Source organism: Capricornis sumatraensis, chromosome 15 (genome assembly GCF_032405125.1).
Source record: "Capricornis sumatraensis isolate serow.1 chromosome 15, serow.2, whole genome shotgun sequence".
Classification (NCBI taxonomy): domain Eukaryota; kingdom Metazoa; phylum Chordata; class Mammalia; order Artiodactyla; family Bovidae; genus Capricornis; species Capricornis sumatraensis.
This window is the reverse complement of record NC_091083.1, coordinates 81,145,496-81,288,297: the sequence shown is the minus strand read 5'-3', so window position 1 is coordinate 81,288,297 and position 142,802 is coordinate 81,145,496. Positions and strand designations below refer to the sequence as shown.

The 142,802-nt window shown below is 48.6% G+C and overlaps 3 protein-coding genes, 2 non-coding genes and 2 pseudogenes across 5 annotated transcripts; 2 read left to right on the top strand and 5 right to left on the bottom strand.

The window, feature by feature from the left end:
- The first annotated feature begins 2,420 nt into the window (after positions 1–2,420).
- TRNAS-GCU (transfer RNA serine (anticodon GCU)) lies at positions 2,421–2,502 on the top strand. The gene has a single exon. It is a non-coding gene; the product is annotated as a tRNA-Ser (tRNA).
- Positions 2,503–12,607: 10,105 nt separating this feature from the next.
- On the bottom strand, positions 12,608–25,535 carry RNF114 (ring finger protein 114). Its single transcript, XM_068987204.1, has 6 exons — positions 25,390–25,535; positions 21,611–21,761; positions 19,772–19,878; positions 19,341–19,455; positions 15,730–15,837; positions 12,608–14,358 (listed from the first exon to the last, which is right to left on the bottom strand). The coding sequence occupies exons 1-6, from the start codon at positions 25,533–25,535 to the stop codon at positions 14,293–14,295; spliced, it is 693 nt and encodes a 230-aa protein (XP_068843305.1). The 3' UTR covers positions 12,608–14,292.
- LOC138091983 (small nucleolar RNA SNORA70) lies at positions 17,265–17,396 on the bottom strand. The gene has a single exon (XR_011146003.1). It is a non-coding gene; the product is annotated as a small nucleolar RNA SNORA70 (small nucleolar RNA).
- Positions 25,536–42,659: 17,124 nt separating the features above from the next.
- SPATA2 (spermatogenesis associated 2) lies at positions 42,660–45,071 on the top strand. The gene is made up of 2 exons (XM_068987820.1): positions 42,660–42,980; positions 43,845–45,071. Exons 1-2 carry the CDS (start codon positions 42,660–42,662, stop codon positions 45,069–45,071), a joined length of 1,548 nt encoding a protein of 515 aa, XP_068843921.1.
- Positions 45,072–50,003: 4,932 nt separating this feature from the next.
- On the bottom strand, positions 50,004–50,917 carry LOC138091208 (interferon lambda-1 pseudogene; annotated as a pseudogene).
- Positions 50,918–56,259: 5,342 nt separating this feature from the next.
- SLC9A8 (solute carrier family 9 member A8) lies at positions 56,260–130,604 on the bottom strand. Its single transcript, XM_068987762.1, has 16 exons — positions 130,536–130,604; positions 128,467–128,645; positions 122,655–122,735; positions 106,193–106,251; positions 100,563–100,646; positions 94,980–95,081; positions 93,854–93,888; positions 88,842–88,985; positions 81,473–81,611; positions 79,907–80,012; positions 73,035–73,151; positions 70,257–70,339; positions 67,278–67,389; positions 64,053–64,273; positions 61,853–61,999; positions 56,260–60,911 (listed from the first exon to the last, which is right to left on the bottom strand). The coding sequence occupies exons 1-16, from the start codon at positions 130,547–130,549 to the stop codon at positions 60,804–60,806; spliced, it is 1,731 nt and encodes a 576-aa protein (XP_068843863.1). The 5' UTR covers positions 130,550–130,604; the 3' UTR covers positions 56,260–60,803.
- Positions 101,731–102,366, bottom strand: LOC138091560 (large ribosomal subunit protein uL16-like; annotated as a pseudogene).
- Positions 130,605–142,802: the final 12,198 nt, after the last annotated feature.

Sequence of the window (142,802 nt, the reverse complement as noted above, 5' to 3'; positions counted from 1 at the left end):
GTGATTTTCCACCTACATCCAGAGGGAGGGGTAACGCCGTGTCCCTCTGCTTCAAACCTCCTGTGTCCCTATCTCACGCAGAGCAGAAGCCGAATTCTTCACCACCGCCCTCCACCTGCTGACCTGACCTCTGCTGCACTTATCTTGAGCCGCTCTGCCCCTCCCCCTGCACAAAGATCCACCGCCTTCTTTCTGTTCCTCCACATCCCAGCCCTTGGCACCTGCCGTTCATCTTCCCTGACCCCCTGAAATCTCTCTTCCGCAGGATCTTTACCAGAGAGTCTTTCTGTCTGTGTTTCAGCAGGAACTTCGCAACTGTTCAGCCTCATTAGTAAGGAGAGAAATGCAAATTAAAACCACAATGAGATACTATTTCACGCCCATCAGAAAGATAAAAAGTTAAAATTTGGTCATAGCAAGTGTTGAGGATGTGAGGGCAGGAGGACTTTGGTTCCATGCCGGGGAGAGTGTCCTGGGTATGAGCCACTTTGGAAAAGTTTAGCATCAGCGAAGAACAGGTGATTCTCCTAGCATTCTACTCCCAGGCCTGCTGCGTCCCAGCGGTTCTTAGCCCTGGCGGCAGATACCCTCAGGGAACATGAAAGCCTGGGCCCCATCCTTGCAGCCCTTCTGATTCAATTACTCTGGGTGGGACCCTTTGGTAGTAGCATTTTTGAAAACTCCTCAGGTGATTCTAGTGAGCAGCCAAGGTTGAGAACTGCTGCCCAGCTCTAAACCCAGAAGAAATGAGAATATTTCTTGCACCCTCATTCATGATAGGAAAAAAACAAACAAACAAACTGGAAACAACCCAAATGTTTATCAACAGTAGAAAGGATTAATAAACTGTAATTAATAAATTACAATCCTATAATAGGATACTATACAGTGAGAAAAACAAACTAAAACTCCATGCAACAACTGGGATAAATCTAAAAACATGGTGTTAAGCAAAAAGAACCAACTCAAATACAGTTAGTTGGATTCACACAGGTCAAAAGCAGGTAAATGAAACCCTTTATTGTCTAGGAATGTATATGGAGGTGGTAAAACTATAAAGAAAAGCAAGGAAATATTTACTGCAAAATTCTGGAGGGTGGTTAGTTGGGGGCGGAGGTGCTTCTAGAGAGGTTTTGATAATGTTTCGGGATTTTTTTTTTTTTGAGGGGCTTAAAACATTTTTTTAATTGGAGTTGCTTTACCATGTAACAGCAAAGTAATCAGCCAGAAACACAGATATCCCTCTTTCTTGGATTTCCTTCCCACTGAGGTCACCACAGAGCATTGAATAGAGTTCCTTGGTTCTCATTATTGGTTATCTATTTTATACATATGGATGTCAAAATCAATCTCCAAATCCATCCCAGATAATGTCCTATTTTAAGCACAGAAAGATGTTATTATTAGTCTTGAAACTGTACAATGGGCAATTTAGACACTCTTGCTAAGAATGATATATTTAACACATATTTTAAGTCACCTGAAGGGAAGCATCTCTGAAGATCCTAGCCAAAGTAGGATCCTGCCTTACAACATATCTTTTTTATTCCATTGCCTGCATGTTCAGTCATGTCGGATTCTCTGCGACCCCGTGGAGTAGTCCGCCAGGCTCCTCTGTCCATGGGATTTCCCAGGTAGAGTGGGTTGCCGTTTCCTCCTCCAGGGGATCTTCCCCACCCAGGGATGGAGCCTGTGTCTCCTGCACTGGCAGGCGGATTCTTGACCACAGAGTCACCGGCGAAGCCCTTTTATTCCATTTACCCCATTCAATTTTCTTCAAAGCACTTAGTAGGGTCTCAAACAAGTGTTTGGTGAGTGATTACTGGCTGGACCTTCTCCTAGTCACCCTGTGCAAGTCACTGAGCCTCTCTGAGCCTCAGTTTCCTCATCTGTGCAAGGTCAGCGTCCTGTCTCCCTGCGATGCCGGATGGGTAGTGGCCGGAGGCGGCTGGTCCTCGAATGCCGTTGCCTGGGCCTCCTGCTCTCTCTTTCGCTGCGGACGGACACCCGCGCCCTGGAGGAGGTGTAAGGTGCCGGTGGCGGGGCCTTTCTCCGTCTGGCAGTCCCTTCCCTTCCGACTGAACTGTCCGGGCGCTTTATCCTGCCGGTTCGCCCACACACCCCTCCCTCCCAGAGACGGCGACGTGGGAGGGAGCTTTGGGCGAGGCGAGGCCCAGGGGCTCCAGGTCAGCTCCCGGGGATGCGGTCCCGGACGACACTTAAGATGCTGCGGCGTCAGGTCCTCCCGGAAATGGACCGGCTCTGCCCCCCCGCCCCTCCCCGCGCCCTGCGCCCGGGGCCGCGGCCCTGCGGCGCCCTCTGCTGGCTGCCATGTGGGGCTGGACGCGCGTGCCGTGGATGGGGATGAAAACTGTTCCAGCTGCCTTGAAGAGCAGTTTGGGAACACCTCTCAGAGCCAGGACGAGGTGGCCGAGTGGTTAAGGCGATGGACTGCTAATCCATTGTGCTCTGCACGCGTGGGTTCGAATCCCATCCTCGTCGGCTTGTGGCTTCCATGCCCTGCCTTTAGCTGGGGCTTCCCAAGTGGTGCTTGTGGTTTTTAAGAGGGGGAAAAAAAAAACAACAAACCTCTTCTGCCAATGCAGGAGACACGGATTCCATCAGGAAGATCCTCTGGCAACCCACACTAGTATTCTTGCCTGAAGAATCCATTTCCCTCAGCAAAGGCAATTATTTTTACCAGCGTCTTGTATGACCTTCCAGAGATAGTCTGTATAGAGACAAGGAGATATATATATTTGTGGATGTTAATATGTACACCTCTTTTTATATAACACCAAGGGGAGCCTATACTTTAGCCTACTTGCTTTTACCTCTCAAATAACTAACTATACTGCGTGTCTTGAAAGTTGTTCCATATCTTTACCCGTAGCTCCGGTAACCCCTTGTAGGGCTGCAGACTCTTTCATTGTATGGATTATACCATAATCACACAATTTATCTTACAAGGGGACTTGTGATAGGCATTTAGATTAGAATATAATTTTTTGCTACTACAAACAAGGGGGCAATTTCAGTGAATGTCTTGTACACACATCTTTGACCTGAAGTGCAAAGATATCTCATAAAAAATATCGAGGGAATTCCTTGGCAGTGGTTAGGACTCTTTGCTCTCATTGCCCTGAGGGTCTGGGTTCAATTCCTGGTCAGGAAACAGATCCTGCAAGTCATTTGACACGGCAAAAAAAGTTGTTGATACATTTGTCCAAATGTCCTCTAACAAGGTTAAACTAAATTATACTTCCACCAGCAGGGATTTGGGGGCCCTTTTCAAAACCTGGTAGAGGCAGGGTGTTGTCAGCTTTTTTTTTCAATCTTTCCCCATCTGATAAGGGAAAGTGAGATCTCCTAGTTACAATTTGCATTTACGTGATTGGGGTGGAGCAGTTTTAACAGCCTGTGTCCTTTTCCTTTTCTCAGTGTCCTGAACTGCATCTCTGTCGTTTGGTCACTGATTTGATGAACTTCTTAATCAATAAAAACTCTTTGTATATTAGGCTAGCTGACCCTGTTGATTAGATCATTAACCACTGAGTGGATCAATCAGAGAGTTCATCTCTGCCGAGAAGATATTACCCACGAAAAGTTCAATGAAGGAATCAAGGCTCAACCTCCACCCTTACCCTTGATTTCAAGAAACAAAACCTCTTGAGTGTCTCCCACCTGCCTGGACACAGTGATTCCGCCCTGGGCCTGACTCAGAAGTCCCTCTGAGAATCAAAAGTCACCATCTCAGAATGCGAAAGGGTTTCAAGGGAAGTTTCTGGGTCCAAGTCTGTTGGGCGTGGCCCAGAGCTGGGGACTCCAAGATGGATGAGCATTTTTTGTTCCCATTTGCTGAGCATGTGCTGTGTGCCAAGTTCTGTGCTTCACCCACATAGGTGTCCCATTAGCATCCCCAAGTGGTATTTGACACTCTTGGGGAACAGTTAATACATTACAATGCAGACAGATTAGCCATCTGTCAGAAAGGAGAAAACTCTAGATGTAATGGAGTGGAATCATATCAAGACATGAAGTGATAAAAAGCCAGGTGCAGAACAGCATGTACAATGTGATGGCATTTGCATAAAAGAGGGAGAAATATGTGAGTATTTCTTAGAAACACAGAAACAGCCTTTGGCAGGAGGACTGGAAACTGGTCTCCGGGATTATCTCTGAGGAGGGGATCTGAGTGGCAACCAGGCAGGAGCGGGAGAAGATGATCTGTTACATGCCCTTTCCTGTGTCTTAAAAAATGTTTAAATCACTTGCAAGTATTAACCTCATTAATTTTTAATAGGGTAGCAAAAGTTGTCCATCACAGATGATCTGTTAAATACATCAGTCCAATCAATGGAATACTTTGCAGCTGGCAAAATCTCAAATCCTGTCTAAGAGTGTATAGAGCCTCCCAGGCTCCCATCTCTCCCATAGAAAAAGCCAAAATGCTCATGATACCATGAGGCTCTGTGGAACTGGGCCCCTCATGGCCCCTCGTGGTCCCTCTGAGCTCACTTCCAGGTGAGCCACAGCGGACCCCGCCAGCCTCAGCCACTTGGCACGCGATGCTCCCTTTCTGTGGAGTATCTCCCCCGGAGACGGCCACCCGGCTCACCTCACCTCAGGGCCGTCTCCTCTGGCACCGTGCCACCCCCTCTACCCTCCGCCAGTCTCACACTCCTTATCCACCCACCCACCGCAGTACTCCGCACACCTCTGACACCGTGTGTATTTTATTTGTTTTGCTGATTGTCCTTCAGATCAGAGGTTGGCAAACAAGAGCCCCCAGGCCAGATTCAACCTGTGGTTTATTTCTCTATGGCCCTTGTGCTACAAATAGCTTTAAAAAAAAAAAGAAAAGAAAAGAAACCACTGGACACCCAGGGAGGTCCACGAACAGCTTTTATAGACAAACATTTTATCAATTTGAAGAAAGGAAGCTCTGCCCAGGCAGGAAGTATCTGTTTGGTTCACTGCTGTGACCTAAGCCTGGTTTACAGTAGGTGCTCAATAAATATTAGCCGAATGAATGAATGAACCGATATAACCTTTTAAGTGAAAACAAAACATTCAGGTGATCAGAATATCTCATAGGCTGCCTGTTGTGCAGAAGTTAATAAATAATACCTACATGTAGGCCCAGACTGTACAGTTAGACCCAAGAATCCGGTTACTTCTGAGGAGGAAAGCAGACAGGGGTAGGAAGGAGACTTCTTTTTCTCCAAACTGTTTTGGTTTTTTAAAAATTATATTATCATTCTTATTGTTATTTATTTTTTGGCCATGCTATGAGACATGTGGACTTTTAGTTTCCTGATCAGGGATTGAACCTGCGACCCCCTGTGTTAGAAGCATGGAGTCTTAACCACTGGACCAATCCCTCCAAACCATTTCTGAGCGGTATGAATGTTTTATTTCAGACAAGATCAGGCAGATTCAGGGTGGTATGGCTGTAGACTCAATGTCTATTTCAGATGCATGTCACCATTTCAAATAAAATACTTTTTCATGAAAAAAATCCAACCACAAAACCCAGGCAAAATTTAACTGTCTGCCGCTGAGACCTGGTTTCTTCATCTAGTGAATGAGGATAGTAAGTAGGGTGACCAGCCAGCCCTGCTTGCCCAGGACTGCGGAAGTTCTGGGATGTTCCTGGGCAACCAGAAAGAGGTGATTTCCGTGGTTAGAAGGCAGTCGTCCAAAGCCTTGAGGGTGGCAGGCGGATGTGTGGGGACTGGGTGGGGCCCTGAAGGTAGACGTCTCTACACCTGCTGGGCCAGCATCGTACCTGGAGGTCCACTGATGCTCCAGACCCGAAATGGGTCCCTGGGATCTCGCAAAAGTGCAGTGCGCTTCTTGCCCGGCTAATCTCCGTGCATTTGCCACGGGGGTGGCCACGCATTATCTCACAGAGTATCTGGAGCACTAATTTGCTTTGGCAGCCTCGCCCCTCAGACTGCTGATAGCGCCATTATCTCCACTTCTGGGCAGAAGGCTGAACCTGTTTCCAGGAAAAGCCCCAGGGCCTCCTCTCTCCCCACCTGCGCCCACCTGAAGAACTTTGTGCATCTCTGGACAAAGATGTGTGGGAGATACTGCCAAGGAGGGGAAAGTGAGAACAACCACGTCCTTAGGTCAAAGGCTGTCACAAGATGCTACCTCGCCTGGGGCTCATCTCCCCCTCTCTCCCCACTGCTCACCTGCTCCAGCCTCTTCCTGCTCCCTCTTCACGAAGGTTCTGTCCCACAGCAGGCCTTGGCCTTTGCTGTTCTCTCTGCCCGGAATGCCCTTTGTCGGCTCTTCCTAGAGCCGTTCCCAGCTCATCCGTCACCTCGGAAATGCTCCTGTCATCGCCCTTTGCCACTGCTGCCACACTGGCCCATCTGGACGCCCCAGCAAGCCCTGAGTGCTAGGCGAGGTTGTTGTTGTTCAGGTCACTAAGTCATGTCTGATTCTTTGCGACCCCATAGACTGTAGCCCACCAGGCTCCTCTGTCCTCCACTATCTCCTGGAGTTTGCTCGAATTCCTGTCCACTGAGTCTGTGAGGCTATCTAACCATCTCATCCTCTTCTGTAAAACAGTCAAGATTATCAACCCCATTTTACAGATAAAGAAACCGAGGCTCAGAGAGGTGACATGCCAACATGCTCAAGTTACAGTGAGCAAGCAATGAAATGTCCCTGGCTTAGTGGGTTAGGATTTTATAATAAACCAGCCAGACACAAACAAGCTCCTGTGCCCATGGAGCCCACAGGTGAGGGAGGAATCTGCCAGTTTGAGGGACCCGGCTGAGTCAGAGGAGTGAGACCCCAAGGGACCCCACGCTGAGGTCACAGGGATGGGCAGGTGAGAGAGGGAAGTGAGGAGACATTCCCAGCAGCAGAGACTGCTGACCACCGTGACTAAGAAGCCCGGGGGCAGCTGAGTACTCCAGGATGCGAGAGCCCCAGGCCCCTTGGGCCCACTCCCCGAGGTGGCTCCAGCCACCGTGGGCCAGAGCAGGCACGCTCCGGCCTCAGCAGCTTTGCATGTGATATTTCCATTCTGTAAATAACTTCCCCACAGGTGGCCCTGGCAGTTCTTCAGATTGCCAGTCTTTTTTTAAAATTAGAAATGTCCAAATGAGAGTTTAGAAAACTATGGTCTGGGGACTTCCCCAGTGGTCCAGTAGCTGAGATGCTCTGCTCTCAATGCCCAGGTTCCACCCCTGGTCAGGGAACCAGATCCCTCACACTGCAACTAAGTTTTGTGCTGCCGTGAAGATTGACAATCCTGCGTGTTGTGAGTAAGACCCAGTGCAAATAAATACTAAAAAAAAAAAAAAAAAAAAAAAAACTTGTGTTTTTAATGTTTGTATTTAATATGTTAACACTTTAAAGACATGTACACACATCTCTGCAGAGCACAAAGCTAGGGTCCTGCCTAGCCCTACCACCTGTGATTGTATAATCCTGAATAGATCCCTTCTTTAGAACTACAACCACCACGTAGACCGGAGAGCTAAAACCTGAACAAGCCATCTCAGAAGCCCTCCCTGAAGGCACGTGTACACAGACACACACACCCTCTGTTTCGACTTCACCTTGCTGTTCTCATTGATTCTAGAGATAGGGTTGCCAAACAAAATGCAGATATCCACTGAAACCAGAATTTAGGGGGTCTAGGATGGTTATGCAAACACTGCTATAATCAAAATGGATAAATTACAAGGACCTACTGTATACCAGACGGAACTCTGCTCAACGTTAAATGGCAGGCTGGATGGGAGGAGGGTCTGGGGGAGAATGGATACATGTACATGTATGGCCAAGTCCCTTCAATGTTCATCTGCAACTACCACAACACTGGTAATCAGCTTTACCCCAATCAAAATAAAAAGTTTTAAGTGTGAAAAAAAAGAATCTCACATAACCACAATAAACTTTTAGTATCAGACCGCACGGGACAGACTTCTTTATCTGAAATACAAAATTAACTGGCCCTCTAGTATTTTAGGGCTTCCCCGATAGCTCAGTGGTAATATGCACCCGCAACGGAGGAGATGCAGAAGAGCTGGGTTTGATCCCTGGGTTGGGAAGATCCCCTGGAGAAGGGAATGACTACCCACTCGAGTATTCTTGCCTGGGAAATCTCATGGACAGAGGAGCCTGGTGGGCTAGAGTCCATTGGGCCGCCAAGAGTCAGACACAGCTGAGCATGAGCATACACAAGCACAAAGGGCTCGCATTTTTATTTGCTAAATCTGGCAGCCCTGCTTAGAGGCTGGCGCTGCAACACTCAGAGTACAGCCCCGAACCAGTCCCCCACTGGTGACTTACTTCTCATCTTCTGCTTACCGGGAACGATAGTCCCAGGAAAATCCTTGCACAAAGGGCACTGACCTCGTCTACAATTGTATCTCTAGGGTGTGTTCCTCAAAGTCGCTTAGTCACTCTCTGCCTGGATTCCTGTGGCCAGAATGTCAGGGCGTCTACGCCTTAGACCAGCTCCATCTCCCCCGACAGCAGCCACCTTCTCTCTCTCAGGCTATCCCTCGACCTTGCGCTTTCTCCTTGTCTCTCTCCATCTCTCTTTCACTCTCTCTCTGGGTGTCTCTGACTCTATTTTTCTGTCTCACCTCGTGTACGTTTCTGTCTGTCTCCCTGGACTCTGTCTGTCTCAGTCTCTCCTAGTCTTTCTCTATATTTCTGCCTCTCTCAACTTCTCATTTGACACAGCACTTCTCTATATAAAATACTTAGATGTTTTGAATTTTTTATAAGGGAATTAAAACCATTATTTTAAAATTAATGTTTTAATTGAAGGATTACTTGACAATATTGTGATGATTTTTGCCATACATCAACATGAATTGGTCACCAGTACACACGTGTCCTCTCATCCTGAAACCACCCCCAACTTCCGTCCTCACCCTATCCCTCAGGGTTGTCCCAGAGCACTGGCTTTGGTGTCCTGCTTCATGCAAAGCTTTGAATTAAAAAGAAATTAACTTGGCTGCATCGGGTCTTAGTCGCGGCTCGAGGAATCTTCACTGCACACAAGATCTTTTCGTTGTGGCCCCTGAACTCTCTCGTTTCGGTGTGAAGGTTTAGCTGCTCCACGGTATGTGGGATCTGAGTTCCCTGACGAGGCATCCAACCCGTGTCCCCCTGCATCAACAGGTGGATTCTTAGCCACTGACCGGCTGGGGAAGTCCTGTATATAAAGCACTTAGATAGGTGGGCAAAGATATATTTGGAAGGATGTTCGCTGTAGCACGGCCCATAACATAGTTGTGAAAATTAATAAAGGGTTATTGTTGTTCAGTTGCTAAATCTGAATGATTAGTCTCTTTGCAGCTTCATGGACTGCAGCACACCAGGCTTCTCTGTCCTGCGCTATCTCCTAGGGTTTGCTCAAGTTTATGTCCATTGAGTCAGTGATGCCGTCTAACCATCTCCTCCTCTGCTGCCCTCTTCTCCTTTTGCCTTCAATCTTTCCCAGCATTGAGGTTTTCTCCAATGAGTTGGCTCTTCACATGAGTTGGCCAAACCTCACTAAAATGGAGTTGGGAGGCCAGAAAGGGGAGCTCTCATGCATAGACCACTAGAAGTCAACTCAGACCCCGACAGGAGATGTCCCTCGCATCTGTGGTAGGAAGGGACACTATTTTACTACTGCCAACAGTAATAAGAAAGATTTCCTCCTTACTCGTCAACAGCTTGGCCACTGAGAGACTGTCACCATGCAGCCAATGAGAAGGCACTGTCCTTCAAACTCCCAGTTCCCTCCAAGGGTCTTTGTGTTTACAACAGCCTCTCCCAACTTCCCCTTCTCCTCTGTAAGAGTTTCCTCTCCTTTATTTTACTGGACTCGCATTGAGTTCGCCACCTGTGCTTGTCTTGAGTTGAAATTCTTTGCTGTTCCTGAATAAACTCATTTTATTAGTTAAAATCAACAACAACCAATTGTGTTATTGTTTTAGGATAACAGAGTCAAACTGGAAACCTAAATACTCATTGATAAATAAAAGTAAGGTCCATCCTCACCAGGACGGTCAGGCAAGTGTTAAAAATACCACCACAATGACAGGAAAGATGTTGAGAGATAAATCATGGAGTGAAAAAGGCAGGTTATAATACAGACAAGAAGTAAAGCATTCACTTAAGTTTCAACCAAAACTATGACCCAAGGACATGTATTTCATTACTAAATGATCACTGATTGTCTGTGGGGTGGGATGAGGAGTGGTTTCCACTTTTTTGTTTTTCTGCTTTACCTGTCTTCTGCTATTTTCTAAACAATAAGCATTAGAGTTGTTTGTTTAAGGGGACCCTGGTGACTCAACGGTTAAGAATCTGCCTGCAACACAGGAGATGCTGGAGATGCAGGTTCAATCCCTGGGTCAGGAAGATCCCCTGGAGGAGGGCATGGCAACCCTCTCCAGTATTCCTGCCTGGAGAATCCCATGGAGAGAGGAGCCTGGCGGGCTACCGTCCCTCAGGTCACAAACTGTCAGACACAATTGAAGCAACTGAGCGTGCATTACAGTTAACATCGTACATATTTGCTCTTTATCATTTAATGTATTTATACACAGGGGCACATTATTTTTTCCTGAGCCATCTGAGAGTAACTTGGAGACATCATGTCCTTGACATATCATTTTGGGGTGGCTGCTCCTCGTGGCATGCAGGATCCTAGTTCCCTGACCAGGGACTGAACCTGTGTCCCATGCAGTGGAAGCAAGGAGTCTTGACCCCTGGACCACCAGGGAAGTCCCATCACGTCCTTTAAACTCTTCCACGTCTATCTCCTAAGAGCAAGGACATTCTCTTATGCGACTGTGGTGTCACTCAAAATTAGGAAATCTCACACTGATAAAATACTGTTCCTTGTTCCACAATCCTTATTCAATTGTTAGCAACTGGTCCATTAACACCCTTTAGAGGAACCCCCGTAACATCAAGGACCCAAGCCGGGATCACGCAGCTCTGCAGCTGGTTGCAGCCTCTCTCGTCTTCTTCCAGCTTGACATTTTGGAAGAGGTGGAGCTGTTTCGTAGCCTGCCTCCCAGTTTGGATGAGTTGCCTGACGTTTCCTTACAACGGTCTGTGTGTGCGCGCTCAGTCGTGTCTGACTCTGCGACTCCAAGGATCGTAATCTGCCTGGCTCCTCTGTCCATGGGATTCTCCAGGCAAGAACACTGGAGTGGGTTGCCATTTCCTTCTCCAGGGGATCTTCCTGATCCAGGGATCAAACCCGGGTCTCCTGCATTGGCAGGAGGATTCTTTACTAGTGCCACTTGGAAAGCTGTTTCTTACAATTAAGACTCTAGTCAAATGTTTTTCTGTCGGGACTCTCAGAAGTGCTACATTCTCCACTGTGTCCCATTAAGTCACCCGTGACTCGTCCCATTATCAGTGATATTAATTCTGATCCCTTGGTAAAGGAGGAGTCTGCTAGGTTTCTCCACTGGGAAGTTACTAATTTTCAGTATTTACTTTTACTTATTTTACTGAGCTGTCTTAGTTGTGGCACATAAGATCTTTAGTTGTGGTATTCAAACTCTTAGTTGTGGCGTGTGGGATCTGGTTCCCTGAACAGGGGTCGAACCTGCGCCTCCTGCCTTGGGGCACCAGGGAAGTCCCAAAGTTAGTGACTTTTCCTTTGTAAATAATTTGAGGGGTGATCATTTGAGACCAAACCGTCTAGATGATTTTTATAAGCAGAAAAGGTATCATTAAAGTCTTGCAACCTTTAAGAACTGAGCTTGCCCACCCAATTCTAACCAACAACGGAGTGGCTGCCCTACCCCAGCAGCCAACAGATGTGTTCTAAGACTAGCCCGTCTTATAAGACAGAATTTCCTACACTAGCCTAAGGACGGCTTCCCTGGTGGCTCAGGCGGTGAATAATCTGCCTGCAATCTCTTTGCAACCCCGTGGACCGTAACTCACCAGGCTCCTCATCCACAGGATTCTCCAGGCAAGAATACTGGAGTGGGTTGCCATGCCCTCCTCCAGGGGATCTTCCCGATCCAGGGATGGAACGCGGGTCCCCTGCACCGCAGGTGCCTTCTTTAACTGAGCCGCCAGCGAAGCTGCACAGGCAGAAGGATCCTCCTATGAGCCTCTTTAGCTCAGAAGGGGAAGCACTTTCCAGATGTCCCACAGCCAGAGGCCAAGTGCAGAACCGCGACAGGCCCATGACCTCATACCTCCGCGTGTGGAACCCGCTACTGCGATGTTTCAGGGCTGTTGCTAAGGCACCTGAGGTCTTGTTTCATGGAACAGGGTCACTTCTTGCCTCACTGGAGCTCCCAAACGTGTGTGTCTGTGGTGGAGGACGGTGGGGACAGGGGTGGCAGGGAGGTGGGTCTGTTCTCCAGAGAAGACAGGCTCGGTAAGGCCAGCTGTTGAAGGGTCAGAGCTGATATCAGAGCCAGATGGGACTCCCTCGTGACAGACAAGAACTTCCCCTTAAAAAGCACAACAGTCTTCTGGAGGCTCCCCAAGCCCAGGCTTCAGCAAACTGAGGTTAATAAAAACAGGCATTACAGGGTACCAGTTGGATAAATCATGAGATTTATTTATATTTCACTTTAAAAGCCAGAACATAACAAACGTCACTTTCTGGAAAGTCATCTTATTAGAAATACATGAAGTGCACTTAATACAATGAAATTCGTTTCTTGGTACCATTGTGAGACCACCATCAGGTTCCCTCAAATGAAGGTTTTGTCAAATTTCCCTCTAAACCTAGGCTGAGATGATCTCAATTCAGGGGGATCAAAGCAAACTTTCTCCAGAAATTACAGTGAAGAAGCTGTTAACAACACCCGGACCCTCCCAAGCGACAGCACATTAGAGAAAGTTACTTTGCCCCACAGGACCCGGTCCCTGCCGGTTCCTGAGCACATGCGATCTCAGCGGCAGGGAGGGCGAGGCCCCAGGCAGCGGTGTCCAGGCCCGGAGCCCTGGGTCACCTGCAACTTCAGCCACTAACCAACAAAAATATCCCTATTCAGACAGAAGGTCTAATATGGAAAAATGAACCTAAATAGGGAGTCTTCTGGTCTACCAGAGGTTCTGCTCCTCCAGATGAGACAGCCCATGGCCTTATTTGTTAACATTGGTGAAACAGGGTGAACGTGAAGCTTCTTGAGCTGTTAGCAGAGCAAGTTTCCGGCGGACAGCTTCCACGACCAACTGCTCCCAGAGGTGTGCTGTACCTCCTGACCTGCGGGTCTCGTCAGAGACAGCAGGCGGGGAGGCTGACTGCCCCTAACCCCTCGGCCTCGAAGGCAGGTCTTCACACACTGATTTATGTGTTGAAACCAGTTTTACAAGGAAAAAATTTGTGATAGGAAAGCAACCCTCAGGTTAATCTAAGTTGCCAAATAAGAGATGAAAGAACTAGTACCCACTGGGGCCCCAGAACTTCTTACTCATCTGAGGACCCCTCTTTGTGCTTCGAGGACAAGAATGTAAGCAGGTTCCCAAAGAGAGAGGCAAACAGGAATAAATCATTGGAAAATAACTCGCTGGTTTGAAAAAAATCAGAACCCAAAGCTGTGGCCCTCCCACCTCACTTAAGTTGACCCTTCTCCTTGCTTAGGAATAAATGGAGTTTAAGTTTCCTAAGTCAGAAACACTTCTTTTCACTAAAAATATGTGGTTACACCTTACCCTAAGGCACCATGCAGGCATTTAAAGTTGAACCAGTTAATCCTAAGGGTGTGCAGGAATGGGAGGGAAACAACCTCATCAGAACTTCCAGGATCAGACCATGGTAAGCTCAGGACACCTACTCCCACGGGACTCATGAACCGTTTCCCATGAGGCAACTCCAGCTTCCGGCGGCTGCTGCCAACAGCCAACAAACAGGAACTCACACAGCACGGGAGCAGCTCCATCACCCACGAGACGCCTGACCGCCAGAGCCCACACCGCCCGGGGGCAAGGAGAGGAGACGCTGGTCTCACCTGTGCTATTCATGACCCAGAAAAGGTCCTGGCTGGCTCGGAGGACCTGAAAGATCAACACGGGACAGGACAGGAGGCGCGAGCGTGATGCATGGACGGGGGGCAGCTGGGCTCCCTTCCAGAGACGGGACAGAGGCTCCTCGGGGTGGCTGAGGAGCAGGATGAGAGCAGACGGGAGACAGGCAGGTGAGCGGAGCCCCCAGGGAGGGTGGGCCCGCTCCCTGCGCGAGTGACCCTGCCCAAACACCAGGCCCGCTGCACACTCGGGGGGCGAGTCCCATCCTCCACATGGAGCTGAGGCCGGGTGCAGCCGGGCACCTGCTCACTGGTCGATGATGGAGCGCTGCAGCACTTGGTTCATCATGTCCTCTTCATCCACGTCGTAATCCTGCGGACAACACAGACGCTCAGCAACCATGTGCAGCTGAGGGACTCACTGTGGGGCGGAGAAGGAGGGCGTCTGAGCAGAGCTCTGGAGGAGGGCCAGGGCCCAGCTGCACAGTCTGCAAAGCCAGCTGCCTGACCCTGGGCAGCTGCTTGATTTCCAGGCTGCAGCTGCCTCACCCTGACCGTGAACATGCCCACGGCACCCTCAGACGGGCGGGCACCTGCGTGAAGCCTGGCACAGACCAGGCACTCAGAGCTGGAGTGCCCGGGGTGAAAACAGCCTCTCTGGTTCACTGAGGCAAAGCTATCTACTTTGGCCTGTCTTGGCAACTGTATTCATCTTTAACAAAAAGATGCTCATCTTGCAGTCTGAATTTCAGATACTCTCATTAGGACAAGAGTAAATTACTCTTTAGGACAACTCAGGTAAGAGTCATGCTTTCCATCTTAGGTCCTGAAACACACCATTGAGATGGAATGCTATTCTCAAATCCTAACCTGACACCTACATATGTAAATAAAAGGTTTACCTGAGACAACTAGCTGGATCTGCCACCATAATGCCAAGACAACAGTGTGCCCTTTAAACCACTCAGCTCCAGGGGAAGGGTGCAAACTTGATGACCACGTTTGGCTTTTTTTTTTTAAATTTTTAAATTGAAAAAAAATTTGGCTGCACCAGGTCTTCATTATGGCACACGGAGTATTCAGTTGTGGCATGAGAAATCTAGTTCCTCATCAGGGATCAAACCCAGGCATCCTGCATTGGGAGCATGGAGTCTTAGCCACTGGACTCCCAGGGAAGTCCCAGAGTGTTTGATTTGACCTGAAGTACTTTAAGAAATAAACATGGGACAGTTCAGTTCAGTCGCTCAGTCGTGTCCGACTCTTTGTTACCCCATGAACTTCACATGAAATTCTGCATTTCCAGCTCCTTGGTATCGGGGCAGGAAGGAACCTGGCAACACAGTGCCCGGCTCCGCCCCCATCAGCTGGAGCCGCTGGCAGCATGATGAGTCATATACACTGTCCAGCTTGCGATTCCCCAGGACAATCACTTCCATGACTTGCCGGACCCATGGGCTTCTGGGCTTAAGGATCCCAAACCAGGTTCTGTAACAGCTAGAAGCCATATATGAAAGAAAGTGGATAAAAATCTTGGAAAACATAAAAGGAAGCTCACTGTCTCAGTCTCGATGGCTGGCCAGTTCCCTTCCTTAAACGCCACAGAGCTGTCATTTCAGGGAGCACATCAAGTCAGTGACAAACCCCCCGGGGGCCTGCAGTTCTTGGGTGAGGGGAGGGAGGGAGCCGTGTGGCCTGCCGGGTGCGAGGGGGCGGCCAGGAATCAGCGCCCGGGCTGCAGACTCACCACAAAGGTGTCGTAGGAGAACTGGTGCCGGCGCTGGAGGTGCTCGATGAAGTTGGCGCTGCGGTAGTTGGGGTCTCCCCAGGGCATCGAGGCGCATATGGGACACACCTTCCGACACAGAAGCATGGTGTCAGGGATGGCTTAGGTACTTGGTGCCTGAGCAGACCCCAGCCCTCTGGGGACTGTGTCTGGCCACCTTTCCTCCAGGACAGCTTTCCTGACTCCCGGCGCAGCACCTGGTCACACCCTCAAGGGCACATCCACATCCCGGAAGACATCAATCTCCTAACGGACAGGCAGGGCAGGGTGTGGGTGGAGGGTAAAGGCTTAAGGCATGACACCACCCATTTCTAATCCCCTACTGAGGAGAGAACAGGGTGTCAGTGTGTCAGACCAGGAGGGGCCCAGGAGGGACCCAGACGGAGCCTTCCAACCCAGTAGGCAAAATGATAATAAAAGCACAAAGAAAACCAAGGAAATGACAGGTGAGCAACGTCCCAAGGAAGAAACACAGTCTTACATGCTATTTTTATAAAGTAAATGTTCAGATGAAGGGGTTCAGGGGGAAAAACCTTCACACAAGAGGCTGATTCCGGCTTTGAAGAGTCGGAGGTATTGGAAAAACAAAGAGTACATGGCAAACAGCCAGTCAGTGTGGCTAGACTGGAAAATTCCTGGAGAGAGGCCGAGAGGAGTGGGAACAGGGAGACCAAGGCCTAAGTGGGCTGGATTGGCGATGGCATGTCACCATTTACTTTACAAGGAAGATACGGTGACAGAGGGGGTTGACATGAGAAGAATGTGACATGATGGGCAGCTCCTCGAGTGGAAGAGCTGGTGCTATGGAGCAGAGCACGGTCAGGACCAGAGTCTGAGGAGGAGACTTCCGAAGGGCAGGGCTCAAACACTGACGGTTACGGAGTTCTGCAGGAGGGCAGAATGGGGAGGGGCAGGGGCTTTAAAGAAACAAAGTAATCAGAGGGATTTCAGGAAGACAAAGGAAGGGGGAAAAGGAGAAAACTAAGCTGTAGTATCAGATACCACAGAGGAGTTTAGCAATACCTATCCAGATTATGAATATAGTTAACCTTTGACCAAATTAATCCATATCTAAGACTTTACTAAGAATAATTTTTTTCTTTTGGTCAGAAGTAGAATTTACTGATGGCCTTGACTGAGGAAGGGACAATGCCTTGTCCAGGGGCCTTGATTAGGGATGAAGCTGACCCTAGAGCCATTTGGGATGGGCCTACTTTTCAGCCCCCAGGTTTTCAAATTCATCTGCATTAAACTTAGCAAATCCCTACTTCTTGAAGATATGTATCTTCTGGTGGCCAGGGGAACTTGAGCTTAGCCTTCAAGAGGGCTTCACTCACACGTTCCTTGTTCAGCAGCTTGGTGCAGATGGACATTATGACTTGGCCAATGTGGGCCCAGGCCACTGTGCCTTGAGGCTTTCCAAAGGCACCCTACATCCCAGTCTGGAGCCTAGACTGGGAACAGCATGAGGCCAGACAGGAATGTCCGTGGAAAAAGCCTGTCTCCAAGGTCCCTTAGGGCAACCCATCCAGGCAACAGGTTGCACACACTATCAGGGAGGATGCTGTCTGTGGTCACTGCATGCCAGGCCCCAGAGAAAGGAGCACAGTCGGCTTAACTGGCGTCAGTTCAAGACTTTGCTTCATAGACATAAAAAAATACAGGTGAAGGTATCTCAAAATCCATGGCAGGCTTTTCAAATGCACCATGAAAAACTTCACAACTATAGGAAATAATAATTTAATAAACTATTCGTTATCCCCAATGCCTAGATTTAAGTGTGGCACACTTTCTTCAGCAATAGATGAAGCATTTAAAAATAAGATAAAACAATTCACCCTTAACTCTTTCAGAACAGTCCTAAAAATGTGTTTCCTTTACAATATTACTTATTATCTCACCAATCAATCAACCATGTTTTAGTAGCAATTAATATCCAGTCCTTAGATTTTTAGATACTGTCAGAAGTAACACTGACACTTGTCAATAAGGGACCAGTTAAAATCATGGTACAGACCAGTAATGGAAAACTGGCAGCTCATTGAAAAAAGAATCCGATCCACAGGTACTGACATGAAACCAATGTCAGCGACACTGGTTACAGTGTGCAGAATGCGCTGTCACGGCCATCAAAAGGGGGACAAGAAAAGGAGGACATGCATGAATCATATTTCCGATCAAAAGCTAGCAATGTCCCTGGGTGACACATTTTGTACTTTCCACACACAGAGTGAGCACTACTCAGAGGCCAATGGGCAGCCCACAGAGGTGCCTCTGATGCCCTGAAGGCAGAAGTGGTTTAAGTGCCAGGATACTGCCGGGTTCCAGTACTGATTTTGCATGAACCAGCTTCATCTACTTAGCGTGGGTACCATTTGTAGGCTTCCAGAAATGAGTGCAGGGAAGATGGTGGCAGGAAATGAATTAAAGTATCTCTGTCATTTGATTTAACATCCATTTTAGTTTTCATAATTAGCAACATAGGTAAGTTTACCTGGCTAACTTTAAAATTCAAATGGGTAGTGGGGGCAGGTGGTGGTGGCTGTCTGTCTCTGTGTCTAAGCTCACTTGCTCTTTCAATCAGTAATTAGTTATTAAGAACTGTAACTAAAACATCTTGAAGCAGCAGCTGAAAACTTGGCTTTGGGGTGTAAGATAAACGGGAAAATAGAAATGAAACTAGAGAGAAAGTTGTATTAAGACCCCGTCTGTCAATCATATTAAGAGGGTAGGGTAACACTGCTGAGATGGACCAAATTCGAACTTTTTTTTAAAGAAAACCACGTCAGCCTTGATATTTAAATTAAATGTCAAAGACTGATAAGCACTTTCCTAATACTTCCATCTAAATTCTTTCTCCACAACTATGAAGAAGCTATTCAAACGGAAAACAGTAACTTCATGTAGAAACTTGGCAGACACCAGGAGATCCAAATTAACATTACCAACAGTGGGAGCAACAGAGGTCACTTGACTCCCCTGATGTGTACGCAGAGGACAGAGCACCCACGTGTGTAATCATGAAGAAACAGACAAACCCAAATTGAAGGACAAGCTACAAAACAAGTGGCCCACCCTCTTTAAAAAATGTCAAGGTCATGAAAGAAAGAAAAACTGAGGACTAAAGGGACTTAACATTCAAATATAACACAGATCCAGGATCTGCAGGCTGGGGAAAACTGACTTGAAGGACATTTCAACTGTTAAAATTTAAATGTGAATTGCAGATCGGGTATTGGCGTGTATCAATGTGACAATTCCTGAGTGTGAAAATTAAAACACACAAAAAATGTGGTTTTCTAAGAAGGTACACTTCTTCCTAGGAGATACGTGTTGCAGTATTTAGGGGCAAAGGATCACGGTATCTGTAATCTACTCTCAAATGGCTAGCACAAAATATGTATACAGAGTATGGTTAAGCGAATACGGTAAAATCTTAATCTGTGAGTCCAGGTGAAGGGTACATTAGAGTTCATTAACTAATCCTGTAACTTTTTGTAAAGTCTGACTTTTCCCCCATAAGAATTTAAACAACAAAACCCACAAAACAAAAAAACTCAAGTTTCTCTTACCACAGATTTGGTGTCCGTGCTATGGGATAACTTGCAGTGTTCCACAAGTCCTTCTTGATCAAAATTCTTCTCAGGACAGTAAGGACAAGGGAAAGTGTACCGGTTTGGGACACTTCTGGAAGATGAAGGCAGGAAAAAAGAAGAAACTTCTCTGTGGGCACCTTTCCACATAATTTCAACCACTGGCCCCTCCCCAAAGTAGCAAAGTTCACTCAATGCGTTAGGACAGGGATTCTGGTGATCACTTCTGAGTCAGGTCAAATGTTTTGAAAGTAACAGTCTAGCCCGCATTTGAAGTGAACATGCGAGTCCTCCATAACCACCCGAAAACAAAAACTTACACCAGCTTTAGCCAGCCTAACAACTACACCTCTGTTTTCCAAAACTCATGAAGACAGACATCGACCGGAGAGAGTGACAGAACCATTTACCTTGGCTGACGAGACGCGTCCTTGGTGGTGGCCTTCACACCTTCCATGATGTAATTCTGGTATTTGGAACAGGTAGCCACATGTGCCCGGATCTTGGACAGGAAGAACTTAGGTGGGAAGGATCAGAGCCCACAAGTTAGCTGGGATCTTGTACCGAATCCAACACAGTGCCAAAGCAAAGGCAAGATGTAAACTAGACCTATACTGCCCTGGGGAGGCAAAGAACCTCACGAGACTCCTGGCTCCACTGAAGGGACTGAAACTCTGACTTTTTGCAGGGTTTCTCTTAGTATCAAGGCGGATGTTTTACTTGAGCAAACCAGGATATCTGCTTCCACTTTAAAATCACTCTTTGAGAGATTTGTTTCATTCATGGTATGCTCTCTGCTCACAGAGACACTCCAAACCCAGTGAAGTGTCTAAAGTTTTCTACCCCAGCACTTAAAATTAGTCTCCTTTCAGCATGCCAAGAACCATATTCTAAGTGCAGCAGAGACAAGTGATGATTTACATAAAAGGGATAAAGGCCAGTAATCCTAGTTAAATAATAATATTCTGTCAACAGATTGTGATAAATGAAATTACCAAAAAAAAGAAAAATCAGATTCTGAATTCTACCTAATTAATAAAATCTAGTCTTTGCAAGACAGAAGGACAAAATTTTACTTCAATATCTTGAGTTTCTAAATCAAAAGAAACTGGAAAGAAAAATATGTTTCAGTACTTGCACTCTGGCTTATCATGATGCTTCTGTCTTATCGCTAGCTGAAGAACTTGACTTCAAGCTGCCAGTCAAAGAGCTCCAGGTTAAAGGGGATGGGAACTAGCTCTACTCAGAACTATGGCCACTGTGTACCCGTAGCGCCAAATCCTCTGAAAGGAGGAAGGGTAAAGGGACACCCAGTCCATGCCTGCTCTCACTAAGGTTTAAACTGAAGAGACTGACATGCAAGAGTGTCCGGTGAGTCATGGAGTGAAAGAAGTTTTCAAAAGTGCAAAGAAGTTGTAGAAATACATATTATAGTAGGATCCTATTTTGTAAAAATCCTACATCAGTTTATATAAAACCCACACCTGTGTCAGAGAGCAGGAAAATGTTTTGCAGCCTTCTAAACTGAACTATTTTTAAAAAGGTAATCTCTGGAGTGGGGAACAAGCCTACATTAATTTATATTTTTGTGCTGTCAGGAATTAATGAAATCACAATTATTTAAAACCCAGTAATTCTGTATATATCACTTTTGAAAATAATAGTATTTCTCCTGTGCAGTTATAATTATTTTAAAATAAATATTCTTGACTCTAATATGGTCATACAAAAAAAGAACATGGATGCATTTCAAATACTGGACACTGCTATTATCAAATGTCCTCATACTGACCTTTGTACTATAATTCCTCCTTGCCAAATGCTGAATAAGTTTTACATCTGTAGTAAAATACATCACAAAATTTCCCCTCAAACTCACTGCAGCAGGTAACTTTGAGGCATTGACTTCATTTCATACTTTAAAAAATGGAGAAATATCACTCTGTCATATTCTAATTAAATTTGTGTATGCTGCTTTGGGAAAAATGGGTCTTACAGAAAAAAAATGGGATAACTGATTTCTATGGTTTTCAAAGCTAAGCTATGTAATATGCTAAACCAATTCTTTAAAAGAAAAAAACCAAACCACACAACCAATCAGGTTACCAAAATGCAATAGCACGGCCACGGCCAGCCAGCATGCACACGTGCTGCTCGCCACTCAGCCACGCGCTAAGTTCCGAAACAAGGCGGCAAGCCTGTGCTGCCCGTCTTACAGAGGCCGACTGCTCCGCCCCACTCCCACATACATTTTTACGGCAGCCGTGGCAGGAAGTCTCTGTGCTCTCAATCTGCCGCTCGAGCTCCACGGCTCGGACGCCAGGCGCCAGAGCGCTGCGACACACGCCACAGACAGGCTTCTTCGGCTTCAGACATTCCTGCAGGCATGCAGAGCAAAAGCTAGAACAAGACATACAGAGAACCTGCGTCATGCATTGTGAAGACAAGACAACAAAAATGGATAAACTTTTCAAAATGACATCAATGGAAAATGAATTAAAAACTACTCGATCTCTGCTCTCTATTCAGTCCTTCTGGCCAAGAAGAATGGTGGCGGTAAGGTAGGGGGAGGCGGGCAGTGTTCCTTGCAAAGGACACACAGGTCCAACGACAGAAATGAACACAAACTACCACGACACATGGCAGAAGGTGCCATGGCACAGTCTTCAGTCCTTAGCCCTGGCCACCGAGGGATTCTGCTGGGCTTTCCCGAACTTCAGCTTCTCTTCTGTGAAGTGGAGACCGCAGTGCCTGCCTCGAGAATCTAGGGAGGATGGGTTACGTACAGTGGACTCTGAGGACAGTGTCTAGCACGTATGAAATGCACCATAAACAGGAGCAGCCATCAACAGAGGTGAATGCAAAGCGCTGTGGAAACACAGTCAAGAGCAGCCAGCTGTAACCTGAGAAAGACAGCAGTGGTTAGACTGCAGACAGCATACACGAAAGAGCTTAGAAGAGTTCAGTGGCAGAGGAGGGGAAGAATATTCCAGGCCCCTAGATTTCTATTTCTTTACATGCATTGTGCATGTTTACCACTCTGCCTCATAAGCCCCAGGTACTTAAAGCAAGGTATCAACCACACCAAAATCGAGTTTTAGAAAAATAATTCTGGGATTAGCATGGACAATAGAGTTGTCAGTTTTAAATTTTTTTTTTTTCAGATGAGAAAAGAAACCAAATAGATGGCCAAAGGCAAGAGATCATGAGGGCCTGACTGAGGCAATAAAGAATTCAGGAAATGATTTGGGGATGGATTCAGGAGGACTTGGCAATTTACTAAATTTGGAAAAGAAAAGAAGTTAAAGATGACCAACTTTCTGTATATCTGAAGCCTAGACTGGTGGTGATGCTGAGATAAGGTACAGAAAAAGAAGGAATAATGAGGCATGAAAGTACCCCAGCTGCATTTGCAACCTCAGAGATCTAAGGCAAGATAGCAAGATCTGCCAGGAAGAGCTCTGGATATGTAATCCAAGGTAATCTGCACGTTTGTTTTGTTTTTTACTGTCTCTAACATTTTTCTCCTTTTTGTCCTTTAGCTAGACGTCAATGCTGCTTTTTATAGCTGTGACTCAGAGATCAATGTTCACAAGCCACTCTGTGCCTGTCACGCCTAACAAACAAGCCTGCTTTTAAATGGCCCCTGTATCTTGGACGGGCTTCCCTGGTGGCTCAGTGGTAAAGAATCTGCCTGCCAATCCAGGAGACACAGGTTCGATCCCTGGGTTGGGAAGATCACCTAGAGAAGGAAATGGCAACTCACTCCAGTATTCTTGCCTGGGAAACCCCATGGATGAGGCGCCTGGCAGGCTACAGTCTATACGGTCGCAGAGTCGCAAAGGACTTAGAGAGTGAACAGTGTTGGTCTGGCTTTCAGTTTCCATTTCCTACTGATGGGCCTTTTTCAGTCTTCTAGATGCCCCACCCTTCCTGTCATAATTCTCCGCAGACAAGTCGTCCTGGGCACCCAGCCACCTGCCAGCCTCCAGCTGTTCCACTAATGTGGAGAGGGATGTAAAAGTCAGGGCTTGAAACAAGTTTTGTAAGAACCCAATGCCCCGTGCGGCTAGAGCTGCAGTGATGCTGTTTTCAAGCACAAGAGCTAGCAAAAAGCAACCAGGCAGAGCAAAACACACTTGGTGGGAGTTAAGGGAGATGTGGGGGCCCTCACAGAGTTCCTGCCATCTGTTTTGAATCAGCATCGAACTGATGAACACGTGGAGCTAGTGTGGCGAGTATAGACAAGAGCCAAGGTTTGCATATCAGTACTGTCCCTTGACCTCTGACCTTGGAAAGGTCCACCTGGCTCAAGGAAACCTCAAATTTTGCTGCTCTTTAGTTGGTAACCTGGGCTGGGTCAAGCCTATTTATAAGCGTTAAATGTAAATTAAATCCAGTGAAGTAATCCAAAATTAGGTAACCCTAATGAGGGCTGATTCACAGAGAAGAGAATTCAACTGGAAAGCTACCTAGGGGCAACTCAACTCTCACAAAGTGTGCCTTCACCAGTTTCTTAGTTTGTGCGGCCTTTACCCGATCACTCCCCCATCCCCCACTCACACGGGCTTTATCTCTGTGATACTTTCCCAGTGGACAATGAGTTTGACTGACAAGAGTCTGAACACCGCTAGTACTTATTTATCATCAATTCAGTGGACTGTGAACTTTGAGGGCAGAATCACCTTGTTTCTTAGGATGTTCGCCAACCTGGCACATAGTGTGTATACAAGTATTTTTAGCTAGTTGAATATAAGATTGGAAGATGGTTGCTCAAACACTACACTGGGCACTTGGGACAGAAAGAGGTGCAAAACACTGCCCTCATGAGCCCTAAGTTTTGCTCTTTGAAAAGCAGGAGAAGGAGTGCCCCGGAGAGAAGCAGGGAGGTAACTGAAATGGGGAGACTGACAAGGGAGGTTACTAGAACTGGGCGTTGAAGTCTGGAAAGGATTTGGAGCGGTGACAGGAGAGGGGCTGAAGGGCCAAGACTTCCAGGCTAACCCAACTGCAAGCAGGAACACCCTGAAGCTGGAAATAGCGTCCGGGTGGCTGAGGAGCCCTTGCCAGGCAAACAGACACCCGGTCCATCGGGGAAGGGCAGGTAATGGTGAGCCAGCCCTGAGGGAGCCTCGGTGCCCTCACCTGCAAAATGGCTGCCACGTCTCTGCTCCCACAGGACTGCTTCAGGAGCAAGAACGCCCAGCAGGCGCCTTCTGTGCCTCCTGACCAGCGGAGGGGTCCTAACACCAACCCCAAGCGATGCCCGCGGTGATAAGCGCTGCGGGAGGCCACAGAGCAAAATCCAACCCCCAGCGGCAAAAGGCGACAATTCTTTCCACTCAGCCGTTTGGCGGGTCTGATGGAGCAAGGCTTCCATTCAAATCTGGCCAGCCTCAAAGCCCACCCCAGAGCCTATTACTGCACATTCTCACACAAGCTCCTTCCGTCCTCACAAGCATTCTACTAGCAGCATGGAGGCTCTGAATTTCAAACACAGCGCAACACGCCCCGCACGCCTGCGGGAATGCGGACCACCGCTACCTGCCAGCCCCCGACCTCCTCCCCGTGAAGGGCAGACGGGTCAGGTCTCCTTCAGGACTCCCCCTTTGCCCTTTTGGTCCAGTCGAGCGTGTCTCCAACCTCCGAGCTCACTGAACTGGCGGGCAGAGCCGGACACAGGACACGGCATACCTGAGGGGCCACGGGCAGCCTGTTCGCGGGGACCCGGCGGGGCTCGGGCTCCACCAAGCCCCCAGCAGGGCGCCACTCCGCCATCACGCGTCGGAGGGGGCCCGGGACACAGCGGACGCTCAACCGAAAAGCCGGACGCTGGGGAGGAAGCGGGGCGGAAGAGAAGAGCGCCCCGCCGACGTCCACGGGCCCCCGGGAGCCCCGCGGAGACGGGCCTCGAGGCCAGGCCTCCCGCTCCCGCCGGAGACGCTTCCTGCTGGGGCCTCACTCCTCAGCTCCATTTTCCTCCCCTCTGCCCTCCACCACCCCTATCGGGCCCCAGCCCGCCACTTACACGTGTCCGCAGGGCACCTGCACCGGCTTCTCGTACACCTCCAGGCACACGGGACACGTGAAGCGGCCCAGGGGGTCGGCCTCCGCCGCGGGTCCTGCCAGCTGCGCACCACCATCACGGGCCTGGGGCTGCGCCTGCGCCGCCATCTTGCCGCCGCGGAGCGCCGCGCCTCAGCGGCCGCTGAACAGGCGAAGGGGCGGAGCGAGAGCGGTGAGGGCCGCTCGGGGCGGGGCTTATGGAACGTATGCCGGGATGGGGGCGGGGCCAGCGGGTTGGCCACGCCTCCCGGCCCCTCGGATGCTAGGGAAAAGGGCAGACCCGATCCAGAGACTGGTATGAGGGGAGGAGGGTTTGTGCTTCAGACACTTTTGCCCCAAATTTAAATGGTTGTTACCATTGCTTAATATTTACGTATGCAGTATTCTTTAATCTTTCTCTTCAGTCGAGTTTCAGCAAACAAATTTTACAGGGAGATTTGATATCACTCCCAAGCTACAAATAGAAAATCAACACCACTGATTTCCACAAGGCACGGGGAACAAATACGATAGAAACTGTATAGTCTTATGAATTCGTGCCGGATACAGTTGACGTAGAAAAGGGAGATTAAGCGTGATTAGAGAGGTGTTGAAGACAGGCTATCACCACATTGAGACTTCCTAGTGAAAGCAGAAGTGATAAAATTACTTAGTATTGTCTTCATGTGCCTCCTGGCCACGGGGTCCAACTCTAGCTCTGTAGAAGATGGGGAGCCTGGGGTTTGGAGAGAGAGACTAAACCTCGATCTTGAAAGAAGCAGGACTAGAACCCAGGCGTTCTGAATCTCATCTTCCTTTACTTCCCACTGTACCCAGCTGGCTCTCATATACAGCCTGTTATAACGGAAGCTACTTTTTTTTTTAAGGCCGGCTTTGCTAACAGGTCTATGCGGTTTTCTTAACCAGGAAAGTCAATGAACAATTAAACTCTATCCTGTAAGGCCACAGAGGCCTCACAGTAAGGAGTCTGCACAAGACAAATAAATCAGTTTGCTAAACCAGGTTAACTGAATGCAAATTTGCGCCTCATTTGGGCCATTCCCAGTCCTCTGGATTGATTCTGCTTGACCTGCTGGAAGCAGGAGGACTATTTTTAACTAGCCATGTGGGCCATCTTTTCACTAACCAGTAACTTGGTGTGTAGGCAGCAGCCCAAGAGAGCCAATGCTTCCATTTTACCATTTCTTTTTCTTGTTCCGATGACAAGCACTGTGCTTCTGATATCTCTCCGGCCCAAAAGTGCCGTCTCCCCGTCAGGAATGGGGGTGCTTCTGTGGCAGCAGAGATGTGTTGTAGGTGTTTATAAGCTTTTGTCTTGGCCTTGTAACTGCCGCCAGACTGTGCTGTGAGCAGGGAGGGTGGTGAGGGAAGGGGAGTCCCAGACTCGGGCTTCAGATCCACTGAGCACCTCCAGTTTGAGCTCTTGAAATCAACTTTCCATAAATTCATACATACCTTACCTGCCTCTTGAGAAACCTGTACAATTAGAGCTGGGTATGGAACAACGGACTGGTTCAAAATTGGGAAAGGAGTACATCAAGGCTGTATAGTGTTACTCTGCTTATTTAACATATGCAGAGTACATCATGTGAAATGCTGGGCTGGATGAAGCACAAGCTGGAATCAATATTGCCGGGAGAAATATCAATAACCTCAGATGTGCAAATGATACCACCCTAATGGCAGAAAGCAAAGAGGAACTAAAGAATCTCCTGATGAAGGTGAAAGAGGAGAGTGAAAAAGCTGGCTTAAAACTCCACATTCAGAAAATGAAGATCATGGCATCTGGTCCCATCACTTCATGGCAAAAAGGGGAAAAATGGAAACGGTGACAGACGCTATTTTCTGGGCCCCAAGATCACTGAGGACAGTGACTGCAGCCATGAACTTAAAAGATGCTTTACTCCTTGGAAGAAAAGCTATTACAAACCTAGACAGAGTATTAAAAAGCAGAGACATTATTTTGCTGACAAAGGTCTGTATAGTAAAAGCTATGGTTTTTCCAGTAGTCATGTACGGATGTGAGAGTTGGACCATAACGAAGGCTGAGCACCAGAGAACTGATGCTTTTGAACTGTGGTGCTGGAGAAGACTCTTGAGAGTCCCTTGGACAGCAAGGAGATCCAACCAGTCAATCCTAAAGGAAATCGACCCTGAGTATTCAGTGGAAGGACTGATGCTGAAGGTGAAGCTCCAATACTTTGGCCACCTGATGTGAAGAGCTGACTCATTGGAAAAGCCTCTGATTCTGGGAAAGGTTGAAGGCAGGAGAAGGGGGTGACCGAGGATGAGACGGTTGGATGGCATCACCGACTCAATGGACATGAATTTGAGCAAGCTCCGGGAGGTAGTGAAGGACAGGGAAGCCTGGTGTGTCTGCAGTCCATGGGGTCGAAGAGAGCTGGACACGACTGAGTGACTGAACTACAACAGTGAAAGAGAAGAGGACAGGGTTGAAATAATAGTATATTAATAGTGAGCTTTGGGGCGCTTATTGTTCTAAGCACTGTCCATGAATCCTCACAGCAAGCTATGACAGTTTCTACTATTTGCATTTTGTGTGTGTGCTTAGTCTCGTCCAACTCTGAGACCCCATGGACTGTAGCCCACCAGGCTCCTCTGTGCATGGGATTTCCCAGGCAAGAACACTGGAGTGGGTTGCCATTTCCTCCTTCAGGGAATCTTCCTGACCCAGGCATAGAACCAGCGTCTCCTGTGTCTCCTGCCTCAGCAGGGGAATTCTTTACCACTGAGCTATCTGGGAAGCCAATTTGCATTTTACAATCATGCAAATAGACGCACAGAGGTATTAAATCACCTTTTAACACAGATGGAACACAGGAGTCAGGATTTTCCCCAGCAATCCAGTGGCTAAACTTCTAATGCGGCGGGACCAAGGGGAACTAAAGGCCCATATGCCACAGGGTGGGGCTAAAATTTTTTAAAAGTAAAAAACAACCACAAAGGAGTGCCAGTTGCTCTCAAACTCTAGTGTACATCGCAGTCACCTGGGGGGGATTCTGAAAATAAGAGTTGCTGGGGGCAGCCACCCAGAGTTTCGAATTCAGCTGGTCAGTAAATCTAGAGCGTGGCCCAAGGATCTGCCTTTCTAACATTTTCTCCAGGTGGTGCGGGTGCTGCTGGTAGGGGCTGCACTTTGCGAACCATTAACCTACATTTATCGGAGAAGGCAACGGCAGCCCACTCCAGTACTCTTGTCTGGAAAATCCCATGGATGGAGGAGCCTGGTGGGCTGCAGTCCATGGGGTCGCTAAGAGTTGGACATGACTGAGTGACTTCCCTTTCACTTTTCACTTTCATGCATTGGAGAAGGAAATGGCAACCCACTCCAGTGTTCTTGCCTGGAGAATCCCAGGGACGGGGGAGCCTGGTGGGCTGCCGTCTATGGGGTCGCACAGAGTCGGACACGACTGAAGCGACTTAGCAGCAGCAGCAGCAGCAGCCTACATTATACCCCACACCCCGCCCCAGTCAATGTTTCTGTTGTTGCTCACTTGTGTCCGACTCTTTGGGACCCCATGGACTCATGGGACCCCATAGTCCACGAGGCTCCTCTGTCCATGGGATTTTCCAAGCAAGAGTACTAGAGTGGGTTGTCATTTTCCTCCTTCAGGGGATCTTCCTGACCCAGAGTTCAAACCCGTGTCTCTTATGTCTTCTATGCTGGCAGGCGGCTTCTTTACCACCGAGGCAGCTGAGAGTCTAGCACAGGTGGTTCCTAGCCCTCAAATCAAGTAACTCTCAGAGTCTTATCTCTCAACCTCAGGTCACATGTAAAATGTATTTATTACTATGCTTATCTAAAGTAGGTAGAACTTACACCATTATGCATTTCTACATTTATTAATCTATGGGTAGGTAATTTCATCTCAATGTCAGCAGTTCTTCAAGACTGCCAAATTGCTAACAGAAAGCTGTAGGAATTCCCACGTGCACCACTAGGGGGCAAACGAGTATTTCACAGGCTCGCCACACCTGGCCCAACTAGGTGGAACAAGGCTTCCCTTGTTCTTAAATCTTCCCAGTTGCTTAAATGTTGACTACTCCTATCCCTTATAGCTTACTCATGGCAAATAGATGGGGAAAAAATGGAAACAGTGACAGACTTTATTTTCTTAGGCTCCAAAATCACTGTGGATGGTGACCGCAGCCATGAAATTAAAGATGCTTGCTCCTTGGAAGAAAAGCTATGACAAACCTAGACAGAGTATTAAAAAGCAGAGACATCACTTTGCTACAAAGGTCTGTCTAGTCAAAACTATAGTGTTTCCAGTAGTCATGTATGGATGTGAGAGCTGGACCATAGAGAAGGCTGAGCACCAGAGAATTGATGCTTTTGAACTGTAGTGCTGGAGAAGACTCTTGAGAGTCCCTTGGACAGCAAGGAGATCAAACCAGTCAATCCTAAAGGAAATCGACCCTGAATATTCAGTGGAAGGACTGATGCTGAAGCTGAAGCTCCAATACTTTGGCCATCTGATGCGAAGAACTGACCCACTGAAAAAGACCCTGATGCTGGGAAACATTGAAGGCAGGAGATGACAGAGGATGAGATGGTTGGATGGCATCACCGACTCAACGGACATGCATTTGAGCAAACTCCAGGAGACAGTGAGGGACAGGGAACTCTGACATACTGCAGTCCATGGGGTCGCAGAGAGTCAGACATGACTGAGCAACTGAACAGCAACAACTTAGGATGGAAATAAAAACCAAAAAGGAAAAAAATACTGGAAAAAAAAAAACAACACAGTCTTGGATTGCAAGGACTTTTAACATGAGTGACACTGGCATGTAAATGTCTATTTAACCAATAACTTCTGTGTGTCAGGTATCCTGAGAGGTGGTGGAATTTGGGCAGTGAATGATTCAGCTATAAAAAGGAAAGACACAGGAGGATGACCGCATGAAAAGGCTGCTTCCAGAATATTGTTGTTCATCAGTCACTCCACCAGCTCACCACTTTTGCACAGCAGTTTGCAGTTTGTATTATATCAAGCCATGTAATGAAGTACAAACAACATTAACCCAGCAAGATCTGATAATGACTATAACTGAAAAGTAGATATTATGGTTGCCCCTGGGAATATCTATTCTACTTTCTGTCTCTTTGAATTTGCCTATAATAGGCATTTCTGGTAAGTGGAATCAAACAATGTTTGTCCTTCTGTGACTTGCTTCTTTCACTTAGCACAGTGTTTTCAAGGTTAATTCATGGTGTAGCATTCATCAGAACTTCATTCCTTTTTAATGGCTGAATAATATCCCATTGTGTGGAAATACCACGTTTTGTATATCCACTCATAAGTTGATAGACACTTGGGGCCTCCCTGGTGGCTCAGACTGCAATGTGGGAAACCGGGTTCGATCCCTGGGTCGGGAATATCTGGAGGACATGGCTACCCACTCCAGTATTCTTGCCTGGAGAATTCCATCGACAGAGGAGCCTGGCAGGCTACAGTCCACGGGGTTGCAAAGAGTCAGACACATTTATCGACTAAACACTTTCACTTGGGTTGTTTCCACTTTATTGTTGTTGTTGATTTCTTTTTGGCTGCATCACGTGGCATGCGGGATCTTAGTTCCCTGACCAGGGATCAAACCTGTGTTCCTGCAGTGGAAGCAGAGTCCTAACCACTCAAACTCCAGGGAATTCCTTTTTTTTTTTTTTAACAGTGGTGTCATTTCTCATAGGCTCCCTTTGTTGACAGAACTAGGAAGTATATATATACATATATATACATATATATATTTTTTTAAGTGGGGGCTACTCTCTAATGGTGATCCACAAGCTTCTGCTTGCTGGGGTTTCTCTTGTTGTGGAGCACAGGCCCTAGTAGTGTGGAGCACAGGCCCTAGTGTGGAGCACAGGCTTCAGTAGTTGTGGCGAATGGGCTCAGATGCCCCGTGCCATGTGGAATCCTCCCATACCAGGGATCGGACCCGTGTTCCCCGCATTGGCAGGCAGATTCTGTTCTTAACCACTGGCCCGCCAGGGAAATCCCTGGGAAGTATGTTTACATATGGTGTTTATAATTGAGAAATTTCACGTAGAAAGCTGGATCTCTAGCTTCTCCTAAGAAACCTGAATGCCTGATCACGATAAGCTGGAAAACTGGCGATAATCAGCTGGCAGATGGTAGGGGTTCCACAACATTTGTTTTCTCAGTTAAGTATTTATTGCATGCCTACTGCGGGCCAGGTACTAGGTTGTATGACAGTTCTTCTAATTTCTGGCACTATGTAGTATGAGACAATAGTACTCTAGTAGCTAGTTACACCCACTGTATATACTTGTAGGCAGTGGAATTTCAGCAGTCTTCACTTTTAACTGCTTTCTTCCCTCCAGCTGGAAGGAAAGCTGGATACCCTTACATGTCCAAAGCCCATGCCACCTCCTCCTTGGGGCTGTCCCCAGTGTGCCATCTCTGACATCACTTCTCCATTCTCTAAGCTCTTTGTCCTTCTCACAACATTCATCACCTTCTCTCCTGAATCACTGGTTTTCAGTTCAGAAATGCCACTCCAGTGCTCTTGCCTGGAAGATCCCATGGACAGAGGAGCGTGCTAGGCTACAGTCCACGGGGTCGCAAAGAGTCGGACACGACTGAGGGACTTCATCATCTTTCTTTCTTTACTCCTAACTTATTAATCTTCTCTTTCTGGTAAGGAGACGGTACACTCTTTGAGGGCAAGCACTGTATCTGTCTTTCTTGGGTCTATGTCCTTAAATCTAACATCAGTCCTGACACATTGTAGGCATTCGATGAAAATTTCAGTTAAAAACAGTTGCTGTTGAACTCTCTGATGGGTACAGCGTAGTGTAGCATGGCATGGAGTAGTAATATAATTGTAAGCAAAACAGACATAGTAGTTTTGTCCTCAGAGTTAACTGACTTCTACGGGAGAAAGATATTCATAAAATCATATAATTTGTATTTGTAGACTGATTTGAAAAACATGATCTCTATTTGCATTATTGTCCCCAGTTGGCTTCATGCATACACACCCTTAGAAAATATATAGTGTTGGTTGATGTTGTGTTTTCCATTTCAGAGTATTGCTCTCTTTTTTCCTTCCAAAATATATCTTGCAGAGTTATGTAGGGTTACATCACCCTTTTAAAGTGATAGATAGTAGTCATTAGTGTGGCTACACCATTCCCCAATGAAGGGCACTTAGAAAGTTTCTGGGTTTTGTTTTTGTGTTACAAACAATAATGCAACAGGTCATTTTGTGCACTTCTGCTTTTTCTCTGGTAGATTCCAGGAAATCAAAGTCGTGGGTCACAGGCTTGCTTTTCTTTTTCATTTTTTGTTCTACGCATGCCTATGTCATTAGAATTCATACAGCACTTTTGTGATTTAAAAAATACGCTAAAAAATAGAAAGAAGTAGGTAGATGGTTCATGTTGCTGGCTTTTAGAAAGCAGAGGTGCCTGATCACTGTCACATGACTGTTACATAATCCGCTAACCATTATGTAATAAAATCTGCAAAGGATGCTCCTGCGATTACACGTCACCAAGCAGAGAAATCTCAGGCCTCCAGCCCTGCTTTCAAGATGAGAAATATGTCTCCCTTCAGAGATTTTGGTATTTTTCTGATACAAAATGTCACCGAGAATCAGTGACCAGGGTTTCCTACCACTAAAGCCTTCTTGAAACTTTTGTTTTCTTTTTGGCTGTCACAAAACCACAGAGCTGGAAGGGACTTATTAACAGCCTCATGCACTCTTGTAATGGTTTCCAAAGTACAGTTTTGAGTTGTTGCAAAGGCGGAGTTTGGGTGGGACCGTTTTTCTCAGCTGGGCTTCCTATAAACACCATCACCTTAGGAGTGATTAAGACAGGAGCTTAAGCATGAGCTGGTGACAGCAGAGGTGCACAGCGATCTAAAGCGATGCGCAGACAGCAACAGATAAATACAGTGACTGCTACTCTGAATAGCAGGTTGTTGGTTCTCCAAATGCTCTCCAGGCACCAGGTCACTGACTCCTGAGACAAGACCCACTGACTCTAGCTGGGGACACCAAGGCCTAGAGAGGGAATCCTGCATTCACACAACACCTGTTGGACAGCTCCTGATCAGACATGTGCAGAGCTCATGGGAAACACAGGTATTATGAAACACAGGGGACTTCTCTGGTAATCCAGTGGCTAAGACTCTACACTTCCAGTGTAGAGGGCAAGGGTTCTATCCCTGGTTGGGGAACTAAGATTCCCACGTGGAGCGTGTCAAGGTCAAAAAAATTTTTTTTAACTTTTTAAATTATGAAAGATGTTCTTGTGGGGTGGGAAAACAAGGGGAAGGTGGGTCTTTGCCTGAAGAAAGCAGAGAAAGCTTCAGAAAGGATATGACGACTCAGTTGGGGCTGGAAGTCAAGAAAACAAGGAAGGGAGGAAAGGAAGAACATTCATACCCGGTGAACAGCATATACAGGCACAGAGGCCAAAGTGGTAGAAGAATATGGTAGGTACAGAGAGCCAAGACCATGCTGGAGATAGAGAGCTTGGCATGTTGTGGGCCCTGAGTCTTCAATAAATATCTGGGGTGAGTTAGAGAGAATGAGGGGTTCAGTGGTGAATGTGTTCAACAAAGTCTTGCGTATGTGCTGGACACTTGCAAGTACTAAGGGTTCAGCGAGTGATGAACCACAAAAGCAAAGTTCACAGTTAACATGGTGTGTGTGTGTGTGCTAAGTAGCTTCAGTTGTCTGACTCCTTGCAACTCTATGGGTTGTAGCCCACCAGGCTCCTCCGTCCATGGCATTCTCCAGGCAAGAAGACTGCTGCTGCTGCTGCTCAGTAGCTTCAGTCGTGTCCGACTCTGTGCGACCCCATAGACGGCAGCCCACCAGGCTCCCCCGTCCCTGGGATTCTCCAGGCAAGAACACTGGAGTGGGTTGCCATTTCCTTCTCCAGTGCATGAAAGTGAAAAGTGAAAATGAAGTCGCTCAGTTGTGTCCGACTCTTAGTGACCCCATGGACTGCAGCCTACCAGGCTCCTCCGTCCATGGGATTTTCCAGACAAGAGTACTGGAGTGGGGTGCCATTGCCTTCTCTGCAAGAATACTGAGTGGATGCCATTTCCTCTTCCAAGGGATCTTCTTGACACAGGGATCAAATCAGAGTCTCCTAAGTGTCACTGCACTGGTTGGTGGGTTCTTTACCACTAGCCACCTCTGGGAAAACCATCAACGTGATGGGTGGAAGACAAATCCATGAAGTGAAGTGTGACAAGCCACCAGAATTGATGCCAGTGTAGTCTACACTGCAGGTGTTTGGTGAAGTGACAAGCCAAGGAGACAGTGTTTGGCTTGGTCTTCTTCAATGCTGGTTTCCATTCAGGGAAGTTGAGGGCTGAGGAAAGTCATTTCCTTTGACTTACCCAGATTTTATTTTATATTTTATTATTTATTCATTTATTTTCTGGCCGTGCCATGCAGCTTGCAGGATCTCAAGTTCCTTACCAGGCATTGGACGCAGTCGCTCAGCAGTGAAAGCATGGAGACCTAAACACTAGACCACCAAGGAATTACCAGCTTAACCAGATTTTTAAAACAGTGTATTTAGAGATTATTACACTAATGCAACTACTGTGGGGTTGGAGAAGACTCTTGAGAGTCCCTTGGACTGGCAAGGAGATCCAACCAGTCCTAAAGGAGATCAGACCTGAATATTCACTGGAAGGACTGATGCTGAAGCTGAAGCTCCAAACTTTGGCCACCTTATGCGAAGAACCGACTCACTGGAAAAGACCCTGATGCTGGGAAAGATTGAAGGCGGAGAAGAAAGGATTGAAGGAGAGGACAGAGGATGAGATGGTTAGATGACATCACCGACTCAATGGACATGAATTTGAGCAAACTCTAGGAGATAGTGAAGGACAGAGAACTCTGATGTACTGCAGTCCATGGGGTCGCAAAGAGTGGGACACGACTGAGCAACTGAACTGAATGTAACTACTTTAATAATTTTAGTAAGTGGCTTCCATACTCACTTGAATCCCAGGAGGCAGTATATTATTATTATTGCATTTATAGGTGAAAAGGCCGAGGCTCAGAAAAGTAACTATTCCAAGGTTATGTTGCTCGTAAGTGGTAAAGGCAAAACTGGAACCCCCTCTTAGACACAGCCTGTAACACCGCAAGTCCCCTCAAGGCTGGATTCAGTCTCACGTGACACTGGGCATCTCATTTGCTTTTTTTTAAGCCTTGGTATTTCCACCTGCATAATGGGGGTGAGGGATCCAACTGTCAGCTTCTACTCTGGCGCGGTCGGGAGCTCATGGTCAGATCGCATGGATAACGGGGAAGACCGGGAAATGGAAGCCGCAGAATTTCTCCATCTGAGCTCACAGCTCCAAGTTACCACCTCCGGGCTCCAGCCAGGTTCCCATGACAACTCGGCCAGCCGCCATCCTGGGACCGAGGGCGTGCGTCACTTCCGGCCCGTTTATTTCCGGGTCCTAGCCCCAGGCCCGCGGCGGCGGGCCTTTAGGCTCCGAAGCGGGACGCCGCCGCTTCTCGCTCACCTTTCTGCCTCCGGCTTCTTCTCCGCCTCCGGCGAGTGCCGGCCTCTCCCCGGCCCAGCGCGCAGCCGCGGCCTGGCCTCCCTTTGGGCCCGCCTTCGAGACGTCACTTCCGGACTGAGTGCTTCCGGGTCGCCGCGGCCCCAGGGTACTGGTCTCTGTCTCCCGCAGCCGGCCGGAGCTCCGAGCGCCCAGCCGGGCTCGGCTCCGGCGGCGGCCGCGGCTGCTTCCTGCTCACCTCGGCCGGGGCGTCCTCGGCGGCGGTGCCGGGGTAAGGGCGGTTCGGCCGCGGGCGGAAACGGCGTCTGGGGCTTCCCTGGGCGGAGGGGGCGCCCGATTCGGCGGGGCTCGGCCGGTTCGGGAGCGGGGTCCCTTCGCGGCCGGTGAGGGGGCGATGAGCGAACCCGCCTTTCCGGCACTCCGGGGCCCCGGCTACTCCTCAGGATCCCGGCTCCCCGCGAGGGCTACCTTGCAGCCTCCTGGAGACCGGCGGTGGGAGGCTCGGGGCAGCTCAGGAGGAGCACCCCTTGTTCGGCGACGGCCGCGGCAGCAGAACACCCCGATCCCAGCTGCAGGCAGTTACCGCGCAGTTGGTCCTCAAGCCCGGGCTCCGGTGGCAGACGGGGGTTTGTACTCATTATGTGACCTTGGACAAGTCACTCCATCGTCTGAGTCTCAGTTGGCTGGTTAGTTCAATGGGGAGTGAACCTGTCTGCTCGGGGCCGGGGTGGGGATGAAGGGAGATGCATACGAAGCACAGCCTCTGGCATACAGCAGCCTTCCAGTAAATGATGCGTGCGTGCTCAGTCGCTTCAGTCGTGTCCGACTGTCTGCGACCCCACAGGACTGTAGCCCCGCTAGGCTCCTCTGTCCATAGGATTCTCCAGGCAAGGATACTGGAGTGGGTTGCCATGCCCTCCTCCAGTGGATCTTCCCAGCTCAGGGATGGAACCCGGGTCTCCTGCGTTGCAGGTGGATGCTTTACCATCTGAGCCACCAGGGAAGCCCCCCACCCCCACGCCCGCCAATAAATGATAGCTGCTGTCGATTCGGCCACAGTCCCTGGGGAGGGCCCGAGATTGGGACTAGGGTGCTTTGCACAACTGATGTGGCGCTTAGAGGCTGTAAGAATTATCAGACTGGGAATAGTAGTTGCCAGCTTCTGTGTGCTGCAGGGAGGGGAGCCTGCTTGCTCCAGAGCCCCTCTGCCAGCGGCAGCTGCCACTAGGGAAGCCCAATTTCAGCATCGGCTGAGGCTATTTTCAGAGGTTGGGAAGCCCTCTCTCTGAATCTCTCTGGGATTGGGTTGGGGTGTGGGGACCCTTTGGTGTTTTCACTGCCAGTGGAAGGTTGCTTAGGATGTGTCTCAGGGGCTTGGGGATGAGTGCCAAGGAGTGGGGTGTGGAGGTGGAGGGGGTTGATGGGCACTCCCCTTGCTGCTGTTTGGAGGCCCAGGGAACTCTGAGTGGCCTGAAGCTAGACCAGGGATCTGTAAACCTGTGGACTGGGGCAGTGCCGGGCCCAAAATAGCTTCTGCCTGTGCAGGGAGGAGGAAGCCTTCAGATGCTGCTTGGGGAATGTTTCTGCTTGAATGGGCCAGCTGAGGTAAAGCCAAGCTCATCCTTTGCTATCCAGAATCATTTCAGTTCCGTTCAGTGAGGTTTTAAACAGATCCAGCTTTCCTCTGAGATGTTTAAAAAATAATTGAAATACCACCACCACCCCTCCCCCCGCCCCCGATTGCAATATCTCTCTTCAAAGGGGGGCCCAGATTGTGGGTGCAGGAAGGTGCTGACCAGGTCTCTTGGCTCTGGACACCCACCTGATTCTGTTAGGGATGTTCATGGTACCATGCTTTTTTTTTTTTTTTTTTTTTGAATTCTGCCACCAGCCTAGCATGTCTTGGCATTCCAGTCCTTGGGTTGCTTGGAGAAATTAACGGCTTCTGTCACTGCGCTGTCTTGGTATCCTGTAACCACGCTGTTTTTGCAGAGAGCGTGTTTTTTGTTGTTCTTGCAGAGTGCTAGGAATAAATTGCTGGCTCTGTGCTCAGAAGAGACATCAGCTATGACCAGCTACAATGCAGCCTGTATTCTCAGAAAATGAATTCAGGAGGGATGATGTCAGCTGCTTTACCACTGGCCAGGCGCTGGTCAGCCTCCCCTCTCAGCCCTCGAGCTTACGTCATAGAGAGATCTGTGCTCTTCCAGTCCTGCTCCGTGTGAGAAGATGGGAGTCTTGCTGCCACCGAAATTTTTAGAACTCAGCTCTGCTGGCCCTGCCATAGGGCGTCTGCCTTAGTCAAGCCCTTCTGAGAAGAGCTGTCCAGCAGCTGGACGGCTGTGCCTGAAAGCAGTGCAGCTCAGAGCTTGAGTCAGGGTTTTGGCATCAGACCCAGGTTCAGATCCCTGAGCCCCTCCTCCTTGTCCTTATGGCTTAGGGCGAGTGACTTGGCCCCTCTGTGCATGCACACTGAGTCGCTCAGTTGTGTCAGATTCTTTGTGAGCCCATGGCCTGTGGCCCGCCAGGCTCCTCTGGCCGTGGGATTCTCCGTGGCCGTGGGAATACTGGAGGGGGTTGCCATTCCCTCCTCCAGTTGGCCCCTCTGAGCCTCAGTTTTTCCTTGTCTAACCTTGGGGTTGTCGAGTGGATTTCGTTGATTTTCACGGGGTACTTAGCAGAGGGCCCTTCTGCGCTGACCCCTTGGTGAATGGCACTCATGGTGCCCACAGAAGATGAAGCGAAGGAGGAAGATTTCAGGCCAGGGGCTGGCCACCCCAGGGTCCAATTCCAGCTCTGACCTTTTCAGGCTCTGTTGAGCAGGTTGTCTAGTGGCAGAGCCTCGGTCTCTCTCCTCGTAGAACTGTGAGGATTGAACTGGATGATGCAGTTAAAGTGGAAAGCCTGAGGCCTAGCGGACAGTAGGACCACGATCATTGTTCGCCTTTCCTCAAGGATCTTGTAGCATTTTCTTTCACCTGTTTCCTCACCAGTGTAGGCCGGGTCAAATTTCCCCTTAGACGTGTTTCCTGCCCTTCACTTTAGGACTTTGAATACCAAGTGGGCTGTTTGCAGCCCTTTTGTTTGTTTATTTGCCAGCCACAAACAAGGGTGGGGACTGTGGTATGGTTACAGCGCTGAGCAGACGCTGAGCTGAGCTTGAGGGTGGCTGACTCTGTTTTTTTAAAAAAAGGTCAGTCTCTATTGGCTCAAGCCTGACTTCTTTGGAGAAAAATCATAGCAGTGTTTTGGAGGCTTGATGTCGCTCTGTCTAAATTGTTCTCAGATGTACTAAAAAACAGTCCCTGGGGCCAGAGGCCGGATGGAAGCCTCTTTTGGATAAATAAAAAAAAATGGTAAACGCATATGGGTGTTTTGTTTTTAGCAAGGACAGTGATGTCTTCTCTCAGGTTGCAATGCAGTTTTATTTTTAAAGCGAACACATACTTTGATACTGAGCAGTAAGCCTGTTCAGCTAGAATTCAGGGCAGAGCTCTGTCTTCTCAATCGCTGTGCCCTCCTGTCCCCTGCCTACGCCCTGTCCTCCCAACTGCACCAGCCTGGGGCCTGGCACCATGGAGGCCTGAATATCACTGAGCTCAGGAATCATGGGGTGGCGGGAGGAACACAGCTTTCCAGTCCTCAGGCCAGGCTCGGAAGCTGGGGTCCGCCTTTTCCTAACCCTGAGCTTACATAACCCTGTGGCAGATCATGTCATGGAGCCTTGCTTTCTTCCCTCTCCTGCTGGCCTTCCAGAACTCGAAGGAGAGCTAAACCAGAAATGCAAGCATGGTGAATGCTGACGTGCTTAGCATCATGTGTTTTGCCTGTTTTATCAAATGCCTACTGTGTGCCAGGTGCTGTGTTAGGCATCATGGTGAACAAAACAGATATTGTCCTTGCCTTTGCAGGGTTGACTGCTTACTGGATATTGAGGGGAGACAGACAGGAAGATAGTAAATGAATAAAGTTGAAAATTTTCCAGAGTATTTTTTTTTTTTGGCCACACCCAGCAACATGCAGAACTTACCCCACTAGGGTTCGAACCCATGCCCCCTGCAGTGAACTGTGGAATCTTAACCACTGGACCCTCCTGGGATGCCCAAAGTTGATGATTTCAGATGGTGATTACCCCAGGATGATGGGATGACAAGGGCCAGGCAGGTGCCCTTTACTGAGCTGGGGTGGTCAGGGAGAGCCTCAGAGGAGTGACGGTTGAGTCGAGACCTGAATGATGAGAGTGAGCCCGCGACAGGGAGAACGTGCAGAAGGAACAACATGTCCAAAGGTCCTGCGATCAAAATGGGCTTGATGTGTTTGAGGAGCAGGCAGAAGGGCCTGTGTGGGTGGACCTTAAAGGGCAGGGATGGCTGTTCTGAGGGCCACAGCGACCTTGGGTAGGAGGGAGAATCTGCTCCCAAGTGGCACTGTTCACCTGTGTGCGGTTCAGGTCTGAGCCTTGGGCTTCCTTGGCAGGGCAGTGGGTGGGAGAAGGTGGCCTCTCTCTGTCCCTAATTCTCCTGCATGTCTTACCCCCCGGGAGTCTCCCCAAAACTGGAGAAGCCAGAGGAATGTCCATTACCGCCTGCATGATTTTATGGACTTCCTGATTGTTGCCAGGCTGATGGACACCTAGGACTTCTGAGCGGGACTCAGAGCTGCTGGAGGACTGTGCAGGTCCATCCCATCCCACCGCAGCTTGTTCTGGTCCCTCACCATCTCCCACAGCCAACAGGAACCGCCCCCCCGCCAACATCTCCCACAGCCAACAGCAACGCCCCCCCCCCAGACAGCGGCAGGTTTTTATGAAGCGTGTGCCCTGCCCTGGCACTGTGACCTTTCCTCAGTCACTTGGTCACAATCTCTGCACCCATGGAGCTTGTGGGCAGGAAGGGCAGGACAGGTGAGTGTGAAAGCACATGCCCACCCCAGTGGGAGATGTTTGCCTCACTCTGATCCCACCTCTGGGAACGCTGGGTAGGTGTTGCACCTTCCGACACCGGGAACGTCTGCTGGTGTGCCTCGTGGGCCTACTCTGAGCTGGCATTCTGGAGAGCGCTCTTTTCCTTTCCTTCCCTTGGCTGTACTGGGGCTTTGTTGCAGTGTGCGGGCTCTTTGTGGTGGTGCACAGGCTGCCCTAGTTACCCCGAGGCGTCTGGGGTTGCAGTTCCCTGACCAGGGATGGAACCTTCACCCCCGGCATTGGAGGGCAGGTTCTTTACCACTGGACACTGGGGAAGTCCCTGAAGAGCTTTCTGTACTGACTGCAGAGAATCCTTCTGCCAGCTCTGGACTGTAAGAATTATTAACCCCCTTTTTCAGATGAGAAAACTGAGTTGAGTACTTGGCCCACGTAACCTGGAGAAGCAGACCCAGGGTTCATGCCCAGGCAGGCCAGCTTTGAGGTCTGTCTGTGACCCCTGTGGGCCGTGTTGCCGCCCCTGGCCCTGGCAGTATCCCTCGATGGATGTGGATGTGCTGCAGCATCGTAGCGCCAAGAATACTGATGGATCTGTGCCTACTCTGCTAACAGGTGGCCAGGAAGATGGCAAGAGTGTGAATCCTGTGCGTCCAGCCTAGAAGGTTCTGTCCTCTCACAAGAGGGAACCGTAAAAAACAAAGATGGAGTGGGATTCCCTCGTGGTCCAGTGCTTAGGACTTATGCCTCCACTTTAGGGGGCACAGGTTCAATCCCTGTCGGGGAACGAATATCCCAGAAGCCACAGGGCATGGCCAAAACCACCACCCCACACCCCACACGCCCCCCCGGCAGAAAAACAAAGGCAGATCAAGGGACTCTCCAAGAGTCAACAGCCAACGTAGCCTTTTTTTTTTAATGATCACAGATGTGATCATGCTCCTATCCTCCTTGCTTTGAACCCTTCAGGGGCTTCACGGGGCTCTTTGAATGAAATGTCTGACTCGTTGAGGGGCTGGGATCCTGCTGGTGTGGGCAGCCTTGTGTCCTGTGACCCTCCTCCTCTCTCTTCTTCAGCCTCACTAGCCTGCTTGCTGTTCACATGCCAGCTTCTTTCTGGCCTCAGGAAAGGGGTGTGGCGGTGAAAGGCATGGACTTTGTAGCAGCCTGCCTGGGCGCTCACCTCAGCCCTGCTTCCTGATAGTCCTATAACTTTGGGCGCGTTTCTTAGTGTGTCTGTGTCTCAATTTTCCCATATGTGAAATGGGGGTAATGATGCCACTGACCTCCTAGGGCTGTTGAAGACAGGATGAGTTAGGAGGCGTGGGCACCTGGCATGTGGCAAGCACTCATAATGTTAGCCCGGGGCCTGCCTCCCTGCCAGCACCTCCTGCTTTGGGTCTAACCCTCACTTTCTCAGGGGCTTTTTAACCCTCCCTCACCCCTGTGAAACCAGGCTCGATGCCCCTAATCCTACTTTCCAGCAGCATCAAGGACCTTGCCCGTCCTGTTTCCACTCCTGTCCGGTAAGTGTGTTGAAGCCCTGGTGTAGCTCAGGCCGGCTCTGCTTCTGGTTTGGCCTCGGCAGCCACCAGATGGGACGTGGACCATTTCGAGGAATGACGTGCTTCTCGGTCTTCCCCTTCCAGAGCATTCTGCGGGTCCAGGGAGGCAGCATGTTGACGCTTCTGGCAATGTCCCTGCCTCTAAGCCAGAAGCCATGGAGGAGATAAGGTAGCCCCTGTCCCTGGATCGGATTGGATGGGGAAGCCCAGTTCAATGGATGCAAAATACAAGGATGACTTGTTCCGGAAGTATGTGCAGTTCCACGAGGGCCAAGGGGACGCCACCCCCAGCAGTGATGAGTCCCTGCGGGCGGCAGCCTCCACCCTGCTCAGCCTGCACAAGGTGGACCCCTTTCATCGATTCCGGCTGATCCAGTTCTATGAGGTGGTGGAGAGCTCCCTGCGCTCGCTCCGCTCCTCCAGCCTGCGGGGCCTGCGCTGCGCCTTTAGTGTGCTTGAGACGGTGGGCATCAACCTCTTCCTCTGCCCCTGGAAGAAGGAGTTCAGAAGCATCAAGGTAAGGTCTGGGGATGGGCCCTGCATGCTGCTCTCCCTTCTTGCGCCTTGCTGTCCATCTTGGGAAGAGGGTTTGTGACGGTGTTATCTCTTTCCTCTGCTTGGGCCTTCCTGGCTTCCGGCTGCCTCTGAGATGAGGACCAGAATTGCCCACCTGGCCTCCCTGCATAGTGCCTTCTTCGCTGGTTGCCCGCCCCTGGCAGCTCACATCTGAAACTGTGAGGTTGGAAAGGGGGGCAGCATCCAGTTACACAGGGCCTTGGAGCCCAGAGTAGGGGCTGGAATTTATTATAAGGGGGCTGGGAAGCGGGCAGGGCCGGGATCCGGTTTCCACTGGAGAAGACGACTCCTGGTGGTTGTATGGGAGGTAGACAGCGTGGAGGCCTTGAGGAGGCTGCTCCGAGAGGGAGACAGGGATGAGGGGGGAGGAGGAACTGGAGACCGAGAGTTCTGAATCATTCCAAAGGCGTGGTGGCTCAGGAGAGTTTTCCCCCGGTCAGGCTGAGTCTCACCGAAATACCAGAAAGGGTACTCGCATTGCTCCTGGGTGTTTCTGCCTCTGACCCAATTCCCTGTCTCCATCAGTGTTTGCCCTGCACCTCCCTAAGGAGCAGGGCCCCTGCAGCCCCTGTGGAAGGCCAGTGGCTTTGCTCCCTGCCCCCCCCCCCCCCGGGGTCATTTCCCTCAGACCCCTGCGCTGAGTTGTTGGGGAGCAGTAGCCTCCACTTGCTGCCCTGAGATGGCCCCGACTCCCGCTCCCCACGTGCCCGTGTGCAGACTGGGTGCGCCCCGCCCGGGCACAGTCTCCGCGGTGTGTCTGGGAGAGAAGAACCCACCTCTGCTCCTCTGCCCTCCCTTCCCCTAGACCTACACCGGCCCCTTCGTGTACTACGTCAAGTCGACGTTACTGGAGGAGGACATCCGAGCCATCTTGAGCTACATGGGCTACGTGCCCGAGCTGGGGACCGCCTACAGGCTCAAAGAGCTGGTCGAGACGCTGCAAGTGAAGATGGTCTCCTTCGAACTTTTTCTGGCCAAGGTGGAGTGCGAGCAGATGCTGGAGATCCACTCGCAGGTCAAGGACAAGGGCTACACGGAGCTGGACGTGGTGAGCGAGCGCCGGGGCAGCGCGGAGGACGCGCGGGGGTGCGCAGAGGCCCTGCGGCGGCGCGCCGAGGCCCGCGAGCCGCTGTCGGCCTCGATGGCGCGCGTGGTGCTGCAGAAGTCGGCCAGCGAGCGGGCGGCCAAAGACTACTACAAGCCCCGCGTGACCAAGCCCTCGCGGTCGGTGGACACCTACGACAGCTCCTGGGAGAGCCGGAAGCCTCCCCTGAAGACCTCGCTGAGCCTGCGGAAGGAGCCGGCGGCCGCCGAGCCCGGGGACGAGTTCAAGGACGAGATCGTCCGCCCGCCGCCCTCGCTCCTGACGGTGGCCGGCTCCCCGCACGGCGGCGCCGACGACCTGCCGGCCCCCGCTCCCAGCAACGGGCTCGGCCTACTGCGCGGCCCCTACCTGCCTGGCCCGGACGACGTGGATCTGTACACGGACGCGGAGCCCCGGGCTGCCTACCGGAGGCAGGACGCCCTGCGGCCCGACGTCTGGCTGCTGAGAAACGACGCCCACCCCGGCTACCACAAGCGCTCGCCCCCCGCCAAAGAGTCCGCCCTCTCCAAGTGCCAGAACTGCGGCCTGGCCTGCAGCGCCGCCCTCTGCCCGCGCTGCGACAGCCTGCTGGCCTGCTCCCCGGCCGCCAAGCCCAGCGCCTTCCCCGGCAAAGCCTCCGGCCACGACAGCCTGGCCCACGGGGCCGCCCTGCGGGAGAAGTACGCGGGCCAGACTCAGGGCCTCGAGCGGCCACCGCACCTCCACTCCAAGTCCAAGCCACCTGCCGCCGCCGCCTCCCGCTGTGGCTTCTGCAACCGCCCGGGGGCCGCCAACACCTGCACCCAGTGTTCCAAAGTCTCCTGCGACACCTGCCTCAGCGCCTACCATTACGACCCCTGCTGCAAAAAGAGCGAGCTGCACAAGTTCATGCCCAACAACCAGCTGCACTACAAGTCCACCCAGTTCTCCCATCTCGTGTACAGATAGATGCCACCCCGCGCCTCCCTGCTCCAAGGGCTACACCTCCGACCTTTCTGGTGTCACGGGGAAGTAGTGTTAAGGCATAGATCTCAGAAGCAGAGCCCTGCCCTTGACCGCGCGGGTGTTGGGAGATCCTGGGGCCGGCCACCCCACGTGGGAGTTCCCTTACCGACTCATTATTTCAACTGATGGCTGCTTTGTCGTCTGGCAGGAGAGAGGGTGGCGCTTCCGTTGGGATTCCTTTTTTGCTAATCTCTCCACTCCTTGTTCTTTTTTTTGGGGGGGTGGGGTGGGCTTGTTTCTTCAAGATGGTTTCTATCTCTGGGACTCTTGCCGACCCCTCACTCCCATGGCGAAGCCAACTTGGTTTGGGAAGGGCCCCCCCCCGGGTCGCTTCCAGATGCACACCTGGAGCGGTGAGCTAGAGGCCTGTTGGCTTGTGAAATGAGCCCTCCTGCCACACCGGGCCTCCTCCACTGGCTCATCCCTCCGCCGCCGTCCCCAAACACCGGGACCCCCGCCGGCACCCCCCGCCTGCCTTCCCTGCCTCTATGCGTCAACGGTGACCCGAGCCCAGGATTCACTGAATGTCATGCTGTTGCCTCCACAGCTCAGCGCAGCTGTGGGGTCTGTGAACTTCGCCCTCACGCTCTGCAGTGTGGACCTTCCACCGCGGCACTGACCTCCCCCCTCCTTCTGTTGTTTGCACATCCTTCTCTTCCTGTATTGTACATAGATATTTTTGAGATTTATTTTTAAATAAATATTCAACTTGCTGTGTGTTTCAAAGTGGTGAAAACATTACCGATGTAGCTATTTATAAAGATGCCCCAGGTTCTTTAGTCTTCCAGGGGAGGGGCTCATGCCCTTCCACCTTGTTGCCTCTGCTCGCCACCGCCCAAAGTTCGAGTGGAGCGTGCAGGCTTGGAGAAGGAACAGAGATGATGTCCCCTGGGCTCGTGGAGACCCGCTGTCTTCCCTGCAACCAATCTCAACACCTACCTCCAGTGCGCACCTCGGGGGGCTCGTCCGGGCTGAGAGGTCTCTGCGCCTGCAGACTGTGACCACCCAGTGACGAGTCGGGAACCTCACCCTGCGGACCTCCAGCCTGGTCTTCGCCGCTTGCTGAGTGTGGGCCTTGCGCTGCAGTCTCCTCGAGTCTCAGTTCAGAAGGAAGAGCGTTTGGATCCCCACCACTCCTCCACCTCAGTCCTCTCCTCTTCACCTGCTTCCAGGGCTCCTCTGTGACCTACATGACCTTTGTGCACTAGAGGGGGGCAGGAGTCGGCGTGCGCCCAGCAGACGGGCACCTCCTGAGATTCTTAGCCGAGCCTCAGCGCTTCCAAACCCGAAGGCCCCTTAAACTCCTTATGTGAGTTAACTGACCCCGGATTATCCTTTTGGGTTACAGAGGAGGAGCGGGGCAAGAATCTGAAAATAAAACTGCTTCCGTGTGAACTAATAATATATTTTAGCCATAAGTGTTGGTGATGTACAGAATGTTACAGGGATTGACCTGCAGTGGGTTTTGTGATGGGAGGAGGTATTCAGCTCCTGAGCACATTTCCATCTGGCTGAATCCTGAGGCCACTGTGAATTTGCTGATGTTCTTCCAACTTAGTTGAGAGATTTTAAGGTTTTCAAAATCTTCTATGGCTTTTTTATATATATATATCTCTAGCAGATCACTTGTAGATATTCCATGTGTATATAAAGCTGAGTTTCAACCAACTTTATTACTAAGGCCCTCCCACTGGGGGCACCCATCTTCGATGTCCTCCTTCCTTTTCACATCTCAGAGGTGTCAATGCCTGTCCCAGTCCTGACTTTTCCAGTTTTCCATTTTCAGACTGCTCTAGCACTACACTAACTTTTAACCAACCGTGATGCCACGTAACTCACACAGCAGACAGAAGCAGGAATAACCCACTTGTTCTGGAAGAGAAAGTCCAGCGTGGGTTATCATCACGGAAACACTGTGTTCGTGGGTTGGACTAGGAAATGCTGTGACCGTGCTCCTCCTCGGTGTGTATCTTAATTGTATGAGGTTGCTGTGATTGAGATAAATAGATGCTAATTTAAAAATGCAGATGTTTGCATTTGATTTCTACCAAGAGTTGAAATGTTGAGAGATGCTTTAAAAAATAATAATAAAGTGTCTTCCATTGTTAATGAAGTGTTTGGGCTTTTATGTCTCTCCCCTCTGCCGCTCTGAAGTTTGGGTTGCTTGGGTTTGTTTTTTTGCTGTTTTTGTTTTTTGCTCAAACCATGTTTTGTTCTTTAGTGACAGGACTCACTTCTCCTCCATGAAACTCACAAATGATAACAGCCAGCATTTGAGTGCTTGTTCTGTGAGACAGACTGTAAAAAAAGAACAAAAAGATTTGTGAATGTGTTCAGGTTGCTGCGGCCTCTGCTGCGCGGCCTCCTCTCGCTGTGGTGGTTCGGGGCTGCTCTGGTGGCGGTGCACCGGTCTCATCGCACTGGCTCCTCTTCTTGCCAAGCACAGGCTCTTGGTGCCCACGCTTCCGTAGCTGTGGTGGGTTGGCTGTTTTTGCAGCACAGGAGCTGAGTTGTCCCCTGGCACGTGGGATCTTCCTGGGCCAGGGATCTATCCCGTGTCCCCCGCATTGGCAGGTGGATTCTTTACCGCTGAGCCACCAGGGAAGCCAAGCCAGGCATTTTATATGCTGAGACTTTTGAGATCTCATGTAATAGTCTCAATCCTCCTGGAAGATAACCTAAATCCCATCTTACAGATGGGGAAACCAAGGTGTGCAGAGTTCAGCCATGCTTCCTAGGAGTGGGACTGCAGATTCCAGCAGAAATGATTGTTAGTGGTGACAGACAGGAATTAAATAACAGTGAAGGGTATTGTGTTAAAAAAAAAAAAGCAATCCTATTTAAAAATGTTTGATTCATTTAAATGCCTCAAGAGGATCCTGGTCAGTGTAATGCTAGCTTATCTCTAAGAAAGAGAAAGCAGGGCCAAGAATCTTTAGCAGAATCTTGGGTTTTCAGTTCTCCTCTATTCAGGGCAGACCGTACTACTTACCCATGATAGCAATGATAGGTGATTACTTTAAAAATCAATTTAAGCTTTCTTTTTAAAATAAAGTTTCCAGAAACTGATATAACATCCCAAATCAACTAAACTTCAATAAAAATAATAAGTAAATGATGAAGGTTGACTTAAGCTACATGGCAAAAATCTTCAGGGCAGTGTAAAAGCAGCTGTGGTTTGGGTACGTCCTGGCTTTATCCCCTGGTGGGGTGTCTGTGCCACCATGCTGCCCACTCTGGGGGCTTGGCCCCCATGAGGCTGCTCAGCTGTCCAGGAAGAGACTAAACAGTTCTCTCCAGCTCACTCACTGGCTGAACAAATATCCAGGCCTTGGGCCAGACGAAGGCCCAGGTGCTGGGTTTGATTTTGGCAACAGCATAGGAAATGGCACTGCCATCCTGGCTTCCTGGAGATGAACACCCAGCCTGGGAGAGCTAAGGAAGCCAGACACTCGCTCCTGATGCTCCTGCATCTATCTGCAGGGGAGCAGAGACTCTGAGCAGCTTGCTTGATTTGCATATGTAAATAACAAGCATATTTAAGCATCACCAGGCCTACCAGCTGTACAGCATTACCATGAACCTTGTTGCCAGCTCTGAGCACCGACCTGTGGTACCCCACATGCTCAGAGGGATAGAGCCGTGGCAGACACTGCCAGTTAAACTCTGGTAGCGGCTCACCCACCCTCCCTTGCTAATAAAAGCCCGGAGGTTTAGACATCTGGCCAGCAGGATAAAAACTGCCTTTCCCAGCCTCTCCTGCAGCCAAGCACGGTCACATGGTTAGGTCTGGTCCATAGGACGGAAAAGTGCTGTGACTTCTAAGACTTGTCCTTCAAAGAAAGAAGCTTGTGCCTCCCACCCTGACTGTGCTGGCTGGAATGGAGCAGCTCTGTGTGACTCTGAGGCAAAGGTCAAGGCATGGGGGGCATGGCAAGTGGCTGGAAGGGGCTGGCTTCCTGACACTTAGGAAGCCACCATCTTACCTGGCCTGCCCCACCTATCTTCAGATTTTATATGCAAGAAACAAACTACTCTCTTGCTTAAACCCACATTTTAATTTTTTCCATTTGCTCATTTTAGAAAACTTGATTTACAAAGAAAGCCAGACTAGAATAATGATGCCACATGTACACTGAACCCAGGGCTTCAGTCGTTGAATGGTTAACAACTTCCAGCCAACCTGATTTTTTCTGTACCTGTCCATCCACTTCCCCGACTCCTAAATTCCTTGGAAGCAAATTCCAGACATCTGTTTCATTTAGGAACATTTCAGTTTGCGTATCTAAAAGACAAGGACTTTTAATACCCTGACCGTATTTAAATTTTTATAACAATTCCTTAATTAAGCAACAGATATCAAGTCAGTGTTCCCAGGCCTAGTTGTCTCCTAACTGCACACTTTAAAAACTGCTTGCCCTGGGGTCCCAATAAGGTCTCACACTCCAGTGGATAGATCTTCAAATCGCCTTTATCCTAAAGGCTGTCCCCACGGAGGGACACTTCTCGTTCTTTTTTTTTTAATTATTCCTCTTGGAATGTATTTGTTGAAGAGACTGGATTGTTTGTCCTTTAGAGTTTGCTGGAGTCTAAATTCTGCCGATGGCAGCCCCTACTGCTGTGTATCAAGTTCCTCTGTTCTCTCAGCCTCCTGAAAATTGGCAGTTGGATCTTTTCTTTTTCAATTCCTTTCTGTTTATTTGAACATGTTCAAAAGTAGAAAAATAAACGTTTCTTCTGCAGCTCCATCAATAAGGGGTGAGAGAAGGCCACAAGGGAGGATTGGGGCTTATGAATACAGAGGGTCAGGGTCCCAGACGGGGTAGGGCTGGGTCCGGGTCTCCAGACGTGCACGTCTCCACTGGCAACTACCTCTCAGGTCCTTATAAGGAGACTGAAGGGGTTGAAAGGGACGGAGGCCTCGAGGCAGCCTTGGGACCCCTTGGGCCTCCTGGAGATGCAGCCAGTGGTGCAGGCGGCCCCCGGGGCAGGAGTCCCGCCCTGGGCCGAGCCAGGATGCAAGCCTGGCGCTCCGGGCAGACGTGGCGCGGCACGTGCAACGGCTGGTCATGGACAACCCCCAGGGACAAGTGGGCCACGGCCCTCACGACCTTCAGCATCAGGACTAGCTCCCCCTCCAGGCCACAAGGCGCTCCACACCTGCAGCTGCCTCAGGTCCTGGGTCTCGGGGAAGAGGTGAGAGCTGCAGCTCCCCTTCAGCGAGAGTGACTCTGCCAAGGCATGCTTGGCGCTCTTGAAGCCCTCCGGCTCCCGTGGCAACAGGGAAGGGAACCAGCCCCCGTGGCAGCCCATCCCCGCCACGGTGGGCTTGGATGTGGGGACAGGGCCTGTTCTGGCCAGGTCCAGCCAGGTCCAGCCTCACGATCACCAACACCAGGACCCAAGCTGCAGCCACGGCTAAATCCCAACGGCTTGTCTGGCCCCAGGGCTCTGCTTTCAGCCAGGCGCATGGGGCAAGCCCAGCTGATGTGTGTCAAGTGAAAAGGCAAAGGGAAACAGGAAATCTCCACTTGGACTACAGAGGGGTGAGTGCGTGAGGCCAGGCGCCCAGCCAGGTGAGCCGGCCTGTGCCAGGATCGAATGAGAGACTGAGATTCAGCTGCAGAAGAGAACTTTGTTTCTGAGAAGACCCCGCACCTGGAGAGACTCCGGGTTAGGACTCCTGGGTAATGCCTTTAGCTCGATGACTTTGGGGAGCCCTGAAGGAGGCTGACGCAGGTGGAAGGATGGGAAACTGACTCAAGACTCTCACATTGGGGCAGGGACATAGAGGGGGTGGGTAAGACTGCCTGAGCGGCAGAGAAGGGGCATCCTTTGAAGGTGCAGAAGTTTTAAAGTCCGCTGTGGCCCTCTTTTCTACTGCTACTTTTGTTACCTATGCTTTTGGCATTAAATCCAAGAAATTGCTGCCAAATCCAGCGTCATGAAACTTCCGTTTTCTTCTAGGAACTGTTTTTCAGTTTCAGACTAAAACTAAATTTGGATCTTTAATCCATTTTCGGTTTTGTGTATGCTGTAAGGGAAGGGTCTAGCTTCATTCGTCTGCATTTGGATGTCCAGTCTTCCCGGTACCCATTTGTGGAGACAGTCCTTCCCCCACTGAGTGGTCTTGGCATCCTTGTGGAAGATCTTCGGATCACATGCGGAAGGGCTTCGTTCCGGCCTCTCTGTTCTGTTGGTCTCTGTGTCTGTCTCTATGCCAGTACCACACTGTTTTGATTACTGTAGCTTTGTATGTATTGTGTTTTGAAATCAGGAAGTGTAAGCCCTCCAGAGTTTCTGTTGTTCTTCAAGATCGTTTTGGCTAATCGGGGTCCCTTGAGATCCCATTTAAATTTTAGGAGCTTTTTTCCCCATCTGTGCAAAAATGCCATTGGGGTTTTGATAGGGATTACATTGAATTAGTAGATTGTTTTGGATAGTATGGACACTTTGAATGATAGTCAGTCTTCCAACTTGTGAACACAGGATGTCCTTAATTTGTGTCTTCTTCCATTTCTTTCAGCAATGTTTTGTAGTTTTTGGTGTACACGTTCTTCACTGCCTTGGTTAGATTTACTCCTAAATATTTTATTCTTTTTGATGCTATTGTAAGTGGAATTGTGTTTGTAATTTCCTCTTCAGATTGCTCGTTATTTGAGTATAGAATAATGAATCATAGAGAATAATGTGTTGATTTTGTATCCTGCAACTAATTCTTATATTAGTTCTAACAGGTGTGTGTATGTGTGTAAAATTTTTAGGTTTTCTACATGTAAGATCATGTCATCTGAGAACGGATATAATTTTACTTCTTTCCTTCCAATTTGAATGCCTTTTATTTTTTTCCGGCCAAACTGCTCTGGCTAAGATTATCAGCGCAATGTTCAATAGAAGAGGGAAGAGAAGGCATCTTGGCCTCTTCTAGAGGAGAAACTTTCAGTCTTTCACCACTGAGCATGAAGTTAGCTGTGGCATACGTGTTTTGGTATATGGGTTTTATTATGTTGAGATAGTTTCCTTTCATTCCTAGTTTTTTTTTTTTTTTTTACCATGAAGGTGTGTTGAATTTTGTCGCATACTTCTTATGCGTTAATTGCAATGACCATGTGGTCTTGTCCTTCATCCTATGTGCTCTATCACCTGGTAGCTGACTTTTTTTTTCTTTCTTTTCAGTAGTTGACTTTTGAGGCTTGCTCATTTGTGAGTTGGGTTTTTTGTTGTTGTAAGAACACTTCATAGATGTTGTCTTTTTTTGTCAGGAGGCACATGGTGTCGAGTTCTGTCCCTTTGGGATATGAATAGCCTTTAAGGCTGTTACTCAGTACTTAGATCGGTTATTTAACTGGAGACTGCAAAATGGAGATATTCCAACTGTAGTCTTAATCCTTTGGCAACTGGAATACTTCTATAAAAAGAAACTTTTCTGTGGTGCTGTGAATCACTACCCGGGACAAAACTGTATAAAACTGAAAACATGGGCACACACACACAGGAGAGCATGTCAAACTGATGTAATTGGAGCAAGGTCCATGCATTTTACCAGTTGTGCCAAAGTCAGTTTCCCGGTTGTGATATCCCCCTATAGCTGTGCAAGAGGTCACCTCTGAGAGAAACTGGCTGCAGGGTACATGGAACCTTTTGTACTATTTTTGCAACTTCCTATAAATCTAGGACTTAAAAAAAAGTTAAAGAAACTTCCCTCATCAACTATTTTGCTACTAGTGATATAGTTTAAGAAAAGCAGGATAGATGGTTACTTCTTTCCCTTTATTTTTACTTAGAATAATGAGCTGATGCCTTAGAATCCCCTAACGGTGACTGTGATTCTTTTTAAACTTATTTTGTATTGGGGTATAGCCGATTAACAATGCTGTGATAGTTTCGCTTCAGAACACTGAAGGGAGTCAGCTGAACATATAACATGTATTCACTCTCCTCTAAATCCAGTGACTGATTTTTAAAAAGTATTACTCTGAACTCATTGATTTCAGTATATCTTAAGTATTTCAACCCACTCCATTATTAATGTTATCGACTTTCAAGTCCCATCTTTGCTCAGTGGGAACCTCCTCAGGCTGGCTCCCGAGTCCTTTTGACCTGACCCTGAAACCCCACTTGCTTCCTCACCATCTGTTATAATGGGGCTCCAGGTTCACCTTATACATTTCCTGCCCAAGTCCTGGAATTGAAGGTTTCTCCAAAGAGCCCTGGGTCCTCTCCCTGTGAGATGACGTAAAACCCAATCCAAACAGCATCAGAACGTGTACTGTCTCCCGCCGCGAGCTCCGCAGGGAGGTCAGTTCCAGGACCGGTTAATCCCCTCGTCGGACCTGCTCAGCAGGTCGGCAACGCCATGCCTTGTGTTACAGCTGCCACGCAGGTCCACTGCATCCGCACGGGATGGGAGACAAAGGCCAGACAGTGGGAGGAGGGCGCTTCCCTGCTGTGAGTGACTGTTTTCAAGTGTGAGGAAACAGCTGGAAATTCCCTGAGATGTTGCTTTCCTCTCCTGCCAGGACTGGATCAGAGGCCCGTTGCTCAGCCTTCTCAGGTGAGACAGCGGAACGACCAGGAACGGCTTTACCTCCGCTCGGCTCCTCTGGGTGTCCTGTGCTGGTCACGGGGCCTTCAGCTCTGTGCGTGACCCTCCCCTGCAGCTTTCCGGCCTCTCAAGGAAAACCTTTCTTCCCTTGCTTGCTTCCCTTCACCTTGTTCAGTTCAGTCGCTCAGTTGTGTCCGGCTCTTTGGGACCCCATGGACTCCAGCAGGCCTGCCTGTCCATAACCAACTCCCAGAGTTTGCTCAAACTCATGTCCATCGAGTCGGTGACACCATCCAACCATCTCATCCTCTGTCGTCCCCTTCTCCTCCCGCCTTCAATCTTTCCCAGCATCAGGGTCTTTTCCAATGAGTCAGCTCTTCGCATCAGGTGGCCAAAGTATTGGAGTTTCAGCTTCAGTATCAGTCCTTCCAGTGAATATTCAGGACTGATTTCCTTTAGGATTGCATAGTTGGATCTTCTTGCAGTCCAAGAGACTCTGAAGAGTCCTCCCCAACACCACAGTTCAAAAGCATCCGCGTCACCCCGAGTGCTTTTCCTGGACAATGAGAAGGTTGAAATGTGAATGACGACACCCGGCTTCCCCGGGTGCCACTCTGGCTCCCCTCACCCTGACTCTGGGGCTCTGTTCCAGGCTGACTGGGCTCAGCAAACTCCACTTCCCAGCCTCCGCCCAGCCACCAGGGCCTGGAAGAGCCTGCTTCCTATCTGCCAGAGTTCCCACCGCTCCTGGGCCCACTGGCATCACCGTCGCGCAGTTTCACTAGGCAGGAGAACCCCTTCTCTGAGCCCAGTCTCTGTCACAGGGGGACGGGAGCTGAGGGACATGGGCGCTCCCCCCAACCCTGCTCCCAACCAAGTTTCCCGCTGACACTGGCAGGCGTTGATCGGCCACACAGTTGGCAGTTCAGGAACCGGAAGGGGCGAGCATGTGATAGATGCTTTCTCCGCAGCCTCCTTTGGGGCCAGGGGCGGGAGAGGTGGGGTAGCAGCGGGAGGCATCGCAGGGTCGAGGGGGCCCGAGAGGTCCAGTCCTGGCCTCCCGCCGGAAGGCTGGTCCTGGGGTCAGGACAGGTTCTCTCGCCTGGTTCTGTTTATCTCACATGTGTTTTCTGTTTGCACCTGTGACCAAAGGCTTCCCAGATGGCTTAGTGGTAAAGAATCCGTCTGCCAGTGCAGGAGACTCAGGAAGCACAGGTTCTATCCCTAGGGTGGGAAGATTCCCTGGAGGAGATGGCCACCCACTCCAGTCTCCTTGCCTGGAGCATCCCATGGACGGAGGGGCCTGACGGGCTACAGTCTATCACGTCGCTAAGAGTCAGCACACACGCACAGCCTGTCACCGTAAGCAGCTTAGGACGCCTTTTGGAAGTACGAGAGGGTAAAAGCAAAGTGAGCCTCAAGACTTCCCACTGAGCAAACATTGCCTCCACCGTCCACCCAACTCTTGCAGCCGTGTGGGCTCAGAGCCTGGTTTCAGCCAGGCAAAGGCCCACCAGGGGCTGGCCTGCAACCCCAGGGGCACCCGGTGAGGATGTGTCCCTTGCATCCATGCGGAAGCACTCGTGGGCTGGCTGGAGGCTGGGCGTGGCCTGAGCCCTTCCCACAGAGAGACTCTACGCTTAGGCCACTCAAGATGGTTGCTCTCTTGCTCTGGGTACATCTCCTGTTCGACCAGCCCCTGCTTCCCTCACATGACTGTCCAGTTCTCTTAGTTACAGGGCTTAATCAGATCCTGGTAACTGAGCCCACCTGACATCAATCCCCGCCCCGCCCCCACCTATAAAAGGTAGCCGCCTCCTCCCTGGGGTACTGAAGGCCGCTGCTGTGTTCTGCCCACCAGCTGCCGTATATACAGTAGGGTATCGCTCCACCTTGTGTATCGACCCCTTGTGTACGATCCCTCCATCTGCCAAACCATTACACCTTCCCTGGTGGCTCAGACGGTAAAGAATCCGCCTGCAGTGTGGGAGACCTGGGTTCGATCCCTGGGTTGGGAAGATCTTCTGGAGAAGGGATGGGCAACCCACTCCAGTGTTCTTGCCTGGAGAACCCCATGGACAGAGGAGCCTGGTGGGCTACAGGCCATGGAATCACAAAGAATCGGACACGACTGAGCGACCCACACACACAGAAAACCACTGGTGTCTCTGCTGTTGCCTCTGGGCGATGGTCTCAAGGCTCGTGGGCCTGTGGGGTGCAGCCCCACAGAGACAGGCAGGAATTGGGCCCCCAGAGCCCACGCTCCTGCCCATCACCCCCCACGTTCTGCACCCACCTCTGGCCTAGAGAGCCGAGCCACGTTGGCAGAGCTGGGCCTAGGGACGCACGACCCCTGCCTTTGCAAAGCCTCGGAACACAAACACAGACAGTGGTTCAGGTTCAGCAGCTTCTGTCTTTATTCCTAAAGAAGCATCCAGTGACATTACTGTTTTCCATCCACTTCTGAACTCTTACAGAGCCCAGTGAGACGAGGCAGTGGCTCCAGCGCAGCAGCCGCAGGCCCCTCCACCTCTGACTCCCCCCTCCCCAACCCGCAGCCCCACCAAGAGCAGCAAATCATTCCTCAGAGACCAGGACAGGGAGTGCCTGGGGGAGGACAGAGGAACAAGGCTGGCCTCCCCACGGTCCTAGCAAAACAGAGTGCTTTAAAAATCCTTCATTTTTACAAAGAAAACCACTCAAAAAAATACAAGATTCTGATTAACCTTGAACACACCAGGTTTTGCAGGAGCTGTACTGGAGAAAACGTTCTACATTCCCAAGTGGCGCAGTGGCAAAGAATCCGCCTGGCAAATGTAGGAGACTCATGAGACGCAGGTTTGATCCATGGGTGGGGAGATCCCCTGAAGGAGGAAATGGCACCCCACTCCAGTATTCTTGCGCGGGAAATTCCACGGACAGAGGAACCCTGGAGGCTACAGTCCATGGGGTGGCAAAGAATCGGACATGGCTGAGCACACACACGTTAACACACACAGCCACACACCTCGAGGAGGCCCAGCGAGTAAGGCGCCTTCTCAGCTCCGCAGAGCAGGGCTGGGCCCGGAGAAGCGGCTCTCACGCGTGGCTGGCCAGCTCCTTGGACGGGCCCGCAGCGCCGGCAGGCAGCCTTTCCCTTCCAACCACCAAGCTGCATGCTCCCCGTCAGCCCCGAGGACTCAGGGGCCCGTGGCTGTTTTCCAACCACTCAGCTTTCTCCCCCAGAAGCCGGGACGCTCCCTCAGAGCAGCTGGGAGAAGTCCTGCTTCCGGGTAGGAAGCGCCACGCGTTCTGATTCCCGCCGGGATTAGGGACCATGTCATCCGGGGTGAGCATCGGTGACGTGGGATGGGCCGGGGCCATTAGAAACTCTGCCTTCGCCTGTCGCACAGGGCAAGACGGTGAAGTCCCTGCAGGTCTGGCTCCACTTGTGAGAGAGACGGCAGGAGCCTGGGCGGCAGGGAGCTGCCTGCTCCTCCTCAGCCTTCGCTCTGACTGCGGTGTTTCCATTTGACACATATTGTCTGGGGCTTTGGAGACCGGACTCCCGGTACAACAGCTGCTTAATGATCCTGGCTGCTCCATCGGGAACCTTTCAGATTTGGTTTCCTACCCACCACCCAGCAGGAGACACACACGTCTGTGTCCCGGAGCCAGTGAACGGGGAAGCCGAGAAGGTGCTCTTTTTGGCATTTGAAGTCTAACTGACGGCGTCACTGCTGAGAGTCCTCCTCACGCCAGACTTGGGGACCAGCTCCAAGGCCAGACCCACCCTCAGCCAGGCCTGCGCCTTGCACCGCCCCCAGCCCACCCCACCCTGGCTGTTCTCAATAAAGCAGAACGATCCTGACTGTGGCCTACCCGCTTCGGGCTCTGCCAAATGTGTGGGCCACTGGGGGCGTGTGGACCTGAGACCCCACGAGGCAACCTCTGACACGGGCTGCAAGGAAAAGGCGCCCCACTCAGCGATTTTTCCACTTGCCACTGCACACAAGGAGTCTGCAGGCAAATGAGGCCGACCTGGCGGGGGGCGGGGGGGTTGCAGGGGCTGCCAGGGCCCCGCCAGCACCCTAGTCTGAAGAGGTGGCTTGCCTGGGGGTGGGGGGCCCTTTGGCCGGCCCCTAGGCCGAGGGTCTGAGCCCCAGATGATGGGACTGAGCCACCTTCCGCCTGGCCTTGCGCCAACCCAGCCCAAACTTGACCTCTGGGGGCCCAGGAAAAGCCAGCTTCTTCCCCTGGAAGGCCTCACGCCCCAAACCTCCAAGTACGGTTGTTCCCAGGGGTCCTACAACCACAGGGCTGCTCAAGGGGCCTTCGGGTGTGGGGTTCCTGCTGCAGGACTCCACAAGACAGCCTGTCCTCAGAGCTCACTGGCGGACTACCTTCCCCAGAGGCACTCACACACTACAGCCTTCACCTCTCTCTAAAATCATTACCTTCTCTGTGTCCTATAGATCTCCTGTCCCATGGCCTGGACCTGAAAGGAAGTACGTAGGAAGTTATAGTTATGCTGGGCTTTAAAAAACCTTCTAGGCATTTACTGCCCCAAACAACAGAACTATTAGGAACGGGAAAGACAAAGTCAAAGTCGCTCAGTTGTGTCCGACTCTTTGCAACCCCATGGACTATACTATACATACAGTCCATGGAATTCTCCAGGCCAGAATACTGGAGGGGGTAGCCTGTTCCTTTCTCCAACGGATCTTCCCAACCCAGGGATAGAACCCAGGTCTCCCCCATTGCAGGTGGATTCGTTACCAGCTGAGCCACCAGGGAAGCCCCAGGAACGGTAAAGGTAGACAGCAGTTTTTGATTCTCAGGCAATGACGGCTGAAAGAAGTCCACCAGAAAAACCTCTCCGCCGGCTCTGGCCTATGCAAAGGTGAACGGGCAGCAGCTGAGGAACACGGGTTCCCTGCATCCTGGCGGGCTGCTCTCCCACACTGCAAAACCTCGACTCGGCCAGCAGAGGGCAGCAGAGGCTCACGGAAGGCCCAGGCTGGTGCCGTCCAGACCAGGAAAGGTTCCTTGGCAAGCACCTCCAGCCAGCCAAACCCCAGACACCTTGCACCAAGCCCCTCACGTGCTTCTCTACTTTATGTCCTTCTCAGGTCTCAGCTAAAACTGGGAGGCCAGGTGAGACTCGGTGACAAGGGCACAATGAACTGAGAAGAACCTGTTTCCATTATCTATGAACTCACAGCCAAAAAATATTCTTTTCTGGCAGGCTATTGAATTTACAACGTAACTTACACCTCAAGATCTGACTGAATTTCAAGGCGGGTGGGGGGAGCAAGTCACTGATGAACTGAAGAATGAGAGGACAATCCGGTCTCTGAGCCCTGCTGCCCTCCCCCAACCCTATGAATGGACAAAGGTCTCCTCCGCTTGATCTTTCAGTTTTCCACTAAAAAGAAACCGGAAATGATGGAGACCGGAATCAAGCCTGGCATTAATCTTCCAGTGGGGAGATTCGGTGGAGTAAAATAATCCTATTTGGCTCAAATTATGAGGTTACCGTGGGACGTGACAAAAGGAAGTGATCACCTTTTAGCAATCAAGTACAGATTTACTTTTCATGCACAAAAAGGAAGCCACGGGCTGCCTCCCTGGCTTCACACCTATACTTTGGGGAAAGGGAAGGGGTGAAGGCAGGGGTCCGGCCTTGCACGCAGGGCACGTGAGTCCTTAAAGGCCCTGAGGTCCGTCCCCCCTCACACCCTGAGCCACCCTGCCTGGGGCGGAAAAGACGGAGACAGCTCTGCTGCCAGCCTAAGATCCACGCTGGCCCACCGGGTCCCCAGAAGAGCCAGGGATGGGCTCGTGATGAATTACACCACCCCAGGGGGTGCCGAGTTCCGAGGCTTCAGCTGGGACCCTGAGCCACATACAGAAATTGCCGTTGGCTTGGGGATGCAGAGAGCAAGCAGGTAGAGAGAAGTGTTCAAGGGCCGGTGAGGCGAGTGGACGCGGGCAAGTCAGTAACTCCAGTCATCTGGTCATGATGGGCAGCTCACCCCTTGAGATGGCCCAGGGGCTGGACCACGGTTCTGTGTGTGTGAGAGCGAGCGAGCGAGCGAGCGAGCACGTGGAAGGGCCCTGTGAGTAAGTCCGGGTGAGGAGCGAATGCACCCGGCTCCCGGCTACGAGAGTCCCGGGAGGGGCGGCAGGGAGGACCCAAGACGGCAGAGAACAGGGAGCAGGAAAGAAGAGATGCTGATGAGCTGACGGCGCAGCGGGTGAACCGCCTGCGGAGGCCAGGGAAAGGGGCCTGGGCAAACAAGGACCAACCACTGAATGAGGAATCAGGTCAGGGAGGTACTGCTAGGCTCTCACTGCTCCGTCAAAGAGCATGAATTTAAACTGAATTCAGACAGCAGCTGCTTGCTGGCCCGCATAAACCCCGCGCCTCCAGGTTCCCCCTCCAGAGGGCGCTCTGACCCCGCAGAGAGGCTCACTCACTCCCCCAAACCAGGGCCGCAGCTTCCAACAGGGCTCCAGGATCTGTGCGCGGATCCAGTGTAAACATTCACAGCATTCCCAGAGAAGGCGGGAGCCGCCTGCCGCCCGGGGAGACAGCCTGTGAGGTGCCAGTTGGAGGTAAAACAAAAAAGGTCTCGGGTTTCTCTTTCTCACGGAGCGCAAGCAACATCACGAAGGGGTGGGCGAGGGTCCGAGGGTTCTGAGCCTGCCGCTTGGATGAGAACTGCTGCTGAGAAAGCCAGCGGCACCGTGATGAGGAGCAGGCAAGTCGCGGCCGGCTTGCGGCCCCGTGGGTCCCAACGCCCACCCGGCAGGGAAAGGCTCCGTGATGAAGGCAGCGGCCAGGGATGGCGGCGACTGCGCACCGCGCTCTCGGGCACCTCACCGGACAGATGGCTGCTCCCTGGCTCCGGAAGCAGCAGCAAAGATCTACCTGCACCGGGGCCCTCCGGTCTGCGGTCAGGCCCAGTAAGGAGCGGGGAGGGGGCACTGCAGGGCAGCCGGCCGGCCCCCAGGGTCTGCGGAGTCCTGGGCTGGGACGACCCTGGCCCGGGTGTCACCCTCCTTCTGTCCGCCCTGAAAAGCGGAGAGCTGCCCGTGCGCGCGCCTTGCGAGGGTCCGTCCCGGGCGTCCTGGGCGTCGCTCGGTCACAGCAGCTCCTGCTCGTCGTCCTCCGAGCCCGAGGGGCCCTGGCGCACCTCTTCATACCACTTGTTTGTCAGCGTTTTCATCTGGATGCGCCCGTGGTGGAGGTCCTGGGGCGGGAGACGGGGCAAGCCCTTGTCAGTGGGTCAGGGTCAGGCTCAGGGGCAAGGCAGGGAGGGACAGCTGCTTTGTGCCTTGTGGGAGGAGACGGCAGGCAGGGCGCACGGGCAACTTCAAAGTGTTAACTAAGGGCAGGCTGAGATTTTTCTTTGTGGGCAGGAGGTAAGGGTCTCACTCAGAACAGGAGGCGGCGGCAGGATGGCGCGATGTTAAAAAAAAAAACCACCTGGCCTCCGCAATCAGACACACCTGGGCTCTGCTCTCAGCTCTGCCCCGCACTGGCTGTGTGACCCTAGGACGGGGACTCCACCTCTCTGGGCCTCAGCCTCCCTGGCTATCAGGTGAGACAGCTCACTGCGTCTGCCGCGTGGGCTGGTGGGGCAGGCCACCACCCATGCACCGCGCTCCCGGAAATGACGCCATCATGGAGAACGCCTGGCTCCCACTGAGAGCTCACGTGCTGAAGGCACCCTGACGCTGCAGGAGGAAGGCGGGGCCCAGTACCAGAGCGGAGCCGCCGCTGGGGCAACCCCAGCCCCGGCCTGCACGGGCAGGTGACCGTTTCAGCAGAGCAGACCCAAGCTGGCCCAAATGGGCATCACTCCCGGTCACCCAGAGGCCAGTGGTGCCCGGAGGGATGGATGGAGCGGGAGCCCTGAGCCTCGGGCCACGGCAGGGCTGAGATTCCTCAGCCAGGTTCGGAAGCTGATCAATATACCGAATCTACCATCCAGGGAAACCAAACCGTCAACAAGCCTATTATTATTAAACTAGCACTAAGTAAGGCAGCAGAGGAGAGACAGCAGGTGCCCAGCCCCACAAGCCTATCCAGCCCTCAAGCCCGGGAAGGAGAGAAAGCTGAGTGGGAGGACACCCCCAACCCAGCCAGCCTTCCTGCCCACCCTGCTCCGGTCCCTGGCCTGCGTCCCACCTCCTGGGTCAGCCGCCGCGTGAAGAAAGGGTTCAGGTACTTGGCGTCCAGCCACAGGAAACCTTTGAGGTCCTGCCGTCTGATGTAGTGGGCCTCGTACTCCTCCTCCGTGAGCTCCGACAAGTGCTCCGACTCAACGGTGTTGCCCTGCGGGGGGAGCGGAGGCAGCCCAGGAAGCGTCAGCTGACCCTGCTGGGAAGCCCGCACAGCACCCAGCCTAGCTCGCAGGCCTGCGCCCCGGGCCCCTGGGTCTCCAACCCTAACTGCAGCAGCCATGGGCCTCCTGGGAGCGCGAAGGGCGGCAGGAAGGTGTGCAGGAACACGGTGGGCACCCGGGGAAGTCAGATGGTGACTAAGTCAGCAGCTCGGGGCTGGGGCTCAGCCTGCAAGTTCTCTGGCTGCTTGCCGTGTGCAGTCAGGACAGGGAGCCGTTCTGGGCTGTCTCTGTACCAGTGAACTGAACAAGGAGGTGGCTTCTGTTGCTTTTTGCCTGCAGTGGCCCACTGTGGGGAGTTTGCTGGTCAAGTGGAGAGAGGGCAGAAGGAACAATCCTGATGGGACCTGGAGAGGGAGGCGCAGAAGGACCACCGACCCTCTGCAGGGGCCACCAAAGGCAGTTCTGCACCCTTGCCCCCAAGCACAGTGCCCCCCCAGGCACAGGAGGTGGGAGAGAGGGAGGGCGCAGTGCTTCTCACACTGGGGCCACCGCCAGAGTCGCCTGGAACTTCAGGAGCCTAGAACACAGCGCCCACTAGGCCCTCCTGCAGCTCCTGACTCAGCAGGGCTAGGACGGGACCCAAGAGTTTGCATTTCTAATGAGCTCCCGCTGATGCGGCTGGTCCAGGAACCCCCACCTTGAAGACTTGAGGTGGCAAGTGTGGTTAAGAGTCTGTGGGACCTCAGCTGTGCTCTGGTCTCTGTGTGCCTCAGTGCTCTCATCTGCAAAGTGGGGCTCACGAATGGTGACCACCTGCTTCCTGCAGGTTATCAGGGAGACTCGAGGCAGGCCAAGCAAAGCATAGGCACCGCAGGAAACAAGCCCCACGCAACAGCTGCTTCCCCTCGGAGCACACATCCTGGTTCTATTTGAGCTGGGCTTGGCCAAATGCAGCTGCAGTTCCTGGCAATGGGTTAGAAATGCAAATTCTTTGGGCCCCCGCCCCAGACCCGCAAGACCCTGGAGCCCTCCACCAATTATGACCCCCGCTGAAAGGTCTGAGAACGTACACGTAGGCTTTGGTTAAAAGCAGACAAGACAGTGGTGGAGGGGGTGGGGGCGAAGGGCTGCTGAGAGCGTGGGGCACTCAGGAGCCCGAGGTCACCTGAAGGTGCTGCCGGGCACAGCCCTGGCTGTAGAGGCCCTGGGCAGAGCCTGGAGGCCAAGGTTCCCCCAGACTGGACTGGACTTTGCTAAGTGACAAGTGGGCACATCGTTTCCCCATCTTCTGGCTGAGGACTTCTGTGCCTTCCATGACCAAGTCAAGCTACTGACGGCCTGGGATAAGAGAACTAGAAAATGCTGCGTTTCTGGAAATGTGTGTGCAGAGCAGAGGGTGGTGCAGGAAGGCCCGACTCCCCCCAAACCCCGCACCAGGGCTCTGCACCCAGGCTGAGGGAAACACAGGCAGGAAAGACACCACCTCAGTGACTCCAGGCACAGGGGCTTGGAGGAGGCAGGGGCGAGCAGGGGTCCGGGGGCCTTGGGCTCATTGCAACTTGCCCTGAGCACCCCCAGGCCCAAATCAGGACCTCTCCTGTCCTGGCCAGACTGCCTGCTCATCTGATCCTCCCAACTACTGTGAGAGCCTCTCACGCCCCAACAGGAGGCTCTACTAAATGCTGGGGAGTGAGGTGATTTTGTCATTTGGTGACCTTGAAACCACCCTCCAGTCCTGGCCGAGGGGGTGGGGTGATTACTGGCGGGGGTGGAGGGGGGGGGCGCTACTGGGAGGCCCTGAGAGGGGGTTCACGTCTGGCTGCAACCTACACATCACCACCTGTGGGGTTTCCATGAGGCTGGCAGACAACCCACCCCAAAGAGCCAGGTTTCAGACCCTGAGTCCAACCTCCTCCTTGGCTTGGGAAGCTGATGTGTACACAGCTCGAGTGTGCGTGTGCCATGCGCGCACGTGCACCCTGAGAGCGTCTCGCCCCCGCGCTCCCACCCCCGCCGTCGCCACCTGGCCCGCCCGGCACTGACCATCTTCTCGGTCTTGCTGAGATTGACGTCCTTGCGGCCCCTGCGGCGCGCCTTGGCGCCCTCGATGTCCACGAGGCGGATGAGCGGCATGGTGCTGCCGCCCAGCAGCAGGATGGTGAAGAGCACGATGACAATGGTGGTGGTGCCGATGAGCTGCCGCTTCTCCATGGGCTCCAGGTCCAGGTGGAGGCTCAGGGCGTAGGGGATGGCGCCCCGCAGGCCTGGGCGACAGGGAAGGGACAAAGGGGTGGGGGGGCGCCATGATTCTCGGGGGCTCTGGGTCCAGCCCGGCACCGCGGCCGCTTGGACACTCTCCCGCACCCACCGGAGCGCGCAGCCTCAGCCCGTGCGGCGCGGGGTGGCGAGGAGATGGGGCACAAACACGGGGCCTGGGAGACGCTCCCCTCCGCCCCCGCTTCCCACGGCGGGCGGGCGGCAGGGCCCGGTGACGGTCCTGTCCCGGCCGCCAGGTGCATCGTGGTGGGGATTCATCCCGCCTGGCACTCACGCTGGTACAGACGAGCCCTCCCTGCGGGGGGGGGTGGGGGGGACGCTGCGCTCCGTGGGCGCAACCTCATTGGAGCCCCACAGGAAGCCTTCAGAGCTGGTCCTGTCACGCTCACGGCACACAGAAGAAGGCCCGAGGCTGCGAAGGAGATGTCCTCCCAGGGCCCGTGCCCCACAGGCAACAGCCCAGGATGCCATCCAGCGCCTGCTGGGCCTGAGGATGCTGCGCCTCCGCGCAGGGAACCGCGGGGGAGCCTCCCTCTGATTTCCTGCTTTGGTCCCCAGGAGGCTGCTGGCTGGACTGGGGCATGAATGCGCTGAGAAATGGCACGTTCTCACTAGAAAGTTCCTGGTGCCCGAGAGGGAACAGGCGCTCCCTCAGTGACTGGGAGCAGAGACACCAAAGAAGGACTCAAGGGAGGGTGAGGGCCCTAAGGAGCAGGGCAGGGAGGAGCGGGAGGGCGGAGCACAGGGACAGGATCTGACCCAGACGGGTGGCTGGCACATCACAGCGCGATCTGGGCCGGCTGCTGCAGCCTGGACCTGACATGGGGACACAGCAGAGAGGAGCAAAGGGTGGCTCTCAGAGAGACACGGGGAGTGGAAGCAGCAGGTCCCAGGAGAGGGAAAGTGTGGCTGACCAGGGAAGGGCCCGGAGGATGCCCAGTGGGCCGGGCACGTGGTCAGGAGTCTGGCTCCTGGGCTCAGCCCGGCCCCGCCTGTCCCCGCAGCCTCCCAGGCCGGGCCAAGGACCCAGACGCGGCAGGGCCTGCCCCGACGGTGGCTGAGGATGAAGCACCTTGGCACAGAACAGCATGTGCACACAGCAAACCGAGGGGGCCACACCTCTGCTATAAAACAAGTTATTGTCTCCTGTGGAAGAAAGGGGGCTGATGGTAAACAAGCAGGCTGGGCAGGAAGGTAGGTTCAGTCCTAGACAATGAGCTCACAGGGGCTCCATGACACCCAAGGAGGATGTAGACACTGTGGTCTGGATCAGAGGAAAGGCCGGGTCAGAGGAACCAGCTTGGGGAGGGTGGCAATTTGAGACCACAGGACAGGTGGGCTTGTGAGGGCTCAAGAGATGAGGCGGGTCTGAGACAGAGTCCTGGCAGGGGCCAATGTGACTGAGGTGCTGGTGCAGGAAGAGGGGAGACCCCTGGGGAGAGGAAGGAGCCCAGGGAAGAGGGGAAGTGGGGAGCCTCAGCCACCGCAGGCTGGGGAGGAAGGAGCCCCAGACTGAGAAGGTCTGGACGGCCTCAGAATGCCTAGAACCAGAATGCCTCCCAGTTTAAACCACCCCCACATCCCCTAGAGGTCTCTCTCCACGCGTCCCTACCCCCAAAGAGCTCACATAACTGGAAAATGCCTCTTACATTTCTTAGATTTTTTTTTTATGGGGGGATTTTGAAGACCTTGGATCAATTAACTCCTTTACAATTTTTTTTCCCCTCACTGGCAAAAAAGATTTAAGAAAAAAGTATCCTTCACTATCTACACATAAATATACAACTACCTGCATGTCCTACACACACACACACACACACACTTTAAACAAGATCTTTTGAAAAAGAAATCTTCGAGGAATGTACAGATATGCTGCTGGACAGAAAACAGCCTATAAAGCATATTGCTATACCCTGAACCCACAAAGAAATAAGTAAATTAAAAAGTGTCTACAGATCCAGTGCTTTAGGAGCCAAAGATTTATTTATCCCTCCTTTACTAAAGGGGAATGAGACTGAATGGTGGCTGAAATGGTCAAATAAATTATCAAAACTTAGTGACTGAGTAAAAAAAAAATCCAAATCTAGCCTGTAGTACAAAAAGTTTTGAACTTTAACCTTTTAATTTTGAGCTCCTAGACTTCCTGGGTGGTTCAGTGGTTAAGAATCCACCTGCCAATGCAGGAGACCTGAGTTTTGATCCCAGGTCCCGGAAGATCCTACATGCCAGGCCTAAAGCCTGCGCTCAGCAACAAGAGACACCACCATAAGGAGAAGCCCTCACGCCGCAACTAGAGAAAGCCCGTGAGCAGCAACAAAGACCCAGTGTGGCCAAAACATAAATACATAAATAATAAAGTTAACTTCAAAGTATTTGAGCCCCTTGTCCCTTCAGCCTGGACAGCGTGCAGGCAGAGTGACGCCATGCACAGCCTGTGCTGCTGCCCCTGGGACAGGGGGGTGGGCAAACCCCGGCCTTGCCCCCCGGGGCCCCTTGGAATAGGGGGTGGAGGCGGGTGGGCAAACCCTGGCCCTGCCCCTCGGAACGGGGGTGGAGGGGGGTGGGCAAACTCCAGCCCTGCCCCCCGGGGCCCCTCGGAACAGGGGGTGGAGAGGGGTGGGCAAACTCCAGCCCTGCCCCCCAGGGCCCCTCGGAACAGGGGGTGGAGGGGGGTGGGCAAACTCCGGCCCTGCCCCCCGGGGCCCCTCGGAACAGGGGGTGGTGGGGGCCCTGCCCCCCAGGCTGCTCGACGTCCAGCAAGCCCTCTGCCCTTAGAGCTGGGTCTCCCCGTCTGTGGGGCAGACACACTCCCCTGCTGGCGGCGCTGTGGAGAGGGGCGCGGCCCGTGAAGGGTCTTGCGTGGATTTTGAGGGCTGACGAGGCCCCCTCAGTTTGGAAGGGCTCCGGGGACAGCTGCGTCCACTCTCCAAAAGGCCAGTTTGCGCCTTAATGACACGGTCTCCTCCCCGGCTCACCGGAGACTGGACTTACCGCTGAACCACATGATGAACATCATCTTCGGGGTGATTCTATGATCGCGGAAGAAATTCAGGAGGTAGGAGAGGGGGAAGATGTTCACGGCTCTGCCGAACAGCACAAGCACCTGCCAACGGCAACAGAGGGAGTCTTACATGGAAACCTCCAGTTCTTCAAGCTTATCGAGGCGCACACACCTGCTAACATCCCCGTGATACAGGCAGCATCCCTTTGTCATCAAAGACATGAACTCGGTGCTAGGCAGAGACGCGGGGATGCCAGTTTCTACGTGTGGCAAGGATTAAAGCTCTGGATGTTATGTGTCTACTGTGAGAAAGAGAGGACTAACAAGGCATCAATGACGGCTTCAGCAACGCCAAGAGGGATTCATTTAAGGGCCACCTGGCTCCTCCGAAGGTGCCTGGCTGTGGGATGGGCTAGCTCTGGGGAGACAGACAAGGTGTTCCTGCCTCTCCCATCGGGGCCCCACTCCTCAGGGAAAGGAGGGAAGATGGCCTACCCATGCCCGTAAATGCTGCTCACTGAGCACAAGGAATATGCAGGTAGGTTCTAACAGGAGGTCACATACACCCTGCCAGATCCTAGCCATCTCCAAAGGCAGGTCAATTTTAACAAAATATAGCATTATGTAAAGTCCAAATCTTATCTAAGTGGCTTTTTAGAACTACTTATTAATTATCTTTTCTTCTCTTCATCCTGGTTCTCACTACCACTAACTTGAACAGAACAATATAGCCATAAGCTATATTATGGGGAGTCTAAGTTTGTCCTTTTAACCAGCATGAATTGAGGGTGCTTTGGACTGTGTGTCCTGGAAAGTCGAGTTAACATTAATTGCCCCCAATCACCTAACACTTATATGCCAGACAATGTTCTAAGCATTTTATATGCATTATCTCGTTCAATTTCCATCCTTCCGAAGGTCTTATGGGGCAGGTATTACTGTCTCTGTTTTAGAGACAAGGAAACCGAGACAGAGAGGTTAAGTATGAAGTGACTGGTCCAAGCTGACACAGGCAGGAAGTGGTGGAACCAGGTCCCCCAAGCCTGGCTCAGTCCCCAGTGCCCAAGCCCTTGACCGCTGAGTGAGCCTAAGGTGTTCCATCTGAGTGGCACAGGCCGCCTCCAGGGGTGGCAGGGCCAGACTGACCAGGTGCGGGGGGGAAACTGAGTCACCATCCCAGGCACCCCCTTCGTTTTTCTTTCCCTCCTGGCCCATGGCTGAGATCGCCATGTCCCTGTTTCACCCTCTGAGGGCGAGTCCTCCACCCCCAGGTCTGTGTTCCAGGTGTGACCAAACTGGCCTCTTCCACCCAGTGACCACATTACAGGCTATCAGACTTGCTGTAAAAGACTTGGGCTCCTGTTCTCTTGTCCTGAGTCTGGAGGACAGGTAACAATAACAAAAGCCACGAGGTCGTGCTGACTAAGGCAGAAGCTCCCAGACTGCAAAAACAAAAACATCTTTCTTCCGCGGGCTCCTTATCCTCTATGCCTCAGGTTCCCCATATGCCAAACAGGAAGAAGGCCTCATGGTCTGTACATGGTAGGTGACGGTGATTTTTTAAAAAAAGCCTGCCTCTCAACAGCTGTGTCTTGTTCAGCGGAGTTGGTAATAAAAGTTAACTCAGGATGAATTACAGTAACTCAACAAGGTGTGCTTTGCAAGTGTCTTAACAGAGGATCTAAAAGACAACACAGAGACCCAATTTGGGCCGGGAGTATGACTCAGCAGGAGGACCCTGGGTTCACACGGAGAGAGCAGAGACACAGGGGGGCCACAGGCGAGGGGCCTGGGGCACGAGGCGAGACGCCTGAACGCTCACCACTCATGCCACTTTCATCAGATGCCTGAGCTAGCCGGACCTTTCTTTCAAATGCTGAAACATTTGTTTTTCTCCTGTTTCCCAAATCTGATTTTAATTCAAATCACTAAACTTCCGTTTTCCTCTCTTAAAGGCGTATCTTAATTCGTTTTCTGCTGCCAGCACCCCTCTCCTGTCCAGTTATAACACTTTCCCAAGTCTACTTGATGGTAAGAATCACTGGGGATGATGATGCCTCAGGATGAATCTCCAGAGGACGGAAGGGCCCTGAAATCTTTACCTTGAACAAGTGTCCAAAGTCACTCTTATAAATGGACCCATTAGAAGGAAACCATAGTAAGAATTTGGTATATTCATTACAATCATCCAAAAAAATGTGAAAAGAAAATCATCCCCAGTTTGCCAACCATTGTGAATATTTGGTGTATTTTCTTACAGATTTTGTTTCTAGGATACTGCTTTTACATGGTCATAATCAATTACACATTCGATTCTGAAATCTGCTTTTGCCATCGAACATTAAAAACTGGCATTTGTGTATGTGCGCACACATGTGTCCCACGCCCCCAGCACGTGGGATCTCAGTTCCCCAACCAGGGATCAAACCCGTGCCCCCTGCAGTGGGAGCATGCAGTCTTAACCACTGGGCTATCAGGGAAGACCCAAAAGAACTGATAATTTCTGAAGAAGACTGTAACAATTCAGGGCTTCCCTGGTGGCTCAGATGGTAAAGAATCGCCTGCCAATGCAGGAGACCCAGCTTTGATCCCTGGTTCAGAAAAAGCCCCTGGAGAAGGAAATGGCAGCCCACTCCAGTTCTTGCCTGGGAAATTCCATGGACAGAAGAGCCTGGCAAGCTACAGTCCGTGGGGTTGCAAAGAGTCTGACATGACTTAGCAACTATACAATGCAACAGGTCACGTAAAATTAAAAACCAAGCAAAAATTCTTTTCTTGGGATATTTATTTGATTTCACCCTTTCCCATTTATTGTATGTTTATGATTTTTTAACGAAAAGAAACTTGCAACAGAGGTTGTCTATGTAGCTGTTGACTATGACCAGTTAACAGTTACATAAATGAATCTACAATATGTGGTTATTGATCTACAAATAAGTCATTAAATAAAAAACAAGGAAAATACTTACTATGCACCAGATGACAAAGGAAATTTCAAACTTGTGAGGGAAACTAAAAATGGACAGGCCAAGAAATGCAAACACACATGTTTCTGAAACAAACCAAAGAATGGATTATTCAGCCTCAACTATTTTCTTCCAAGACAGGATGGGCTCGTTATGCAAACAAACATTTCAGATGTCAATCAGAATCCAGTATAACACTTTGCTTATTTGTTGGAAAATCTTGGTCAAGCTTGTCCTTTGAGTCTCTCATTTTTTTTCTATCACAACAAGCAACATGTGCTTCCTATTCAGAATCTCCTAATTTAATGAGCCAGCTGTCAAATACCCATGCAAATAAATACTTTCCCACCCGGGGACAAGGATAAATATATGAATCTGTCCATTTGCTGAACACTGTGATTAGCAAGGATCCTGACTGCGGCAAAGTGGCAGAAATTCAGAGCAAAGTAGCTGCAGACACCACATGACCAGTGTGAAAGGCCCCTTTGTCAACTTCTTTGCCAGAGCGGACAAAGCCCACTGACTTCACATATTTAATGCCACCACAAGTTTAGAAGGCTTACACCCTGCAGGATTTGCAGGAAGAGATATGTTTCAACTCTTGGCACCCCTCCACAAATCCAAGAGAAGCTGACATTTACTCTTGCCGTACAAGCAGCCACTTGTGTATCCTAAGAAAAAGCACCTTATAAATTTCTAGCACTAGGCTCCCTACTTAGATTGTGACATCCTCCAGAAGAGTGCTGGAGCCAGGGAGACAAAGACTCTATTTTAAAAGTTGAACATCATAAAACATCAAGGCTGTTTTAAAACATTTTAGCAATGGTGTCTTTTTTTTTCCTTCTTCAAATGTGTATCCCTTTCGAACAAGTCTACAAGCTGGACAGTATACATATCCTTCTCCTCCTTAAATGTTTTTCTTATCAAATATTTTGGTCACCTTTTGAAATCAGCTCATTTAGAAAACGTTCCAATCTAGGTAATGCTGTTCTCCGGTAGCATGAATACAATTATGTGGATAAGTCATAGTTAAAAATGAATCCGTGATGGATATTTAGATTGATTCTATTTCTAGTATTCAGAAAGCTACAACAGGGACTTCCCTGCCAGACCATGGTTGACTCCATGCTTCAAATGCAGGGGGCTCAGGTTCCATGCCTGATTGGGAACTAGGATCCCATACTCCTGGGTGCACCTCCCTCGACCTTCCCCAAAGAAAAAGCAACTGCAAACACCCCTGTGCACAAGCTAAATTCCTGATGGTAGAATCACTGGGTCCAAAGAACATGTGCCTCTGAAATTCTGACTGATGCTGCAAATGACTCTCCTAAAAAGATGGCAACAATGTACATGCCCATCAACAGGGCCTATTTTCTATACATTCATGCCAGAAGTGGGGAATCACCAAATTTAAAATCTGATGGGTTCAAAATAGAATCTGACGGATGTTTTGCTTTACATTTCTTTGTGGTGAGACTCAGAGTTGTTGGCCATGACTTTCCGAGAAAGGTGCTGTGCAAACAATACCCGCTGGGCTAGGAAGGGACAGACCAGCTTCCAGACTCACTTCTTAGCTACGAGACAGTGCTCAGGCCACTGGACCTGAGCCTCCCTGTCTGTGGAATGAAGTCTCTGCACAGTTTGCCCCTGACCCCTAGCCCGTGACAGTGTGGAATTACCGCTTGGATATGAGACGGCCCATAGAAATGCCAGGGGTGGTGCTGACGATGATAAGCAAGGGAGTCACTTGGGGGCCTTCACTCCTAGTTATAAACTTGGCGGGGGGCGGGGGGGGGGGTCCAGGTTTCATCAGAGTTTGGTGCCGCACTGAGACTGCTGGAGAGAAACGTCAGTGTGGCCCTGACTGCCTCCTCTAATGCAGGACTGGCCCGACATGTCCTTCAAGAGACTTAAATGCTTGGGACATTTTGGGAAATGCTCTGCTTGGGACATTTTGGGAAATGCTCTAACTCTCTCTCAGAAATTCACAATGCATGTTAGCTGGAAAGTCTCACAGTTCGGAAACTTGTTAAACTTTATTTTTTCAAAATGCTTATTTATGTATTTATTTCTCTGGCTGTGTCAAGTCTCAGCTGTGGCACGTGAGCTCCTCACTGCATCGTGCAGGCTCCTGAGTTGCGGTGCACGAGCTCTCTAGTTGCGGTCTATCGACTGAGCTGCCGGGCGACGTGAAGATCTTAGTTCCTCGACCAGGGATCTCACCCAAGTCCCCTGCACTGGAAGGTGGACTGAGCCACTAGGGAAGTCCCTGTTAAACTTTATTTACCCCAGGATTTCCCAAACTCTTTTTTTTCATTTTTTGGCTGTACCTCGAAGCACGTGGAACTTCCCCGACCAGGGATCGAACCTCGTCCCGTGTAGTGGAAGCATGGGGTCTTAACCACTGGACCACCACGGAAGCCCCATGGAGTCTTTTTTCCACTGAACTCTTATCAATCTCAGTTCCAAGGAACAGACTTTTGGAAATGTCACTTTCACATATTGTAAATGTACGCATCTCAAATGTTCGTAATTATAGCAGTTCTCATTATTTTTGGCTTTAAAGTTACAGGAATCAAAAGTTCCACCTGTTACATATTAGAACTCTTTACGGAATGTGAAAGCCAGAGGAACTAACGAAAGATAAGGGAGTGCGGTATCCGGCCCTGAGGGATTCTGCTGCCTCTTCTGCCAGGGAAGATCTCAAGGGACTCCTAGAACAGGGGAAGGAAGAACAGCAGCTCTGGGAGGCCCCCACGGGACCGCAGAGGCCGAACTCACCGCACAAGAAGGCCACGGTCCGCAGGGTTTGCTGCATGAGGATCTGGGTGACCGGGGACAGGTTGTGGTGTGTGTAGTGAGACATCACGATGCCGGAGAAGAGGATGGCCATGATGCCTGCAGAAGGACAGAGGGGCAAAGCGCACAGCCATGAGCAGAGCAGAGAAGCACCTCCACGTGACACGCAAATCTCGTCTCACGCTTCCTACAGTCCCCGCGGCCTCTAGCATTAGGTGCTTCAGAAAAGAGGCGAAGTAATACCTGAGGCTTCCCAGAGAAATGTTACGGGCCGAGCTCTCTGGCAGCTTCATTACCAGCTGGGTGACCTTGGGTCAAGTTTCTTCCCCTCCCCAAGCCTCAGTGTTCTCAACTGTACAGTGGGACTAACAGTACCTGCCCACGGAACTCTTAGGAGGGTAACGAAGAGAAGCCATGTTAAGTGCCCCTCACAAGACCAGGACAGAGCAGGTGTGAGCCATCATCGTCATCAGTGGATAGAAGGGGGGCAGGTATCATTCTTGGGGGCAGAAAGGGGACATAAGAATCTGGGTACAAAGAATGGGTGGATTTTTACGATGCTGTACTTTAATTTTTTAAAAAGCATGTATTTATTTGGCTGCATCGGGTCTTAGCTGTGGCCCTAGTACCGTCAGTGCATCGTGTGGCCCTTCTGTTGGGGCACAAAGACCCTTAAGTTAAGGCATGCAGGCTCAGTACTTGTGGTGCAGGGGCTCAGGTGCTTAGTGGCACGTGGGATGTAACTTCCCCAATCAGGGATCGAACCCAGGTCTCCCGCACTGCAAGGCAGATTCTTAACCACTGACTACCAGGGCAGTCCTTGTCGCACTGTAATTTTTAGTTTTCCCACAGTCACCATGAGTCAACCTTATATATGAAAAGAAAGATGTTTTTCTTTTTTTTTCTAAGTGACGTGTTTTTTCTTTAATGGTCTCCATGAGAGCATCTACAACTTTTCTTGTGCTCTGAGCATGTGAGTTCCAGCTTTTGTCCACTGCCCTAATCACTGCTGAAGCCACTTAACACAGGGATTCCTCTCCGCGTTTTCTTGGTGAAGCAGCAGCAAAGAGGTCTTTATTTCATGTAAAGAAGCTGAGATTTTTAGAAAGCCTTTAAACAAGCTGCCAAGATACATGAATTCCAAATCAAAGTCTATATGCAAAAACTTAACTCATTTCTGCCATTTTGTAGAAACAGATTACCAGCTAACTTTCCAGTTAAAAATAAGTGAAAAACACGGAACTGCACTAGAGATGTTTCAACTGGTAAGCTTGCTATATAAACGATACCTTACAAAATACAGGAAAACCCCACTCTTTGTGGCATCGAAAAGGTATTTACTGGCCGGAGAGATAGCACAAGCTGGAACATTTAATCCCCTGGCCCTTTTAGGAAAACAGCACATTCTTGTCTGCTTTTTCCTTTTTGCTCCAAAAGGAGGCTGGGCTGGGAAATTCCAGCAACGTTGCCCATGAGCCACACCTGATGAGCTTGGAGAAGGGAGAGGAGAGGGCAGCAGACTTCCTTACAGGCGACTTCAGAGCAGCGATGAGCCTCTGGCAGTCAGGAACCATTCTGCCTCTGCTCCACTAGATAAAACACGACCTCAAACTTCTGACTATCCCCTCGATTCATCTGCTCCTCTTGGTAAGTTCCTGCAGGCGACCACCTGGAGAGCTTCTTCCTGACTGCACCCAAACCATGGACGCCATAGGCAATGTGAGGTGACAGAGGGACAGCCCAGAGCCGCGAGGCTGGGGAGGGAGATGGCACAGCTCACTTCCGTTCTGTGGAGCTGCTCCCAAGGACCTCTTTTTCTTCAGCGCATCCAGTGCTAGATGGTTCTGGTCTGGGCTCTCAAAGGGCTTTGTTTCACTCGCCAGCTTCAAGAAGGGTTCATTGCAAATTCACTGCAAAGCTGAGACTTGGGGGTTCTCACCCTGAACGAAAAGTCAACCCCAGAGGAGCCTGAACCGTGTAAGCTGTGAATCACAACCACGTAAATTGTGACAGGAGTGGGCTTCCGCCCATATTGTCATTCTGCCCACAGACAAAGGTTGTCACAGCCCTCGGGAGGCCTGACATTAAATAGCCACTCCAAAAAGCCCCCGACTCAGGCTTCCCTGGTGGCTCAGATGGTAAAGAGTCTGCCTGCAGTGCAGGAGACCCGGATCTGATCCATGGATCAGGAAGATCCCCTGGAAAAGGGAATGACTACCCACTCCAGGATTCTTGCCTGGAGAATTCCATGGACAGAGGAGCCTGGTGAGCTACAGTCCATGGGATTGTAGAGTTGGAGGCAACTGAGTGACTAATAGATGGGGAAACAGTGGAAACAGTGACACTTTACTTTTTTGGGCTCGAAAATCACTGCAGATGGTGACTGCAGCCATGAAATTAAAAGACACTTACTCCTTGGAAGGGAAGTTATGACCAACCTAGACAGCATATCAAAAAGCAGAGACATTACTTTGCCAACAAAGGTCTGTCTAGTCAAGGCTATGGTTTTTCCAGTGGTCATGTACGGATGTGAGAGTTGGACTACAAAGAAAGCTGAGCGCCGAAGAACTGACGCTTTTGGACTGTGGTATTGGAGAAGACTCTTGAGAGTCCCTTGGACTGCAAGGAGATCCAACCAGTCCATCCTAAAGGAGATCAGTCCTGGGTGTTCATTGGAAGGACTGATGTTGAAGCTGAAACTCCAATACTGTGGCCACCTGATGTGAAGAGCTGACTCATTTGAAAAGACCCTGATGCTGGGAAAGATTGAGGGCAGGAAGAGAAAGGGACGACAGAGGATGAGATGGTTGGATGGCATCACCGACTCAATAGACATGGGTTTGGGTAGACTCCAGCAGCTGGTGATGGACAGGAAGGCCTGGCGTGCTGCGGTTCATGGGGTGGCAAAGAGTAGGACAAGACTGAGTGACTGAACTGAACCGAGCGACTAATACTTTCACTTTGCAGAAAGTCCAAGGCTCCAGGAAGTCAGATCCAACAGCGAAATGTGGAAGCTCCCTTGGGACTGAGGCCACTGCCCCCTGGGAAACAAGGAGACAGGCTCAGTGCAGAAGGGGTCAGGCTGGCCGCATGAGTCTGGTGCACTAGGCCAGGGGTTGGAAACCCTAATTCAGGGGCCAGACAATAAAAACAAAGATAAAAACAGTAAGTGGGTGTGCGGCACGTGTGGAGAGAAGGCACAGGCCCATCTGCAGAGGGATGACAGCAGCTCTGTGGGTGGGGGCCGAGTGCCGACCAGTCTTCCTTTCCTTCTGGTTTTTGAGAGATGCCAGAAATCTGCTTCTTAGGAAACCTTCCAGCGTTTTCCTTCTTGGGCTGCACCGTACAGCCTGTGGATCTAGTTCTCCAACCAGGTACTGAAACCCACACCCCTGCAGTGGCAACACTGGTCCTAACCACTGGACCTCCAGGAAATCCCAGAAATCGTCCAACTTTTAATGACAGCAACTAACTCGAATGTTTAAAACTTTCTGAACAGATAAACCCCATTTTGGGGCCGAATTTGGACTATATAGAAATGGGCTCTCTGGCCAAGAAAAGACTGGACAGCCAGCCATGACCCATGCCAACCCAGTCTGGAGTCAGGGGAACTCCCAAGTTTCGGGGGCTGACGGAGAGTCAGGGTCAGCAGTGGGTACCAAAGCCCCAGGGTCAGCTCACACACCCTCTCTAAGCCTGGATGAGGTCACCATCCAGAAAACCCTCACCCACTGCAGCTGCTCAAAGATACTGAAGGGGAAGATAGTGCCAGCAGTCTCTGTCCTGGAGATAAAAGACCTTAAAACATGGAACTTAAAACATGGCCTGGAATGAAGAATCCCGACATGTTCACTTCTTTCAGAAGGCAGCATTTAAGGAAGTGGACCACAGTGCAGCAAATGATCAGCCTCACAGAAGGGAAGGAGAGAGGGAGGCGGGAGGAAATCCATTTCTAGTCTCAGTTAAACCCATGGCTTCGACTGTAATTGAGGAATAAAGGGATTCAAGTCCAAAAGGCACAGGTTGAAAGAGTACCGTGTGTAATTTCTACTGCACTGACCTTTACTGTGGGTGAAACACACTGCGCTTCTTGAAGGCTAAGGCCGAGTCAAGCCCTAGCCAGTTTTGCTAATGACCCAATCAGAAACATACTGCACTATAACATCTGGACTCAGAGGTAAACAGTAAAGCAGACTCTCCATTCACACCGCCGGCCCACAGGCAACTACTATTAACAGCGGGACATGCAGACTGCCAGCTCTTTTACTGCATAGTGCTGTTGTAGAGTTTATCCATCTCTAGAAAGGAATAAACAGGGTCGTATTACAGATATGGCATGGACTCCTAGCACAGTGGTTTTTAAAAAGTCCTTCAACACTTAGCTCTGCCTGTGTAACAGAATCCCAACTCATTTCCAGGTCTAAGAACCCTGTGCAGGTCGGGGCCTTTGCCCCTTTGGCCCAGCCCGTCTTCCTGCTCTTCCTGGACTGAGTCCAGCTCCCCTCCTGGGTCCCTCAGCATCTGCTGCCGACCCTGCCTTCCCTGGCGCCTCCTGTGGCCTCCCTGGCAGCCAGCTTCCTCTTGCCATGTGGGTCTCAGCCCCACGGCACCACTTCGAGGACAGCTTCCTGACCTCCCGCCTCAGGATGCTCCTGCCCCCCTGCTGCTCTATTATGTTACTCTGATTTCTCTTTTTCACATCATTTCTTTTTAGAAAGGTACTGATCCATGCCTGCACTGGGTCTCCGCTCCTTCGCTCGGGTTCTCTCTGCTTGCAGGGAGCAGGGACGACTCCTTGCTGCGTGCACAGGCTCCCGGTGCTCGGGCTTCAGCAGCTGCAGCTCACAGGCCCTAGAGCATCCGGGCTTTAGTAGTTGTGGAACTCGAGCTCAGCAGTTTGCAGCTCATGGGTTCTAGAGCTCAGGTTCAGTACCTGTGGCACACGGGCTTAGCTGCTCTGAGGCGTGCGGAATCTTCCTGGACCAGGGACTGAACCCGCGTCCTGAGTTAGCAGGCGGATTCTTACCTCCTGCGCCACCAGGGAGGTCCGGGGGGCACCTGTATTCTCATGTCCACTTCCTGCCTGCTGTCTGAGATCACACAGCTAATGAGAGGTGGGGGCAGCATTCCAACCAGGTCTGTCTGGTGCTGTGTTCTGAACACACAGATTTACACAGGGGGCGTGTGCTGTTTGGTGGTCCTGGTGACCTCGGCGACAGGAAAAGCAGAGCACAAAGAGAAAGGTGGGGGGGGGGGGCAGCACTGAAGTCACCCTTTCCACTGCTACTTTTACAGTAACAGGCCGAGCCCCTCTTCTCTGAAAACCCTGCGTGACAAACATCCCACCCACAGAGCGTGGGCAGAGCCAGCCTGTTACTCAGAGGTGAACGAGCATGTTCTTGGCTTGCATGGGCTCTCTTTGGCCCCATTAGCGTGCAGAGCAGAAGTTCCTAAGGAAACGAAACCCCTACAAACAGAAAACACTGCCTCTCTGAAGAAAGGACAAGAAAAACATCCCCTTGTTTTAATCACAAATTTCCAAAGGACGCATGAAATGTATGTTTGCCAACAGGTACTCAGTGTTCCCCTCAAGGAGGGTGGGACACGATTTAGAAAAACCCATGTAAACACAGTCACTAGGGCCAAGTGACTCACAGGTAGTGTTCATTTAAGAGCCAAAAGATAAGAGAGGCATGGGACGGCAGAGGCTGGGATGGAGTTATCCAAGAGAACTGGCTTGGGGTTCAAAACAAACGAGACCCTGAGGTTCACAAGCTTCTCCAGCGAAAACGGCCAGAGTCCTCTCTCTCTCCTTCCTCCTTGGCAAGACCTTCTCACAGAGAACCCATGTATGACACCAGACAGCGACCCAAAGGAAAGAGGATTCTGCTCAACAGCAGAGGAGGAACGGAAAAAATTTCAAGAAGCCAACAGCCATGTACTACATTTGATAAAAGCCATAGACTTTACATAAACTATAAACCCATGAAGTTCAAGAAACCCCGAGAGGAACATGAGGCAAACTCTGTCGAGGCACATCAAAATCAAACTGCCACATACCTGTATCAACATGGCTAGCTTTCAAAATTAAACTAAAGTGTTGGTGAGGATGTGAAGCAGCTGAAACTCTTCCATACACTCTGGTGGGAATGCAAAATGGCCCAGTCGCTCTGTAAAACACCTCACAGTTTCTGATAAAGTAGAGAATACACCTACTGTAAAACCAGGCAGCTTTACTTCTACGTGTTTATCCAAGATTAATGGACATATATATACACATTAACAGTCAAAATCTGGAAAACCCCAAATGTCCTTCGGACGGTGAATGGAAAAAACAGCTCAGTAAGAATGTATAAACTATGGATACAGCAAAAATGTGGTGTCTCTCAAGAACATTATGATAGCTGAAAAAAATAAGTCACAAAAGACTACATACTACATGATTCCCCTCATATGACATTTATATTCTGGAAAAGGCAAAGGCATAGTGAAAGAATGCAGATCAGTGGGTGACGGTGCCCGGTGACTGCCCTTGGCAGTCAGACCCCATGCTCCGAGTGAAGGCCTTACAGAGGGCTTGCTTTGAGAAAGAGGCAACCTTGGAAGACATATTTTGATCTCTGCTACGGATGGTAAAGAGAAAAAGGCGGCCGGGGGAACCCTGAGTCCCTGCACCCAGCCAGGCCTAAATCCAGACGCGCCCTAGAGGTCCAGGGAGCCCTGTTCACTGCCTGGGCTCTTCTGAGCTCGGGCTCTCAGCCGTGTGACTGAGAGTGACCCAAGCGACAGCAGCTCTCTCACCAGGCAGGACAGCGTGCTGCCCACCCCGGGTGTCGACACTCCCCGTCACTTACCCGACAGTGAGGTCCCTTCTGCGAGCCCGTACGGAAGGTAGGCAAAGATGATCATCATGCCGAACTCCAAGGAAGGCGTCTTCCTCAAGTCAACGTGCTTCAGCACGTGAACGACAGCCGTCAAGGAGGAGAGCCCGAGGACGCTTATAGGTGAGCTAGAGAGGCCACAGACCCACGGCCTTCCAAGCAGAGGACCCTTATGGGTAAGCTAGAGAAGCCACAGACCCACGGCCTTCCAAACAGAAAGGGTAAACACTGGATACAAAGATGCGGGGACAGCCAAGGGAACGAGTGAAGAATCTGTCATTACGGACTTTTTCCTCTGTAGGGAGGACTCTTGTTTTAAGGAAGGGAATCTGACAAAATACTGAAAGATGTAAATTCCTGAGACAGGCAACGGGGAGCATTAAAGCCACCCAGGTCAATTCACTTGGAAACACTGACTTGGAGGGCCCGGGAGGAGCGGGGGCAGAGCTGGGCCGGCAGACGCCTGAGCACAGCCCACCCTGCCAGCCCGCTTCCAGGGCCGCATCCCCCTTCCACCCCTCCTCCTCCCAAACGAGGTCACTATGGGGTTTCCAGAAGCGTGGGGATCAGTGCGCTACTGCAGGACCGTCTCTCCTGTCCCTGGACCTTTATAAACCCACGCTCCCGTGAAAGGAGAGTCTTCTACGTGCGCTACTGTCGTCCGCAGGCCTTCATTAAGGTAGAGGCTCTCCCCCCTCCTCTACCCTTCTAGAGAAAGAGATAAATGCAGAGGAAAATACTGAACTGGAAGAAGTCTTCTTTTCCATTCTGTTTATTGGTACAATATGAGAAGCTGTCAGCTGACTCAACACCACCTTGAGACTTCGGGACGTAGGAACTGAAGGGAAAATTCAACAGGACGGCAGACACGCGTGCCTGTCTGAGGCAGAAGCAGCCCTTCTGGCCGTCTGCTAGACAGACTGCTCGTGGAGGAAGGCCAGGTGGCCATCTCCCTTGCTCAGGCACACACAGAAATGGTCTGATGCCTGTTCCTGTCTTAAACGTGGCATTTTCTACAGCAATAAAGGTGTCAGCGGCCTTAACAAGTTTCTTTGTTTCTCTGGCTGGAAGAGCTTATGGGTCGTTAAGCTACAAAATCAGTGCGAATAACTTAGATGGAGCTCATTTTGAAAGCCTCTTTCCTGATTCATACAAATAAATACTTTCAGTGGGGTAGAGATTTGCTCAATTTGACATTTTCAAAGGAAATTAATTTCCAATTTTCTTAATGTGAAAAGTGAGACAGCAGAAAACGAAATTCATCTGAATGTGGTGTTCATACTCTGGGAACTGAGCAGACCCTAAAATCAGACCTGATATTCAACCGTGCACATGTTTTTTAAGCTTTGAAAAGTGACATGCTACATTTCACAGGTTAAATTTTTAAATCCTTGAGTTTAAAGTGCTCTTCAAACCAAAACTAAGCATAAAAATCCTCCTTAAATGGTTCCCCTTAAGGAACTGGAGAAAATGATGAGAGATGGATGTAATTAGGAATAATCGTTCTGGCCACGCGTGTTCATCGTATTAAAAGGATATCAATGCAGATATTAAGCCAGTTAGGGTGCCGAGTGCCGCGGAGCCAAAGAACATTTTGAGGAAGTAGCCAAGGGCTTGTAAAAACGTCTGCCACCCACTGACATCTGACATATTTTTTCTTGTTAAACCTTCAGCTGTGCTAGGAAATAAAAGAAAAAACACAAAGAAGTTAAAATGTTATAGACAAAGTTATCAGAAATTAACTTAGGACTCAAAACTTAACTTCTTGCTTAATCTCTCATTCATTCATTCTATCATTCAACCTGTTAGCCAAACATTTATTTGTTCACCTGCTTTGTTCTAGGCACCGTGTTAGTTTCTAGGGGTCCGGAGGTGAGAGCAGGTCCCTGCCCTAAGGGAGTCCTGTAGTCTACCAAGGGAGAAAAACAGACGGGGGCACTTTCCTAGTGGATCAGTGGCTAAGACTCCAAGCTCCCAATGCAGGGAACGCGGGTTTGATCCCTGGTCAGGGAACTAGATTCAACTAAGAGTTCTCACACCGCAGGAGAGATCCCATGAATACAAACTAATACCCAGCATGGCCCAAAGTGAGACGACACAGACACACGCACACACAGATGGGAAGTAGGGCCATCTCCGTGCCAACGACAAGCGGGCGCTTGCCAAGGGCCTCTGCCACATGCCTCTGTGCGGACTGAGCCCTGTACTGCTGGCCGTCAACACACATCCCCTGCAGGGACTTCAGGGTGGAGAGTGCACTCTGTGCTCCAGGGAAACTGGTGGAACAGGTCTTCAGATAGTTATTTACAGGAACTGACTGCATGGTCCCAATCCTTGCATCTGCTCATATCTAGAGCACTAAATCCCTTCCTGATGACATCAGCTCCTCGTGACTAGCAGAAAACCTTCTGTCAAGTAAGTGCTTGACTGCACTGAGTGCTCCCTTCACCAAAATCACATCAGCTGACCTTCCCCCCACGCCTCTCTTTTGAGTTTTTTTTCTTCCACTACCTCTCTGGAGCAGTTTCTCAGAGCTGGCTTAGGTGCCGTCTCCTGGGCTGCAGTCCTCATTTTGCTCCAAATAAAACTGAACTCGCAACTCTCAGGCTGTGCATCATTTTCAGTCAACATCAGGAAAGAGCAGAGGAAACACGTGGAGGCATCTAACTCAGACAGGTGGGGGTAGAAGCAGGCTCTTTATGACACACAGGCTGGGTTTCGGCTTAGGCTAAAGAAGAGCTAGCCAGGTGAAGAAATGAGGGAACGCACTCAGGGCAGAGGGAGTGGCATCTGCGGAGGCACGGCGCCTCCAGGTACTAGCAGCACACAAGTGCTGCGCTACGCCTAGTCTCTCAGCTGTGTCCGACTCTGCGACCCCCAAGGACTGTAGCCTGTCAGGCTCCTCTGTCCATGGGATTGTCCAGGCAAGAATACTGGAGTGGGTTGCCGTGCCCTCCTCCAGAGGAATCTTACCGACCCAGGAATCGAACCCAGGTCTCTTGTGTTGCAGGCAGATTCATTACTGTCTGAGCCACCAGCGAAGCCCAGCAGCACGTTGCAATCACACAGATGACTGCGGATAAAACACAGGAACAGGATGTGGGGGGAGGGGTCCATGGGGAGGACAATGTTAAGAGGTGAGGCCAGAGCAGCAGGCAGGGCGAGACTGTGAAAGGCTGTTGATAAACCCAGCTAAGGAGCCAGTCTTTTATCCGGAAGGCCCGGAGGAGTCACGGGGAGTGTTTTCAGGATGGAGTGGGGGTGGGGGAGTGGGGCTCCTGTAAGATGCAAACCTGAAACTGAGGCTGCGGCATGAAGCCAGGTAGAATGGAGCCGCCTCAAGAAGACATGTCTGTGGGTAAGGCCCAGAGTGAGGATTGGAAGGCATTAGAAGGAAGAATGGAAAGGACTTTCCTCTCATTGTTAGACAGCAAAGTAAAATGTCAGCAGCCATTAAATGCAATTGCTGGTTTCATCCCCAAAGGTAAAACCATTTTACCATTAAAATATTTATTCTCCTTAAGTATCTTCCTCCTGCTGATTACACCTTCTCTCAAATCCATCCACTTCTCTCCCTCCCTCCGCTATCCTCCTCCAGTCCAGGGCTTCTGCCTCTCCGATCTTTGCATATAAACACCCTGCTCTTTCTAGGAGAACCCAACACTCAGGGGCCTGAATGATCCCTTGAATATGCATATATGATCAGGTTTACTCTGTGTGTCAGTCATCAGTCGAGTCCCACTCTTTGCAACCCCAAGAACTGTAGCCCACCACGCTCCTCTCTGTCCATGGGATTCCAGGCAAGAACACTGGAGTGATTGCCATTCTCTTCTCCAGGGGATCTTCCTGACCCAGGGATCGAACCTGGTCTCCTGCACTGCAGGGGGATTCTTTCCTGGTGAGCCGCCTGGGAAGCCCCGATCAGGTTATCAGCCCCGTCAAACCCCATCCTCAGTTTCCTGCTGCGTTTAAGAGGAAACCCAGTCTGACCCTGATCCTCCCACCACACCTCTCACCCCATCTCCTATTCAGGCTGGTCCCCACTGCCACCTCCCTGCAGGTCACCTGCCATTCTTCGGGCTCCAGCCGACTCCGGTTTCTTCTCAGAACCCAGAGTCAGTGATCCTCCCTCAGGGACATCTGCCTTCACACAGGCCGGCCCACTTACAGGCTCTCCTGGTGCCTAACTTCCCCTGCACAGCACTTGGAACTAGTGAATCATCCCATGAGGACCCCGCCTGCACCCACCTTACTCGCTGCCGTGTGTCCAGGGCCTAGGGCAGAACCCAGGACACAGAAGGTACTCAACAAACTTTTGCTGAATCAGTAAACAAAACAAAGACTTGTCTAGAGTAACATTCGGCCTCATTAATCAGTGTTTCATGAACTGGTATCGGTTTTTAAAGAGTTTTATTTATTTATTTTTGGCCGTGTGAGCAGGGACTCCTCTCTAGTCGTGGTGTGCGAGCTTCTCACCGCGTGGCTTCTCTTGCCATAGAGCCTGGGCTCTAGGGTGAGTGGGCTTCAGTAGTTGTGGCGCATGGGCTTGAGATGCCCTGCGGCATGGGAGATGTTCCCGGACCAGGGATCGAACCCGTGTCCTCTGCACTGGCAGGCGGATTCTTGGCCCCTGGACCCCCAGGCAAGCCCAGAGCTGGTATAGTTTTTTGGTGGGGGGCAGTTCTTTGTTTTGTTGGCCGTGCTGGGTCTTCGCTGCTGTGGGGCTCTTCTCTAGCTGCACTGAGCTGGGGCGGCCCTCCAGTGCGGAACACAGGCTCTGGGGCGCACAGCCTCCCAGACCATGGATTGAACCTGTGTCTCCTGCACTGGCGGCACTTTCTTTACCACTGAGCCACTAAGGAAGCCCCACACTGGTATACCTTTAAAGCAGGATCATCTCAGGAATTCCCTGGCGGCCCAGTGGCCAGGACTCAGGCTCTCACTGCTGAGGGCCTGGGGCTCGACCCCTGATCAGGGAACTAAAGTCCCACAAGCTGTGTGGTACAGCCAAAAAGGATGGCTTGGTCAGATAACCTTAGCCTTTTGTGCTGATTCACAGCGCAATATAACATAGTAGAGGTTTTAAAAAGTCCTGAAAAAAAGAAAACTAACTTTTCTCACATAAATGTTTTCCAAACTCACTCCAATCGCCCCCATTGCTGTTCTTTACTAGCAGATCATGGGTTAACATCCCACCCAGGGGAACGCTGGGAACCAACAGGGTTCTTATTGGGGAAGTGCTCTTGAAGGCGAAGGGCACCTCCAGCCCTCTAATGGACCCACGGATGACCTGAGTAGCGTCCCGCCCTCACCCCATTTCATGACCATGGCTAGGACGCCGGCTGGCGTCACTGCTTTCTTTTCACGCAAAGGAGGCTGAGGTCCAAAGACAGAGGCTAATGGGTGAGGTTACAACAATGGTTAAGAGCAGAGCCCGGGCCAAGGCCAGTGGTTCCTGTTCCTGAACTCAGGATAAACGAAGAGAGGATTCAGACCTCTTCTGGCCTGGAGACTTTGTGCATTTTATTTTTCTTCAGGCCATGGTTCTCACACCTTAAACAAACAATAATACTGATTCAGGATCCATTTCATGAGCTTTAGCTGCAGCTGGAGACAACAAAAGTTTTCTACAGCAATTATTTCAAGAATAGACTGTCACAGTAACAAATCAAAGCTAAAAATAATCTAATTAAGCTTAATGAAGAAAACAGAAGATACTTAGCTTTTCTGGCATTTATGAAAGTGAAAACATTAAAAAAAGGGGGTAGTTCATTAACATCTTCAGTTACAAAGATAAATGGATGATCATCAGATCACTTTGAAAACAGTCATTTATGAAGTATACACTTAAAAACAAGATGTGATTCTTCCTTGTAACCAAGGAAAGCTGACAGCTCCCTCCTATATGGCAAACACAAGGCAGGCCTGCCACGCCCCCCTCTCCCCTACCTCTCTCTTCTACCTGAAAATGCCAACGGGCTCACAGGATAACCGATCTGAGTGAGAGAGGCTGACTTAGGTCAGTGATGCCCGCCCCAGCCTGTGTACCAGCATTAGACGAGGTGAAGGCTGGAAAATGCACATGGCCCACGGATCCAATTTTGGAAACTGTCATCAGAGGTGATCCTGGCCTTCAAAAGTACTTTTCCAGAAAGAATGTGTGGCTAGTTACAGTAACTCCATCCTTTCTCATTTAAAAAAAGAAAGTATCTCCTACGCTTTGGCCTTTTTTTGTGGCCAAGAGACCTGGAAAAGCTCAGAACTAAGATTTAGGAAATCGAGAGATTTAGGGAAAAAAAAATCAGAGATAAATCAGTTGAGTTTAGCTCCTAATCTATAAAAATAACTGCTGACGTCACCTCCAATTTAGGCGAAATTCTTTTTTTATAAAAGTGACTCATTCACGGCTGCATCGGGTCTCAGCTGTGGCACGCAGGCTCTCTGCTGCGGTGCGCGTGCTCCTTAGTACGTGGGATCTTGGTTCCCTGACCAGGGATCGAACCCACGTGTCCTGCACGGGAAGGTGGATCCTTAATTACCACACCGGGGAAGCCCCTCGGCAAAACCCTTTGTCACAAATGTTCAAATGCACAGCCAGGACACCAGATAAAAGGAAGACCCGAAAGCTAAGAAGTTTCCAAAGCAGATCTTAAAAAAAAAAAAAATTATTGCCATCAGATTATTTTTTAAAGGTCTTACACCATGATATATGATGCTCTCCTAATAAAGCTATAAAAAGTTTTAAGAGAAACGTAAAAAAGCCAACAATAGGGAACTGGTCAAAGAGAGCACGGTAAATCCATAGAAATAACACTTAACAACTGATAAAATGATGTTATAGAAGACTATTTTATCAACTCTGCTCAATGGAAACGTTACAATACAGTATATTCCCATCTAAATAAAATATATGTATACATCTACCAAACCATCAACTGTAATTATCTCTTGGGCGTTACAATGCATGTATTGTTTTCTTTTCTTTTTTCTTCTTCCTTTTGGAGTTTTCTAAATTTTATATGCAGAATATATGTATTATTTTAGAATATATACATATACTTTTGTTTTAAGGTCTGGTGGGCCCCTCTTTCAATTAAACATTTGGTAAGTTCTTCCTGCAAAAGGAGGACAAAAGGGACAAACAAGAAACAGCAGCTGGGGGACAGGAGGAGAAGATGAGAGGGTCTCACATTAGCTGACGGCAAATGCTTCTGTTTTTAAAAAATACTTATTTATTTATTTATGGCTGCATTGGGTCTTAGCTTCTCTCTAGCTGTGGTGTGTGGGCACACAGGCTTTGTTACCCTGTGGCATGTGGGATCTTAGTTCTCCAATCAGAAATCAAACCCGCATCCCCCGTGTTGGAAGGCAGACTCTTAACCACTGGACCACCAGGGAATCCCCTAATGGCAGATGCTTTTCACATAGTGTATTTACCTAGTCAACTCCCAAATCGAATCCTACGCTGAGGCATTATCACCCTCAGTTTAACATTGAGACACCAGTGGCTCAAAGAGGTGAAAGAGCTGACCCAGGGTCAAACAGCTATGAGTAGCCATCACTGGAACTTGAACCCAGGTCAGTCTGACTCCAAGATCTGGGCTCTTTCCACTATAAAAATATTCTTTTATTTTAACACAATAATTGTGAATGTAGTCTATAACGGGGCTTTTAAGAAAACCAGAGTGGTTATGCTTTGCAAGGAATCCCACAGCAAAGAAAGCAAGTCCAAAATCAGAGAAAGGAGAAGCTACTCTCTAACAGAACACATAGCGGCCCCTCAAACGCTCCTCACTCGTCTCTGACGCCCGCTCTGACGCCCGCTCTGTCTGTGCCTTCGCTGTTTTCTGGCAGAACTGTCGGGCCCTCCTGGCAGGACCTGTTAACAAACACCACAGCTGCAGAGTGCAAGGGCAAGGAGACAGCCCTGCATCCAAGAAACGCATCTGAGATGAACTCAGACTCACTTCCTTTGCCCAAGGACTTAAAAAAATATATTTATTATTATTTATTTGGCTGTGCTGGGTCTTAGGCGTGGCATCCAGAATCTTTAGTTAGCGCATGTGGGATCTAGTTCCCTTGACCAGGGACTGAACCCAGGCCTCCTGCCTTGGAAGCAAGGAGTCTCAGCTACTGGACCACCAGGGAAGTACGCACAGTGACTTCCTGACATTTCATGACACACCTTTAATTTCTCAGCTACTGTCAATATGGGCAGTAATACCAATGAGCAACTGAAAAAGACCTGCAGTTTCCAAAGCAGCCTTCACACTAGAGCAGCTTAAGGCAGGATGTCCATCAGTATCATTACCTTATCTTACGGTGGCAAAAAGGAGGGTGCCCTGCACCGGCTCACAAGTGGGAGAACAGGGCCTCTGCTGACTGCTTTCGTCTGGAATAATCCTGTCCAAATACTGATCCCTCAACTGGCTGCTCAGCTCTCCTCCGGGGACTCACCCCAGACCTACTGAATCAGGAGCTCTGAGGGTGCTGCCTGGCAATGCGACCTTTAATAAGCACCCCGGTGATGTTGATGACAAGCTGGGCTTAATTTAAAAGCACTGCTAAGGACTTCCCTGGCAGTCCAATGGTTCAGACTCTGTGCTTTCAATGCAGAAGGCACGGGTTCAATCCCTGGTCGGGGAGCTAAGATCCCACATGCTGTGTGGCCCAACCTAAATAAATAAAAGCACTGCTAAGAGGTAGGTCCTACAGGGCGGATTCTCCTCTAATCACTCTGGGCCTTGACAATATTCCTGAGGCACATCAAGGTTTGTTGGGACAGAAGGATGGACAAGCGGTGAACCAATCACCCACAGGACGAGCAGCTGTACGCGCAGCTGCATGGGGATATCTGCCGTCTGATATGAGGCCCTTTAGTTCCGTCGCTTGAGGAAAGCACACTTACTTGGTCAGGACAATGGAGACTGCGTCATTGAGAATGCTCTCTCCAAACACCAGCATGTTGAGCACTGGGTCCACATGAAGGGCGTTGAAAATAGCAATAGTGGCCACTGGGTCAACAGCAGAAATCAGGGAGCCAAATGCAAAACTGTCAGGAAGAGAAAAGGAAGGGGCAACTCTGTAATGCTTGACCCCTGGTCCAGAGGGTGAAGCAAAGTCAAAGACTGTTTAGTGTAACGTAACAGGACACCCTGCAGCTGAAGAGCTGCAGAAGATGGTGTCTTGCTTTCCACTTAAAATACCTGCTGATTGACTCTGTGGGTGGAGCAGTGAAAGGCCCACTCTACAAGGAGCTGTCAGGAATGGCCTGGTTTTCCACCGCAAGTACTGAGACTTCATCTTGGGCAGTGACGGAGGGAAGGCTTCTGCTTAAATACATGACGGACATCCCAGCCTTCTGGGTCAGGGCAGCTGGAGCCGTGACGCCCAAAGGGCCCATGTGCTCCTGGGTCTGACCTGTGCTCTGCCCCTTGTCACCAGGCCAACGGAGTGCCATCTGTGACTGCTGCCAGCCTCCACTCAGATTTGCAACATCTAAGGAAGTGCTGGAAGTCAGCAGCACCTCCACCGGGCTCCAGGGGCTGGGCGGCTTGGGTGGCAGACATCAAAACCAGGGCTGCCTCTCACCAGGTCAGTGCGCTCACCCCAGCACCTGTGAAGGCCGAATTCCTCCAACACACATGCATTAATTGCCTAGTATGTTTCAAGCACTGAGGTTAATAATAACAACAGCAAATACGTATGTGGTACTTACCATGGCCCAGGCACTGTTCTAAGCGCTTTACAGATAGTGACTCAATAATCCACACAGCAACCGTGTGAAACCAGTTTGCATCTCATACTGCCCCGCTTACACAGGAGAAAACTAAGGGACAGTGAGGTTAAGGAACCTGCCCAGCAGGATCCAAACACAGGCCAGCTGACTCGCAGCGGAGGACCTCACCCACTGCGCTGGACACAGCGATGCCCAGAGGCCGAGACCAGCTCAGGAAACGGCCAGTGCTACACAGGAAGTCAGGGTGATGAGAGAGGAATGTGGCAGGATGGTGCGGGTGGGGACCACTTAGATCGGGCGCTCAGGAAAGGCCTCTCTGAAGAGATGAGGATCACTGAAACAAGGGCCTACGTGACAAGCAGCAGATGACCAAGCCAAGGCACTGGGAGCAGTGACCAGAGTAAGCCCCCTTGGAGGCGGAGCAAGCTTGGTTGCCTGAGAGCCAAAAACAGTGAGCCTGGCAGCAGTGCAGTGAACCAGAGTGGCTGGAGATGTGGAGGCTGGGAGGGAGGCAGGCCAGGTCACCCCTGGGGGCTGCCTAAGGAATTGGGACGATTATCCTCTCACCCATTTGTCTTTTTCCCCTGAGAGTTCTTGCGAGCCTTTGATTCCGTCAAAAGGCTACACCTGGCACTGTTTTCCTGCAGCTGTCAAGGGACAAGTATCAGGTAGAGACGTAAACCAGAGCCCATCCACCCACTTCCCATCCTCCCTTCTGGGAGGGAAGAGGGGCTACTTGGCCTGGGGACCACGGCGTGCTGTCCCCTGGATGTCCCCAGCAGCTTCCATGATCATCCAGCTCTGAGCGGAGGGAGAGGAGTGCTGGAGGAGGGGACTCCTGGCTGCCTGGCCAGCTCCTGAGCTCTTCATAAATCAATAACCTGGCCTTCTGGTTTTCATGACAGTGCCCTGGGACACTCTCAGCTCAGACTGCAGTTCGCAGACTTGCCCTGTCCCCACAGACGGTCATGCACTTTGTGAGCTGTGACCTTACCTCTCGCCCCACCAGGAGCGCCCAGGCGGTGGGTACCATGTTTTAGTCATGGGTGTTCTCAGGGTCAGTGCTGCTATTTGGGGAAGGCAGGCAGGCGGGAGGGAGGGAGAGGGGATTCCACCAACCCGGGAGGCTGTGACCTGCTGGTGGCTGGCCTTGAGGCCCTCACTCTGAAACCCACAGAGATTCTCTCTTTTAGTCCCACTCTCCTCACCCATAGCACATAAAAAGGGGCCTTGAAGGAAGACGAGTGTCTAAAAAATACATCCTGGGGACTTCCTTGGTGGTCCAGTGGTTAGGACGCTTTGATTTCACTCAAGAGGCCTGAGTTCAATCCCTGGTTGGGGAACTAAGATTCTGAAAGCAGTGAGTTGCAGCCAAAATTTTAAAAAAGCAAAGTACATCCCGAAGTGGGATGGGGACCTGGGAGCCATGGCGGGTCGTGCGTCAGGCACTGACTTTGTGTGGCTCGGCCGGCCCCTCCTCATGCCTCTCAGGGAGCACACACAGCCCCAGATCCAGTGACCTTCAATTTTCCTTTGTGGAGCCCGGCCCCCTCCACTCTCCAGCTGCGGAGTTGTATGGGGTGCGAGGAGTAGGCAGGGGACCCAGGCCTGGTCAGAGGACCGTCACCAGGCATTTTAACAGGTCACTGGGCATCAGGCTGGCCCTTCTAGCAGGGGTAGCTGAAGTGAGGGGCACTGTGAGCCTGGAGCCACTGGTGCTGCCAACTGGGGTGAGCACGCCCATGGTGAGGCTGACCAGGGAAAGGCTGAGCCAAGACAGTGAGAAGAGGGGTTCCGGACACCAGGTCCCCAGAGGCTGTCGTGCAGGAAGCCGTGACTCTGGGGACACTTCAGTTCTATGAGTCAACAAACTCCTTCTTCTTCTTCTTCTTTTTTTTTTGCTAAAATGAGTTCATGCCGGGTTTCAGTTGCACTAAAGAGGACTGACTGCTGCTCTTTCTAACAGTCCCCGTGGCATCCTGACCTGGAAATCCAAGAGCGGGAATGAGAAGATGGACTGATGAATCGACAGAGGGATGGAGAGGTGGCAAGACCTGTGTTAGAGCAAATCTAGCTAAACAGTGACTGTAGAATCCAGGGGGTCGTGTGCGCGCCGTGCCTCCCCTTCCCATGTGTCTGACATTCCTGTAAGAAGTCAGGGGCGATGCACTCGGCACAAACAGCACACGTGGCTTTGGTTGTGAATCTAAACTAGGGCATGATGTTTCTGACAGAGAGCACGGAAAGGCTGAACTATGAGCTGTCTGGATCACAGAGGGCTCTGCCTCTGAGCGGCCACTGAACCTTGCCCTCAGCTGCTCCACTTCACACCTTACGACCCAGTCTGTCAAAGGCCAGGAGCCGGAAGTTCAACTAAACAATGCGTTTCTTGAGTCTGTCGTCCCTGAAGATAGCAAGCTTCACAAAACAGAAAGAAAATGGACTGGGGTGGTGAAATAATACAGCGTGTATCTACGAGGGAACTAGCTTTCTGGTAGAAACACCCATAAAGTAAAATCTTCTGTGCAACAAAGTTATTTTCATGTTTTCTACAGTGCAGAGGCCCATGCTTGACCTGTATGGTGTTTTAAACTGGATTAAGTCGTCAACATTTAAAACTGGAAATATTCCCTATTAGAATCTAGAAACTTGGCCTCTTTTGAATTAAACAATTAGGTATCTGGTCATTCTGGGCCCACGTTCCTACACAGCGATTACTATTTGCAGCTAAGAGGTGGCGGTCCCCTCGGACAGAGTGGGCTGCCTGGTTCACCACCATCACCGGCTCTAGACACACACCTGGCCAGCTTCCTTCTGTGAAGGGTCCGCCAGGCCCTGCAGCTGTGTGCTTTACAACTGCTGGCTAATTTCCCCCAGAGGACACCCCCTCCCACCCCCGCCATCTGTGCGACAGTCACTTTCTAACAGGAAAGGAAGTGTCTGCCCACAGAGAAACTCCACCTGGGTCTTACCCTGCTTGTCTAAGGGCCAGTTCTTTTACTCCTTGCTTCCTGAACATCCCATCCACCGGTTCCATTCAATTTCACAAGGATTTATCAAGCATTTTTTGTATCTCTAATTAGCTGTCCCTAAACAGGCTGAAGGACTGAATGCTGTGACATCTGCCTTCACAGCCACTGGGTTTTGAGCATTTCTTTTCAGTTGCAAAATACCTGCAAAATACAGACCGTCAGTTCTGCTCTGCTTCCGGCTCCCTGTGAATCAAGAATGCATCTTTCTCTACTTGTTTATATATCGAGACTATCTTACAACAAAAGCTTTGAAATCTATGTCCTTGGAGAGAAAACAAGATTGGACTTGATGTTACTGAAGGCACACTTCTCACAAAAAGGGCTCCAAGGTGCTGCTGTAAAGGCTGTAAGCTCCCGCCAGTCCAGTGAAAGGGACCCCGGGGCTGAGTACTGGGTCCGACTTCCAAGCGCCCCAGCCGGGCCAGAGGACAGAAACCAGTGTTCTTGGCAGAGAAACAGAGATGGGCTGCAGACTCACTGGCTGTCTCAGCGAGGGGAAACCAGGTCACACTCTGTGTGTGTACTTTTTTAGCACTAGATCTGGTACCTTCCAAGAGACAGCTGCCTAGGTTGCCTCCTGCTAAGCCGATTATGGAAATTCCTGGATTGGGCTCCTAGACAGCAGCTCTGAGTGTCCGACGGAGTAGCTTCAGCCCGGGGAGGGTGCCCACAAGAGGCCCCGGCCCTGTTGGCTTCCACCACCCCCTCCCCGCTCCCTTAGTGGGAATCCCAGAGTAAAGGCTGACACCTCACCCCTGACTCCATCCCCAACCTGTCAAGGAGACAAGTTTCCATTATGGCCACTGAAAAGCTTTAGAAATGAGCTGCAGGCGGTCTTTAATAATAAAAGGACAAATGTGTAGCCTGCAGTGTGTGTGTGTGAGGGGGCCAGTCAACGACCCCAGAGTTACTCCCTTGAAAGCGGAAACTAAATCATTCCCGTCAGTAACTCTCTGACTGGAGATCTTCAAAATTCTTCAAGATAGATTTGATTCATTTTGGAGATACACATTAATTCAGAATAGATTCTACAGCAGAAATCGTCAGCCAAACCACGAGACACAATAGAGAAGTCAGGAATCAATACGGAGAAAACTTTCCCCAGTAAAAAAGTATACCCACATGGGTGTTACAGGATGAAAGGTTTACCTGTCTGTCATGTTGAGTTTAGAGATTACATCAGCCTGTAAAATAAAACACACAAACACACAGACACACACAAAAAAAACCCCTGGAGAACAGCCAAGAAGATTAAAATGTCCATTAGTATTTTATTATAGACTAATAAGGACATTAATCTTCAGTCCCCGAACCACTTGAAAAATACAGAAAACTCCTAAATTTTAGTTTAGGCATGCATCTGATCATCATCTGTCAAAAGTATGACAGAGAATGCTACATTTGTCAAGCAAAATTAACTAGTTTTCTTCTCTAAAGTTTATTCCCCTCTGATGTTGGAAGCTGAGCAATGAAGGCTGCATGACAGACAGATTTATTCTGGTGCCATCGAGGCAGCGGTAAAGGTGAAAATCAGACGGAGCCATCAAAAGAAGCAAACACATCTGACACACATAAAAGAAATCTGCAGTCAGCCCAAGGCCTGAGCCTCAAACTGCATTCGCAGAGCTGGGGCCGACAAACTTTCTAAGACTGACCATGTTGGAAAGAACTGGGACATGCCATAGACGTGAACAAGGCAAAGTCACAGATACTACCTTCCTAGGCAGGTCAGAATTAATTCAAATTAATTTGAACTCAAGATACAAAGCACTCAATTGATGACACTGAGAACTGCTTTAGGAATGGTGGAGAATCCAGGGAAAATAATTCTACAGGACAGTTTGGAATGGAGTGAACACATTCACAACCATTTTTGATTTTTAAAATGCAAATTTTTATTAAAGAAACAGAAATTTAACTTTGCTTCAGTCTGATAACATAATTGATATTGTTATAATTTGAAGATCTTGATGGTATATATTCTGTTTTATTTTTAGGTATTCCAACTTAAGACAATATTGGTTTGCAAATATAATCAAATACTTTGGGGGATTATGGAAAAGATTCACTCAATTCCAGACAGCAAAGCTTCCCGAGGACGCTGAGAAACCACTTGAGCATGCCTTTACTGTGTCAGTTTGACTCTGGATTTCTTGGCAGGAGAGCATTTACCGTGACTGGAAACCCAGGTCCCATCAGGTGTCCCTACCCCACTTCCCTGCATGAGCTCTAAGAATGTAAGGTTTTCAAGGTTTTTCAAAGATATTTTCCTTACCTGACCCAGAAAGTAAATTCCTCCACCTACTACAAAAGCGGAAATTGCTGTACCAAAAACAGCAAATAGGGTGATGGAACCAATATTTTGAAAGAAATTACCCTGTTTGAAAGAGCAGAGATGAGAGAAATGATTAGAAAGGCTCAGTGAAGTCATGGACCCCACAACTGGCCCTCCTTATATGCTTGAATCTCTGTAAAGGGCACCGTCACCTCGCGGGGTGGGCAAGCTGGAAACCTGGGCGCCCTCCCTCACCCCCACCTGCAGTGCAGTCAGTCCCGCGGCATCTGCCTTCCCCATGTCACTCACACCTCTCTGCTTGTCTCCGCTGCCCCTGCCAGCGACCATCATCTCTCCCCTGGACTACTGCACAGCTTCTGTTTATAATAAGTCTCAACCATCCCTGGCCTTGCCCTCTGCTCTTCAAGGGCTTCCAGAATGATCTTTGCAAAAGATAAATCTGACAGTGCTGCCTTCATTCTGACCCCCGTTTCCACTGAAAACACACATAAAACACAACCAAAGCCTGGATGGTTCGATCCCTTCAAAGTCTCCAACCTCCCCTGTGTTCTCTGGGTTTCCAGTCACACTGGTAACTTTTTTTTCCTAATTTTTAAAATCTGGCTGTGCCAGGTCTTAGCTGCCGCACACGGGATCTTAGATCTCCATCGTGGCATGCAGAATCTTTAGTTGCAGCATGTGGGATCTAGTTCTCTGACCAAGGGACGGAACCCGGGCCCCCTGCGCTGGGAGCTCAGGATCTGAGCCCCTGGGCCACCAGGGAAGTCTCTTCACTGGGAGCTTTTTGTTCTTCAAATACATTGTCATACTCTCTGGGCTTGGACCACTCTTTCTTCCCCTCTGCCTAGTGAACTTTCATCATCCAAAGACTTCAGGACATTTTTTACTTTCCCTGAGGGAAGCCTTCTCTGATCCCTCCGCCAAGTCAGATCGCAGCCTATGTTCTCGATGCACAACGCCTCTTCTCCTGGTAGAACTTGATGCGGCTGAAATGTGACATTTACTTATGTCATCACCTGACTGCTATCTGTCCTGCCCACTAGGCTGCAGGCTCGGGGGGCGGGGGGCAATGACCACATCCGCTCCGGTACAACACAGTCACTGGCATATGCCTATCAGATGGATGATGCCCAGTGAACAGGTACTGAAGGAATTAACTGTGTTTCATGTCTGATCAAAGTCCAAAGTCTATATAACGATAACTTTTTCAATTAATTAAGAAGAGGTACATTACTATAAAGAATATCAAGATAACAGGTTATACTATCAGAAACTCCTTTCTGCTGTCCACGTCTTTGAAGCAATTTTATTCCACTCTATTAGTGAAATCGCAGAAGGCAATGGCACTCCACTCCAGTACTCTTGCCTGGAAAATCCCATGGACAGAGGAGCCGGGTAGGCTGCAGTCCATGGGGTTGTGAAGAACTGGACACGACTGAGCGACTTCACTTTCACTTTTCACTTTCATGCATTGGAGAAGGAAATGGCAGCCCACGCCAGTATTTTTGCCTGGAGAATCCCAGGGACGGGGGAGCCTGGTAGGCTGCCGTCTATGGGGTCGCACAGAGTCGGACACGACTGAAGCGACTTAGCAGCAGCAGCATTAGTGAAATAGAGTGAAATAAATATGACGAATATATTCCCATCTATACTTTACAGCATTTAAGAGAAAATAACTGAGTCCAAGCAGTAGTAACATCTTTCACATATCCATTAAAGTTAAGAAAAACAAGCTGTTTATTAGAATCCTGTGGACTCCACTTAGGGACAAGGCCAGGGAATCTTGATGGCCTTTGACTGTGGGCCTGAGCAAGGAATCCCTTTTTTTTTTTTCAGTCAGAAATTGTCAAGCCACAGACAAAAGGAACTGATACTTTTTTTCTGGCCACATCATGCAGCTTGTGGGATCTTAGTTCTCTGGCGAGGGACTGAGCCCGGTCTTTGGCAGTGACAGCACCGAGTCCTAACAGCCGGACTGATACTTTAAATCTACAGACTGTCCTCACTCCACACGGAGAGCCCACTAAGCCTATCTCCTTCAGGAAGTATCTTTGCTTCATTTTTTGCAATTTTGATTTGGCTGCCCACGATCTGACATTCAATTACTTTGGCATATCAATCTTTAGCACACAAAGAACTTTAAAATAACTTAAGGCAAACACATTGATTGGGTTCTTTCCTAAACAAAAGACTTTCATCTATGAGATTTTCTTTGCAAAGAGCTGTTGTTGTTGTTTTTTTTTTTAAGAACAGATTACACTAACTCTTGGTCTGTTTGTGTGTGTTTAGTTGCTAAGTCATGTCTAACTCTGTGACCCCATGGACTGCAGCACCCAGGCTTCCCTGTCCTTCACTATCTTCCAGAGTTTGCTCAAATTCATGTCCATTGAGTCGATGATGTCATCCAACCATTTCATCTTGTGTCACCCCCTTCTCCTCTTGTCCTTAATCTTTCCCAGCATCAGCGTCTTTTCCTGGTGCTTTCCAGGTGGCTCAGATGGTAAAGAATCCATCTGCAAGGCAGGAGACCCAGGTTCGATCCCAGGGTCAGGAAGATCCTCTGGAGAAGGGAATGGGTACCCAATCCAGTATTCTTGCCTGGAGAATTCCATGGACAGAGGAGCCTGGCATGCTATGGTCCATGGGGACAGAGAAGCCTGGTGGGTTACTGTCCATGTGGCTGCAAAAAGTCAGACATGACTGAGCGACTAACACTTTTGTCTGTTTACAAGGATCTAATTCTGCTATAACCTATGTAGTTGGCTAATATTAATCTGGATATTGAAAATTTACCAAAGTTCAATTTACCCCACTATAAAAACTTCCCTTTGCTACATAAGGCAAATTCATCTGCTTCTTTCTGATATAATTAATGTTCTATTCTTTATATGATACTAATAATTCAAAGAACCAAATAGCTGCCTGCCTAATGCATATCAACCGATGATAATTGTACGGAAATTTTTAGTCCAAACCCAAATTCACACCGGCAAATACAGCAATATTAAAATGAAACAAAGTCAGCTTCCTGTTCGTTAGGGAAAAGTGCAGGCAGTGGGCAGAAGCCTCTAAATTCACACTTTCAACTCACATTCGTCCCTTTCACATCAACTGTCACATTTTCTGCTGGAAAGTCATCTTCAAAGAATTTTCCTCTCAAGAAACTATTGTCCTCAAATTCTGAATAAGTTTATTTCCCTCTACTCCAAACAAATTAAAAGATAAAAACTTTACATGTGCTAATATAATAAAGAGTGTCATGGTTTTAAATCGAACAATCACTTTCGGGAGTTCCAGTTCAGCGGTTAGGACTCCATGTCTCACTGCCGAGGGCTCAGGTTCAATCCCTGGTCGGGAAACTAAAATCCCACACACCGAGCAGCACACTAAAAAGAATATAATATGCACATCGCTTTCTTCAGTACTGTTGTGAAGTATTTTCACATTCTGCTCTCAGTTCTTCCAAGATTAGTCCACAAAATTAAAGAGTAAAAGACACTGACCTTCAAATCCTTCTTGCTTATTTTTCTAACAATTATCTGATGTCAGTTTTCTAAGATATAGGATTTTTTTAAACGTTAAATTTCTTTTTCTTTTTTTTCTTTTGGTTAATACACAGTAAAATGGTAACTAAAAAATCTGTACTGAACATCTTAATTTTGCTTTACTATTCAGGAGGAAAACTAAAGATTTAATTTGTATGTTTTTATCAAAACTCTCATGACAAATTTAATTCTCAAGTTTATTATGTTATAAACATTGTTTAATGTTTATTTTTAATTGGAGTATAATTGCTTTACAATGTTGTGTTAGTTTCTGCTGAACAAAGTGAAACAGCTATATGTATAAATATATCCCCTATTAAATTCTTATTAATAATAACATTGCCTAGAGGCTCTGATTCTTTTTGATTTCCTGGATTGAAGCTCGCCAGGCTCCTCTGTCTATAGGATTTCCCAGGGAAGAATACTGGGTTGCCATTTCCTTCTCCAAATAATTAGTCAGGTTATAACAGATAATACAAGAAGCACTACCAATTATTTAATATGGTGAGTGGTGAGTTGCTGACATTCTTTTATCTAATGTAAATCTCAAAGCAACCTAGGAGGTAGGGTTTTGGGGATCTTTTTGTTTGTTATTTTAAAATTTCTACTCTACTCAAAACGGGGCATCCCCCGTGGCTCAGCAGCAAAGAATCCACCGGCAATGCGGGAGCCGCAGGAGCCATGGGTTTGATCTCTGGGTCAGGATTATCTCCTGGAGGTGACAACCCACTCCAGTATTCTTGCCTGGAGAATCCCATGGACAGAGGAGCCTGGCGGGCTACAGTCCACAGAGTCGCAGTCGGATACGACTGAAGCAACTTAGCACACAGGCACTACTCAAAAGGAACCCATAGGGGGCAGCACATGACTAGATCCGGGTCTCTGGGTCCAAAATCCAGGCTCTTCCCCTCTCCAAGGACAGGCCAAACCTCAAGTCCTTCCAACCCTCAAATTTTTTAAAAATCACATTTACAAAATAACTGTTGTACTACTAGTATTTTAAGTTGAATCACCTTATTTCAAAACTTAAATACACGAATACTTTAAAAGAACTCACAAAGAAAAGCCTAGAGTACACAAAGTGAGAAGCTCCTGCCCAGGCAGAAAGAGCCCCACGGAAGCTGGAGGACAGAGACCAGAAATGTCAGACCAAAGCAGAGAACCGGGCAGGGCCAGATGCTGCGCTGCAGGGTCGGGAGCCAAGAATGGGCACAGCAACTGTGGGAGTCAGCGATCGGGCCAGAAGGAGGTGGAAGCCTCGGGGGAAGGTCGCACTCTCCTCTGGAGAGGAGAAGCAGGGCCAGGGAGGGGGTGGGAAGGAACGGGATGGGGGCTTAAGTCGGGGGTCTGAAGGGTGGGTGGGCCCAAGGAGGGAGAGAGAGAGAAACAGAAGCGTGAGAGAACCAGCAGGCCCGGGGCACCCGTCCTGTCATCGCAGGACACAGTCTGACTTTTTAACATGGGTCACTCTGCCTCCAAGAGGAGTCAGTATAACAGCCACGTGCATTAAAATCACTTTGGGAGACTTTTCTTGTGGTCCAGTGTATAGAAATCCACCTTCCAATGCAGGGGATATGAGTTCGATCCCTGCTCAGGGAGCCAGGATCCCATAGACCTCAGGGTAACTAAGTCTTTGTGCCGCAACTACTGAGCGTCAACTAGAAAGAAGCCGGTGCACCGCCACGAAAGACCCACGTGTCACAATGACAATCCCGTGTGCAGCAACTGAGGGCTGGCGCGGCCAAATAAATACATATTTCTAAAAAGATCACTTTGGTCATCTCTAAGCAAAGAACCGCTCTAAGGAAAACACTAGTAAGCCACACTGCCTGAAACCACGAAAGCAGCCCACTGATAGTGTCTGCTCCTGTTCACAAGTCAGGCGTGATGGTCCAGCTTCCACCTCATATCCCAGGCTGTTCACACAGAGCCACCGCTGCTAAATTAACACCCAAGCTTCTAAGGAAACACAGGGAGTCACCCAGACCAAAAGCACTAATGCGTGCCCAAGTCTTACCTTGTGCAACGAATATCCTGACTCAAATATAATAGGTGGGAGCAAGAGTAGGAAAAACATATTTGGACGAAACATTTCTTCCTCCTGTAAACATAAAATGGGTATTTTCAGAGGCATGGGATTAAGAAATAAATCCATCAGTGAAGAGCCAAAGTCATTCTTCTCTTGGAACCTGGCCCAGTGGAAACATACAAAGTTTAAATCACCACCTGATGATAAAAGCAAACAAAAGCAGTGACAAAACAAACAAACAAAGACCTCAAAAGAAAACCTATATGTAAAAATGTAGAACAAATGATTTTTAAAGGTGCCCAGAAAAATAAACAGCGGAATGAACTGCTTCCAAATGTACAGCACTAGGCTCTTCATTGTACTAAGGAAAGTAAATTAATTTTAATATAGAAAACATTTCAATTCAAAAAGAACATTTTCAAAATCAAGTCCACAAATTGGAATTCCTCCAGGGAAAAGGTAAAAGCCCTAAAACAATTCACTCAGAGGGAGGGTAAACCCCACTCATGTTTAAAACAGCCCTGCCTTTTCTCTGCTTATCATAGACAACTATGCCATGTTCCTAAATCTGACTGTGATGAAACAGTTCTCACCTGATGCCCCTGCAACTTGGGACATGGCTATAAAGTGAGCCCCTTGCCACGCTTTCAGATTCAAATATTAAGTACCATTATGAAATATATTTTGAGAACATGAATGTCTTCAGGGGCAAAGTTACTGTAACTTTGGGGGGATGAAATAATAATTTCTTCCTCTATATTAATACAGCTCTCTTCTTACAAACCTATGGAAAGAAGGAAGGGACAAAGGAAGGAAAGAAGCTCCAACTGTGGCGGATTGGAGGTAAAATACACACTGGTTCTTAAACCCAAATGATGACAGGTAATACAGCCTATTTAAAACTGCAAAATCAGGGCCTTTTCAAAAGAAAATTCCCAAGCCACAATCTTGACAGTCTGATTTCTTGTCAAAATCCCTAGTCAAAAGAATGATAAATGTATCCTTACAAATGTATGGCTGTTACCATAAAGACTTAAAATGACATTCGAAAAAGGCTCAAAACAGAAGCAAATGATGACTTCTGAAAATGTCTGTTTTTTTTTTTTGGACAGGAAATAGCATTTATTGGTGAGCATGATTAAGCAGGGGACAGCGCTGATGCTCATGAGTGCAGGGCCTGCCATTTGTCCAGGGGACCACGATTAGGGATGTATTTGACCCCACAGCCATCTGGGGTGAGTCGCTTTTCTGCCACCATGTTCTCAAATTCATCCGCGTTGAATTTGGTAAATCCCCACTTCTTAGAGATGTGGATCTTCTGGCGGCCAGGGAACTTGAACTTGGCCCAGCAGAGGGCTTCAATCACATGTTCCTTGTTCTGCAGCTTGGTGCGGATGGACATTACGACCTGGCCACTGTGCCCTGGGGCTTTCCAAAGGCACCGTGCATACCTGTCTGGAGTCTATCAGCTCCAGCGCAAGACAACATCTTGTTGATGCGGATGACATGGAAGGGGTGGAGCCGCACTCGGATGTGAAAACCATCTTTGCCACAGCTTTTCACCATGTACTTGTTGGCACAAATATGGGCAGCCTCCAGGGCTTCAGAGGAGAGCTGCTCATACTCATCTGACACCATGAGGCCACAGAGTGGGAACTCATCCACTTTGGCCTTCTTATGCCCCAAGTCAAAGATGCGAATCTTAGCCATCAGGGGCACCTCAGCAGAAGCGGGACTTTGGGTACAGCTTATTCTTACAATACCGGTAACACTGGGCAGGGCGGTGGCCCATGGCGACACCAGGATCTTCAGTGTGTGCCAAAGGGAAAGAAAATGTCTTATTAAGTCTTAAAATAACAGCCTGTATAACAAGCTCACAACTCACACTGGGGCCATGTCAAAGAAATGGGCCGATCTCTGTGATTTGTGGGGCACCCTACTTGCAGGCTCTGTGTGGTAGGACCACAGCAGAGACTCTTGGAGTTTCAGAAACTACACTTCTCCTGGGAGAAAGGAGAGCCCGCCTGCAGTAGGCTCACAGCATCCTCGGTCCCCAGGTCATGTCCACCTGGAACCTCCGAATACGACCTGATTGGAAAATAGGGTCTTTGCAGATGGAATTAAGGGCAGAATCCAGTTGAGATCTTGCTGGATTAGGTGGGCCCTTGAATCCAATGAGAGTGTCCTTAAAAGAGACAGAAAATGACACTTAGACACAGAGATGAAGGCACATGAGGACAGACTGAGGCAGAGAGAGGAGTTATGCTGCCACAGCCAAGGAATGCCCGGGACCACCAGAAGCTAGAAGAGGCAATGAGCAATTCTCCCCGAGGGCCTGGATTCGCTTCCTTGAGGGAGTGTGGCCCTGCCAACACCTTGATTCCAGACTTCTGGCCTCTAGAACTATGCCTGAACAATCTCTGCTGTTTCAAGCCACTCAATCTGTGGTAATCTGTTACAGAAGCCACAGGAAACACACACGCCACCTGATGGGGAACAGCGTTACGAAAAGATCCCAGGTTCCTTTGAGCAACATCTCCCCTAAAGTGGTCTGAGGTGGTACTTGAGCAATGTGTGTCAAATACCACCGACCCCACAGACTGAGAAAGTCAGCCCTTTCAGACTCTTTCTGAATCCCAGTTAAGTCAGATGCATCAGTCTGAGGCTACAGTGTTAAGCCTCTCTCCAATGTGCTGATCCCTCTTTTTGACAAAGAGGGCAGGCTTGGCCTCAGAGGCTTCAGCAAGCAAATGTACTACTGTTTTTAAATTTATAAAAACAATTTTGGTTTCCCACTTCAAACAGTATTATAAAGTTTCCTTATTTAAAATAAACATTCACCAATGTTCATAGCAGCATTATTCATGACAGTCAGAAGGTGGAAACAAACCCGGGCCCATCCACAGATGAATGGATAAACAAAGTGTGGTATGTGCCTACCATGGAATATTATTCAGCCATAAAAAGGAAAGAAGTGATGCTATAGGTTACAGCGTGGATGAACTTTAAAAACATCACGGTAAAGAAAATAAGCTAGATGCAAAAGAACAAATATTGCATGATTCCACTTGTTTGAGGTTCTAGAATAGTTAGGTTCATAAACACAGAAAGTGGAATAGGGGCCACTAAAAAAACAGAAAATGCTAAAAAAAAAAAACCACAGACAAACAGAAAGTGGAACACAAAGCAGGTAAATAGGAATGGGGAATTGTTTAATGGGTAAGGTTTCTGTCTGGGATGATGAAAAATGCTCTGGGAATAAACAGTGGTGATGATTAAATAACACTGTGAATGTATTTAATGCCACTGAACTGTACACTTGAAAATCGCTCAAATGCTAAATTTTATGTTCTCATTTTACCACAATAAAAGCTTTTAAAAAACTGCTGTAAAAATGCACGTACATAAACAAGCAGGCTGACTTAAAGAAATATATTAAGCATATGACAACAAAGGTAGAAGGCCTGCCAGCAGGAGAGTTTGGAAACAGAACAACACGGGAAGAAAGCACCGCTCCATCACTGTTCTTCTTCCCTCCCACCGCTCCCCCCAGCGCCAGGTTTCCAAACAGGCCCTGCTTCTTACTGCGGCTTTCCACAAGCACCGGCTCCTCTGGAGAGCCTGCCCTACTGCCTTAGCCTAACAACCTCACCCTTTTCTGAGGTCAAGCACTGGCTGCCTGAATGTGGTTCACTTGTCTATACTATTAAATACGTTACTATTCTTTAACTTGAAAACCAACCCCCACTGAAAAATATATTTAACAACTCTGAAGCATAGAAGATTAAAAGATAACTCTTATCGTCCTGCTCAGAGCAGGCCCACTCCCTCACAGACTTCCCTGGGCTACCCCGCAGTCCCTCAGCGGGGAGAGCGTGGGCCGGGGCGGGGAGAGCTTCTGCTTCCTCCAGAGACGCCAGAAATTCACATTTTTACATGAAACTTCTAGAATTTTATATAGATTAATAATATTTAAAAGAAAACTAATGATTTTTTTAAACTGGTTTTAAATTGATTCCAATTTTGATCAACTGATTTTAAATCAAACAAAATGTGTCGGGGGTGGTATTACACATCAGGCTCTATCCAGGGTAAGAGCAGAGAAAGGGTGTACGGTCTGTGCTCCCTGCCCGAGAATGAGCCACTGTGAGGTTAAAGTGAACCAGTTGCAGGAAGGCCAAGCTTTATACCCAACGCGCTCCAGTGGGGCCTGCCCAGTCCCTTCCCAGGCGGAGGGGAGTTCTAGAAATATTCCGAGCTCAATACACATACTGGGAATTGATTTAACACATACAATATGTCCTGAATACTATTATTATTTTATAAATGTAGCCTTTCTCTTTCTTATTGGAGTATAGTTGATGTACAACATTGTGTTTGATTCTGATGTAAACTGACTCAGTTTTAAATATATATGCATATATATGTATTATTTTTCACATTCTTTTCCATTATAGATTATTACAGGATACTATTATTTATAACAGTTTCAAACTGCATTTTACCTCAAACTATGAGGCTCATTTTGCAAACTTTATACTCTATAGTTCCACAAGTAAATTTATCTTCACACCTAGGAGCTGGCTCAAAGTAGGGGGGGCTCAAATGTATATTTTTATCATACAATTATTTAAATATTTTGAAATGGACCTTCCTTCCCTTCACAAAACCAGTTTTGCTAAGCTTCCTACTCAAGTTTCAGTCAGTCCATGGCCCACAGACGATGGTCACGCGCTAACGACCCCGAGGGAACGGAAGGGTATGAACATCCACCAAGTGGTGGCAGCGTGGTGTGGAGGAGAAAATACAGAGCACGCGGACCAGGGGGCCTGGACGCAAGGGCCGGCTCCACTGCTCTCCAGCTCTGCGACGCCGGACACGTCCCGACCCCCGGAGGTCACTTTCTTCACCTGTGAAGATGGAGATAATGTGAGGTCCATCCAACTCCACGGCTGTCATGAGGATGACAGGAGCTGGTGTGTAGAGCATTCTCTAAGGTCTACAGCGCTGGATAGGTAAGCCTCATTAGCTGCAGTGGTTAGAATAGAATCAGGAGAAACAAACACTGTTCAGCATTTAACGCTGGTTAGAGGGCTCTATACAGCAAGGGCTTTGCTGGCAGCTCCGCTGGAAGCTCAGATGGCGGTTCAGCTGGCGGCTCAGACGGTAAAGAACCCGCCTGCCATGCAAGAGGCCTGGGTTCGACCCCTGGGCTGGGAAGGTCCTCTGGAGAAGGGAATGGTCACCCATTCCAGTATTCTTGCCTGGAGAATTCTATGGACAGAGAAGCCTTGCGGGCTTTAGTCCATGGGGTCACAAAGAGTCAGACATGATTGAGTGACGAGCATACAGCAAGGTAATCTTAAGATTGTGAAAATGCACACAAATAACAAAACATGGCATTGAATGCTTCTTAACTCAAAACAGAGATTTATGCTTTTTCAGAAAACTCAGATGTAAAGATATCAACCCTAACCTACTAAAATCAATGGGACAATATAAACTTCATAGACAGTCAAGTAATGATAAGAAGGCCACCATAACCTTCACTGTCGCTAAAACTAAGAACCAATCAAAATTGTACTTATGTTAAAAAAAGAACAGTTGGGTAAACCTACCTTCCAATTTGCCAGTTTTTTAAACTCTATAATTTTTATAACTGCTCCCATGAGAATACCTAGAAGAGAAAATGTAAAGATTAACAAAAAATTAAAGCTATAAGAAAGATTTCTTGAGTTTATTATTCTAAAGAAACTGATTACTATTACGTCTCTCAGTAGCTTTTATGAATTTCTGCAAGTTTTGTGTCTGAAAACATAAGAATGGAAATTAGTGTGGAGTTTTACGAATCATATGAGTTTCCCCCCTGCATCTCAGGCAAACTTCCCATAACAAAGTCTACAAAAATCTGGGGGTGGGGAGGAGGGGGCAGAGAGGGGCAAAAAAAGCTTTATAAAACAAGACCAAAGGGTAGTTTGCCTGGCATGGAAGACTTAACACTGCTCATTTTTGCTTTATCCGCTCATTTTCAAGTAAAATGGCAGAAAGCTAGATTTGCCCTGTTACTGCTTATTCCTGTCATTTTCACAAAGGAATTAAAGATCACGTTCTCAGGCTCAGATGGCAGCGCCATGTAGAGTCCTTAGTTAGAGATAAAGTCCTGATGCTGAAAATAACCTAAAGGAAAGGTTCTGCGAAATTCCTGGAATAAAACAGACCATCTAAGTTCAGGCATGTCTCCACAAAGCTGACAGGCTCACTGCTCTCTCATAAAGAACCCACCAAAAACAATTCTCGAAGAAGCGTCACAGGTACAACTTATGACTGCTCTGTCCCTCACTAGATAAATGATTCTTGACCCCGTGGGCACATCAGAATAGAATCAGCAGGGGAAATTTTTATAAAATAAAGACATCTGAGCAGAACTCGGGACCTGCCATACCACCATCTCTGGTACAGGGGATACAAAGTAAGGCTGAAGACCACCGTCTCAGACACTTAAAGACTTCCCCGGTGGCCCAGTGGTTAGGACGCCACGCTTCCAATGCAGGGGGTGCAAGGTGGATCCCTCGGACAGGGAACTAAGATCCCACATGCCTTGTGGCCAAAAAATAAATAAGAAAGACTTTTCTTTTTCCTAGAGGAAGAAGCTTTTCTCCATCAACAACAGAGAGCTGAAGAAACATACCTTATTGGGTGGGGGTGAGGAGAAAATATGAGAACACAGTTTTATTAGGAGAAGAAGCTTCACAAATGCTAACTGTCATGGGGAAGGAGGGGTCTGAGGCAAAGAGAAGAAATAAGTTCATTTTAACTTTATAAATCTCTGTACTATTTCCACATTGTTATATGTTAATAAAACAACAATAAAACTTTTGATCAAATGGAGTAAGATAAAATCTGATCGATTTGCGCTATAAAGGGAACAATGATCAATGACATTTTCAGGGCAGTAACCATATATTCCTAGGGGCTTCCCTGGTGGCACAGACAGGAAAGAATCTGCCTGCGATGCAGGGAACCTGGGCTCAGTCCCTGGGTCGGGAAGACCCCCTGGAGGAGGGAATGGCAACCCCCTCCAGTGTTCTTGCCTGGAGAATCCTGGACAGAGGAGCCGGGCGGGCTACAGTCCACGGGGTCTCAAAGAGTCGGACACGACCCAGCAACTATCACCTCCACTTGGAATCAGACACTCACTTGCCATGTGGTATGAAAGCACCTATTCTAGTCTTTCTCAGAGTTCCCCAGTTGCTTCCTTTTTCTTATCTTTTTAAATTGTGTATATATTTTAAGGAGTTTACACACAAATTTTTTTTATTAACCAGATAGTTTATGAATCCTTTGTAAGATGTTATAAATAAGAAAAAAGAAAGAAATCCCACCCCGTCTAGCTCTCTGTCTCCCGTTCCAAGGTAACCAACTGTCTTGGTAAGTCTGGGGAATATTCCAGCAGACCCTTTCTCCACCCTCTTACATATTTATATTAACCACACAGCTCTACAGTGTGTGTGTATCTGTACACACAAGGCACACCTGTGAGTATTTATATAAAATGTACTGTATCTTTCTGTTATTTGCTATTTGGCTAAGTGTTAGGATCAGGGGTTACTACACACAGATCTGCCTCATTCCTTTTTAACAGCTCTACAGCACAGCATAAACACGCCAGAGGCTGAATAGACACTTCTCCAAAGAAGGTACACAAATGGCCAATAAGCACAAGGAAAGACACCTCACATCGTTAGTCATCAGGGAGATGCAAATGAAAACCACAGTGATTCGTCAGTTCATACCGACTAGGATGGCTAGCATTGTTTAAAAAATGGAAAAATAACAAGTGTTGGCAAGGATGTAGAGAAATTGGGACATTTAATATTGATATATCGATGGTGGGCATGTAAAAATGGCACAATTGCTATAGACAAGTTTGGCAATTCCTCAAACAGTCAAAGTTACCATATGACCCAGCAATTCCACCCTAGAGAACAGAAAACTTGGATGTTCCTAACAGCATTCTTAGCCCAAAGCGGGGAACCACCCAAATGTCCACCAACTGATGAGTGGATACACAAGATGCAGTACATCCACGAATGGAATGTTATCTGGCGACACAGAGGAATAAACCACCGATGCATGCTGCGATGTGGATGAGTCCTGAAAACATGCCAAGTAAAAGAAGCCAGACACAAGAGACACCTTATATGAAATATTCAGAACAGGCATATCTACAGAGACAGAAATGTTTTCCTGGACAGTATTAGGGACGACAGGTAAAGGGTATGGGATTTCTTTTGGGGATGAAGCAATGTCCTAAAATTGCTGTAATGGTTGCACAACTCTGTGAATATATTATGCTAAATCCCTGAACTTTTATAGGGTTTAAAGGTTACACTTAAATACAGGTTACATTTGATGAGTAACTTGTATGGTGAACTATCTCTCATAAAATGATTACCCCTTCCCCACCCCCCAAAAGCCAGATTCTAATACCTATAATTCCCACGGTTCCAATTCATATGAAATGTCTAGAACAGACAAATGTAGAGATAGGAGGGAGGTTAGCGGTTGCCAGGGGACAAGGAAAGGGGAAGATGAGGAGTGACTGCTAATGCGTAGGGAGTATTTTTTTTAATAAACGTATTTCTTGTTGGCTGTGTTGGGTGTTTGCTGCTGCACGGGCCTCTCATTGCAGTGGCTTCTCCTACTGTGGAGCAGGGGCTCAGCACCTGTGTCTCCCGAGCTCCAGAGCGCAGGCTCAACAGCTGTGGGGCATGGGCTTAGCTGCTCTGGGGCATGTGGGATCTCTTCAGATCAGGGATCGAACCCGTGCCTCCTGCACTGGCAGACAGACTCTTCACCACTGAGGCACCAGGGAAGCCTCAGAGAGTATCTTTTTGAGGGGATAAAAATGTTCTGGAATTAAGGAAGATAGCAGTGAGGTTGTGCAACCCTGTGGATATACTTAAAGGCACTGAACTGTACACTTTGAAATTTATGGTATGTAAACTCTACTTTAAATTTTTTTTTAATTTTATGGAAGCAGAGTTGATATACAATGTCATGTTATTTTCAGGCATATAGCACGTGATTCAGTTATAGACATATATATTGTTTTTCAGATTCTTTTCCCTTACAGGTTATTATAAAATACTGAGTATAGTTTCCTAGGCTATACGGCAGGTCCTTGTTGGCTATTCACTTTATTCATAGTAGTGTGTGTTAATCCCAATCTTCTAATTTATCCCTCCCCCTGTATTTTTTGAAAGTTTCCTCCCATGATGGCTATCTCCAGCTGTTGACCATTAACAGCTGCAGTGAGCACGCATATACACGGCTCTTTGTGAGTATTTATTTCCCTAGGGCAGATCCAGAGACAACGAATGGCATGAGCATTTTTATCTCTGAAACTGTTGCCAAACTATCCTCCAAAGTGGTTATGAGAATTTAAACCTCTGCTCCAAAGCATCCTCACCGACCCTGGAAAATCATCGGCCTCTTCTGCCAATGAGACAGGTGAGAAACCATACTTTTAAGGTTTCATTCTGCATTTACAGCGCATTCTGCACTCAGCAACTGTTCCTGATTACAAGGGAAACTGATCCTTTTTCCATGATTTCAGACTTCATTTTCAAAGCTAGTGTTTTTTTTTGTTGTTGTTGCTGTTATTAAAACCTCAACTTTCTTTTTCCCTTGTAAATGTATACCAAACTTTAATACTTAAAATAAATGCTTTTGTAATTACACATGAAGCAATCACATCTGAGAATCAGTGATTATTCCAATGCCTAAGCTTGTTTCTGTATTACGATTTATGAGGAACTGGAAGCTTTGTAAAATACAGTATGATGTTATTATTGCTACTAATACTATTACACGAGTAATCCTTTGAAGTGTCCTAGGACTTAACTACGGTGTAGCATCAAATTGGCCAACTCCTCCTTTACCTTTTGAGATTGAGGTTCAAAGTTAGGTCAAATCAATCTAGTATACAGAAGAAATTAATTTATATCACACAACCAGATACCCTAGAAATAAACCCTAGCTGCAATTTTGTACATCCCTATCAGTAAAAAGAATCTGAGCATGCATCTCCAAGTTACAAATTTTTATTTTATTATTACTAAAAAGGGCTTCCCTGGTGGCTCAGAGGTTAAAGCGTCTGCCTGGAATGCGGGAGACCAGGGTTCAATCCCTGGGTCAGGAAGATACCCTGGAGAAGGAAATGGCCACCCACTCCAGTTCTCTTGCCTGGAGAATCCCATGGAGGGAGGAGCCTGGTAGGCTACAGTCCATGGGGTCGCAAAGAGTCGGACACGACTGAGCAATAAGGAAGGAAGATTACTAAAAAAGCGCTACCTCATCACTGTATTTTAAAATAACAGGAATTCTGTGGCAGTCCAGTGGTTAGGACTCTGCGCTTTCACTGCCGAGGGTCCAGGTTCAACCCCTGGTCTGGGAAACTAAGACCTCACAAGCTGTGCAGTGCAGCCAAAAATAAATAAATAAAATAACACCAGAAGTAGAGACTGTGAAAGAGACCCAAATTAAATAGAAATATAAGTTCTAATATCTCCTTTTGCCCCAATGAATCTTCATGCATACACCTGATTGTGGAGACCACTAGATTAATTCAAAGGATCAGGAGCACTTCATAATTATTTGTTGAGCCCCTTCTCCCAGGTTTTGTGATATCTTTAAAAAAAAAATTATCTTAAAAAAAAAAAATTATTTGGCTACACCAGGCCTTAGTAGCAGCACGCAGGATCTTCGATCTTGGCTGTGGCATACAGGATCTAGCCCCCTGGCCAGGGATCAAACCCAGGCCCCTGCACAGTGAGTGCGGAGTCTTAGCCACTGGACCACCATGGAAGTCTCCACTTTTAAGTCATTTTTAATCCTTGAGAGAATGCTTCAGGCAGGAAGGCTCAGAGAGTTCACCCAGCTTTTCTGACAGCTCAGGGCCAGCGAGTGACAGTGGACGGCTGGCTCCCGGGTGCATTCTACCACCTCCTGAGGCTGAGACACGGGTAGACCGCACCACGGCAGCCCACCTGCCCTGCTGCCACAGACTAACACCCCTCCTTCTCTCTCCCAGGGTGCACTGCTGCTCTACCATCACCACTGTAGACCACGAGTGCTCTTGAATATGAGCATTATCAGAAAATGCTTAAAACATATCAAGTATAACAATCAGGTTACAAAACAGGATGTAGGACATGATCCCAGTTCCCTTAAAAAAGTAGAAATGTATGTATGTATATATATGCACACACACGTATTTATCTGCATTGTGTTAAAAAGAAACACACACACACTGCGGTGTTAGGCACTGTCCTACAGTGTACAATGTATATCACTTCAGCTCATTCTCACCATTACCCTACAAGGTAACAGACCATAATAACATAAATGATAATAATATTAATAACAGCACGTAACAGTTACTGACTACTTAGCACGTAGGCATTGGACTAAGTGATTTCTACGCCTTGCCCTGTTTAGTATCGTCAGTCCTAGGAAGTAAAGGCACTGTCACCTGCATTTTACAGAAAAGGAAACCAAAGGCCAAGGACCAGCACCACCCAGCTAGTAAAGAGCAGGTCTAGACTTGTTTTAAAACTTGAAAGCTCCAAGAGAGCCTGCAGTGAAAACTTAAGTCTCTGTCCTATCCTGGCCTCTTTTCTCCTTTTTGGAGGCCACCAATGTTACCAGTTTCTTGGTTATACTATACATTTCTGCTGAGTGTCTGTACATTTAAAACCATATACATGCGAGAGGCTTCCCTAGTTGCTCAGTGGTTAAAAATAAAAATCCACCTGCCAATGCAGGAGGCACAGGTTTGATCCCTGATCCAGGAAGATCCCACACACATGGAGCAACTGAGCCTGTGCGTCACACCCACTGGGCCTGTGCTCTGTGTCCAGGAGATGCAACGACTGGGCCCGTGCGCCGCAACTACTGAGGCCCGCGTGCCCTGGAGCCCGTGTTCCGAAACAAGAGGCCACGGCAGTGAGAAGCCCAAGCCCCGCAACTAGAGGACAGTGCCGCGCTTGCCACAAGGAGAGAAAAGCCTGTGCAGCAAGAGAGACCCAGCACAGCCAGAAATAAACAGAATTTAAAAATCAAACCAAATCATATACGTGCACAGGCATTCACGTGTGACACCAATTTCAGGTTAAATGGTAGTGCGGTATCAGCTTTTTTAACTTGCCCACTACCTCTTAGAAACTACTCGTATCAACACACAGAGCTTCCTCAGGCTTTCTGCGCTTTCAGTGGCTGCAGTGCCTTCCACTGTGCCATCCAGTGATCCGCCCCTCGGAATGGACACACAGGTGTCTTCCAGGCTTCGCTCTCACTGCCATTCCCATCTGAGCAAACACATCGTTTCCCATGTGTAAGGGTATCCACAGGCAAAACCCCTGAAAAAGGGGTTGCTGGGTCAAGCGTCCAGGCATTTTAAACATCTTGAAGAGCTTACCATGGTAAACCCCGGGCCACGGGGCCAGCCCAGTCCCCTGCACTGGGCCCAGCTGTGCGGCTCCTAAGGGCTCACAGCTGTCCCCTTGTCCAGACAACTGCCCTTAGCTGCCGCGAGGCACCTCATCTTGGAAGCTGTGCCCGCCCCACACTCGCTCACAGCCACTGACCACCTGATGAGGGTAGAGAAATCCCACCCCTTTGCCTGAAGGAAAGACAGAGGCTCCCGGGCAGACTTGCCCCAGAGCCGTGTACCGAAGCCAGGCGAGGGCTACGCTGAGGTCACACCCACCGTCTGGCGCGCTCCCTGCCCAGCCTGGTTGACTTCCTCCTTACAGACTTACTCCTAAAGAGCACCCCGCAATGCATGACCTGTCCCCAAGCCCGTCTCAGATTCTGAATTAGGGAGCCACCTGGGACCACCAGTTCTTGGAGTGCGGTGGTCGTGGGAAGCACACTCGAAGAACGGGATTCTGGAGTTGGACCCCTCCACAGCTGCCCAGCAAAGGGCCCCAACACTGGAGGCAGAACCCCGCTCGTCCCTCACCGAGGGTAGCAGGGCCACTGCTGAGACTTTCACTTGTGGTGGACTGGGTCATGGCTGCTGGAGGAGGCAGGGGCTCATGTCACATCTCTGGTGTTAAAGAGGTTATGGCTGAAATAATAACTGTAAGAAAAGTAGTGGGACTTCCCCGGTGGTCCAGTGGTTAAGACTCCACACTTCCAATGCGGGGGCACAGGTTTCATCCCTGGATGGGGATCTGAGATCCCACACGCTGCAGAGCAGCCAAAAAACAAAGACAAAGAGGGGAATTGCGGTTGTTGCTGAGTGCCACTGATGCTCTGAAAAGAGAACACGAAAGGCTGAAACAATCACCAACCTCAAGCAAAGGGTGAGAGTCAGAGGGCCGCCTTGGCAGCACTGACATCGACCCTCATCTCCTGCAGTCGGACGGTCTCCAGAGCTGAAGACTGGGCAAGTCTGAACCGCAAGAGTGGCAGACCTTCAGAGAAAGGTGAACCCAGGAAGACACACCTCCCACACCTTCTTGGAGCAGAGCTCCGATACGGGAGAATTGGGGTCAGACGTGTGGGTTGGGGAGCCTGGAGATGCACACAAGCACCTTTAACCTGCAGGTTCCTGTGGACCTTCCAGAACCTTCCAGAAGTGGCCCCACCACCCTGCTGGAATACAGAGTTCCCAGGCTACTTCAAGATTACACAGATGCCCCCAAATGAGGCCTTAGGCTAACTCCTGCTTCCTGTCATAATACAGCTCCCATGGACACAGACCATTCGGGTGTTCAGGACAACACACTGGTCCACTACTGACCTCATGCTAATCTGATAAGCACAACGTGGCAAGGAGATGTCTTGGTAAGACACAGATGCTTCAGAGGATGGAGACTTTTGGGGGCCTGCCCATCTGGGAAGTTTTTGGGGATCAAGTGGTCTGGAGCACACCAAGACGCTGCCTCCACGTAAAGGACAAGGTCAGTAACTTCTACTCTCATAAAGAAGCACAGTGCTTGGGAGCCCTCCCCCAGGTTTTGGAGGCAACACATCCCACACTTGAGAAAACTACTCCCACCCATTCACTGGTGTTTAAGGGGCCGATGGTTTTGAGTGAGGCAACCACCACCGGCCTCAGCTCCAGCAGCTCTGCCACTTCCGCCATACCATCCGGCTGACTCCAAGGGACCGAAGTATCTGCTAGAAAGGGAGGCCGGCAAGCCCCCAGGGGAGGGTCTCTCAGCACAGATCCCTGGGGTTCTAGAGCAAGGTCACGCCATGTGCAGAAGAGAACCATACACCCCTCGTAAAACCCCCAAGGGGAAAGAACCCCAACAGCTCCTGGCATGTTCTTGGGCCGTGGCAGAGACAGAGCCCCTAAGTATGGGGCATCAAGTGCCCACACAGCCAGAACCATCCTTCACAAGCTGGGATGCCACATCTACCGAGTTATGAGGCCAGACAGGCCCAGGAACAACCCACTTTAAGATGACATTAAAGACCAAACTCATGTGGGTCCACAAGGCACAAGTACTGGGGTACTGCACAACCACACGGCAAACCAAGAGACTCACTCTGTGACAAAGGAGGTGCAGAAGTGGGCTGCGGCTGTGGACGTCACACGGTCCTATCCCGAAGCCACTAGCGGGAGTGGCCAGCGGCCTCTTCAAGACGAACCTGAGGCACCAGCTTGGAGCTGACGTCTGTGAGGAACGGAGCCCTCCTCTAAGATGCACTGTGCTTCTCAAGCCACTACAGGGGGTTACATACCCAGCAGGCAAGCGTGGGTCCAGCGCACAGCGGGAGCACCACCCGACACCACTCTCAGGGACTCCCTTCGGAGTGGAGATTCCCACTTGGAGGGTTTCTACTTCCCTTAGCTTGAAACTTTAGGCTCGGTGTGTTGAAAGGACCTGGCTTCCAGAAGGGGACGTGGCTACCAGGGTTCACACAGTAAGAGTTAACCTCAGAAACTGCCTCATCAGTTTGGGCTCTTTGTGCCTACAGACCAGCAGGCCTGGAAACCTCCCACACTGGCAGGGATGACTGAGGCTGATCACCATGAGGAGACAGGTCTGGCCACTACATAAACGAGTGGAAAAGAATACAATTACTGAGGCAATATGTTTTTAACCACAAATGATTTTTTAAAATACTGTTAGCACATTTTGTCAGCTATAATCATAGAACCACTTATCTTATAATAAGGTTAATTTTGAAATTCCTGTCCTTGATGCTGCCACCTATACTAAAATAGCGACTCCAAAGATAGTATTCTGAAAGACAGAGACTCGCCAGAGAGAGGAGAGTCGGGGCCTCAGGGCCATCTGTCTGTTTTCTGGGGAAGTGCTGTTGATACAGGTCTTGTTTGTTTTTGGCTGTGCTGAGTCTTTGTTGCTGCGCCTAGATTTGCTCTCAAAGTTGTAATAAGCGAGGGCTACTTTCCAGTTGCAGGGCACAGGCTTTGCATTGTGGTGGCTTCTCCTGTCGCAGGGCACGGGCTCTAGGGCACGCGGGCTTCAGGGGTTGCGGCAAGTGGGCTCGGCAGTCGTGGCTCCCGGGCTCTAGAGTACCCGCTCAGTAGCTGGGGCACAGGGGCTTAGCTGCCTCTGGGGGCTCTTCCCAGACCAGGGATGGAACTCATGTCTCTTGCACTGGCAGGTGGATTTTTTTTTTACCACTGAGCCACCAGGGAAGCCCTGTACATATACATATTTAAAGGTACTTCTTCAGTGGAACGTTATTCCTTTCTAACCCACTGAGAGCATGTATGTGATGAGAGAGGAAATGTCTACAAGTCAGCCCAGAAAAGCACGTTTCAAAATGCAATCCTTTAGCAGCCTTTCTCTTCTAAAGTTGAGACTACTTCACTGTTCTGACATATCTGAAAGATTTAAGTGTAAAATGTAACTTAAGATGGAAAAAATGCTGAGCCAAGAGAAGATGGTCAGAAAACTAGGAGCAAGAGTCCAGGCAGAAGGGCAAGTATTCCACTGCGCTAATGGCAGTGAAAGAGCAACAAGGCGCTCCAAGAATAAACTGTCACCTCTGATCCATGTTTCCAGAAACACAGAGGTTAAAAGTCTTCTTGGAATGCAACAGCCTGGAAAATCTTGAGACTCTAATGCAATCATTTTGTCAATTTGACAACCAATTTTGGCCTCTTACCTCTAAGACAGCTACTTTAATGCCAACAAATGAATGCCTGTTCTTTCTCTAACATAAATCAAAGTATCTAAGGTTCAGGGAGAGTTTACCCACGGGACAGTTCAAGCTGCATCACCGTCAAACGCTCATTAAAGCTGTTAACAGTTACAGTCGGGATTCTTGCTTTAAGTTTTCTTTAAAAAAACAAAACTTTTTTTAGAACTTAAGTAAAATTAGATGGAAAAGGAAATAGCAACCCACTCCAATATTCTTGCCTGGGAAAGCCCATGGACAGAGGAGTCTAGCGGGCGATACTCCACGGGGTCTCAAACAGTTAGACAAGACTTAGTGACTAAACAACAAAGATATCTATTTATACATTTATACTTATATAAATTTCTAAGGCCTATGTGTATATATATATGTCTACAATCCCCTTTTTTTAAAAATTTTACAATTTAAAAAATCTGAGGGCAAACATGTTTTTTTTATGATCCGTTTGGTTACTAAACCTGAGATGACCTGAATTTATTTGCTGGTGAAATAAGGACTGTTTATCCTCCCCCTCCCCCCGCAAAAAAACCTTAAGTAAAATTAGAACTACAATCACTCTATATGCTATTTTCAGAATTACTCAGGGTCAATAACACAGGAACTGAATGATATTTTTTCAACTTCCATTGAAATCTTCCATAGACAAAAAGAGCCCTACTCTTAAAAAATTACAGTCTTAACATAACTAAAGGAGTCAACATAACTAAAAGCACAAAGTTAAGAAGACTGTGACAAGGAAGCACATTTGTGTATTTCTATTTACTCAATGATTCAATCAAATCAGTTACAAGTTGAAACTTGATTTGTCTGTCAGTAGCATTTAGGCTCGGAGAAAGCAATGGCACCCCACTCCAGTACTCTTGCCTGGAAAATCCCACGGACGGAGGAGCCTGGTGGGCTGCAGTCCATGGGGTTGTAAAGAGTCGGACGCGACTGAGCGACTTTACTTTCACTTTTCACTTTCATGCATTGGAGAAGGAAATGGCAACCCACTCCAGTATTCTTGCCTGGAGAATCCCAGGGACGGCGGAGCCTGGTGGGCTGCCGTCTACGGGGTCGCACAGAGTCGGACACGACTGAAGCGACTTAGCAGCAGCAGCAGTATTTAGGCTAAACCCTGGAACATGTAGTCAAATTTCCACTCTTAAACCTATTCTGGCCTTTCCTCACTCTACAGTAAAGTATGACTAAGGAAAAAAATCTACTCCTGTTTCTGCTATAGTTATCAGAACAGTGGACAGGATAATTATTTATTTTCACTCTTTATCAATTTCAGTCCCAAATATAAAAATAAATATGTGAACTTTACTAATACATGGAAAGAACAGGAGAAAGAACACAAAAAAATAGTATCAACTCAAACCAAGTCAAGTCATCTGATGGATATGTGTACTTCCAACCATAGTTTGGAGAGAAAGAGGCATTATAAGAGGAGCTGGTTGTCAAAAAAAAGAAAAAAAATTTACTTAAAAAGGCCCAAACTACAGAATTCCCTAAGTATAGAAAGTATCTGAAAGCTGTGAACAAGGGTCAAGGAAATATCTTCAGAACTTTATGCTGATATTATGTTTTTATAAAGAATGAAAGTCTCAGGATTCACTTGAAAATATAATAAAATAGAAGAGTAGAAATGTGCTGTTTAGAATATAGATAGTCCTTTTCTCTTTTCTTTTTAATATTTTAAAATCTATTTCTTTGCCTGTACCAGGTCTTAGCTGCAGGATGTGGGATCCAGTGCCCTGATCCAGGCCCCTTGCATTGGGAGCAGAGTCTTAGCCACTGGACCACCAGAGAAGTCCCAGGACAGTCATCGTCCATACCAACAGTTTCTTAGGAGCTCTGAATGCTGAACACAAAAGGTCAACAATATCTCTAAATGACTATGGACTAAAAAGTAACTTCTGGTTAGAAGAAGTAGGCTAGGAAAACGTATCCCTGAGAGAATGAAAACCTCATTTTCTTTGGCAGCTGTTTGGCACAAAAATTGGAAACTCTTGAAATGGTGGCTATCTCAGTATTTTGTTACACTTTGCTCCAGTAGGAGAAAAAAATTTTCCTCTCATCTACATAGCTTTATGAATTACAGGACTATTTTGAAAGTTTTGTCAGCATTTCTAAATTCTATCCAAATGTCCTCTAATGTAACAAAAACTACTTTCTGGACCCCAGCAGGATCCCTAGAAGTGCTTTTAGCATTCCAATCACCTGAGTTAGAAAATCAGTACTGAAAGTAAGATGGACTTTCCATCCTAAGACCTGGCTCTTCTGGCTACAGTTATTTGTGTAACATCATCGAAGACATAAACTCCGTGGCCAAACAGCCTTGGCTGACCCCCACCATCACTCCACTCCATGTCCAGTTCTGGGTGGCCATCTGGTGAGTTCATCTTACAGCTTCTGGAGGGACCTGGGAGGAGAGGAGGGCACCTCGCCCACTGTGACTGCCACTGCAAGGAGAGTGAGCCTGAAGCTGAAGAGGCTCACCATGTGGAGAGAGCCTGACGGGGAAGCCGAAACAAGGGAAGCACTGTTGAGAAACGGAGAAAGTCCAGGAGACTTGATCCAGTGGAGTCTGACGCTGGCACTGCCTGTAGCTTGTCTCGTGCCCTGAGCCAATGCGTGTGCAACCACACCCCCACCAATTTGTGTTCTTTGAACCTTTTTGAATTGATACTGTCCACAGAATGGAAAGAGTCCTGTATCAGTTAAGATGTTTTCCTCTGCAAGTAAAAGAACACCTGACTAAAAATGGCTTAAACAATAGATGTTTATTATCTCATATAACAGGCAGCTCTGAGATAGGTGGTTTCAGGGCTATCAATTCAACAGAACAACAGTGCAGTTGAGCATCGGGGTTTTCCATCTGTCCCCTTGGCAAGCCCTAGCATTCTGGCTTTGTCTTTGAGCCACGATGACTGCAAGATGGCTGCCAGTGCTCCAGACATCATATCTTCATACAGCAGTATTGAAGGAAGGAGAAGTTTCTTTTTACCAGAGAGAAAAAAGTTTTCCAAAACTCATCACCCTGGCCTATTTCCCTTCGATCTCATTGGCCAGAACTGGGTCTCACGCTGTCCACTGCCTCCACCCCTCTCAGACAATCACTGGTAGAAGATAGCACAATTTTCATGATGGCAAAGCCCAATCTTGACTCGGAGGGGCCTACCTTCCTTAAGTGTACTGTGGCAAGACACTAGGTTCAAAACGAGGACTCTGTTTCCAGGGCAGAGGGGTGGCTCTGGGCAGGCCCCTAACACCACCTCTCGAAGTCCTCTTACAGGCGCTGGCGCTCAACAATCCCGTCACTCAAACATTCAAAACTCAGGACCCTGACATCCCAAACCAAATCATACGAACCACCACTTTAATTGCCATGTGCACCATGCCAGATACACGGCAACTATGGTTCTTATTCGTAAGAAACTATGTCAACTGACCACAAAACTGTAACTTCCTTGAGTGGTTTTTTAAGTCTTTACTGGATGCCCAAGAATAACAGGTATTAGCTAAATAGGTTATTTTCAACATGCCCAATATCAGGAAAGGAATGTTAATGAATGATCTTCCTCTTCTTAGAGCTTGAAGGCTCTTGTTAGCTAAGTTAGAATCTGCCACGATGTGCATATGAAGAGCCTGTTCAATACAGAACAGGAACTCTCTGAGTAAAACCTGTTTCTAACTCTTTACTGAAGATCAAAACTTTCTAATGGTACCTCTTCCTTAAAATATGACATCACCTGGGGCTATGGGGCTTAAATGAGATGACACTGTGAAAGCTCACAGCCCAGAACCTGGCACTGAAGGTACCATGAAGTCCAGGGAAGACAAAGGAAGGGCTGAACCGGAGCTGTGGGACTGCCGGCGGGGGAAGAATGGACAGAGTCTGTCATTCAATTTATTTAGAGATATTCTTGATGTGGGCCATTTTTAAAGTCTTTATTGAATTTGTTACAATATTGCTTCTGTTTTGTTTTGGTTTTTTGGCCTCAAGGCATGTGGGCTCCTCAGCTCCCTGACCAGGGAACAAACTCGCATCCCTTGCACTGGAAGGCAAAATCTTTAACCACTGGACCATCAGGGAGTCCTTGATCATTCATTTCTAAAGTTAACCTGTGCTGTGCTATGCTTAGTCGCTCAGTCCTGTCCAACTCTTTGCAACCCCATGGGCTGTAGCCTGCCAGGCTCCTCTGTCCATGGGGATTCTCCAGGTAAGAATACTGGAGTGGGTCACCATGCCCTCCTCCAGGGATCTTCCCAACCCAGGGATTGAACCCAGGTCTCCCACATTGCAGGTGGATTCTAAACCAGATCTAAGGCAAGGAAAATTAACTTATAGAGGACTAAAGGTGATAAGGCAGTATTAAATATCATCAATAGGCAAGTGGAAATTAGTGAAAGTAACGACAACGTAGTAAGCTGACTACTAACCTTTAGCTAACCTTAGTGAAACCCTATTTACTATCCTGTAAGCCTGAGATCCAACCAGTCCATTCTAAAGGAGATCAGCCCTGGGTGTTCTTTGGAAAGAATGATGCTAAAGCTGAAGCTCCAGTACTTTGGCCATCTCACGCAAAGAGTTGACTCATTGGAAAAGACTCTGATGCTGGGAGGAATTGGGGGCAGGAGGAAGAGGGGATGACCGAGGATGAGATGGCTGGATGGCATCACCGACTCGATGGACGTGAGTTTGAGTGAATCCTGGGAGATGGTGATGGACAGGGAGGCCTGGCGTGCTGCGATTCATGGGGTCGCAAAGAGTTGGACACAACCGAGCGACTGAACTGAACTGAACTGAACTGAACTGAAGCCTCCCCCCCCACATCTTGACTTTTTAACACTTACTGAAGAGTGAGGCCGCTCCTTCTTCCTTCTTAAACACTTCAATGAACTCACATGTGAGCTCAACTGTTATTACACTGATTCGCACACTCTAAATTGAAGCTAATTACCTTTCAATAAGTTGCCACAGGAAACAAAAGAGGGAAATGCAAGTGAGGTAGAAGGGAATGCCCTCTGACGACTTTAGATGTGACTGACCTTAAACCTTAAAGTGAGAATCTCTTCTGGCTGTAAAGTTCAGTGATTCCATGAGTTACGTGTCAATTACTCGCCTCAGTGGAGTGACAGCACAGCCTAGCAGTAGGCCTTAGAGTGAACAGTGTGAATGTTTATTTCCACACCTAACCTAAACCAATGCTGCCATCGGGAAAGAATTTCTGAATATACTAAACCAGATCTACAAGGCAAAGAAAGCTTCTAAAGCACATACAGCTGTGTGTGCATGTGTATTCAGATGCTCAGTCGTGTCCACCTCTTTGGGACCCCATGGCCTGTAACCCGCCAGGCTCCTCTGTCCATGGAATTTCCCAGGCAAGAATACTAGAGTGGGTTGCTATTTCCTACTCCAGGGGATCTTCCCAATCCAGGGATTGAACCCATGTCTCTGGTGTCTGCTGCACTGGCAGGCAGATTCTTTATCACTGTGCCAACTAGGAAGCCTGTCATGTAGAAATATATACGTAAAATTAACTTATAAAGCAGTGATGATAAGACACAGATATCAGCAGCAGGCTACTGGAAACTAGAAATAAAGTAACCACAGTATAATAAACTGATGAGAGCCTTGGATGTGCCCTGGTTTCAGAAGTAGAAAGGGCTCTTAAGCATATAGTGGGGCTTCCATGTGACTTTTAGGTCATCACTACTCTCTGAGCCCCTGGTATACTCATCTGTAAAACAGAATCATAACACCCTCATGGCAGTTGGCAGAGAAGATGAAATGAGCTCGGGTGTAAACCACATCTCGTGTGCTTAGGAGCACTTGGGAGGCACTCAAAAAATGGTACTCTTACTGCTTTAAGTATAGGATCGCCATTAAGCACTTACCTAATGAGACCACAGCAACACTCTCTGGCAAGAAATGTAATCTGTATCGGATCAGTAAATGCACCAATATGATGCAGATAGCTGTGGGAAAAAATAAGACACTGTTAAAACAACCCAACTTTGAATGGAAACACCAAGCCCAAGGCAGCAGTTATTTCTGGGAGGCCGCCAGGGAAATGGACAACTGGCAATGACACAGTAAACTTCAGCTGTATTTTCAATTTCTTATTTCTGAATCTGGAGGTACTTCATTACATTTTACATTATTTCTTTACACGCTTGAACTAGCTGCTGCTTTCCAGTTGCTGAAAGAGCAACAGACACCTATCTTTCTTCTGAGTGATTAAATCTCATACAACCATTTAAAATTATTCAAATTTGCCTTATTCTGAGAAATGATCCTCAACAGTGAGGAAGAAGTAAATGAACTCAATCAGTTTTACGCAAAGACAGCTACAACAGAATATATGTTGACAGCAAGTATTTTGCAGCCTTGTGATGTGTTCTCTTTCAACACAGAAGGAAGTCAGGGTGTTTTACAAACAGGACAAAGTTAATCCTAATCTGGTGATAAGAACATAGAGACCTAGAGGTGGGGTGCCTGCTTCCCAGCTGGGTACTGGGGCTTCCACCGGCTGAGGGCTCCCCATGAGCCAGGGGAGGCCCTGAGCACTTCCCAAGTGCTCTCTCAGCTGACCATCAACACCCCCTCTGAATGAGCTGGCATCACCTCTGCCTCCTTTGATTAAAGATAAGAAAGCTGAGGCTGAGCGAGGTCACACCACTGCTGGGTGCCACTGGCCCAAGCTCAAGTCCAACCCTGTCCCCTTAATCCTTGGCACCCACCACCCACTCCTGGAGGCCTTCATCCTCAACCAGGAAAATGAGAATAATGTCTGACTTTCCTCACAGGGGTGTTGCCATGAAAGCAAAGATCCAAAAAGATGTAAAACTGTTTGAAAGGAATAGGTTTTTCAGACCAAAAAAAGCACACTTTCACATAAATAACTCCTGAATGTAATTTCAAGGCCCAAGTATTACCGTGCATTTTTTTTTACTAGGCACCTGGGTGGTATGCCATCTCATCAGAGTATTATAGTATTAAAAATAAATGAGTTGCCTTTTTTTGTAAAAGGAAATGTTCAAACAATCTGCATGACTGTGAACGGGCCACCCTCAGAGCCCACGCTGACAAATTAGATTATCTTTAGTCCCACCAGAAAGCACCAGGTGGCCAGAGAAAGGAAACAGCTGTAAATATGGAAATTGTGTCCTCCTTTCATTCTGTGCTCTAAACTATCAATCTGTGGTGTGATTTCATTATAAATATTTAGCCTAGTTGGAAAAGTCCTCCATTAAATACTAAGAGCAAGAAAGAAGTTCCAATGCATAAGCTCAACATGGAACCAGTGAGAATGCCTACTGTATAAAAATGGAGACACACGAGCACATAAGTAGACAGAAATATATAGATCTAAGGAGTTGAATCAGTTGCTGCTCTTTCTTTGCACCAATCTGGATGACAAAATTTAAAAGCTTCTGCTCGTAAATCAGATAACTATCTGAAGCTACAGAGGAAAAGAGGGACTCCCTTGGTGGTCCAATGATGGAGACTCTGCACACGCAATGCAGGGGGCTGGGCTCCATCCCTGGTCGGGGAACGGAGGTCCTGCAGCGTGCAGCAACTAAGACCTGGTGCAGCACCCCCACCCCAAAACAAGAGCAAAAGAAAAGCTGTCTATCAGCAGAGAGAGCTGCATGTAAGGACGAGCAATGCTGCAGAATGGTCTTCAGAGATAAAAAGGAGATCTGCAAAGACAACCCACAGAATGACAGAAAATATTTGTTGGTTATATGTCTGATAAGGGTCTAGTGTCCACAGTATATAAAGAAGAACAAAAAGACAACACACTTTTTTAAAATGGGCAAAAGATATTTTAGACATTTCTCTAAAGAAGATATGCAAATGGTCAATAAGCACATCAAAAGGTACTCATCTTCGTTAATCATTAGAAAAATGCAAATCAAAACCACAATGAGACACAACTTCACAGCCTTTAGGATGGTAACAAGGATGGAGAGCAATCGGAGCCCGCAGCTACAGTGGGAAAGTTCGGCAGTTTCCGAGAAAGCTCCTCACAGAGTAACCACTTAACCCAGCAATCCCATTCCTAAGTACATATATCCAAGAGAAATGGGTTTTTATATGCCCACATAAGAACTTGAACAAAAGTGTTCATAGCAGCACTATTCACAATAGCCAAAAGGTGGAAACAATCCAAATGCCCATCAGCTGATGAATGGATAAACACGCGGACGATTATTCAGTCATAGAAAGGAAGGGGATTCTGACACACGCCACAACACGGATGAACCCTGAAGACATTGTGTTACGTGAAAGAAGCCAGACGTAAAAGGCCACACACTGTATGGTCCCATTTGTATGAAATACCCTCAGCAGGCAAATTCCTAGAGACAGCAGAACAGTGTTTACCAGAGACTGCGGGGAGGCAGAATGGGGAGTGGCTGCTTTTAACAGGAACTGGGTTTCCTTCAGGGGTGCCGAAAATGTTCCAGAACTAGATCATGGTGATGGCTGCCCAGATTCAGATTACATTACTGTGAATGTAATGAATGCCACTAAATCATACACTTCGAAATGGTAAACTTGATGTCTATTTTACTACACACACACAGATTTTTGTCTTAAAAAAAAACAACAAGAAAAGTTATATGCAAAAAGCACTAACATGGAAAGATCTCCAAGCCATTCTGAGAGAAGAAAAGCCGAGCTATAAGACCCCTCTTACGTTAAAACAAACTCCGGACAGTATGTGCCTATCGCTGCCTGCGTGCTTATGAATGTACATATGTATGCATACACATCCGAGCACACATTTTCAAGTACACTTGAGAAAATACAGAGCAAGGAGGGACAAAACCTTCTGTGTGATATGGATGGTATGAGCACCACAAATTCCTGTATTTCCAATTTTTCATGCCTGAAGTTTTAATTATGGAAAATACATTGAAACATAAGACATGTCAATTTTAACAACTCCATTAAATTTTATGGCCCATAAAATGTGTCAAATGATGCTAATAGTTAACTCTAGTGTAAATCAGTAACAGTGACTCACCACTGTCACTGTGGAGTCAAAGATCAGCAAAGGAAAAGTGTAGGTCAACTGACCTCAAACTTCTTGAAGTCAAAATTAGAATTGTGGCATCCTTTGCACACACAAGTCACAATCTCATTTGACTTGACTACAATAGTAAACAAAAGTGGTGAATCTGTTCCGGGTTAGGAACTCCTAAAGTCTAGAATAACTGACGGACTGTTTCCCTCAATTCACTAGTCTATGCATTAAGTGATCTGGCTAGTTATCTATTAATAGACATTTTTTTTCCTTATCAGATTTACATTGTGTGGACATATAATCAGGACTAAATATACAAGATACGTAATAATTTGTTGATATACAAGAGAGGGAAAACCTCCCTTCAAATTTACATAGAAAGCATTCCATTCCGCTAACACATGCTAACCTACCCGTGCAAAGTGAAGATACCAAATCGTCAACCGATTCGGGGAAACAGAAACCACCTGACCAATGTCAGAGGCTTATGATGGGTTTGTGGAGAAGACAATCCGAGAGAAATACGCAGCACTGCTAAATACAGCTCAGCCCTTTTTGGCCTCAAAGATGTACAAACACTGGGCAGCATTTTATCTGGATTAAAAAGCACATCACAAAAACCTGCTTTGTGATCGCTGGCACAAGCTAATCCGAGATGCTCCACACCCTGAAAGTTACTTTGAACGTCTTATTTCTCACCCTCCAGTGAAAAAGGTGATCACAAAACGGAAGTTTTTTTCGCAAGGCTTGCCTTTTATATCCCCTAACATATCATGCTGACAACAGTGTAAACAGACTAACAATACTCCTTCAGGATTAAGGATTCGGTACTAAAGACTTCTTGGTCAAGAAAACAACTGCTTTTCTTCTTAGTATTCAAGTACTATAACAAAAGGGGGAAAAAAGAAAACAAGAGTCCTTGATTGTTGAAGTAATCCCTGAGAAGCAGAATTACCTTGACAGAGTAAAAAATTACTTGGGCATATCCAATCTAAACGGACACCGTGCACTTGTGGTTTGTGTACTTTTTTGGAAAAAAGCTTTTTTAAAACTATATGGGAATTCCCTGGCAATCCAGTGGAGAAGACTCTGCAGTGATGCCAAGGGCTTGGGTTTGATCCTTGGTCAGGAATTAAGATCCCACAAAACACACTGCATGGCAAAAAAGAAAAGTTTTTAAAAACCTATAAAAGACAAGGATGAGTTCTGAGATTTTAAATAAAATTACTTAGTAAAATTACTTAACTAACAGTCTAAATACAAATGTGAAAGAAGTTACACTTTTCTGCGAAAAAATAAACCAAAAACAATCCTAATAGCCATCAGAGAAATACTCTGCACTCTTATATTTTTTGTACCTTTCGTTCTTCTGAAAAGATCTAACTAGAAATATGACTCAATATAATTAAAGAGGAGCATAAAATGTAAACGTGCCAACTTTACGTTACAAACAAGTTTGCAGAATCCTATTTGAAGTTATTTCTTTCTTAGCTGATCCAAAGTGGTTGTGCAGTTTTAACTGGGTTTTCTGGTCTAAGACACTTGTCTACTGTCCACAGTGTCTGCAAGGCAGCTAAGAAATTGCCTTTTATCTAAACTTCCTGACCGATGTCTGGCAACCTGAATATTAGCCTCTAGTCTCCCCTAAAACAGATCTGTCAATTAATGTAAACTCTATGGGCCTAAATTTCTTCACCTGTGAAATAAGGAGGCTGAATAAAATGAGATCTTAAGTTTGAGAGAGTGAATCTCTTTAAAGAAAAATATCACGTGAGTCAACAGCGGCACAGAGAAGGCAATGGCTCCCCACTCCAGTACTCTTGCCTGGAAAATCCCATGGGCGGAGGAGCCTGGTGGACTACAGTCCATGGGGTTGCGAAGAGTCGGACACGACTGAGCAATTTCACTTTCACTTTTCACTTTCCTGCACTGGAGAAGGAAATGGCAACCCACTCCAGTGTTCTTGCCTGGAGAACCCCAGGGGCGGGGAAGCCTGGCGGGCTGCCGTCTATGGGGTTGCACAGAGTGGGACACGACTGAAGCGACTTAGCAGCAGCAGTAGCAGCAGCAAACAGCGGCACAGGCGGTACACAGACACGGCAAAAGCCATGACCACAGTTAACCGGAACAACAGAGGTTAAAGAAAATAGTGTGCGAACGCGAGGGGGTCTGGTCTTCCACTCACAGCAAAACTCTTAACTAAGTGAACGTTTACATGGAAGCTGAATGGACACAAGAGACAAAATGCGGCTCTGGTCAGAAAGTCAGATGCTTTGCCGTGTGACCCCCGACCCCCAGCCACGGCGTCACACAGACACACACAGAGACTCATGAGCAGAATCTGAAATACACTAAACTAGAAGATGTTCAAGGCTCTTTCCAGATCAAGAATTCTTTAAGTCTTTGTTTCAAAGGACATCTATGATAAAGACGTTCTTCAGAATGACTAAGCTCAATGATTTTATAAAGAAAGAGGACTATGAGATGAAACAGTTATGGCATCATGAACTGATCAGTGACCCTCCGTGTATGAACTGAAAGTCAAATGAGAGGCAGACTTGACAAAGTCAACAGCAGCTGACCCGGGTTTGACCATACAGATAGCACACACAGACGCTCAAAATGCCAGGGGATGGTGTTTCCGAGAACATTCCCCGAAGACCTGCATTCACCTAGGACGAGGAGGCTGAAGAAAATGGTCATGCCGCTCGACTGCTCTTCCTGCTGAGCTTGCTCCCCTGTCTGCACCAGGAGGATGGGCTTGGCAGGGGTCGGGAGCACCAGTTTCGTAGTGACCACCAGGGTGGTGTGCAGGGTGACATTGAAACCTTCATGAGTCGTGTTGGGGAACCTGTTGGAGAACATAAAAAACAGCTGAATCAGACAAAGGAAAGAGGGCCCTGAGTTCTCAACACATACACAAACCAGAAAGAGAACTTTGGCCTGGAGCTCTATGGCACTCACAAGGCTTGCAACCAAGAGGCAAGCCTTGGAGAGAAACTGGTTAGGAAGACTCCTGCCTGCTGCTGCACGAGGGTACGGGTGGCCTCAGGTGCGCTGAACACAACCACTTAGAGGTCAGGGACAAGGGGGAGTCAGGGCCAGTGTAGAACCAAATGCTGCCTTAATGGGGGATTTAAGGACTAAGCACAGCACAAAGGGAGGCAAACTGGAGTCTCATCACATTCCAAGTTCCAACACCATTTACTAAGCGCCTTTACTTCTCCAGTTTACATTCTTTTCCTTAGATCGAATGTGCAAGAAGCCACTGATTTTACTCAATTGTTGATTAAGTCTGAATGCCCTACCCTACTTTACAACCTCAGTTCAATGGCCCAAAAATAATCCCCTCTGTAACACCCCCAACTCCACCCCACCACTATGTTCCTCACAGCTATCTCCTCACATTGTGTTGGGATTGTAAACGAGTGTGATAATGACATAATAACCATTGCAGCTGTGATTGTAACAACTGATGTTTTTTGAGTACAGCCTCATTCTGGGGACCAGGTAACATACAAACCTGCATTGAACAGGCATTAACAAGCCTGAGGTGGACACTGCTACTTTCTCTTTCTTACCTGTGAGTAACAGGCTCAGAGACCCTTTTGTTATGCCTGCTGGCTTAATTTGGCTAGTATCTCAGTAAGTCAGTGGCAGAAGCAAGCCAAATTTGAATCCAAACTTGAAATCACTGAGCCATACCACCTCTTTTCCTTTGTGCTGCTGAGGCCCAGTTTAGTGTCTGTGACAGCCAAGATGCTCAGTAAGTAAGCTAACTAAATGAAATGACCACTAGGCTAAAAGACATATAGAAAAGTTGTCAGGCGAGGGAGTCAAATTTCAACTGTTGGCTTGGTTCCTTGTTAATTTTCATACACTCCTTCCAGGAAGACGGGCTTCTATAACATGCAGCAGACTGTGCCGGGCAGGTATGCAGAAAAGACTTAGAGTGGTCCTTCCCGAGGCAACTCAAGGACAGAGACACCTCACTCCCTTTGTCTTACACAGCCAGCGCCCTTGCTCTCTACACTCCAGCCTTCCTTTTTTCCTGTCCTTAGTGTCAAAAGGCACTAAGCTCTTTCTTGCACCTGTCTTCCCTCTCCTATTCCTCCTTTTGGCCTCTAAGGCTTCATCCGGCACGTCACCTGTTCCTGAGAAGCCTCCTCCACCCCAGTACCATTCCGCTTCCTTCAGAACACTGAAATTATCTTGTCTATTTACGGTCTTCTCTTTCCACTAGAACGAAAGCTCCTTGAGAGGGGCTCCGGGTCGGTCTCCCTCTCTACCATGTGACCAGGGCCTGATCGACAGTAGATGGCCACCAGTTTAACGAATAAATGGATTTCATTGAAGGAAACAAAAAACATGATCGTTACAACGGAGGAGGGGACTGGCTACGTAAGGGGGAGGGGGGGGGACTTTCTGGAGGCGGCGGAGCGCTGCGTAATCAGCAGATGACCGAAAAATGGGAAAGTGAAATCCGGGCTGCGGTTTCCGCAAGGCAGCTTCCGAGATCTACGACCAACGGCCGATACCTAGCCAGAGGGTCCAACCTCAAGGGGGCTGCGCGGCCCAGGCCCGCCCCTCCCCCTGCTCGCAGGCGCCAGCACGGTCAGTCCCGGCCAACCCGCGCGAGGAGCTCCGCCTTCTGGGGCCGGAGGGCGGCCTGAAGGGCTCGCTGTCACCCGACCGGGCCCAGCCCTGCCGCCTCAGCTGCCCAGGAAAAAAGCCCACTCACTCCTCTTCCGCCATCTTCTCCCCAATCCCGCGGAGCCTTCGAGACCACCGAGCGCGGGGCTAGCAGGGCCCGCTTTTGCTTCCGGCTTCCGCTGGAGGCGCGGGCGGGCCGACCGGCAGCGGGGCGGAGTCTCGGCTGCACGAGGCCGGCATTTCTGTCCCTTCGTCTCTATGGCCGGAGGGTGGGAGGATGCGCGTGGGAGGACCCCGGGGAACTTTCGGGATGTGTGGCCGCACTTCTTTGGGCCCCTCTGGCCCTGCGAAGTTCTGGCTGTTCCCTTCCACAGGGTTGGGACGTTTTGGGGAAACTCCTGAGTTGACTGTGACTCATCCTGAAAGCGCGCGCATTCCTCCCGGTGTCCAGGAATTGACCATAAAGTGGGACGGAAGCTTCTAGAGTAAGCTGAGCAGAGGGACCCCACGGGTATACCCCCCCAGTCTCAGTTTTCTCCAGCCCGAAAGAGGACTCGCCACCTGGGTTTTGCAGAATTGTGCAGTATTCTATCTGTAAACATATATTGAGTTCTGACTGTATTCCTGTCTTTAAAATAGAGGAGGATGATCTTAAGAATGAATCCTTCATTCATTTGTTCATTGTCTCAACAAATAATCAGACACCTATACGTGGTTCCAGGTGGCTCAGTGATAAAGAATCTGCCTGCCAATGCAGGAGACACAAGAGACACCGGTTTGATCACTGGGTGGGGAATATTACCTGGAGGAGGAAAGGGCAATATTCTTGCCTGGAGAATCCCATGGACAGAGGAAGCTGGTGAGCTACAGTCCATGAGGGTCGCGGAGGGTCAGACAGGACTGAGCATGCAGGCGTGTGGTTAGTGTCCTGGTCTGTGTGGGTTAGAAAAGAATTTCCAGACACCAGGCAGAATGAAAGGAGAATAAAGTTTATTTCCAAGGCCCCCCCTTGGTTGTTTTCTTGTTGGGTTTTTTTTTTTTTTTTCCCCTGTTCTTTTGTCCTTGGGAAACCACAGTTAGCAGTGATCTGTGGGGTTGGGGAAACAGGAAAGAACAAAGTGAAGTTGGAGGGGTAGGAAGGCCCCCACCTGGAGAGCTGGTACCTTCTTGTGAGGCCTTTGGCTTTGATGCCAGCTCTGCGGCTACTTCCCTCCCTGGTGGAAACCATCGTAGCTCAGCAGCTGTGTTAGCTGTTTAAACCCTTTTTCTGACTCTGCTATTCTTCCTTAAGCTTTTCCCACAGCGGAGGAACTAAACACACACAACAGAAGCCCCAGTGAACCTTTTAAACTTCAGTCACTCCCCTGCTTAAAAGGTACCCTGGCTTCCAGTCTCAGTCAGAGGGAAAAAAAGGTGGAGAAGCTCCAGGACGCAACCCTGCCCCCTCTGCCTTGTGAGGTCAGTCCCCTCCCTCCTACTCGCATTTTCCACTGTGGTCACAGTGACTTCCTTGGGGGCACCTGAAACACACCAGGATCACTTCTACCTCTGCACTGGCCAGGCCCTTGGTCAAGAATCCTCAGCCCTGGGACTTCCCTGGTGGCCCAGTGGCTAAGACTGCGCTCTCACTGCGGGCGGCTGGGGTTCCAGCCCTGGTGAGAGAACTGCATCCCACATGCTGCAACTGAGACCTGGTGCAGCCAAATCAATAAAACCTTTTAAAAAAGAATACTCAGCTCCTAGGTTGCTCCTTGACACCCACCTTTCCCACTTTCTGTTTACCGTTTTCTTGTCCAATATGCCTTCCCTGACCAACCTGTCTAAAATCCAAGTGTTCTTCCCTTCTCTGCATTCTTTCCCTCCATAACCCTGAACATATTATATGTTTTACTTATATGTTCATTTATTGTTCTTCTCTCCATGAGAACATAAACTTCTGAATGGCAAAGTTTTGTTCTCTTTTAAGTACCTAGACTAGTACCTGGCATAAAGTAGCAACTAGAGAGAAAGATGACCTTGAGACTTCCCTGATCCTCCAGTGGTTATGACTCTGCACTTCCAATGCAGGGGCCGAGAGTTTGATCCCTGCTCAGGGAACTAAGATCCCACATGTATTGGCGTAGCCAAAAGTAATTTAATTTAAAAATGAACAAATAATCCATTTTGAGTTTATTTTTGGGTATGGCGTTAAAGAGTGTTCTAATTTCATTCTCGGAATAGGAGAAAATATTTGCAAATGAAGCAACCAACCAGGGATTAATCTCCAAAATATACAAATGGCTTATGCAGCTTAATATAAAAAAAAGCAAAACACATAACCAAATCAAAAAATGGGCAGAAGTTCTAACGGAGACGTTGCTGTTCAGTCTATTTGTCACGTCTGACTCTGCAACCCAATGGACTGCAGCATGCCAGGCTTCCCTGTCCTTCACCGTCTCCCAGAGTTTGTTCAAACTCATGTCCATTAAGTCAGTGATGCTATCCAACCATTTCATCCTCTGTCGCCCCCTTTTCCTGCTTCAGTCTTTCCCAGCATACGGGTCTTTTCCAAAGAGTCGGTTCTTCACATCAGGTGGCCAAAGCATTGGAGCTTCAGCTTCATCATTAGTCCTTCTAATAAATATTCAGGACATAAAGATGGCCAAAAGAAAACATAAGGATGACCAAAAAGTGCATGTTCAACATCATTAAAGATTCAGTTCAGTTCAGTTGCTCAGTCCTCTCCGACTCTTTGTGACCCCATGAATCGCAGCACACCAGGCCTCCCTGTCCATCATCCACTCCTGGAGTTTACCCAAACTCATGTCCATCGAGTCAGTGATGCCATCCACCTATCTCATCCTCTGTCATCCCCTTCTCCTCCTGCCCCCAATCTCTCCCAGCATCAGGGTCTTTTCCAATGAGTCAGCTCTTCGCATGAGGTGGCCAAAGTATTGGAGTTTCAGCTTCAGCATCAGTCCTTCCAATCAACACCCAGGACTGATCTCCTTTAGGATGGACTGGTTGGATCTCCTTGCAGTCCAAGGGACTCTCAAGAATCTTTTCCAACACCACAGTTCAAAAGCATCAATTCTTCGGCGCTCAGCTTTCTTCACAGTCCAACTCTCACATCCATACATGACCACAGGAAAAACCATAGCCTTGACTAGATGGACCTTAGTCAGCAAAGTAATGTCTCTGCTTTTCACTATGCTATCTAGGTTGGTCATAACTTTCCTTTCAAGGAGTAAACATCTTTTAATTTCATGGCTGCAGTCACCATCTGCAGTGATTTGGGAGCCCCTCAAAATAAAGTCTGACACTGTTTCCACTGTTTCCCCATCTATTTCCCATGAAGTGATGGGACCAGATGCCATGATCTTCATTTTCTGAATGTTGAGCTTTAAGCCAATTTTTTCACTCTCCTCTTTCACTTTCATCAAGAGGCTTTTTAGTTCCTCTTCACTTTCTGCCATTAGGGTGGTGTCATCTGCATATCTGAGGTTATTGATATTTCTCCTGGCAATCTTAATTCCAGCTTGTGCTTCTTCTTCCAGCCCAGCATTTCTCATGATGTACTCTGCATAGAAGTTAAATAAGCAGGGTGACAATATACAGCTTTGACGTACTCCTTTTCCCATTTGGAACCAGTCTGTTGTTCCATGTCCGCTTCTAACTGTTGCTTCCTGACCTGCATATAGGTTTCTCAAGAGGCAGGTCAGGTGGTCTGGTATTCCCATCTCTCTCAGAATTTTCCACAGTTTATTGTGATCCACACAGTCAAAGGCTTTGGCATAGTCAATAAAGCAGAAATAGATGTTTTTCTGGAAATCTCTTGCTTTTTCCATGATCCAGCAGATGTTGGCAATTTGATCTCTGGTTCCTCTGCCTTTTCTAAAACCAGCTTGAACATCTGGAAGTTCACGGTTCACGTATTTCGGAAGCCTGGCTTGGAGAATTTTGAGCATTACTTCAATAGCGTGTGAGATGAGTGCAATTGTGCGGTAGTTTGAGCATTCTTTGGCATTTCCTTTTTTGGGGATTGGAATGAATTAAAGATTAGAGAAAAGCAAATCAAAACTACAGTGAGGTGTTACCATGTGCTATAAAAATGGCCATCATCAAAAAATCTACAAACAATAAATATTGGAGACTGTGGAGAAAAGGGAACCCTCCTACTCTCTTCATGGGAATGTAAATTGGTACACCCACTATACTAAAAATAGAACTACTGTATGACACAGCCATTCCTGGTCATATACCCAGAGAAAACCGCAGTTCAAAAAAGATACATGCACCCCGATGTTCACTTATTATTTACAATAACCAGGACATAGAAACAAACTAAATGCCCATCAGTGGAGGAATGGATAAAGACATGGTACATATATATACACAATGGAATATTCAGTTCAGTTCAGTCGCTCAGTCGTGTCTGACTCTTTGCGACCCCATAGACTGTAGCACACAAGGCCTTCCTGCCCATCACCAACTTCCGGAGTTTACTCAAACTCATGTCCATTGAATCGGTGATGCCATCCAACCATCTCATTCTCTGTGGTCCCCTTCTTCTCCCGCCTTCAATCTTTCTGAGCGTCAGGGTTACTCAGCCATAAAAGCACAAAGTGACGCCATTTGCAGCAACACAGATTGTCATAGTGAGTGAAGTCAGACACAGAAAACCAAACGTAATATCACTTATATGTGGAATCTTAAAAAAAAGATACAAATGAAGTTATTTACAAGACAGAAGTAGAGTCACAGGTGATGAAAACAAACTTATGGTTACCAGGGGATAACTAGGGGAGGGATAAATTAGGAGATTGGAATTGACATATATACACAACTATTTGTAAAATAGATAACTAGTAAGAACCAGCTGCATAGATATTCAATATAACAGCCTACAGAGGAAAAGTGAAGAGTGAAAGTGAAGTCGCTCAGTCGTGTCCGACTCTTTGTGACCCCGTGGACTGTAGCCTACCAGGCTTCTCTGTCCATGGGATTCTCTAGGCAAGAATACTGGAGTGGGTTGCCATTTCCTTCTCCAGGGGATCTTCCTGACCCAGGGATCGAACCCAGGTCTCCCGCATTAGAGGCAGACGCTTTAACCTCTGAGCCACCAGAAGAATCTTTAAAAAACAGAGTGGAGGGACTTTCCTAGTAGTCTAGTGGTTAAGAATCCCCCTTGTACAGAGGATGCAGGTTCAGTCCCTGATTGGGGAAGTAAGATTCCACATGCCTCAGAGCAACTAAGCCCACACTGCAACTACTGAGCCCAACACAGCCAAATAAATAGATGATTTGAAAAAAAGAGTGGATACATGTATACGTAGAATTGATTCACTTTGCTGTACACCTGAAACTAACACAACATTGTAAATCGACTATACTCCAAAAATAAAGTTTGTTAACTCCAGAAGTGTTAGGAAACAGAAGGGATTTGAAAAGAGGAGTGCTGTGGAGAGTCAGGGGCGGGGAAGGGGGGAAAGGGTGGACGGTCTCAACTAGGAGGCCTTTGCAATAATCTGGGCGGAGAGCTGGTGGCGCTTAAAACTAAGGTGATACCGTGGGTATGGCAGGAATGATTGGGCTGTGGGTGGGTATTGAAGGCAGGATTTGCGGATGGACTTTGGAGAAAGAAAGGAGTCAAGGATGATTTCAAGTTTTTGGCACTTGAACTGGGTGGAGAAAAGATCTATCTATCTGGCTCAAATTCTCTGCCAAAAGGATTTAAGCTCTCTTGGCGCTTGCTGCCCGAGCTGACTGACAGAATGGGCTCACGAGCGGCCGACGCTTGCTCTCCTTTCTGTGGGTGTGGTGCTCGACTGTCGTTTCCTCGATTCCTTGCTTTTCTTTCAGGCATGTATTATCGGCAAAGCATAGAGACATCAAGCTACTTGCCTAAAGTCACACAGCTAGCAAATACTGAGCTGGGATTCAGGTCAGTCCAGCTCAGCTCATTTCAGTCGCTGAGTCGTGTCTGACTCTTTGCAGCCCCATGGGCTGCAGCACGCCAGGCTTCCCTGTCCATCACCGACTCCCGGAGCCAAGCCTACTTAACCTCATGTCCATTGAGCCAGTGATCTCTCTGAATCACATTTATTAGCTGAGACCTCAAGGCTGTCACTTTTCTTCTAGCCCCAGAAAACCCCACCTGGTGGGATTTGGGCTCCCGAGGGCTGGAGGTAGGTTTCTTTGCATCAGGCTGCAGGCTGTAGGCCAGTCACAAGGAACATAGGGCTCTGAACTCATCGAGGGCTGCCCGTTGTTTTTTTTTTTTTTTTCTGTAACATCTTACGGAAAAGCCTGAACGAACTTTTGGGCCAACCCAATAGTCACCATGCCACCCACTGCTCTTGCCACAGGTCCTGCTATCAGGGCCAGATCCAGGCTTCGTGCCAGTCACGGACCTACTGCCAACTGGGAGGCCGTTCTCAGGACTGTGGGCCAATCCCAGGTGCTTCTCACAATTCCTGGGAATGAATCTAAAATCTCTGGTCACTGCCCTCAGGAAGGTAAATAAAGCCTTTCAGCACATAATTCTGGTTTCCTGTCCCATGTCAGCAGAGCGAGGGCAGGCTCCGGGGTCAGGCAGCCCTGGCTTTCCACTCCAACTCAGGACCTGTTGGTTTCATAACCCTGAGACCTGCCCAACACCCTCAGAGCTGCAAGGTCCTACTTTTGGACAGAGCCCCTCTTTGGAATGTGTTGTAAGATCGGGGAGAAAACTCTTGCCTTGGTTCTCTGTGCCCTCTTACCCCTAATCTTCCTCTTTCTTGGCTATTTAGGTCTCAGCTCAAATGTCACCTCCTCAGGGAGGCCCTCCCTGACCAGTCTAAAGCAGGGGTCAGCAAACTTTTTTGGCTAAAGAACCAGACAGTCAATGTTTTAAGCTTTGTGGGCATTCTGCTTTGTGGCAACAACTCAACCCTGCCATCACAGTGGGAAAGCAGCGATCTCCAGTTTAAATAGGCATGGCTGTGTTCCAGCAAAACTCTATAGATACTGAAATTTGAATTTCTTGTGACTTTCACATGTCATGAACTATTCTTACTATTTTTTCCTACCATTTAAAAATGTAGAAAGCAGGCTTCTCTGGTAGCTGAGAGGTAAAGAATCTGCCTGCCAATGCAGGAGACACGGGTTCGATCCGTTATCTGGGACGATCCCACATACCCCAGAGCAACTGAGCCTGCGCATGGCAACTACTAAGCCCGCACTCTTGAACCTGGGAGCCACAGCTCCTGGGCCCCTGTGCTGTAACTACCGCAGGCTGAATACTCAAGAGCCTGTGATCCTCAGCAAGAGAAGCCGCCGCAGTAAGTCTGGGAACTGCAGCTAGAGAGGAATCCCTGCTCGCCACAACTAGAGTGGAGTCCACGCAGCAAGGAAGACCCAGCACCGTCAAATTAATTAACTGATTAAATTATTTAAAAGTATATTTTAAAAATATAGAAACCATTCTTAAGTCACAGACCATATGAAAACAGCTGGCAGTCTGGAATCTGGCCTGCTGTGGGCTGTCAACCCCGGTCTAGTTTTTATTTTTATTTTTTTCCAGCCATGCATCATGGCATGTGGGATCCTAGTTCCCCTAGCAAGGACCAAACCTCTGCCCACCCCACTGGAGGTACTGAGTCTTAAACACTGGACCGCAAGGGAAGTCCCACCCTGGTCTAGTCTTAAACGTGTTTCTGAGACACTCATAGCCATCAGGTATTTTTCCCCCTTCTTCCCTCTCTCCCTTCTTTCCTTTCTTCCTGAGTTTGTGTGTGTGTGTGTGTGTGTGTGTGTGTGTGTGTGTGTACTCCCTGGACTATCTCTTTAATTAATAAATTAATTTTAATTGGAGGCTAATTACTCTACAATATTGTGGTGGTTTTTGCCATACATTGACTTGAATCAGCCATGGGGGCACATGTGTCTCCCCATTCCAAACCCCCCTCCCACCTCCCTCCCCATCCCATCCCTCTGAGTTGTCCCAGAGCACCAGCTTTGGGGGCCCTGTTTCATGCATCGAACTTGAACTGGTCATCTATTTTACATACGGTAATATACATGTTTCGATGCTGTTCTGTCAAATCATCTCGCCCTCACCTTCTCCCAGAGTCCAAAAGTCTGTTCTTTATATCTGTGTCTCTTTTGCTGCCTCACATATAGGGTCATCGTGAGCATCCTTCTAAATTCCATATATCTGTGTCAATATACAGTAGTGGTGGTTTTCTTTCTGGCTTGCTTCACTCTGTGTAATAGGCTCCAGTATCATCCACCTCATTAGAACTGACTCAAATGCATTATTTTTAATGGCTGAGTAATATTCCATTGCGTATATGTACCACAACTTTCTCATCCATTTGTCCGCCGATGGACTTCTTGGTTGCTTCTGTGTCCTAGGTATTGTAAACAGTGCTGCAGTGAACTTTGGGGTACACGTGTCTCTTTCAGTTCTGGTTTCCTTGGTGTGTATGCCCAGCAGTGGGATTGCTGGGTCATAAGGCAGTTCTATTTCCAGTTTTGTAAGGAATCTCCACACTGTTCTCCAGAGTGGCTCTACTAGTCTGCGCCCCCACCAACAGTGTAAGGGGGTTCCCTTTTCCCCACACCTTCTCCGGCATTTATTGTTTGTAGTCTTTCCCGTCTTTCTTCTGACCTCTAGCTCTCCTAACATTTCTTGAACACCTACTCTGTACCAGGCATTATTCCCAGTGCGTTATGCTCAGTGATTTATTTAATCCACTCAATAACCCCATGAAGTACACTCATTCTACCCAATTTCACACATGTGGAAACTTGAAGTCTTATTCATCACTCTGTTCCCAGAGTTTAGAAAATGCTGAAGCTGTCAACAAAACTGAGGTACCAAGGAAAAGTGTTTTGTTTTTTTTTGGTCAAAAGAAAGGAAATCAAAGTGATTACCACCAAATGGTTATCAGCTGAGTTTCAGTCAGAGAAGCAGAACAAGTAGGAAATATTCATTAAGGGGTTTAGTGTAAGGAAGTTTCTGCAAACAGCACAGATTTATTATAACTCTGTGGGTTCGAAGTGTCAGGGGGGGATTTCCCTGGCTGTCCCATAGTCTGTGCTTCCAACTCAGGGGGTGCAGATTCCATCCCAGGTCGCGGAATTAAGATCCTTCATGCCATGAGATGCAGCCAAAAAACAAACAAAAAGACGCCCCACGATGCCGCGGTCGCCACTTCATCTCTGACTCTGGCTCTCTTGCCCGCTCTCCTTTTGTGTTTACATTGAGTCCACCCAGATAATCTGGAAGGATCTCCCCATCTCCAGGTTAACAGATTTAACCACCTTAATTGCCCCTTGTCATGTGACATAATACATTCACAGGGGGCCAGGAATTAGCACGAGGACATCTTTGGGAGGTATTATTCTGCCTACCATGCCATGGAAAATTAAGTTCTGTGTTGGCTTTCCCTGTAATTTTTTTTTTTTTTTTTTTTTACTGTTTGGTATTATTTCACATTCATTTACACACTGGGGAGAGAGTTGCGGATAATTTCTTAAAGCCTGCTGACATCAGTGTTTTAATCTGGCCCTGGCCACTTAGCATTTAGTAAGCACTAGAGTTACCAGGCACAGATGAAAACACTGAGCTTGTGGAATTCAGTAAAGTCAGGTGCAACAGGTGTGCTTAAGATGTGGTGAAAAGGTACAGATTCCAGTTCTGTCACGGACCACTGGATCTTGGGCTGGAGCCTGGGAACCTGAATTTCTTGGCTCTCCCCAACTCTTCTCAGACTGCCAGCGCCTGCTCGTAACATCTTGGAGAGGCCTTCTGCAGCCTAATGGCTTCCTCTCAACACAACTCAATCCAGCTGTGCCGGGCAGCTGATGGTCCCAGAGCAGCCCTCAACCAGTGAATGGAAAGAGTTGGAGGATAAACACCCTCACTCCTTTGCCCCTTGGGTAAGACAAATCTGAGGTTATATTCTAGTGTCCTGGAATCCTCCAGTGGGATTAAGCTGCCCACAGTGGTGACCCACTAGAACACACGCAGGCACCCAGAGCCAGCCCACCTTCATATCGTGGGTTCTGCCTCCTCAGATTCAACCAACTGCAGCTCAAAAATATCGAAAAGAAAGATTCCAGAAAGTTGCAAAAGCAAAACTTGAATTTGTTGTGCACTGGAAAGTATGTACCTAGTGTTTATTTAATATATTGTGCTAGGTATTAAAGTAATCTAGAGATGATTTAAGGTATGCCGAGGGTGTCCTTGGTTATGTGCAGATGCGATATCATGTTACGCAAGGGACTTGAGAATCTATGGATTTTGGTATTCGTGAGGATCCTAGAGCCAGTCCCCCTAAAGATACCAAGGGAGATTCTGTGTGTGTGTGATTACGTATTTATTCTTGGATGATATAAATGTCCAGGAGTTTACTCTGTTTTGAAAACCTGCTTTGAGGATATCACCTGAGTTTTGACCCATGATTCTCTTTGTGGTTTCTTCTTTGAGACAAGACTTACTCAAGGAGGTATTTTAGAATTTTCTCCTTACTGAGTAACTTTTGTTATTCATTTCTAATTTTATTATACCCGGTAGTATATACTAAACATGTTCTGCTTTTATGGCTTCACAGAGATTTAGTTCATTGCCTAATTCATGAATAATTTTTGTGAAGTACAGAGAGAAACAATAAAATTTATTTTTTGCTTTCAGAGTAAAAATATTGATGTGCCTATAGTAATTCATATTATTTAAATTCTATATACATTTAATTAGGTCTTTAGATCTAAGAAGGTTTTCAATACATAAGAAATGAAAGAATACCTTTGATAAACATTAACACTCTGTATAATAGACAATGCCCCAAATACCTTTCTTCCTAGTTTAATAAAAATCATATACTTTTAAAATGCAACTTATAAATGGGACTCTGAACACGTATACAATCATATTTGAAGTGTCCTTGATACACAGTATTGTGTTAGTTTCAGGTATACAGCAAAGTGATTCAGTTATATGTATTTTTCAGATTATTCTTCATTATAGGTTATTAGAAGATGATGCTGTGAAAGTGCTGCACTCAATATGCCAGCAAATTTGGAAAACTCAGCAGTGGCTACAGGACTGGAAAAGGTCAGTTTTCATTCCAATCCCAAAGAAAGGCAATGACAAAGAATGCTCAAACTACCGCACAATTGCTCTTATTCCACACGCTAGTAAAGTAATGCTCAAAACTCTCCAAGTCAGGCTTCAACAGTATGTGAACTGAGAACTTCCAGATATTCAAGCTGGATTTAGAAAAGGCAGAGGAACCAGAGATCAAATTGCCAACATCCATTGGATCATAGAAAAAGCAAGAGAAACCCAGAAAAACATCTGCTTCTGCTTTATTGACTATGCCAAAGCCTTTTACTGTGTGGATTACAGCAAACTGTGGAAAATTCTTAGAGATGGGAATACCAGACCACCTGACCTGCCTCCTGAGAAATCTGTATGCAGGTCAAGAAGCAACAGAACCGGATATGGAACAACAGACTGGTTCCAAATTGGGAAAGGAGTACATCAAAGCTGTATATTGTCACCCCGCTTACTTAACTTAAATGCAGAGTACATCATGCTAAATACCAGACTGGATAAAACACAAGCTGGAATCAAGACTGCCCAGAGAAATATCAATAACCTCAGATATGCAGATGATACCACCCTTGGAGCAGAAAGTAAAGAACTATAGAGCCTCTTGATGAAAGTGAAACAGGAGAGTGAAAAAGTTGGTTTAAAACTGAACATTCAGAAATCTAAGATCATGCATCTGGTCTTATTACTTCATGGCAAATAGATGGGGAAACAGTGGAGACTATTTTTTTGGGCTCCAAAATCACTGCAGATGGTGACTGCAGCCATGAAATTAAAAGACGCTTGCTCCTTGGAAGAAGAGCTATGACCAACCTAGACAGCAGATTAAAAATCAGAGACATTTCTTTGTCAACAAAGGTCTGTCTAGTCAAAGCAATGGTTTTTCCAGTAGCCATGTATGGATGTGAGAGTTGGACTATACAGAAAGCTGAGCACCAAAGAATTGATGTTTTTGAACTGTGGTGTTGGAGAAGATTCTTGAGAGTCCCTTGGACTTAAAGAAGATCAAACCAGTCCATCCTAAAGGAAATCAGTCCTAAGTATTCATTGGAAGGACTGATGTTGAAGCTGAAGCTCCAATACTTTGGCCACCTGATGCGAAGAACTGACTCATTGGAAAAGACCCCGATGTTGGGAAAGACTGAAGACAGGCAAAGGGGACGACAGAGGATGAGATGGTTGGATGGCATCACTGACTCAATGGACATGAGTTTGAGCAAGCTCCAGGACTTGGTGATGGACTGGGAAGCCTGGTGTGCTGCAGTTCATGGGGTT

Bases quoted from the DNA above. Each gene is read 5' to 3' on its own strand.
- SPATA2 (XM_068987820.1), top strand. From the start codon at position 42,660: ATGGGGAAGCCCAGTTCAATGGATGCAAAATACAAGGATGACTTGTTC. The intron at 42,981-43,844 runs GTAAGGTCTGGG...CCCTTCCCCTAG, and splicing joins AGGAGTTCAGAAGCATCAAG to ACCTACACCGGCCCCTTCGT.
- SLC9A8 (XM_068987762.1), bottom strand. The intron at 93,889-94,979 runs GTAAGGAAAATA...TTTATTTTACAG, and splicing joins GAATTTACTTTCTGGGTCAG to GCTGATGTAATCTCTAAACT. The intron at 64,274-67,277 runs GTAAGTCCAGTC...CCTGTCGCCCAG, and splicing joins GTTCATCATGTGGTTCAGCG to GCCTGCGGGGCGCCATCCCC.
- RNF114 (XM_068987204.1), bottom strand. From the start codon at position 25,535: ATGGCGGCGCAGGCGCAGCCCCAGGCCCGTGATGGTGGTGCGCAGCTG. The intron at 21,762-25,389 runs GTAAGTGGCGGG...GTCTTGTTCTAG, and splicing joins CAGGTGCCCTGCGGACACGT to CTTTTGCTCTGCATGCCTGC. The intron at 14,359-15,729 runs GTGAGTCTGCAG...TGTTGTCCGCAG, and splicing joins TCTCCTACGACACCTTTGTG to GATTACGACGTGGATGAAGA.